The sequence below is a fragment of the Rhea pennata genome, chromosome 3 (assembly GCF_028389875.1).
Source record: "Rhea pennata isolate bPtePen1 chromosome 3, bPtePen1.pri, whole genome shotgun sequence".
Classification (NCBI taxonomy): Eukaryota; Metazoa; Chordata; class Aves; order Rheiformes; family Rheidae; genus Rhea; species Rhea pennata.
In genome coordinates, this window is record NC_084665.1 from 77,614,983 (window position 1) to 77,740,114 (window position 125,132).

At 39.1% G+C, this 125,132-nt stretch overlaps 1 protein-coding gene across 4 annotated transcripts; it reads left to right on the top strand.

The window, feature by feature from the left end:
- The first annotated feature begins 11,171 nt into the window (after positions 1–11,171).
- On the top strand, positions 11,172–118,970 carry LAMA4 (laminin subunit alpha 4). Of its 4 annotated transcripts, none has more exons than XM_062572630.1 (39): positions 11,172–11,750; positions 29,119–29,142; positions 34,500–34,601; positions 51,044–51,168; positions 55,222–55,302; positions 61,329–61,543; positions 66,510–66,605; positions 67,950–68,101; positions 68,287–68,397; positions 71,688–71,799; positions 75,247–75,414; positions 76,636–76,829; positions 78,699–78,815; positions 80,810–80,958; positions 82,947–83,088; positions 84,379–84,475; positions 85,263–85,382; positions 86,421–86,606; positions 89,672–89,811; positions 91,004–91,177; positions 92,222–92,364; positions 92,755–92,917; positions 94,129–94,262; positions 95,101–95,272; positions 97,262–97,393; positions 98,468–98,610; positions 101,985–102,120; positions 103,222–103,359; positions 104,937–105,070; positions 106,344–106,508; positions 107,228–107,381; positions 108,042–108,235; positions 109,841–110,030; positions 110,904–111,059; positions 111,514–111,673; positions 112,703–112,833; positions 115,447–115,540; positions 116,477–116,596; positions 118,329–118,970. In XM_062572630.1, exons 1-39 carry the CDS (start codon positions 11,550–11,552, stop codon positions 118,472–118,474), a joined length of 5,511 nt encoding a protein of 1,836 aa, XP_062428614.1. In that variant the 5' UTR covers positions 11,172–11,549; the 3' UTR covers positions 118,475–118,970. The 4 variants fall into 4 exon arrangements, with proteins under 4 accessions (XP_062428614.1, XP_062428615.1, XP_062428617.1 ...); XM_062572633.1 differs by lacking the exon at positions 11,172–11,750 and adding an exon at positions 26,253–26,440; XM_062572631.1 differs by lacking the exon at positions 29,119–29,142.
- The last annotated feature ends 6,162 nt before the right edge of the window (positions 118,971–125,132 follow it).

The window sequence follows — 125,132 nt, forward strand, 5'->3', positions numbered from 1 at the left end:
AGGACTTGAGGCAGAAGGCCCACAGCAACAATTTTTGTCTTTCTGCAAACTCAATCAAAGAGAAAAATTTCCATTGTTTAATTTGATAGTCTATATAAACAATCAAACCTTTCATGCAAATCCAATGTTCATCAGAGACTGTTTCCAAAGCAGTCAAGTGTGATGCTGGCTGCTATGGATACAGTAAGTGTGCAGTCACTGCAGTAGCCATGAATTCTCCCATCCCAGACTAAAATGTAATAGACCACTGCATCATCTGATTCAAGCATTTTTCCAACCTCAACAAGCACTGAAGCTAAGCAAAGAATGTTGCCAAAAACTATGAGAAGAGAAAACAGTATAAATCCACCTCTACCTATTTTGTGGCTGTCAGATAAGGAACAAACAGAACATAGACATAGGATTTTAAAGACAACTTTGTGGCCTTAAATAAGAATAAATCCAATCCTAACTAAGAAGTGAAGAAAATTTTCTGGCAGTTAGCAGTAATTTCTAAACTACGGAAACTAGTGATAGTAAAGAAAGTGGTCGGTTTTCTTGGAAGCCACAATGGGACTGGTGTCAAAGAGTTAGAGCGTTTACTGTTGTCTCAGTACCAGGAATTATGACATGTTACTATTTTCTAGCATTAAGTTGGTGGTAAGCAAAAATATATAAAGTGCTTCACTTCCCGCAGCTTTGGCTGGAGTTAACAGAATTATATACTACCCATGTAAGCCCCATGTGGATTTCTCATCAATTACTAGGATAACGGATGAGACTATAAAGACATGGTATATATGCTGGAAAGACATAGCAGACTCCAGTTCAGGCGGACTGGGATACATCCGCTGACATTTTTAAAATATAGATTCTGAAAAGTCTGAGTATGCCTCATTTGTAGGATTAAATGACCAGATAAGTGACTGATTGGTCATTTTCTTGCCTATGTATGGGTCAAGCAACTGGTCCTGCATTCACTCTGCAGATGTTTGGTTTTGGCTTTCTCCATTCACATGACACATGGCAGTGAGTTCTGAGGGGCCAGAGGGGGAGAGCTGGGGCTGGAGTCCACTTGGCATTTCTTACCTAATATGCATACGTCTCTCAGAAAAGTTCCCAGTTCTTCATTTTCAGCTTAGTCAAAAGAATAGTTTGGGCTCAGTGCAAAGCTTAGAGAAATCAAAGGAAACATTCCCAAAGGTCTCTCAACAGCTCATTATTCTCCAAATATCAGGTAAAATTTTCCCAGGATACCTGAATCTCAAAGTCAGAACCGAGAAGATCAGATGGAGTCAGTCTGGCCCTAAAGCAGTATCTTGTACCAGCAATGCGAACTCCAGTAATATGCAGGGGATCAGCGTATAGAAATCACCACAACATATTTGTAATCACATCATTTCAACTTAACACTTTTCTATTACTTAGAAAAAGCCATCAAGTTCAGCTTCTAATTCTCATTAAAGGCTGAAGACTTTTCCTGCTTTAGATAAAGTCTACCTAAAACACCAGGGAAGAAACAATTGTCTGGTCATACACATAGCTGTGTACCCAGGGCAGTTGCCTCATAGCACTGATCTGCCCTGAATTTTATACAATGCCTGTCTACATGCTTTCAAACACTTTCAGATCTCTAGCAGCTCAATAAAAGTGGACAAAGCAACACGGATTCTCTCACAGCTATGAAAGCAAATCTCTAAAATTGAAGGGACTGGCTTAATCTGGAGCTCTCTGACTGCATAGCTAGCAGCTTGGCAATTAAGGAGCTACTAGGATTCATTTGTATGTGTGGTTAGGCAACTAAATCAGCCAATTTTCAACATGCATGCACACTGCTCTGTCTGTTGGCTCTGTTGTGGCTGGCTGCTGTCGCAGCAAAACCCTCTGTGCCGGCTCCAAGATGCTGGTGTCTCCTGAACTCTTTTCAGTTCTGTTTTACCTGAAAACATGAGCATGATTTGTGTGAGTTACTATGCTAGGGAACTTCACTGTAGAGGAAAAATGACCTGTGCTTTTGTAATGAAACTTTCCATGGTGCAAAGTCTCTCTCAAAGCAGCTGGTGCCCCAAAGCTGCTGTTCTTTTTCCTCAGTTCTGGACAGACCTGGGTAGCACTTATGCAATTCATTAGCCATCAAGACTTGCTGTGGAGCAGGTTAACAGCTGAAATTTTGTAGCTGTTGCTGTCAGCATTTCTTGGCAATGGGACAGAGTGCAGCTGCTCAGCCAGCCCTGTTGCTAACAGACAAGCCGGGTTAGCTGGTATTATACCTTCTGTCAAAGGGAATTGCTTTGTTATTCTATTGACTCCATCAGCTAGCCAGGGCAGAAATCACAAAAGAAATACAAAAACAGAAAAAAAACTTAAAAAATGGTGTCCAACGTGTGCAAAAGTGACTTTCCAATACCCCTGCTAATAAGACAGGCCACAAAAATCCTGCAGAACAGGTCTTAGTTTCATATACATATTTTCAGTTTATTATGCAAATGAAAACTCTTTTGATTAAAGTGAAATCAGTAGTACAGTTATGTTCATTTGTGATTGAAATTTAAATATCAAGGACAAATGGGAAGTATAATAAACATCACAATTTCAAAAAATCTAATTAACTGTCTTAGTTCACTGCCTTCCTCATTTAGAGAGCGTCTATTATTCTGATGCATTTGATTAAGCTCTTTAGAAAAAACCCAGAGTGCTCCAGCTGTCTGTCATAACCTATGAGTTCAACTAATGGCATCATACTAGCCAGCAACCTTCATCAGGTAGTTAAGACTTCATGAGCATTCAGTGCCTGCAGACTTGACATTAACGAATTAAGCTGTCAGAAGAAGGGGGGCCACAAGGCAAACAAAACAATATTCCTCTGCCTTGCTTACTAGGCCATTCAGGAGAAGCAATTTTAGCATTCAAAACCAATAAGCTACGACAGGGTACATTCACTGCTTGCTCCACTGAAACAAATGCAAAACAGTAATATAGAAAGCAAGGATTCGGTAATTACTGAGACACAAGGAAATTCCCCATCAGATCATATAACAATATGTATAGTATAAAATTCTAAACAGATATAAATGTACTGAATCTACCTTCCTGAAGTGTTTGTGTTACAGGGTAACATTTCTCCTTCCATTTCAGCAGAAAAGTTTTAGCCTGCGTTTTGGATTTGATCTTCAGACCAATTAAGGCTGTTTTCAAGCTCTGCTGGCACAGAGCAATTTTAAACCTGACGCAATGCTTAAAAAGGGAATGATTGAGCAGTCAGAGCTGGCCAGTGCCAGGAGGCTTTTCTTTGGGACTTCCTAGGTTGGAAAAGATTGCTTTTACAAGTTCAAAACCACTCTCTGTCTGCCACATCCAACACAAGGGACATGTTAGTGTAAATTCAGAGCTCAGTGGAGACTACAAAACTCATGCAAATAGCAGGAAAATAAGCTGCTCCTACTTCTTTGCTGCCCTGGTTACCTTGCTGGTATTTCAGTTACCTCTGTGTAGTGTTCTTAGTATTATTTCAGTTATCTCTGTGTTAGACTATGTTCTCTGCTGTTAACTGTAGGTAACATCCCCTTCTGACCACCAGAACACCTTTGGATTTCATGACTGTGTAAAATAAGCTTGAGGAGATCTGAGACAGTTTCTTCTTTATGCTGACAGCATAGGATCGGAGCGGGGGGAGGGTGTTTTGACAGTATACTAGACTAACTACTTTTGTGTGCCTTTATATCGAAGGCTAGGTTAAGCACTACTTGCCTTTGGGAAGGTTTCTGGCCAGTTTTCTGGGGTTTAGAGGTTGGGTGGGTTTTTTTCAGTTTTGGCAAGTTGTTTTACAGGGACTTCTAGACAGGATGTGGAGTTCAGTGTGGGTTTTTATGCAACTCATTTTCTTTAGCCAATGTTCCATTATTATGATCAAAGTAACTACTAATGAGGAAGGGTGGAGAAGTTTCCCTGGAGAGAGAGTAGAGAATTAAAAAAATAAATAGAAATATGTAATCCAAATTAGACAAACAGGCTGGGAGAAAAAGGGAAATATCTGAAGACTCCAGACCGAGAAGACAACAGTCAATGCTGATCAAAGAAGCGGAAATGTTGCACCATGCAGGAATGCAATGACTAAATATACCAGTTTATCAGAATGTGAGTATCAAAAGCAGACTGAGGATTAGAAATAAAGCAATTAGGGCTTTTTGCTTTAATATTTGTTGTTGTTGTTGTTGTAAAATCTGAACTAACCTGAAGAGCTGATAGCCCCTCATGCCCAGTATTTCAGTGAAGGAGCAAGGGTAAAGTCAGGCAGAGGAACCATTAGACCAAGAGGGCAGCTTCATGAGGAATTGTTGTAGCTTTGAGGACTCTCCAATACAGGAATTTTTTTGAAGTAGTAAGGACACATTTGAATGATATCTTTAAGAAGTAGTAACTTAACAAGAATCTTTCTGGGAATTTGGAGGAGATTTGCAAGGAGAATAGCAAAAAGGAGAGTACAAGGAAACGTGAGATTTGGATAGGACCCTGCTTTTGGGGAAGGAATTACCTGAATTGGAGCATTATTCACCTGTCATTAGTCTGAACATGGTTAAAACATGAAAAAGGATTTGTCTTTCCTTAGAACCATAGAATTGGTAAGGTTGGAAGGGACTTCTGGAGATCATCTAGTCCAACCCTCAAATGAGCGGCCCGTCCAGGAATCGAACCCACAACTTCGGCATTATTACCATCGCGCTCTAACCAGCTGAGCTAAATTTACTTAATCTTTTCAGAAGTAAATGAGTATACAACTAACAGCAGCAAAAAAATCACCATACACAGCTTATACTTGCTGCATTATGCTGGAGTGTGCAGTAACAATTTCTATCTTCATTAATATCCAGTGCGACTTCACTAATTATAATGAAACAGGAACTTATATAGAGACATCTCACCTTATACATAAGGTGAGAATTTGTGTCTGTCGAAAGATTAATCTCTATCCTATGGGTCTGATTTTGAAGCTTATTTCAAATGATTTCAAGAGAAAGTTTTTGAGGCTTTGTTTAAAGTCAGGTGCCATTCACTATTGTCTGTATAATGTGTTACTGGTAAAAATAAGATCTAACACATTCTTCCTACACTGTGAATTTCTATGTCTTTCTTTTATTACTCTAGTTGCTAATGTTAAGTACCATCATCTATGAGCAAAATACAGTTGTTCAGTTCTGTCCTAGCCATATTTCCTCCAAACTCACACAAACCTAAAAACTATATTCAACAAAATTATGGACACTTTAATTGGAGAAATAACAGCTAGAATTTACTTTTTGAAATTTTTCATTTAACGTTTTATTTTGTTCTAGCAAAAGATACCACGTTCTCGGCTATGACAGACTGAATTGATTTGTCTTGGCTTATTTGATCTTAAAAGATAAGCAGCCATAGACATGCACAACTTTTATATGGGAGACTATCTGGAAATATCAGGTGCAGGAGATGCAAGCCAAAGTGTCAGAGCCAAACACCAGGTCACAAGAAGCTGAATGAACTGGAAAAGTGCATTAGTCCTCTTGTCACAGCTAAGAAGGCATAGAAATTGTGATAGGAAAGGCAGTCTCCACTTCTGCTAATATTCCTTCACCCTCATCTCTCCAGCCCCATCTGCAATTCACTCTTTTTAAGACTACTAAGTCTTTGCCATTTATGCAACACTACTTAAAATGGCATTTGCTTTTCACATACACCTTTCTGCTATAGGAATTGGGCTAACAACTACTCCATTTCAAGTCGGCACTGATTTGCAAAGAGAGTTGTCTCACAGCAGATAATGATAGGATCCATAAGGAAGGAAGTAGCTGACATTATTGATAATAGTTCAGCACATCTATAGTTCACACCATACTATTGCCAAAAAAATCAAAAAACTTTAATATTAATGAAGCACGAAAACATTGTTACTGTTATTGATTATTGTCTGGGAGATTATGGTGGACTGGGAAAACCATCATTCAGGATCTAATTAACTTTTAGCAATCAACAGAAGTCAAATTTTTTCAAGCAAACTATCTAGTATTACACAATGCTGTAATTCATTCTAGTATCCTTACAAGGTCCATACCATTCCCAAGGACAATACTTTTAGCAAGAAAGTCCATTAGCCAGCTGTTTCCCATCTGACCGCATTCTGGAGGTGGAAATCCTGAGAAATCTTCCTCAGTAAACAAATCTGCGTTTTATATTTTAGTATCAAAGAACCATGGCATGCTCATCAGACTTACAAGACTCTGGATTGTTTAATTGAACATGAAGAGTTCTTCAGTGGAAAAAAATGTGCAGTAACAATGTACCAAGGCAGAAAAGAAATACTACCAGATCAGTTGAAAGCAGTGGAGATCAGTCAGATCCTAGCGCTCAAGAGACACTGGCTTTAAAGTATTGTCATATGAGAAATTCATTAGGTGATGTCTTTAACTAGTACAGCAGATAAAAAGGGAACATGCTTATGCTTCCTTAGACCAGATCTACACCCAGAAGGCTTTAGGCTTCAGGGCTTTTTAGAATATGCTCTCCTTACACACTACAGCATGAATTCTATCTTCTACCTGAAAATTTAGATTTTTCCTACTATGACATAATCCAAAACATATTTAATAAGTTAGGAAGAGTGCTATTTTGGCCGCATAACTTAGATTTAAATAGCGTCTCTTGCTGGCACAAACTATGGCAGGCACAAATTCTTACGCACTGCCCCTCAACTGGCATAGCCCTGTAGTAAACTTTGTAGATTGCTTATTCATTTGTTGATATATAGATATACTTCCAATATGTTCTAATGTTTACAAAGTAAAAGCATTTTGAGCACTGGTTCCAAAACATTTTAGATTACAAGTATCAGTCATTTGTCAACATTTACACTGGACCACCATGCACCATTATCAAATGTTTAACTGGTAACATTTGCAATAGAGCTTGACAGACTGCTTGCAGATCTCCCACTGGGACCTGACAAACTACTAGTGGCCCCCACACAGCAGCCTGAGATTGGTTAATTTAGAATATGCTATTGTAGTAAGTCTTCCTCTGCATTCTTCCCCTTCTGTTTCACTAATCTTAGCATCTATCACAGTGAATCAAAATGAAATGTTGGGGAAAAAATAATAACTAGTAAAAAGGATAGAATACTGGGAAAATAGAAGGAGAAAATAGTTTCTGTACTATGCCATTTTGAAGAGGTTCCATCCTGTATCTGAGTCTACTCACGTAACACACACATATAATCTCTGCCAGTCCATCACAGGACAACTTTACATTCAGAGGCTTCTATGTGTATAAGCTCCCTAAGCACCATTTTTATTGCTCTGTATTTCTAAAGTCTGCAATTTCCCAAAAGGAGTAATGTATTTTAAAGTTATAAATCAAAATGCCTTATTTTATATATATATATATATATATACACACACACATATATACATATATAATGCAACTGCTTTGGTACCCAGTTCAGCAACCTATTCCATTGATGTAAAGTATAACAACATTTAGTGATATTAACAAATACAGTAATATTTACTACTCAAAAGATTTGGGTTATATTTATTCTGGTATGAGACTAATATTTGTTTGCGGAGAGATATAGATTTTGTGAGCTGCAATGAAGTGTGCATTTCTTGATAATTCATAACAATAAATTATTTATTATATAATAGCTCTACCATTTGAAGTTATCTTTATTTCCTTTCCTAAATAGATTCATAAACTGAGATTTTTCCAGAGTAATTTGAGACTTTGAATGCCTTGGGCCAGTCTGAGATTTTTTAAAGGATCTAATTTTCCAAAGATGTTAAGCAGTGATTTTCCTCCTTTTAAGACTTTGATCTTCAGGATAATCACAGTATTATCTCCTTCTAATAAAGTCATGTAAATTACGGTTGTGCACTGTATTACAAGGGATGAATATCTTTGTTTCAGTTTTACATAAAATGATGTGATGGGTAACACTGGCAACCTTTAGCTGTGTTGAGTGCCATTTTCTGCTTTCTGGAATGTGCCCCGGGATTTTTACATTATTAATAACCTCTGTACGAGCAGGGAGGCCTTCACCACGCACTGAAGTCCGTTTCATTACCTGCTACATATGTGTTGCTACAATACATATCAGGCTCTACTAAGAGAATTTGAAATCTAAATATCCTTAACGGTATTTCTAGTGGTGTTTCTTAGACAGGTAAAAGTAGATACATATTTGAAAAAAAAAGTCAGTAAATGGAGTGGGCAGGGGAGCAGGTTATCAATTTACTCAGCTGAGCAAGGCTAATGAAGCTCATAGTTGCTCTGGTTGGATATTTTTCATTAAGTACTTCTTTGGCAAGACTTCCATATTCATGGGCAAAACAGTCTTGACTTGGGGAATTTCACTTAATTTAATTTATTGCCAGTTAACACAAGATTTTAATTACTGATTCAGCTATTGAGGAAAAAGAAAGATAAACAATTAAACAAACACTTAGGGAACTCCTTTACCTCTCCACTCGCCAGGCTCAACTTCAGCCCAACCCCTCTCCTCTCTCCTCCCCGCTTCATAGCCTCCACTCCCCTCATTTTTGCTGCACATTACACTCAGTCCCACCGAATCGCTTCAGCGAGGCAACAGGCAGCGCTGCAGGTCAGGGTCGGTGCATGGTGGTTTCTTTCTGATGCTCCTTGATAAACTCTCTACGCTTTCCCTCTGCTGCTCCCAGCTTCCTACTGCTTCTCTGCCCCAGCGTGAGTCACCACCGCTCAGTCCCTCAGCAAGCCCCTGCAGATCCCCGCTACCAAAACCCTGCCTTTTCCACCCAATACAACGACCCAGGGATGGCCGTGTTGTGCAGACACCTGAGCACTTACCGCTTAAAAGCGCCTCCAGGCTGGATGCGACTTAGACACGTGCTTGCAGGATCTCGGCCGAAATTAATTACGGATGCATGCACTGTTCAGCTTCACCATCCCAGCAATAAAAAGACCTAAGAGAGCAATTAAATTGTCAGAGTTTAGTTAATTCAATTAACTTTAATTGATTGAATTAATTAAATATTCAAGAGAAAACTATGAAACTCTCAACACAATGATCAGTACCTACCACTGGTCTCCACTACCTCTCATATACTGATCCTTCCTTTGACATACTTCCAGTCCTAAATTGTTTCCGTAGCATTTCACTAGGCAATGGAAAGACACAAGGAAACCTTATATGCTTGGCAAAATACCTTTTGAGAGGAACCATTTGACAGAGTCAGTCTTTTATCTTCAAATATTGCACTTACTGAAACTACCCCAAAATGCTGTAGTGATTGATAATGCATAACTTCAAAACTGTGAAAACTTGAAGGAATATCTTTTCTTCTTGTTGCAATGCAATCCTGAAAGAATTGTAGCTGCAGGCAGTCAATTGTAGAAAAACAGATACCCCTTGTGCATCTGGAATTAAAATTCTTGTTTTCCAGAGCAAAACCCATAACTGCTAATGACTTCCTAGGAAAATTAGCACTCACAACATGAGGAAGATGCTTAAGAAGCCATCTAATCCTTTCCTCCACCTTAAACTCTTTCACTTTCCTTCTTCATTGGTTATTGAATTAAGGAGCTGCTAAATCTTCCTCTTACAATTGCTATCTTTCTAATTACATCTCATTTTCTGCCTTTACCCTTCAGCTTTGGTCTCTATGTGTCCCTCCTGCACCCAGATGTAGCAAGCAGACTGAGTTTTCACCTTCCACATATTTCTTTCTTGAGTTTCAGGTCCAGGAAGACCTCATCACTTAGTCAAATCTTGTCTTTCCTGTCTTTCCAGTTCATATTACTTCTCTACAGACCACTTATTCTTTCCAGATCCTTTTTACTTTAGGCAAGAGCACTTTCCTGCCAATTTTGTGAATTTCTTGAAGACTGCCCACCAGAAGTATGTAGATTGGATTTTCCTGTTCTTCCTCCTTCCCTCCCAAGGGTTAATGAACTTTAGGTACCCAAGCTACCTTCCCTGTGATTTTGTCAACAGATCCTCCCTAATGGCTGGGATCAGATCAAGCAGATTCTCTGCTAGTTGGTTTTTCCACTTTCTGTATCAAAAAAAAGTCTCCCGCATACTTCAATAATTCATATTCCACAGGCCTTGTCCACTCACACTACACCATCTCTGAAAGAGGCAGAGTTTCCTGGTGGTTAATTTCTTTGTAGTCCCCATATGTCATTTATACAGCATTTATGGGCCAGAATCTGTGCCTGCAGGTGGGCCAAAGTCCACAGATTCCCAAAGCACTTTATTTTGCCTTACTTCTCTACTAATTGCTTCCTTGGTTCATAATATTTTCAGTCAGAGAGGAAGAGGAGGCAGGAGGAAGAAGGAATCAGCTTCCAGAATGAAGCCTGATAAAACCAATTTCTGCCTGGGGTGAATAAGTACAACTGTGTTACAAATCCCTGAAAAGAGGACAGATAAAGGACTGTTGACTCCTTATCTGGAATGGTGCACATCTGTATAATTATATCCCGACTTTGTCTGAAAATCTAGGAAAGATTACTGCATTGTCTTTCTGAAATTGCAGTCTTAAAATTAGGTTAGCTGTGAGCAATATATTCAGCTTGCTTCATACAGTGTGAGCCTTGTTACCAGGGCCTCACAAAGCATCTCTTGAAAAAGGAATACAAGATGCTCTTTGTAAATAAAGTTCATGAGTCTGAGTAATGAAGTCATTTTCCAAAATTGCAGTGAACGATATTCTTTTTCACGAGCCGGCAAGAAGCTGAGAGGTGGGCTTGAAGGAAAGGATTTGAAAGAAGCCTGTTAGAGAAACCACTTACCCTTATTAGCCCATGGCACAGCCAGGCTGTCTCCCCCTCCTCCTACCCACAGCCTCCCCTCGGCCATATCAAAAAAAAAAAAAAAAAAGAAAAGAAAAAGAAAAAAAGAAAAAAAAAGGATCATCTAGTGCTTTTTTAATAAATTTGGCACCTTTCTGTCTTTCACTGAATGCACTGGAGACATTAAAAAAACAGTCACAAGAGCTAATGCTTCGTGTGGAGCAGTCAGATCGCGTCCAAAATGAGTTGGGGGGGGGGGAGCAGGGGGAGGAAAGGGTGACCTCACTTTCTGAACAGCAAAGTTCGAGTGGGAGGGTCTCGACACGAAAGGTAAAAAGGGAATGATGTGAACATGTGAAGGAAGCCAGAGCCCTGAGCACAGCGTCAGTCTGTATCCTGACAGAGGGAGATAAGGTGGCTGGGGAGCTAGTGGTGCTTTCCTGGAATACAATCTGTGTTTGACACTCTCTGCTTAAGTACTGCCCATCTGTATGTTATTGAGCTGGAGCCTCTGGGGAATAAGAGGAACCACAGGCACAGAGAGTGAACGAGGGAGGCAGCAAAAGTGCTTTTCTTCCCTTCTTCTCCTTTTTTCTATTTTTTTTTCTTTTAAATAAGGATCTGGTTAGACTGCCTTGAAGTGCCACATCTGGAAACTGCACGCTGAAAGAAAGTTAAAATAACTAAACCAAGGGGGGGCCGATTGCAGAAGAGGGTAAACAATTACTAAGACGCTAGAAGACCACTGCTGGATGTAAGGGGAGGAAATGGCTTTGATCTCCGCCTGGCCCCTTGTTTTTCCTATATTATTCTTTTTGAGATGCTTCTGCTCCAGCACAGCCTCGAGTGAGGGAGGCGTTTTTCATTTTGACATTGAAGGTAGCTCAGCGGTCAGCGCACAAGAAGCCACTGATATCAGAGGGCAGCAGCAGTCAGTAGCTACTGGAAGTTGGGTGCCTTTTGCCGAGGTACAGTAACTCCGTTCTCTCTCTAGTGTCTGCACTTCTCTGCTTTCATCTGTCTGTGTTGAAGCTTCCATCTGGTTAACGTTAGCTTAATCATTCGATCCTTAAAGTGATACCGGAGATTTTTGTGGGGGGTCGGAGACGTTGCGTTTCAAGGCTAGAAAGATACCGTTCAAACTTCAAAATATACACATGCCCTGCCTGCTGTGAGCTGACAGCTGCTGTACTTTACAGTAAGGCTAGCTTAGCACGTTTCAGACTTTCCTGCCAACATAACTAAACAGGCCTGTCCAAACAGAGCTATTTTACAAGGGTTAATTGTCACAACACTTTTCTGTTTGCCTTGTACAGTTCCTGGAAATTTAATTCACTTAAATTTCCAAGAAGAATCTTTCTCTTGGTGGCAAACATTGTACTGTAGAAGTTTGTGTTTTTTTCCCTTAATGCTATCTCCCTCTAAAATCTAAAGTTCCTTTTATTGATGGGAGCAAGGATAATAAATCAAATGTGCATAGGAAACTGTAGAGAAAACACCTGCAGAGATTTTAAGCCATCCAAGAAGTATGAGGTTGGGATTAGTGACAAATTAAATTAGAGAGTTATGAGAAGTGACTTGACTGTGGAAAATTTTCATGCAATCCTTGTGATTTGAGATTAGTTAATACTCCTGATTTTAACAAGGCTGCATCTGGAATGAACTATTCAAAAATACAGCTTGAGTAAACAATAAATTACTCCAGCATACTCTGAGAGGGGGAGACAGTAATAATGTCTCATGTGTGGGAGATGTGAAGTAGGAGGCAAGTTGAGTTACATAAGGTCATGGGAAGGGAAAGAATAGTTCTGCTAGCATGACATCCAAAAATGAGGTGAGATTAGCATAGCCATGTCACCATAACAATATCAAGATCACATTCTTTTATATCACAAGACTAATATTTCCCCCTATACTCCAATTACCAGAACTAACAGCCATGGAAATAAGTGTACAGAGTTGCACAGAAAAACCTCTCAGACAGTTGGGGTTACCCCAGGGCTGGACAGAGACCTTCCCCACATTGTTGTGCTTCCAAGCAGCTGCGCAATCTCAGAAAACGCCTTCCCATCCTGTCAGTGACTTGGTGTGAAACATGACCTGTGTGAGAAAGTTGGAACCAAAACTCTGCTCTGCTCAATGTAGAAGCTCTCAGGAGCTTGCCTGGGCTTGGATGGACTCCATGATGTGGGATGTACATCTCTTCCCTGGCCTGGGATCAGCCCTGAGAAGCTGCGTTGCCACCTGTTGCTTACTAAATGGAAAGTCCCTAAATGAAATGCGTGATTTAAGAGCCAAATGGGTTTTGTTGCTGGATTTCAGAGGACAATGGGCATAAGGAATTAACAGCCTTTCTAGATCTGATTGTGTTGTACAGTTTTTCCAAAGACACATTGCACATTGCTTCACTTTAATATATTAGATTCTATCTTAGAAAGTGCTGTGGGATGTACTGGCCATTACATAGAAACAGCATTTTAGTCTCTTTCACCTACCTTAGTCATCCCTAAACTTTATTTTGCACAATATCTGATTTAATAGACTCACTAATTATTGTTTGCTCAGTTCAGTTCAGCTCCTGCAATGGCAGCCTTCAGATCACTCATTATGACTGGATGCTGCCTGCTATAATCATGCCAAGGACCTTGACTGGAAATACAAAGATGAGGAGGAGGGCGAAGCCAGGATTTCAGGCTCTTTCCCCACCTATAGATTTGCTTCCCTGTCATGCTTCAGGGCTGACCTTGGTGGCAATTCCAAAGAAGCCCAGGAAAATGTTCTTTTGAGATAGGGCTGATGGCTCTGCTGCTCTGAGAACCTGCTGCCAATAGATTCATGTATACTGTTAACAAGAGCTGGGAAAGGTTGTTCTAAATCCAGAGGCTAATGCAGTGGCTAAAGAATGATAGTCTGACAGTTTTTCACCTGAGGAAGGAACATTTCCTCTACTCCTCAGAGAGTTTCCCCTGCCCACAGCCCACCTACCCTGGGAACAAGATTTATCACAGCAGTTTGAAATTAGCCTTTTTTTTGAGCCTCAGTTCTTAACCCACAACTCAGAGTGAACCACAGTAAAAACTCCCTTACACAGCACTGTTTGATTCAGCTCCTTAGTCTAAATATTGACTCAGGCCTATAATTCTCCCAAGCAGACAGAGGCTGTGAGTCACATTGAATAGTGCCAAATTATATAGGGAGCAGATTTGTGAGGCAGAATTACAGAACCACAGACTCGCTGTACATAGTGCTTCATAGTGGACTGTGGTGCCAGTCAACCACAAAGTTGAACATGCTGCCATAAAGCCAGAGTACACATCAGGAAAGTCAGAAATCATTACTTTTGATCATGTGGAGCAGGTAGGGGGACAGCATTTGCCCTACATATCATTCTGCTCTACTTAATGTCTTCCAAAATCTGAAAGGTCTAAAATAGATTTGGTGAGAGTTTCTGCCCTATACCTGGTAGGATGTTCTTACATCCTATTGAACGTATGATGTTATGAACCTATAGAAGAATAAGAGACCCCAATTGATGTAAACAAACAGATATTAGTGAATATTTCTTGGTTTCCCACTCCTCTTTCTTTTCCATATTTAGCAACCCTAAATCCAGAGAAATTTGGAGGTGTGGTATAAAAAGTTCAGAATTAATGTACATGTGGCACTTTCCACAACTGAATTTGAATAAAGGCTCTTTATGGCAGAGAGAAGAGCACTAACTACATTTTCAATACTATGCTAATATGCTGTACCCACTCGTAGAACAGAGCACAGAATTCAGATGGACTTCAGAGCACATTTTAGAAGAATACAAAATTAATATTTTACTCTATGTGGATTAAAAACTGTTTTAGTGGTTGGTCTCAAAAGCATATGATCATACTGAGCAATGCACTTCTAGGATCTAGGATCTCCCTAGGAGATTTTTGCAAGGGGAGTGCTTGGATTTCAGTTGGTTAACATATAATCTAGTAAGTTGGTGCCTGGCTGTAAAGCAGTGTTTGCATGAGATCCAGTCCACCTAATTTTGGCATATAAGATGTGCCTAATCATCATGTGCAAGCTTAATCAGGCTCCATATTCAAGTATATGCCTAAAACCCCTATCAATGACACCAGGCTGTTAAAGCCTCTAATTCCTACTGGCCTCCCTTAGAGCCCCTCAAAGAAGCGACTTTCCTTGTAAATACTGAGTTGGGTACTCACTTCAGGGCTACTTCATTGATCAACTAAAGCCTGAGGCACAAAATGTAGGTGTTTAAATTCATTGGAGTAAGTTCCATACAAAATAATGGCCATACTACATTCAAAACAAGCACTAATATGACCACCATCTAATGTACAACTAATGTATCCAGCTCTATGCCTGTGTTTCAAGAAGAATGCTCATAAATTAATGAAAATGCTTCAGAAAGTATCATGAGAAGGACTAAAGTGTTGAGAGTTTAAAGATAACATTGCAGAACTCAGATCTGTTTAGCTCAGAACGAAGTTATGTAAAAAACTTTGAATGTCTTGTGTAAGCACCTACATAAGCAACAAAACTGTGACAGGGTCCCCAGTCTAAGAAATGAGGATCTAATATATGCAGCACTTGGAAAAAAAAAAAAAAAAAACTAGAAGTTATTCACACATTTTAACTTCTAAAGTAGTTAAGCACTGAGCAATTTATCCAGTTGTGTTGGATTCTCTATCAAGAGGCAGATCAATATTAAAAGCACTCCATGAAGTACCCACATTGCTTGTGTCCTGTTTCAAGATGATTAAGTTCTTTGGCTCACAATGCAATAATAGAGAAAATGTTACCAAACTGAAATTGTGATGTGTATGGGGAGATAGTGGGAGGGAGAAAGAAAGTGATCAAGAAGTGCTGGATCCAACTCGCCAATATAACCCAAATGCATTTGACAGCATTATGTTAGAGACTGATTTTCAAAATACAGAAAGATTAGAATATTTTACAAGGAAGATAATCAGAGATGAGAGAAAAGAGGATTTAAAACTGACAGCTAAATTTCAAATGAAAGCTAAGAAGCTGAGTGGCAATCATCAGAATTCTTTATCAGGTGTAGGCTCACATTTCATGTGTTAGCTTGAACATGGCAGAAAGAAAAGGTGGTGGTGAGACACTTCTGTTTTTGATAAGCCAGAGACAAGACTGAAAACCAGAAGCTAACTGCTGAGAATATTTATATCCCATCATCAAATACATGCCTTTAAAAAAAGAAGTAGGTCATCTGGATCTGGAGCCTTCCACTGTCAACATTCAATGTTTGTAAATTCCACTGATATGATTATTTCAATTATATAGCTGAAGATTGTTCACAGATAGGAACACAGTTCCTTATGAATATTAGAAGAGCAGAACGTCTTAGGTAAAAATAAGCAATGGGAGAAGAGCTCAAATATTAGAGAATATGGCAAGTCACTCCCTGGAAATTGAGTATAAGGTGATATCCTGAAGATGGCTGTTCTAAATTCATTTCATTCTGATCTAAATGACTACAAGAGGTTCAAGAAGATAGCGGAGAAAGTCCAGCACAGATCAGTGTAGGAAGGTTTAATAGAAGAAAGGTAAAAAATTCTGTGAAGACACTTGCCAAGCAAGGAAAGATCATTTCAAATGTCCTCTCTGGGAAATGAAGCAAATGATGAGAAAGGAAGCAAACTAAAGCAGAAGACAGACAAAGGATAGGAAAAAATTAGAGCAAGAATGAGATTATCTATAGCCTGAAGGATAAAGAAAGGACCGAAATAGTTCGGATAAGGCAGGAAGCCAATTCCCAGAGCGAAGGAAGGCATGATATTGTTGGATGGATGGAAGAGGAAAACTGCTTTCAGCAGTAGTGTTTTTAGCTCAGGGGAAGGGCAGAGAGGAAAAGAAGTCCTTTAAAGGAAATAATGATCATAGTCAAGGCAAAATTAGTCATTTTACTATAAGAAACAGTAAGAGCTAGAAGTTTACTGTTGGAGCTTACAAATCAAAATTGTATGTTTGACAATCATTTGTTCCCACCTGACTTCTACCAGCAGCTGCTGATCTAACTTACCAAAAGCAATAAAGATATTTTAGGTGCTTTCTTTTTGGTTTTCTAAAGGGACAAGCACTAATTAGCAGAGATTCCCTGACCAACTCACCTCTCTAGAAAGGCTCAAGTTAAATATCTAAGACAGAGCACTCAAAAGTCTTAGTCTCTTGTAAACAAAGACCTCAAACTATCAAATTGCCTTCACCTCTTCCCCCATAAAAGACTTGGAATGGAAAGTCTTGCAGACTGTTGAGAGAAAGCACAATTTGCTCCTTAGTTGTAGCCTTAATCTGTTCGAAACAAATGAGTACTGAAGGAAGCAAGAAGATCTAATCCTGAGGTGTGAGTCAAAAAGGGGTTTAGATTGACAGAAATCTTTATATTCTTTCAAACTAAAGGGAACTGCTTCCACCTTTGAAAAAGCAGATCTTTGAATTATTTCATTTCAGTTCCTTAAGGTTATGTTAGGTTAACTCCCATAATGGGCAGTCTGGATTTCTAACTGCTGTTTCTTTCTGGTGTAACAAGGTTATGTTCTGAGAAACATCTATTAGTGAGGAGGAAGTTTTAACTGCAGATGTTTATGATTCCAGCTTAAGTTTCTCATCAAGGGTTTAATGAAAATCAGCTGCTAGGACAAGAGCCAATAGACCCCCAAACCTTTCAAATCATAGGAAGCTGAAGTGAATGGAACCAAAGGACAGAGCAGATGAAGAGTGGGAAATGTTCTCTATTTCAAGAAGGTGCGTAAGACACAGTGACCAGAACAATGCAAGTCAAACTTTGCTGTAGCTTGTTCCCACAACGTTTTGGGCAAGCACCAGCAAAGTGCCCCAAAGCCTATTCAGGACTGTGAGAGCCAATAAAAGGCATTTCATGCTCACTCTTATTCATGACATGGGAAGCAATGACAGAATTAAAAGTCTAGTTTTTCTAAGGGGCATGAAAAGCAATAAAAGAATTGTTTTCTGAAGGAGGTAGAACTTGCTCTGATTTAAACTGATAACAAATACCTACAATTTGTGTTCCAGAGTTGTGGAAAGTTGGTGGTTTCTGAGTAATATGCAGCCAGTCACTGATTATTTACAATTTGCTTCTGGACTTAGATTTCAAGCATCAAAATATAGACACATTTGGTTGTTATATTTTAATTGCTCCTCTTGAAAATTTGGATCTGATCTCCATTCATTTTCAGAAACAACCATCCATAGGGATGTTTGGACTGTACATCCTAGTGCAAGATTCAACAACTGCTGAATGATATTGAATAAATGCTGTTATAGCTCCATGGTTTTTGAATTATGATTCTTTGTCATTAATGATCTCAGAGAAATTGTTCTACCAGTCAGGATGCATACAGTATACATTTGTCAATGCACACAAAGATTGATAAAAATGAAGTAAATACGCTTTGTATTTGTTGCTCCCAGTTTTTAGCTGTATTGTGCAATTCTTTAGAACTACTATTTTGAGGATTTCTTTTTTTAAAGACAAACTACCAAGAAAGAGTGCCAAAAGTCTGGTAATCATGAGTTACTAAGATACCAAATATGAGATCAAGAATAACATAGGTTTGTGAAAAATGTTTTAGAAACTACTATTCTAAGTTTATAAGATTATAAGCAGAACTAAATGTTATTTTATAAGCTCTAGCATGTGTAAGCCAGGCAGCATGGGGAGTCCACACCTAAAATGTTAATTTTAAATGTAATAATTAATGAAATAGTGAATAAAACTAGAGAATAAAAATAATCTATCTGTACAATCAACCTGCAATGTGATCTGCAAAAATAGTCATTTTAACTAAGATTGGAGGGCTATGAATCATTGCTTAACTGTGTCATCCTAACAAAAATGAACCAAAATGAATGTATTCAGCCTTCCACTATTGGCATCAGATGGAGGAAACAGCACATAGAACTAGCAACTAAACCAGAGCATTTCTGGACAGTGTAGTGCTATGTTACCACCTGTGAAGTCCCATGAAGGGACTCTCCAGTGGCAAAAGATGGGGAGGCTTATTTTTAGTCAAGGGTAACACAAGGACAATATGAGCAAGGGTGGCCCACTGTAGATTTTCATCTCTCAGCCTGGATGAAGGCCCACAAAGAGCCTGCCATTCATGAATCCTTGCTGCTGTAAAGAAGAGGAGCAGTGCTTCCCCTTCCTAGCTCCAGGGATGTTTCCTCCAAACACTCTGTAGAAACAAGCATTTTTACAGATAATATCTGCACCAGCACCAAAAGAAATGAACAGGCTGGGTAAAATATGGGAAAGCCCTCCTGAGCTATTTAAATCCTACAGACATAGGTGCTCTTTAAAGCTAGCACAGTCTGGGCAGTACAGGCTGGGGAGGTCTTGGGAGCACCAGTGCCTAGCACAGATTTGTTCATGGGGAAATGAGCAGGTAGAGCCTAGACATGGTGTAGAGTCAGAGGGGATTTGTGTGCTGTGCCCAAATTCTTGCAGAGTGGTAGTGGCCTTTTCTGTGCGTCCCAACTCTCACATCAATGGAGAAGATTGTCTGTAGAGACTCTACAGTATCACTAAGACACCAGATTATTACTTTTAAGTCAGCTAGAAATAGGGACTTAAGTCAGTAATCTTTGAGAGATAAGGAAAGAGGTTGATAGTTTTTTTTCATCTTGATCTAGTCTTACCCTTCTTTGAGCCAACAACCAATTTCCTCATTATCCAATCATGTCTATGATGAAACAAGCTGTGGGCAGAGAGGCAATGAGTGAGGGGGAGAGGTTATCTCTTCTCCCTCGTCCATTCTGACTTAAATACACCTTTCCTCTCTCCTTTCTGAGCTCAGCCTCTGCCTGCCTCTATACACTAGTTAGATACCACTCCTGGGTATAATGCTTGTAGCACAAATTTAGCTATGCCAAGCTGTGTCCCTTTCTTCTTTCTTCCCACGTTTCCAAAGCACTGGCACCATCAAGGGAAAAGCCATGCTGGGAGCCTGGAAATATGGCACCTTCAACTCAGCTATCTTCAGTAGCTGTCTGGTTTATCCACAGTATGGGCCATCCTTAGGGATGAAAAGTCTGATGAAAACTTTTTTCTTTGTCTTTAGTTTTTCAAACTATAGCTTCTGTTTGATAGTCACAGGCTTTTAAACCAATAGACTCTTGGTGAAGCAGAACATTATATGTCTCAACTGTGATTCCAGAGTTCACAGAGTTGCAAAATTGAACCAGAAACAAATGCTAGAGGGGTTACACTATGGAAATCAAAGGAAACTTCAGTCACCTGTGATGCCATACCCATGATTTACCCTCTCGGTTTTTAACACTCTCCCATGAGCAGAGCAACACCTGCTTTAAATGCCACTTGTATTTTTATCCCTTGAAAATTTTAGTCTCCTATCTGGAAATCTCTGGGTCACTGTGGTTTGTCAACTGATTATATCTCACTTATCTGGGTGACTCAGGTGGTGAAAGTATGACTCAGCCCGCACATTTCATATGAGTGTTTTGTGGAGACTAGGTGGAGGAGTTAACGAAGAAATAAAACAATATTATCTTCCCTTTTCCTGTAAATCTTTTTTCCTTGAATAAACTTGGCATTTTGTTTGAAAGAAGAGAATCCAATAACTATCTTTCCAAATGCAGAATTTCTGCGTGCCACAGTGAGCATCTGTAACAGTAAGATTTTTACTTAGTGGCTGTAGTAATAAGTACATTAAAATGGAGCCTGGAATTAATCTCTGATCTTTAGCCAGCTTCGCAAACAGCTAAAACCTTTTAGCCCTTCCCCTTTCTGGAGAAGAATGCCTTTTAAGCAGAGGCTTTGTCCTTCCCACTGTATATGGAAAAAATGACTACGCACTTCTACAGAGAATGCCTAGCTGAGAAATGTTTATGTTGGATCCAATCCCATCTCTAAATCACAGGGCCTGTTGCTGAATGGCATTTTGTTTTCCACTTGGACTGGGGAAGGGGTAACAGCCTGGAAATGTTTTCAGCACAGGAAATTTTTCAAAATTAGATACAATTAGTTAAGGTAAGAGATAATGTTTTTCTACATCAAGCCATCTAGCTTTCAGCTATTGCTTCTTTTTACAGGAGATACAGTTATTCTGTCACTATTACACAGAGGCATGCACAAGCAGAGGATTTTATCTATAAGCAAAGCACCTGTTTTCAGTCTTAGCAGTCTCCGCCTTTTTGTGTCAAACTATCAGGAAGACCTCACCATCATAATCCCTTTTTTTTATCATCATCTAAAATAAACTTACGTTTTGCAGACGCTGATGAGCTGATAGCTCCTCAGATTATACAAAAATTTGTCTGAATTGCAGGGGTAAGTCAACAAGTGATGTTTTCAAATGAGTCTGCTATTAAGTTAAGACCTTATCTTGCCTCCTTTACAGCAACTGATTTTTTCTCAATAAATTCTGAGGAGAGCTCTACGCCTCAATATATGTAAATGATGGAGACCTTACAGTGTTTTGTTGTTGCTTGCTTGCTTGGAAAAACAGGCAAACTTCAGCCATTGGGGATTTTCTTTAGCAGCTGTTGACTGGCAAGGCACGGTGTGACTCCAGAACAGCCACAGCACTGCCTTTACAGATTGGGGCGTCACCAGGACACACACACAAAAAGGGGCAATATTGACATTGGTGCACAGTGGACAAAAGAAAGGCACTACTAAGAAAAAACAAGGCTTCATTTGCTTCATCACTCATTGAACAGTTCATATACTGAAAAAGATAATGGGTTCAAAAGTAGTGTCACTGTTTTTTTTCCCTAATCTTTCAAGATCCAGATTGCTGAGCTTCATAAAAAGAGGGCATTTCAGTTCTAATGAGCATTTAGTATCACTTACCTAGAAGACCTTATTATTAGGTTCAGTTGTCCAGAGCTATGACAAATGCATGCAGGAAGGCTTTAATTTTCATTGAACGTACCTCATCTTAGATTTTAATTTAAAAAAACAAAGTTTTCAACAATATTTTTGTTTTTTTAGTGAATATTTCAGCAGCAAAGAATTTGAGTTCATACTTGCAAGTTAAGTAGGAAAAGAAAACAGAAAGCTTGTTATTGTGTAATTCATGTAATTGTTTTAGTCTGTAATCTCATTAAATGTAATTAGAACTAAAATACCTGTCTAGATAAGTGAATAAAAAAAGATTACCAGCTTTGTGTCCAAAACTCCACACCAACTTTTAGTTAATTTCTAATTCGCAACATCAGTAGAGCACTGGAAGCAATAAATACTCCACAGCTAGCAATGTCAGAAGTTTAAGAGAACAATACAGTAATTTAATGTACTACACCAGAGTACTTATTATAAACTCTGTCAGGAATATTGACTAGGAGACTGAGCTAAAGAATGTGTTCCTCGCAGAAATGTTTTTAAACTTAAAAATAAATTTATATCTGCGAATCACTAATTTGCATATGGTTTCTGCCCTTTAAAAGGTAAATATGGTGCAGTGGCTTTCTGCATGCAGACAGCTCTCTAACAGCTGTACTGTCCCATTAACTAGGCTAATTAACTGCCTAGCTATGATGTCACAGACAGAATTAATTTCTCCGTAATAATAGTCAGACTGTGACCTTTCTAGTTCAGAAGAATTTGATGCTGTAGAACGGAGGTAATGAAGGCTTATAGGAATTATAAATAAAGAGTGGAGGCCTAAGGGGAAGCTGGTGAGCGAGCTTGTTTGTTTTTAATTCTCTAGGTTTGTCAGGCTTCAAAGCCCAGATAAATCTGGCTAAAGAGCATCTCTCTTTGCAATGAGTTTGATGATAGAGTGTAGCCAGTTGACTGGTAAATTACTAAATTCTGAGTGGTTCATTATGCAGAGAAAGACAAAGATCCCACTGAAATGTCGCTTCATAGGGATTTACAGGTTCAAGCACAAAGAGAGTCTTGAATTTGTTACTACTCAAAGCCTGGGAATTTTAAACACATTGATTTCTTCAGATGATAACTTAAATTAAAGTGAAGTATGACCTTTCCTAGAAAGGGCATTATCAGGGCATTTTTAAATCAGATATATTTTAACTTCAAGGTTGGAAGCCCTCAGTGCAAAATCCTCCGTTTCCAAGACATAGTGTAAGACACGTGCCAAATAAAGAGAAATGAACAGAGCAGGTTAAAAGGGGAAGTTTTCAGCAGAAGCAGTGAAGCACAAGGGGTAACTGCTAATTGTTCCTTTAGTAGAGCTCCAAGCTTCATTTGTTTTTTCAAGAAGATAAAAATGTTCTAACCATTGTTTCTAACAAAATCAAAAGAAAATGCTTTGAAAGATATTTTAATCGAAATTATTTACTATATCAAATAGATTTTTCCATATTTGTATTTCCTTCCATTTATGAAGAAAACAGAATGCCTTAAATGTCTTAAATACCGTCCTATAAAGTTAGTTTTACTTTTTCATATGAAATTTTAACATTGATGTGTATTTTCAATTCTTTCTCCTTCTCCTTACCCTCTTTGACTAATCCTGTTCACATAGCTGGTATGCTGTGGCAGTAAAACCTTGCAGATCACTCATAAAAGTTGCCCTCAAATACCACAGTATAGTTCAACTCCTTAGAAAGGATGGAGAAAAAAAAGAGGAGAAAGGTGGCACGATGCCAAGCAGGGCTATGTAAGTAAGCAAATGACTCTAAAAGCTGGTGGTTTAGTTGGAAGCCAAAAAAGTGCTTCCAGCACAGGATTAAAAAGATTGGAAGTCTTGGATGTGGCAACAGCTTTGTATTCACAGCAGGCATCTGAAAAGAGCTAATTATGACTACCAGAAATGTCTGCCCTTATGGGGATATTCCTAGTGATTCTGACTAGTTCTCTCAAAAGACATGAAGTTGTTGACTTGTTCACAGTTGTGGACCGCATTCTAGTTGTGAACAGTAGAGCTAATGTTAGTGAAACGCAGACCGTTTTCACTGGATGTGCTGTCCTGGATTAGACACCAACACAGAGGAACATAGAACCCTAAGCAACAGATCTGCCCATTGTGTACATTGTCCAAGAACAGGAAAACTTCCCTGACTCTAACAAAAGAGATAATAACTGAATAGGAGGATAATTCAAAAATGGCCTGAAAGCATGGGCACAAATAGTAATAACAGTTAATATTGAAGTAATTGTCAATATTGATTGAAAAGCTTTTATGTGGCACTTCCATCAGGATGTGCCAAAGCCATTTCCAAAAGCTATAGTCATTATGCTATTTTATAGATGGAGAAACTGAGGGAAAGAGTGGTGCTCAAGGTCATGCATGAGCTGATGCGGGGCAGATGGAGATTGGAAACCTGCCAGCATAATGTTTGGATATGCCATTAATAGAAACAGTCCAAGAGAGCTACAGAGGCCTCCCCCAGGATGGGCCAATGAGTAATCATCCCATCTAGTTGTCATTTACTGTAAGACAGTTTAAGTGACATTCAAGCCTGGTCATCAACAAGAGAGACATGTAATTCAGACAGGACTAAAAGGTAACCTATAAATGAAATCCGGAGTGAATGCATGCTATAAATATAAACTGAGGAACCATGGATTTAATTAATGCCTCACTATATATAAGTGGACCTATGGAAGAATGCTGTCTGCAGCAAAATCCTCACTGTAAAAAGTATTCACTAAGCTTTTGAGGAAACTCAAAGCTACACAGATTTCTAGCCATATGATTGCAAGAACAAAAGATTTACAACTTCATAGTCCAAACCAGAAAAGAGCATTTGGAAAATGGATGACAGGATAATATCAGAACTGTCAATAAGCTTGTATACAAAGAGACCAAGGACACCTTCTAGAAATATCTTTTCTCTCCTACCTCAAAAAAACCAGAACAATGCAGACGGAATTTGATTAGACAGATTTTAACCAAAGACTTGCACTTCACATAGGATTCCTGTCCATCAGATCCTTTGTTCACACTGACTATGCCTAGTCAAGTCAGACATAGTTGTAGAAATGGCAGGTTGGAGAAGTAACAAAAATCAAATATTTAAATAAAGTCACCTGTAATCTCAGTCATTTCAGCTGTTGAGAGATAGAGCCCGCCCTCTCAAGCTTCTCTCATAGTAGCTATTACAGGGAAGAGTCTACGAGTGTTGTTCTGATTACATATTGCTGGCAATCTTGTGAACAGTCTAGCGTTCATGTGTAGAACAGAAAAAGATAAAGTTATGAGGAAGAGGAACAATGCTAAATAATATTAGAAGCACAGTTTTCATGCCATTAGTGGTGACTATTCTACCTTTTTGAAAACAAGAATCAGGAATTTGAGCATATAGAGTTGTTCGGCAGCATTTGATGCTGGGTTCAATTGATTTCTTATCTCCTAATTGTAGAATGTGGCTAGACAGTCTTTCACAGCAAGCTAGGCCAGATAGGTAAGGCAAATCATCTGCTGATGCACACTGCTCAGACATTTTACATGATCTACTGTAAAATACGCATTGTCCTCTGGAAATAGCCAAAACCAGCACAGTCCTAACTTTTACCAGTTGAATTCATCCCAAAATGTACTTATTAGAGTTCTTCAACTGCAGTGAATATTTGGTACAAAAATGTTCTCAGCATCCAAAGCTAGTGTTGGAGAGCTAGCCCCAGTGAGTTCCTCATGCAGAAAAGTTCAAAAGCCTAGGATGTAAGATAGTAATGAGACCAGCACATACTGCCTGGATGGGCAGAACATGGGACAAACATGAGGTTTGGACAAAACTTTGTGGAAGTTAATCCCATACCAAAAGCAGAGCTCCATTTCCATAACTTAAAGGCATGTCCATGTAAACTATTCAAATCACAGTATTAATTAATAAATACTGTATAAAATAGTCTGGTAAACTCATCCTCAGATGGCTCCAGTGCATTTGGCCTATGCATTTGGGAAAAAAGGGAATGCATGCAAGCTTCTCTCTGCTGACCCCACAGAGCAAATGCAGTTCATAGGTTTTCCTGTGAACTTCTGAGTCCATTCAGTGACTCAAGGACCAAGGGAACAAGCAATATGTCTGAGTCAGTACCAAGATCCTGCAGAGTGAATACAGCTACATCTTTTCCCCCGCAATAACTTTGCCCATCCCCAGGTACACAAACACTTTTGTGATCCCCCTGCAGTTTCCCACTCCTTGATACTCCTAAAAACAATGCATGCCAAATGTTCAAGCCAGAATTTAACCTCTAGCAGTTAAGCATCTTGCCTGGGGTCACTGAATGCCCACTATGTAAGAATGTCAAAAGCCCAGGGCTCTTGAGTGGTAGACTAGTTCACCAGTAGCACACGTCTGCACTGAGCTGCAGTTGCACACAGCATGTACTGTATATCTGCCAGATTTTATTTTTTGGCAACAAGCGCGGAAGGGTTTGTCCTGCAGGTCACAGAAGGCAGGAGGGTCAGGACAGTGGGACACAGTGTTATTACAGCTCTTTCTGTTTGCAGAAAGTTTCCCAGCAGACTCAGGAAGAACTAAATCTTCGTGCCTAAGCTTATGAATAACGTATATTTGAACTAGGCAAATGGCTGAGGAATTTGAAACGTCGTTACTCTGCTCCCAGGGAGCAAGAAAACTATTCAAACGTCCATCATTCTACAACTAGGATCCCATGCTTAAAAGGACTGGGATTCAGTTATGCCATGAACTGAACAGCAGATGTGGGAGGCAGGTGGGTGCTCTCAGTACTTTCTTGCTGAATGAAATACTAGAAGTAGACTCGTGTATCTGTCTGAGGTAAAGGAGATTGCTTTGTTATCATTTAGTTAAGACTTTCCAAGCATGATAAACCATACAATCTGTGCCCATCCAGAGTGGTTTTAAACTGAGATGCACATGGAGTCTAACACTTCGTTTATTGGGAAAGTAGAATTTCTAGGGCCGCAAAAAGTATGCCTTTTGGAGGGAACTATAAGTGTCCTTAGAATGGGGTCTATGCTGCTTTCTTTGCTAGAGCTTTGCTGTGCTGCTGTCTGAGGAGCTTTATTCCAACCACCAGCTCTGCCGATTGTTTGAGTCACTCACAGGAGTCCATTTGCATCTATACTGTGCAATTACAAGCTTGAACCAGAAAGGAACATGACAGCACTAACATGATGGCAGAAGTCAGTTTTGCTCTCTGTAAAATGGGATAATCTTGTGTCTCACAGGCATGGATAGAACTAAAGTCACTATGTTTGCAGTGAGCTCCAAGTGTATCAAATGGCAATACAAAATCTTAATAATAATTGTTCACAGACTTCTTTACTAAATATTTTTCCGTGTTGTCAAGCCACCAAGTTAAAGTGGGACTGATTTACTGTCAATAACGAGATCAATTTTCAAATGGCAAATGTCCTGTGGTATTTTAAAATTCTTCCTAAGAATTATAGCTTTGTCCAAAGGTATTAGTATATGTTTATGCCTTCTTCCCCCAATGGAGAAAAACAGTTCTCAGAGATGGGTTGAAAAGATTTTGCTTGCAGACTCTGAGTGCACAAGTATTCTCTGGGGAAGGTGGTTCTAGTGCGGAGTAATATAATACAACTCCCTTGGAAATCTGGCTGTAAGTATTAGAGGAGATTCAACCCAGATGAAGGGAAACCACCCATGATCACACTGTGAACTGGCCAGAAGCAAGCGAACTCAAACCTAGAAACAGAATTGCCTGAGCCTGTCAGATGTCCAGATTTCCTTTAGATGCATCCACTTTCTCTACCTAAACATACTGTCTGGGAGAACAGACCACCAGGAGCCTCTGCATTCCTCCAAAGTCTGGCAGTTTGGCCAGAGTTATGGCACAGCAGCTGTGATCTGGACATTTCTACACAGCACAGCACACCTAACAACTGGGATAGGTTTCACCTCTCCCAGACTTCATATGGAATACACACTTCTACACTATAGAAGCCTACTACTGAGGCAGGCCTCCAAGCCTCCCTTTACAGCCAATAGAGAGCAAGAGGCACAACTGACTTAGATTTTAGTATAAAAGGAATTACACTATACCAAGGGAGTCTAGCTGGCTTCTTCCCATGTGGATGTCTCCACGTGGTTGACTCCTGCCTTGCTGTGGTTTGGGCTTCCTAGACACACACTCCTACTGCTCAGCTGTGAAGGCTGCTTGCCAGAATGCCCATACACCAGCACAGCCACAGCTGTGTTAGCACAGCACTGCGCTTGAGGCAAGGAGGTCCTCTGGGATTTGACCTGGGTCTGTCTTCATTGCCAACATAGACTTGCCAGGTGGGATTTGCTGAACACTGAAAATTTGGCATGCTTTCTGTGAGTGCTTGATAGGGAATTGAGTACTTCTGAACATGAAGTCCCTATGCAGGTGATAAGGACCAGAAATCTCAGAAGAGTCCTGTCTACTCTAAAGAAACCAGAAGGACTTGGAATAGCATCAAAAGTACAGAAGAGGATGGCTTTTCAGCATGAGCCAAATAGCACTTGTTTGTCTAACGTTCTTATTTCCAATTCATAATTACATAAAGTACTGAGAGATATTTAAGAAGGAAAATATCTTTTATTTTTAGGAAGGGCAGTAGGCTATTTATCTCCAGTTAGCCTAAGCGAACAATCTGCAAAAAGCCTCAGAACTGGGGCTGCAAATTCCAAATACTGCTCATAAAAAAAAAATAAACAAAGACAAGCATGTTTGGTTTAGGTTTGAAAATATCCCCAAGGAGTAGATGGCTGTTGTTTCCATGGCAATACCATGCACTTCCAGTAGACCAGTGTATTTTATAGATCCACAGGTTTTAATACCAGTGGAGGATGTTTAGATTATTTATTCACTCCAGTATAGCAAATGATACAGAGCTTCAGGGAATTAGTACTATACTAAGTCCCAAACTTCTGTTTGGTTAAAACATACCTTCCAGAAAAACATTTCTTCTTCTTGATTTGAAGTTATCAGGGAATGAAGAACCCATAGCTCCACTCAGCAATCTGTTTTCATCATCACATTAAAAACTTGTGTTTTATTTGCTCACATGTCTGACTTCGACACGTATCAATGGCTGACATGATGTCATTTCATGTTATACCACAGAAGCAATACTCTTCCATTTTCTTCTCCCTGGGCTCTAAGTCTAAGCTTTAATAATGGTCAAGTACAATTTGTCTTCTTTTCTTCTGGGGTTAAGGGGAAAAGGACAGGGGGGAGTTTTGAGCGTCCTGCACTTCTTAAACTGTTGATCAATCAAGTAATAAATATTAAGATGCAAATAATTCACAATATATGTCATAATTCTCCATAGGTATGTTTCTACTGAGAGATAGCTTATCACATCAAACCCCATAGTTCTCATTACTAAGACTCTCTTAAGCGTATGTATTCTGACAGTATTTTTACCACCTTTACAGGAGAGGTCAAACTGCAGAAAAATGGTAAGCTCTAATGCATGAAAGATATTTACGTACATTGAACCTATGTCAACCTATGCTGACAAGTCCAATGAATTTGCTGAACTGTCAAGATAAAATAATATCAGTAACCATCCGTGTATGCTATTGACTAACACCAGAGGGCAGGTGATGAGACTAGATTTAGCTCTCTTTCATTGGGGCTAAAATAAAATAATTTGCATTTGCTAAGGGTTAAGAGCATGCTCAAGAACATTTACAATAGCTTGGCTAGAGTGCCATAAGTTATGCTACAACCATTTGTCTAGCCTATAGATATACCAACATGTGTATGTGTTACCAGAAACCAAAATAAATGTTCATTTTTGCCTCTTGGAGTCCACGACTACATGAAGTACTAGTGTTTATGACTGAGGATTAAACTTTATTTGTATATTTACAAGTAGACTTAGGATATTAGGTTAATTAAATTAACTCTAAGTTGATCACAAGTGCATGAGTTTATAGTATGCAAATGTGACCAGGCTGCACTTGCTTTTACTGCACTGAATTGACCTTTAAAATCAGAATCTACTAAGTAATACCCTAATGTTTGATCTTTGCCTCTGTGCCTGAACATCATGCAGCCCGCTGAGGATCTTCTCAGACCTGGAAGGAAGCAAACCTTTTGCCTCTTTAACAACAGAGAGTGTGACACCGTTGGACAGTTATGACTGAGTCATATATATATATATATGAGACTAAACTTACCAGTGACCTGGCAGATGATACACTGTGGCTGCTATTCTTCAGCTTCAGTTCCCCAAGTGCACCAGTTGTCTCTCCTTTTACAATGTTCCTGGAGGCAAACATCATCTTTATGCTCTGAGTTTGTCCAGGACCAAGCACAATGGGACCTCTGGAAAGGTCATGAGTGTGATGAAAACGACAAAGATAGAAATTACTTAATGTAGATCATTTAATGCTGGAACAACATCTCTCCATGTATCCCTAGCACTCAAGACAAAGCTCTGAAAATAACAAAGAGTACTGGAAATCCTTTTGGGCAGAATAAAGAGTCCCTTTGTTCTTTTACATATTCATAGGAAAGTTGCAAGCTCCAAAACTAGCTGAATAAACATCCCATGTTTTCTAAGCAAGAGTTAATGGCTCTATCTGCATTACTGAATAAGGTAGATTGAAGACCTCTTAGGAAATTCATGCAAGTAACATAACACAGCTCATGTCCATATGCTTAAACTTTTTCCTTGTTTGTCCAGAGAAGAGCAGTACCATAATACTGCCTTGTGGGAACATCCACTAGCAAATGCCGTGCTCTGAGCTGTGCCTTGGCACTGTTAGGAAGCAAAATTTGGCAAAGGGCAAAATCATGGCAGAAGATAAATCATTAATCAGCATGGATGATCTAAGACAGTGCCTGAAGCCACACTTTGCCCTTCTCTAGTTGGCTAATATAGATGTAACCACAGAGAACATTCTGTGCATATTACCAGCACAGCACTCCATTTTGGGAAGAGCAAATCAGCAGAGATTTGCACACAACAGATAAACTTATCATGGCATGGCTTAAGAAATCCTATCAGGGAAGGAATGGGGACCTGATTCTGCCCTCAGTTACTCAGGTGCAGATCAATAGCAGCTACAATAAAATCAGGGGAACTACCTGAATATAAGTAGGAGAAGACTCATACCCTGTGCGTCTGGATTGCCATCCCTCTTCAGTCCTATCTTGCACTCATGCCATCAGAAGGGTCCAAAGCAACAGAATAGGACTAAAGGCTCCATAGTGCTTGCAGTAATGCAGCTGGTTTCTCTTTTTAAAAATGTAATAATTAAAGCCAGGTGCAAAAAAAAAAAAAAAAAAAGCATTAAGAGCGTAAACGATTTTAAAGGGCTCAGCAACATTAGATTGGACTTTTTGGACTGAACTGGAACAAACATTGTCCCTCAGGCAAAAGAATGACCCTAGTATTCAATAATTATGAAGACATAATTGCTAATGCAGACTTAGCATTATGGCCCACTAATCATCCTCACCATTCAGAAAAGGCCAGTGGGTGGAAATGTTGCTCACTCAATTACCTACATAATGATTTTTCAGGGATGGTATTTCCATTTTGTTCTAGATCTGTTTGTGCTCTGTGTACAATTATTTTGTGCTCCCAGAACATTTGGCCATTTGAATCCCTCAATTATCTCAATAATCTGACACTTCTTTTTATAAATATAATGTTGGCTCATGCCCTGGAACATCTAACAGATCACTCCATTATCACTAATAGGGCAAGGAGCAACAAAAATGAATTAGAATAATTGAGAATGCCTGAGAAAACTTCTGAACTCAAAGGAAGCAGTTTAGATCCAGTTTTCCTCCCATTCCCACTTCACTCATACCATAGATTGTCAGTCCCTCATTTCTGGTTTAAATGGATGCAATTGTGGTTTAAAGTAGTATATTAAAATAGTGATTATCCGTACTTTCCAAGCTGTTGTGATGAATTGGGTAGCATGGGGAGATAATGTTTCCAAAAAGCACCTAGGTGACTTAGGAGCCTGCATCTCATTTTCAAGAGGGACTCTGATGGCCAAAGTATCAAAGGTACCTCAACTTAGGACAGACATCTCAAGGGGCTGAGAAGTGTATGTGGTCAGAGCAGGGGTATGGTGGCTTCCAGTGGGCTTCAGTGAAGGCCGTACCACCCTGCCCGTACAACTGTTACCAGTGAAGTTGCACTGAATTGGACCTTACTTGCTACTGGTAGATTAGTTAACTACGCGAAAGCTCACATGTTGAAATCACACTTCTGGTTGCAGTGCAGACTTACCTCTAGCTTAACTCTAAAGGAGATAATATTTATGGCTGACTGAATAATTTACACACACACTTGTACATTTTAATTGTCAGTATTCAGCACTATATGTCAAAAATGATTCTGCTTAGACCTGCAAAAGCAAGAAGGCTTTTGGGCAGACATTAACAGATCAGCTATGACCACCCACCAGTTGAAGGGCATCAGAGAACAAAACATGCCTTAGATCTGTATGAGTGGAGAGAAATATTGCCAAGAAAGACATTGGGATAAGAATCTGTTTTCAATTTAGAAACTAATTGTCTCCCTTCCACAGTGAGTATAATTATTTAGCTGAAATCCTTAGTCTGGTGGGAGCCAGTCATACACTTCTATGTTAAGACTAAACAACAGAAAGAAATGAGCAGGACAAATGGATAGCATTTCTGCTGTCCCAATGTGGCTATGGTATGAAGGGTTTTCCTCTCAGGAGCTATTATCTAAGAAAGTGTTTCCAAAGCAAACCAGATAAAATATTGTTTATAAGAATGGTAAAGGCAACTGAGTTTTCCATTTATGTTCATCTCAGCTTCTTGGAGCTCTTTGGGATAAGACTGGATTAATGATTCATTTTTAAACCTCATTTTTAAAGCTTGGTGTTAGTCATCTTATAAGATGTGTTATTTTCCAAACAAGCAGCTAATCTGGCTGGATAAAAGTCTCTACTCACCCCCGAGAATGGAAGCTAACAGATGAATCTCAGGATTGCTGCCTCTTGCTACCCAGCTCCCCACAACTGTATCTACAGCACCATGCAGACATACTACCTCAAGTCTCAGAAGCAACGTAGCCATAGCACTGTGCCATAGTTAATTAGCTACAGTCACCAACAGGGCTGGTTAGGAATATTACTCTCAAGCTAGTTTTGCAACTAGTGGAAGCATCACTGCACAGTGCTACTTTCAGTGCTATAGACCTACTGTTCATATTATAGCTCGGAATGGACATGAGAAGAAATGGATAGGCCGGCGCAGAATATAAATCATCCTTTTTTCCAGGGCATCTCAAGAAAATGAGGGAGAAGGAGATGCAAAGGAAAACTAATTAAATCAGTACAACATAATTAGAAGCCTCATAGCTCACACAAATGCAAAGTATGTGAGACCATGCCCTTCTGATTTGCTAGATTTTCCCTCTTTTTACAAGAATAAGGGACCTCAAGAACCAAATGAGACACAAAGCACTGGAGAGTCAGCCATAAAAAATATTCCAGGAAAGCCTGGCATATTTTAGGCTATGATAATCACCTCAACGATAGGCTTTCTAAATGATAGCAAAAAGAGGGTGTGGAAAGTAGTTTCTGGAGATCTAAATGATATGCTACGGCCTTCACATTTGCTCTGCAAGCAATATGGCAAAAGTTATGCAAGGGTAAGTGCTCTAGGGTCCAAAAATACATAGGTCTGTGGGAATCTAACATCACATATAACACAGAGATTGCTACGCAGACTGAACAAGTGTCACCTGAGTAACAGAGATTGCTCCTGAAATTTCCATGTGCACATCTCACCAATGTAATGTGTAATAAGGTAGAAGTTCCTCAGTGGAAAAGCAGAAGTTACACCTGGGAGATAGATAACTAAAGCAATCCTCTTTCTTTTTTTTTTTTTTTTTTTTTTTAATTCTCCAATCTTAGAAGGACATTCTAATAGCTTTGTTATGTTATTGTTCTATTTAGTAGTTGAAAGAAGGTGATTTAGATATTTATAATCTTCTATTTAATTTCAGTAAGCGTAGTTATCAAAAATGCTAAATGATATACACCAGGTACATCCACACATTCAAGAACTTACAGGAAAATTTTACTTTTCATACAGTCTGCCGCTTCTATTTATTATTTCACCCGAAAAATAGCTGGAGGACTGCAGTATCTCTCAGGGACTGATTACTTTCTGAAATGACAACAGATTTTAGCTGTCATATCTTGCTAGCCCTACAAACAGACAGACAGTGAAGTGAGGCACACGCCTCTGCTGTGAGAACATCTCACAGCAGCCAGATGGTTTTCGTTCAGAAGGGCATTGATGTGTGTAGATATGTTCCAGTCTTCCCTAAGATCCTCCTCCAAAGTTCATCAAAACTAATACAGTTTGCTCTTAGTAAACTTCCTAAAGTTTTTCCTTTTTTTTTTTTTATGTAAAAACTGTTCCTTTTCTATTAATAAACCTTCCTTGCTGAAAACCAACCATCATTTCTAGTTAGCTTGTCCTCTCCAGTACGAAGTGGAGTGAGAATCTGCAAGCTCCTCACCGTCTTGCAGGCACCTACTGAAGGGCAGGGGGCAGGAAATGAGGCACATGAAGGAATGCTGACAGGTTAAATAGTGTAAGGAAAAAAAGCAAGCATCAGGGCAGAGTGTAAGAACAAACTCAAGTTCAGTAGTGTGTGTGTGGTCTACTAGGATGGGATTGTGTAGTGTTCTCCGGGGAGACCCAACAGTTGTAATTTTTGCTTTTCCCTGCCTCTTAGCCAAACCAAACTCCCAGAATACATATGTATAGGAAACACTTTATTTTTATTTTCTCATTGCAGGGATGCCAAGAAGGATTTTACCGTACCAGCTCAGGAAAATGTTCTCCTTGCAGCTGTAATGGTAATGCAAACAGGTGCCTTGATGGATCTGGAATCTGTGTGGTAAGGAAATCCTGTCCTCTCTGCCAGCCCCTCACTGAATTATGAGACTTTTTATTTTAATGATAACATGTACCCTTTCGTGCATAAAGTTTCACATGAAGGAAATATTTTTCAGGAAAACCTGAGCAACTGTGGGCCATGGTCTGACTCTTCTATTAACTCCAATGTTGAATTTCAATGTGCAACAAAAAAAGAGTCTACCTCACAGGAGCTTTTTGCTGAAGGACAATCATAAGCAGAGCCAAGATCAAAACATTAACAAGATTATCCTAATAAAATTTCATTCTCACTTACCTAAATTACCTCTGCAGATTCAAAATATTCATGTAGTATTTGGAAGAGCTGGGGAGACTTTTTAGTCTATCAAAAATATGATTTTGTATCCCCCTGAAGAAAAATATATAATTTGAAACACCTTTCATTCTTCCTTTTATGAACATAGTGCTGTGTATCATATAAACAATTTACAACGATGAGTGACCCCTGTGAGTGTATATACATGTGTTATCCATAGTAATTCTGCTGCATGGCAGCCTCCTGCTGTGAAGTAACAACATGAGGAGGCTGAAATAATACACCAAGGGAAGAACATGTTGAACTCCAAGGTAGTATTATAATTTGCCATATGTTCGGTCTCACTCATTATCAGCTAATATAAAAAGCTGTGGGTTAGTATTAGAAGTTGATCACTTGTAGTTCCAGAACAAAATTTAATGCAGTGACACTAACTCAATTACTAGGGGGCAATCAAAGCAATAATACACTAAAAAAAAGGAGGGAAGTTAATACGTATAATGTATCTGAAATACATAGAAGAGCTAGGCATTAGTGTATTCTTTATAAGCCTATAAAACAGGAGTAGAGCCTAGAGCTCCAAGTCCTGCCCTGAATTTATTATGTTACATTTGACAAGCCATAAACCTTTGCCCTCAGTTCATCTCTTCATAAAATGGCCTGCTAATTTTCACTACTTTGCATTGCTGCAGCCTATATCAAGTTTGCAGTTACACACATACATAATGCCATGTTCCATGGCATATTTCTTACCAATTTTATTCCCATGGGAGGAAGACAGTACAACTGTTCAACTTAGGGACAGTTAGTATGGCTTGGCTGCTGCTGTGTGCTTGGGTTTGGCTAGTGTCTGCAAATGCATATTGGCTTAGTGTTTTAATACTAAATTTTAAAAAATGGCTCTACATTTAAAAAATGGCTCTACACTACCGGGCATTCCAAGCTATTCTCATTTCACATGCACATAGTCCTCATGGGAATATGACAAGAGGAAACTTCTTATGGAAGATTTAAGAACAAGAGAGAGCATTTGACAAGTATCTGCTCCTGGCGACTCCGCCAGAGTTTGTCTAGAGTAGAATATATGAGAGAGGAAATGAAATCCTCATTTAAAAATATAAAAGAAGACTTGTTTCCTGTCTTCTACAAAAAGAAGACTGATGTGAGGAGCTGGGGACAAAGAAAGTTGCTAATATCAGCAGAAAGTAATCTGAATGTATATATGTATTTCAGACTCTCACATTTATCTGGGACACTAGACTGTCTGAACTGAGAGCTAGTAACTGATAGCTAGTAAAGGACTAAGAGAGAAACTGCAGGCTACTTCCTGAGTTCGTATAAGCCCCTGCTCAGGCCATTTACTTCTGAATAAAGACGAATAGAGAAAAGGCTTAAAGGAAAAAAGAGTGAAGGAATAAAGACGAATAGAGAAAAGGCTTAAAGGAAAAAAGAGTGAAGAGGAAAGAGAAAGAACATGGTGCAAGGAAACAGAATGAAAAGGTTTACAAAGGTGTGATTGCATAAAACAGAACAGATACACCTATGGACACCGCAATAACAGGGCTTTTGCAGGCATGTGGAAATCTTCAGGGAAATCACAGAATCACAGAATGGTTGAGGTTGGAAGGAACCTCTGGAGAACATCTTGTCCAAACCCCCTGCTCAAGCAGAGTCACTGAGAGCATGTTGCATAGGATCAGGTCCAAGCAAGTTTTCAGTATCTCCAGAGAAGGAGACCCCACCACCTCTCTGGGCAACCTGGTCCGGTGCTCTGCCACCCTCACAGTAAAGAATTTTTTTCTCATATTCAGATGGAATTTCCTGTGTTTCAGTCTATGACTGTTGCTTATTGTCTTGTCGCTGGGCACCACTGAAAAGAGTCTGGCCCCCTCCTCTTGACACTTTCCCTTAAGGTATTTGTATACACTGATAACATCCCCTCTCAATCTTCTCTTCTCCAGGCTAAACAGCCCCAGCTCTCACAGCCTTTCCTCATAGGGGATATGCTGCAGTCCCCTTATCATCTTTGTAGCCTTACACTGGACTCTCTCCATGTCTCTCTTGTATTGGAGAGCCCAGAATTGGACACAGTACTCCAGATGTGGCCTCACTAGGGCTGAGTAGAAGGGGAGTATTGCCTCCCTCAACCTGCTGGCAACACTCTTCCTAATGCACCCCAGGATACCATGGGCCTTCTTGGCCACAAGGGCACATTGCTGGCTCACGGTCAATGTGCTGTCCACCAAAACTCCCAGGTGCTTCTCCGTAGAGCTGCTTTCTAGCAGATCAGCCTCCAACCTGTAATGCTGCATGGATTATTCCTCCCTAGTTGAAGGACCCTGCATTTGGCTTTGTTGAACTTCATGAGGTTCCTCTCTGTCCAACTCTCCAGCCTGTCTCTCTGAATGGCAGCACAGCCCTCTGCTATATCAGCCACTCTTCCCTGTTTAGTATCATCAATAAACTTGCTGAGGAGACATTCTGTCTTTTCATCCAGGTTATAGATGATGAAGTTAAAGAAGACTGGACCCAGTACTGACCCCTGGGGAACTCCACTAGCTACAGGCCTCGAACTAGACTCTGTGCCACTCAGTACAACCCTCTGAGCTCTGCCTTTCAGACAGTTCTCAATTCACCTCACTGTCCACTCATCTAGCCAGCCCTTCCTGAGCTTACCTACGAGGATGTTATGGAAGACAGTGTCAAAAGCCTTGCTGAAGTCAAGGTACATAGCATCCACTGCTCTCCTCTCATCTACCCAGCCAGTCATTCCATCATAGAAGGCTATCAGATTGGTTAAGCAGGATTTCTTCTTGGTGAATCCATGCTGACAACCCATGATCACCTTCTTTTCTTCCACCTGCTTGGAAATGACATCCAGGATGAGCTGTTCTGTCACCTTTCCAGGGATGGAGGTGAGGCTGACCAGCCTGTAATTCTCTGGGTCCTCCTTCTTGACCTTTTTGAAGACTGGAGTGACACTGGCTTTCTTCCAGTCCTCAGGCACCTCTCCAGTTCTCCAGGACCTTTCAAAGATGATGGAGAGCGGCCTAGCAACAACATCCACCAGCTCCCTTGGTACTCGTGGGAGCATCCCATCAGGGCCCATGGATTTTTGGGTGTCAAGTTTGCCTAAGTGCTCTCTAACCTGATCCTCCTTGCCCAAGGGAAAGTCTTCCTTTCTCCAGACTTTCTCTCTTGTCTCCAGGGTCTGGGATTCCTGAGGGCTGGCCTTAACATTAAAGTCTGAAGCAAAGAAGGCATTCAGTAACTCTGCCTACCCGGGATCCTTTGTCGCCAGGGTACCCCCCATTCAGTAGCAGGCCCATGTTTTCCCTAGTCTTCCTTTTGCTACACATGTATTTGAAGATGCCCTTCTTTTCGTCCCTGACATCTCTTGCCACATTTAATTCAAAATGGGCCTTGACCTTCCTCATCGCATCCCTGCGTACTCTGACAACATTCTTATATTCCTCCAAAGTGACCTGTCCTTTTTTCCACATTCTGTATACTTCCTTCTTCTGTTTGAGTTTTCCTAGGAGCAAATCCCTCATGCATGCAGGTCTGCTTTCCTCTTTGCTTTTCTTCTTACTCATAGGGATGCATTGATCTTGAGCTTAGAGGAAGTGATCCTTGAATATTAACCAGCTCTATGGGACCCCCTTCCTTCTAGGGCCCTCTAGGATTCCTCCAATTCAGTCCATGAAGACGCAGAAGTCCGCTCTCCCAAAGTCCAGGGTTGCAATCCTACTGCCCTGCTTCCTTCCTGCAGGATCTTGAACTCCACTATCTCATGATCACTGCAGCCAAGGCTGCCCCCCGTCTTCACATCTCCAACCACTCCTTCTTTGTTTGTTAGTGCAAGATCCAGTGGCACACCTCTCCTCACTGGCTCCTCCACTACCTGTGTCAAAAGGTTATCACCAGTGCTCTGCAGGAACCTTCTGGCCTGTTTGTGCCTACCTGTGTTGTCCTTCCAGCAGATATCAGGATGGTTGTAGTTCCCCATGAGAATCAGGGCCTGTGATTGTGAGGCTACTTCCAGCTGTCTATAGAAGGCCTCATTGACTTCTTCCTCCTGATCAGGTAGTCTATAGTAGACACCCACAACAGTGTCACCCATATGGCCTGCCATAAACTCTCAACTCACTCTTCATCCACCCCTAGGCAGAGCTCAGTACGTTCAAGTTACTCTCTCACATAAAGAGCAACTCCACCACCTCGCCTTCCTAGACTGTCTTTCCTAAAAAGCATATAGCCATCATGACAGCATTCCAGTCATGCAAGATGTTCCACCATATCTCTGTAAGTGCAATGAGATCAGGGGCCTGCAACCACACACAGATCTCTAATTCTTCCTATTTATTCCCCGTGTTGTGTGCATTGGTACACAGGAGTTTCACATACGCACAGAATAGCACAAAATGGTTGAAGTTGAAAGGGACCTCTGTAGATCATCTAGTCCAACCCCACTGCTCAAGCAGGGTCGCCTAAAGCATGTTACACAGGATCACATCCAGGCATTTTTTTTTCTTTTTTTTTTTCCAGAGAGGTAATTGAGAATGCAGGTTTCCTAGGAGGGGTACAACTGGAATGCCTCCAGTTATGTTCCATGTGCGCTTCCCTGACTGCATGCAGCTACTGGAGGCATCCCGACTTGAGCTGCATTTTGCTGACTGCCCTATCTCTATAACTCTCCCCTTCTCCCATCTTTCTAGTTTAAAGGCCTCCTTAGCAGGCTGGCCAATCTGTTGGCAGACACACAAGCCCTGTTTAGTGAGGTGGATCACATCTCAACCCATAGTCTGACATGTGGACAAGCCTTGGCAGTCTTTCCATGACATCTCATATTCAAGCCCCTGGCAGGCAACAAACCTCTCTAGACAGGAGGCCAGGTTGGCAGATAGGTGCCTCTGTCCTCTGCAGCAGGGAGACACCCACAACAATCAGTTGCTGCTTCTTCCAAGTATTCCTGCAAGGCACAGGGTCAGTTGGCACAGTTGCTTCCCTTGAAGCCATGCCCAGCTCCTCCTCAGCCTGGAGGGCACTAAACCTGTTCCTCAGCTGCAAGTCTTCAGGAAGAGTAAGAGTCTTTCTCCTCTTATGAGAAGTGACCAGTTTCTAGCCTTCTTCTACAGTGTTATTAGCTATCATTTCACCACAGCAGAGAGCCCTCCAGCAACTCCACTGCTCTTGGGTGTTAGGACTCCTGGAGCTGTACAGTCTCCAAGAATACCCTATCTCTTGCTCATCTTCTCGGATGTTACACAGCCTACTGACTTCCTCCTGTAACTCCTTTACCTAATAACACAACTCATCAACAACAGAACATCTTCTGCAGTAGAGCTGACTGTCAGCCCAGGCCTCACAGAGAGTTCCCAAGCACTCCCTGCAACCTCAGACCTGTAGAGCTACATCTGCTGTCAGAGGGTCTGTCCGGGTCCAAACCTCTGACACAGCCGATGTTGTGACTCCAACAGCTACAGGCAAAAGTGATCTGTGGCATGTCATGACCGTATCTGAGGAAGCGTACACTACTATGATTGGAAACAATGGTGCTTTCTTGCACCCTTCTGTGCAACACTGCTGTGCAACACTGCTGTGTCTGCTGTCTCTGTTAGGCACTAATTCTGAAGACTAGGGAAATTTGCCTGGGAAAACGTGGGAGAAGAAATGCTTACAGAAGTAAAGATGATGGAATTTGGATTAGATCAGGAATAAGCATGCTAGATGAAAAAAAAGGGAGCATTTGGGAAGAACAGACTTGAAGGTTAGCAATCTGCTTTGCAGTAGAATCAGTGGACAAAGCAGCCCTTCCATAAGGATCACTTCTCCCGGAAAGCCTGGAGAAGCATAACAATGGATCTGGCTAAAGACCCACTTAGGGTGGCATTTGGGGCCAAGGAGAAGTAGCTACCTGTATGGCTGGGAGTTCCTGGGAATAGATAGGACCACCTGGTATTAAGAGTTCACCGCTTTCTCTCTCCTTAAATTTTTAGGCTAATTATTCCGATAAATCTTTCAGTGTTAAACATCACACTTGGTAATGAGGTGTGAGGTAAGAGTTTCTGCATTCAGTTAGTGTTTGAAAGGCAGACAAAAAACAAAGAGATTCTGTATATATTGATGGGTCTTTGTTATTGCTCTCATCACCCCTTGTTTATATCCATACAAGCCTGGTATCTCCCTGCTCCTAAAAAGCGAATGTTCTTAAATTTTATCACTTTTGGACTCCTCAGAGAATCTCAGTTGAAATAATAACTAAGATACAGGAACTGAATAAATGAACACATCTAGGGCAGTATGAAAATGAAAAAGCATATACTCCAACAGAGATGAAATATAAGGGTCAGATTCAGTATAATGCTCTAAGACCTAAATGTTATGCAAATCCCCCAAATCAATTTGGTGACTGTAGTTCCCACAGCATACAAATTAATGAAATTTTCATTGGCCTCTGCCCTGAATTTAAAATCAAACAAAATTAAACGTATATTAATTAGGCCTTAGGGTAAAGTATTCACAGCTTTAATTTCTGCTGACGTAAGTATGGGTTAGCATTCTGTTCTTAAATCTTCTCTCAGCCTTATTCATAGAGTATAAATCAACCCCATGAGTCTCTAAAAGCCTATTGAATGACAGAATCAATGATTCAAAGTTCTCTTCAGATAACCAGACAGAAGAAATCCTTGCACGTAGAGCCTTTCTTGCAGAGATGTCCACATAAAACTGGTACAGAGATCAGTCACCTGATCCTGTCATTAAAACTAAATAGTCTATCAATTCATTTTTAATATAAAAAATCATCCAAGTATTAAAAGACAGGAGAGCAGTCAGCCCAGTATAAACTCCCATTTATGACATAATGCAATACAGATGTTAAATTCATTTCAAAGTCATTAGTTGACTGTGACACACACCTTGGTGATACATGGCAGACTAATAGAGGAAAAAATACCAATTCTTTGTATTATTTTTAGACTTTGAACTTATCAATGCAACATTCTTAAGCCTAGCTAAGAGAAGGAAGTCACTTGTTGTAGGGCCCAGTAGCTTTTGAATTTGGAAACAACCATATAGTGATGTTAATTGGATTAAATTGTAACAGCTACAGATGGCTGTAGAAGGAGTAATGTGCATTTCTCCTGCTAAAGCCCAAGCAGTTAGGTTTTACTGACAGTAAGATACAAAGATATGCAGGAATGTTTTGCCTCTTTTACCACTCCCAGATCATACCCCACCAGCAACCCACAGCTGAGCTATTTCTTTAGAGCACCTCTGTTGAGGGTTCAACATTTGAAAATTCAGACATGAGAGCAAGCTTCAAAATGACTCAGCAACTGAGCAGAACTTCATGGAGATCACAATTGTCAGCTCTGAAACAAATGGCATATAGAGCTGAAATTGCTTGTCTAAAGCAATGAATTCTCATACCATATGCGAGTAGCATAATGGCCAGGACTTCGTCTACCATATTAAAACATTTGATTGCATACACTAGGGAAGGAAGGTCACCTGAGGTGACTGAAAAGTACTGTGGCAGTGATTTCAGAAGCTCACTAAAATGTATTTGGAAGGATGAAATAATTAAGAAATTACAAAGCTGAGTATCTAGGTAAAATTTTTGTTGAACTGAGTTACCACTGTCCTTTCTGAGGTTACTATTATTAATGAAGGGTAAATATTATTATTCTATGGTTAGACCTTCATAAATGCATGGAACCACATAGAGCAGAAAGAGCAAGTCTGGAGAGAATACTATAGCAAAATGCGAAAGATATACTTACTGGTGTCTATCTAGGAATCTCAGAGTGAATTTTTATCATCTCAGTCCTGGATATTTGATCAGTATGTATACAGGGCATCCAAAGACTACTTAAAAATAGAAAAATCAAAACCTTTTTGGAGAACAAAAAAGACCAAAAGGTCACAATGATGGAGCGGATAAATTTGCTGGAATCCTTTTCAGCCTTTTATGGAATTTTTAACAATTGAGCATATTGTCATGTAAGTGATTTGTTTTCAAGTGTTTGGGTTTACAGATGAGTGGAAAGGTTGGAATGGATTTGGCAGTTCTGCCCAAGAGGATAATATGTTCCACATGATTGCCAAGGCAGGTCTGGAGGATCGCCAGTGGATCTACAACCATCCATCAAGCACAAGCAGAAAGCAGCAGGGAACTAGCAAAATTCTCCTGCTTATTAGATACTTCTGGCTTCAAGACGAGCCTTGCAGTTTACAACTCATTTCTTTCTACAAAGATGGACTATGTCTGTCTATAGTGTTGGGGACTGTGGTGATCTATGCTTGGAAAGATAAAGAGAGCTATCAGTCTGGGGCTGAAATGCAGCCATCCTCCAGAATATTTTGGTACTCACTAGGTGTCAATAGAGTTAGCATTAATAGTCTTGCCTCAGACATAGCTATTTCCTTCTCTCTTAAGAATATTTTTTACCTTAGTTATTTGTGTCCTCCTTTTCTGCTAAAAATTCATACTAGTGACCCCAACAGGAGACCACTTCATTTCCTTTCCCCATGCAGCCTGTAGAAGAGACATGTAGGAAGTCAGGTCGTGACAGCAAGAGATACCATTGCACCCTCGCCTGCTCTCAGCAGCACTTGCTGCACTGTACAAGGACAAGGCCACAGGATAGGAAAGCACAGGGCCAGGTTTTTTATTGGCAATATTGTTCAGCTTTCACTTGATTTGTTAATGCAAGTCCTACAAACCAAAACTTTGACATTCAGGGGTAGATTGACCCAGACTAGGTAAAGAGCTACTTTTTTTTGCTGTTCTAATTGTTCTAGGTTGTCAGTTTGCTTTACTTTACTAAACTTTTACTAAAGTTGCACAATATTTAATGATCTCTTTAGAGTCTCATTTCCTTCTTCCATAAGTACTTCTAAAAGCTAACACTGCATCTCAGCATCTCAGTCCCAGTAGCTAGAGAGAGGTTTGAAACCACCAGTATGAAAGATAATAAAATAAAAAAAAAAAAAAAAAAAGAAAAAAGTAAATCTCATGGATTTCAAGTAATTCTGATGAGGTATTTATTTTACTATTATTATTTTGAGATAGCTATGAATTTGGGCATTCCCAAGTGGACAATACTGACCAGTTCTGTAACCTCAGATAGGAGAGCATATCACAAATTTGGAGAATTCTGAATCTACATTCGAATATTATGTCTCAAGCTCATCGCTACTGGTTCAGCAATAAACATAGACATACTGCACAGAAATGCAAACCATTTACATCACTTCAGCTACATAATTTATTCATTTTCATCATTTTTCTGCATTAGCAATTGCTACAAGAATGCCTCTTAGCAAACAAAAGAAATAGGAAAAAAAAATAATAATAATTCCTCCTTTATGGTAACAAAGACTGTTCTCAACTGCAAAGTAAAGACCAGAATTCCCAATAGTTGTTAGGGAGGACACTTCTGGATTTCACAGATAATATTTCAGACACACAATTTTGTTTGTTTTTTGTTAACTTTATTAACTTCACTAAAAGCATAGCTGAGTACTAACTGCTATGCTCTAGAGAGTCTCTGTGCCATCCTGTGTTAGGTGCCTAACGCAATTGCTCCTCATCACTCTATGGAAGGTCCTGTCTTTTTCCTAGAGAGTACACAGAAAATTGGTCTATCCTAGGTTCCTGTGGAGGAGGTTCAGCCCACCCAGCCCACACAAAAGTGTTAGCCATCTAATGAAATAATCCCCCTAAAATAAGTGCCTATTCACTGCGTTTAGTGAAGCTGGTGCCTTTGCAGCCCATTAGAAGGAGCTCTTTTCACTTACGTTTAGGTACCTAATGAAGATGGGCAGATTACCACCCCTTTGACTTTTATCAATATTTATAGAAAAAGAGGTTTGTCTTTTGCTGGGAAATTTGTTCTAGTACTATTACCTGAAAAGAATTAACAAACTTTTCATTTTTATTTGTGCATAAGCATATTTATAGGCTAGAAAAGCATATTTACAGACCAGAGCTGTATCACACAAAGTGCTCTGCAGTCTCAGAACAATGGTTCCAGCTTTACTTTCCAAGCAAATGAGTGCAGCTCAGTTCTCATGACCATTGCCACATAACCTCCCATAGCACCTTTTCATCTGCATACGTGTAAAGTATAGATGGTTACAGTATGGGACATGTAGGAGTGCTTACCCTGATTGATGATACTGTATTAGATCAGAGTAGTTAGAGCAGCTAAGGCATTTTCCAACACAGAAATATGCATCCCAGCCACTCTGTCATCTGACAAGCTCCGGCTGATGTAATAGTGGATGACTGATTATATACTGCATCCTTGTTTAGAAGCTTTTAGAAGCTATTACATTTGATTACTTTCCCTGAAGCTGAAGTGTCCATAAATGAGGGACACTTCTGCCTTGAATTTTGTTTAGTGAAAATAAGGGTTATATTAACATGGGCATATGGAAAGAATTTAGCTTAGAATTTTAACTTACTGTAATTCAAAACACTGTTTACAAAAAATGGTGTATTATAAAGCCCAATTGCAGTAGTTTTAACTGCATGGTTGTTGAATATCTGTCTTTCATGAACTGCACCATGTCTTACTCTGTTGTCTGCAAAACCAGACAGCAATTTTCTGCTAGCTTCAGTGCTTGATGCCCTAAGAGATATATCACTGACTACTTGGGGGGGGAGGGTTACTTCAGTGTTCCGTTTTTCAAAAGAAAACAAAATATAACAACAAAAAGTGTCTACTGGGTTTATGTGTTTGAAAAAGGAGACGCCAATATCACTAAACATTTCACCAATTTTGTTGAATACATTTGAATGAACCACTGGGACAGGAAAGACTGAACAATCACACACACAGTCAGACTTAGGCCACCAACTGCAAATGATGGCTTTCATTCTAAAATGTGTATGAACACTGGGACAAAGTGTACCCTTTTACTTGTAATTCCTACAGCAAAGAACTTCTTCAAAATCCAGCTTCACAAACATGCTGAAAATGGAATTCCATTCTTTCTTTTTCTCATGATTATTTCTCTGTCAAAACTGACCAGCTCAGAAACAAAACATTTTTTCAAACTACCAAACCAGTGCCACTTGAGCCTCAGAATCACTTAAGAGCTGCAGTGTCCTCCTTGCCTTTAGAGGTGTCTCATAGGCTTATCGTAGTCAAAGTTTTGTTAGAGATGCAAGCAAATGGAACATAAAATATAAGGACACTTTTTTTTTTTTTTTTTTTTTTGCTATTACTAAAAAATATGATTCTAAATACCTACAGGAGTTCTGAGTCATTTAATAAGATAAAACCACTTTTATATAATCACTAACTAGAGAAAAACTGCAAAAGTGCTTCAGATACTTGGCTAATGGGGTCTTTGGGGTAAAAGGGTCATTTAGCACTTCCCTTTGGTTTAGAAGATGGAAAATACTAAAGATACAAGGAGCAACATCAGCTCCCCTGCTACCCTGCTGTGCTCCTCACAATAGGAATCTTAGCTTTGGAAACCAGTAATGGATTAATGGATTTATTCTGATAATGCCCATGTGTTGCTTGAGGTACTGGGGACAAGGGAGGTGAAGTGAATTGCCTGGAGCAAAAACGATGTATATGACAACGGCTGCAATTGAATGTAGACCACCTGAAGCCTACTCATGCTTCAGATATAGGATTGTCCTTTCTCTTTGAGCTCTCACTGTCAATGCTCTCATATTTCTCTTTCAGTACATTAAAATCACATTTTCATTGAATAATGACAAATGCAACCTATTTTTAAAACTGTATGAGCCTTCCACTGTCTTGTGTCTCACACTGTGTGTCTCAGTAGCAGTGCTGTTTGTGTACTCTTTGTAAGAGAAGAGTTCAAGGTTTGGACATCTCCCCAGCTGCTCTCTATAACTCTGCCCTCATTTACTCTTCTGAGTTTATCTGCTCTTCCTTCCCCTCCTCCTAGCCAAGTTTTGTGTCTTCTTTCAATTTAAAGCCTTTAGTTAAAAGAACTTTCTATTTTGTGCATACTAAGTGCTCTCTTCTCTATGACAAGTTTTACTATGAAAAATTTCCAGGGAAATTTTAACACTGCAACTACTACCATCTAATCTATTTGAAGACTCACGGAGATAAAGATGTTATGTTTTTCTTTTCTGTGTCATTCTACCTGCTGTAAAGTTCTCTAGTCAAATCACTTTTTTATATATAAATAATTTATAGAAATAAATAATTGTTGTGCAGTAGGATACTCTTTTGTGTGGTTACAAAACATGCAGCAAAACAAGCAAAGTCTCCTATAATCAAAAAGAGTCTGAACTAAATGAATAATTCTTGATGAGGAGTTTTAATGGGATTCAAATGAGGAAGACATTGTTTAAAAGATAACCAGATACAAAACTGGGAGAAACGGCTGATACAGAGATTGTTGTGCTGCTATTCAGAGGAAACCCAAACCCCTGGAGAAATGGACAGAGAGGAACCTCATGAAGTTCAACCAAGGGAAGTGAAAAGTCCTGCACCAGGGGAGGAATAATCTCAGGCACTAGTACAGGCTGGGAACCAAACAGCCAGAGAGCAGCTTTACAGAGACAGAAGTGGAGGTCCTAGCGGACAGCCAGTTGGACATGAGCAAGCAATGCACTTTTGTGTTAAAGAAAACCAACAATCTCCTGAGTTGCGTTAGGAAGACCATTGCCAGAAGGTTGAGAAAGATGATACTCAGCACTGGTGAGGCCACATCTGGAGTACTGGGTCCTGTGCTGGGCTTGCCAGGACAACAAATACATGGATCTGCTGGAATGAGACCAGCAAGTGGCCACAAAGATGATTAAGGGCCTGGAGTATCTCTCATATGAGCAAAGGCTGAGAGAGCTAGGGTTGCTTATCCCAAAGACGAGAAGGCTCAAGGGGGATCTTATCAATGTGTATAAATACCTGTTGGGACACTGTCAAGAGGGTAGGGCCAGATTCTTCTCAGTGGTACCCTGCGACCAGACAAGAGGCAATGGGCACAAACTGAAACACAGGAAATTCCACTTGAACGTAAGAAAAAAATTCTTCACTGTGAAGGTGACTGAGCACTGGAACAGGTTGCCCAAACAGGTTTTGGAATCTCCATCCTTGGAGACATCTTCGGAGATACGCAAAACCTGACTGGACATGGTCCCATGCAACCTGCTGTAGCTGATGTTGCTTGAGCAGGGGGTTTGAAACAGGCAATCTCTAATGGTGCCTGCCAGCCACAGCCACTCTGTGGTTTTGTGATTCCGTGTGCTTTCACAAGGGTGAGTGTCCTTCGTTAAAATGAAGCCTTTCAATAGAGATTGATGGTATTTGGTCACAAATTAATGAAAACAACCCATCAGTGTTGCCAGGACAAAATTCTGCCACTAAATCAAGGTTATGATATCTTGATATGAAATTCATTTAGTTATGCTTGTGCAAGTGAAACCCTACTGCTTTGTCTTCCCCACTCTCATTCCTTTTTCCTCATACTCTTTTCTTCAGAGAGCACACCGTGACTGGAAGAGAAAGTCAATTTCCAATCTGTAGGGTTTGGCTTAGTTGAAAAATACTTGCTAAGCTAAGTTCACCTACCCCGAGCCTGGTGCTACTGAGAGAAGTGCCATTTGCTCTGACCACAGTCAAACTTGCTGCGGGCAAGCACTGTGGAAGCTCCTTCTTGGAGCGCTACTAATGCACCTGAAATCTGACACACAGCTTATTCCCTGTTATTCCAAAGACTGCCAGCTGCTAACAGGATAGTGATGTGATGTGATTAGATGATTACTAGAGAATATGCCGGGACACCAAGGTCATTTCCTAGTACCTGTGCCAACTCTGAAAATAGGAACACAAGATGTGTCCTGCATGGCCTGATGAAAGATTTCTGTGGCCTAATATTCACTCTCCAGTGGTAGCAACAGAACATGTTATTTGAGGAAAGTACCTCAATCTGTATAGTTTTTGAAGGCTATTTGCTTCACACTCCATCAGCAACCGTAATTACCGTATTAGGGAACACTAGAAGTTACATATCTGCTGAGGACTTTTAGTACACACTTATGGACCCATTGGCCATTAATTTCTCTTGGAAATCCCTTTCTGAGTCTGCAAATACTGCCATCTTTCAGCCTCCTGTTAACAAGTTGCAGTTCTCTACCTTCTGTGTAACAAGGTTACCTTTTAAAGTCAGTTTAAACCAGCCCCCTCCTAGTTTCACTGAGTGCTCCTCAGTTCTTGTACTGCAGGATTTGGGTGAACAACTGTTCTTCATTCAGTTTATTTACCCCTTTTGTGATTTTATACACCTCAATCACACACCTCCATCAGCCTTTCTGTCTCCTCAGTTGAACAGTCTTAGCCTTTTTGGTCTCTATTTATAAGGCACTGGTGAATATTGAACAAAATTACTCTCAGCACCAAAGCCTAAATGATCCCACTAATGACTCCTCCTCATTCTGAAAAGTGACCAGTACATTCTCCCCTTGGCTACCTAGTCTTTATCAGCTTTCAATTCACAAAAGAGAATGTCTTTCAGTTCTGTGACAACTTAGTTGGCTTTTTTGAAAATCTACATATGTTATGCTCACTGAATCCCCTTTTATACTTGATTATTTGCATCCTCATACAGCTGGTTAATGAAATAGAAATCCCAGACTCAGGCAAAGCTTATTCATGTACTCAGAGTTCTTGTTCTTTATTACAGACCATGTCATCCTACCAGGGATGAAAATCAGATTCATGAGCCCATAGCACCCACAATCCCCTGTTCGTAGGTCTGAAAAAGAGGGAAAAAAATGACAAATGGACAAATATGCACCATATAGAGCAGTTCACATATTTCTATCTTGGAGCTGACTCCTTGCTGCTGTATCATATCAGTACTAAAAGGTGTAATTGGAGAGTTCTGATCAAGGGACTTTGCAAAAGCCATTGCACAGCTACAAGAAAGAAAAGCACTTCTGCAACTTACTCTTTGAAAAGTAACTCACAAGACAGCCAGAATTTGAGGCTTTGTGTTTTTCTGATAATAACTTCTGGATATTTTGCTTAGATGTCTGGAGTCTTTTTGCCACTGTTCATGCAGTCATTCCACGGCCTTGCCAGAGCATAGGGGAAAGCTCATGTAACCTGTTGTATCTCAGTGTGTCCACTTCTAAAAAGAATGATATAACAACACTTATTTCATCTTGCAGAACTTCTGAATTCAATTTAGAATTGTTTACAGTGAAGCATGACATTGTTTGCTGACAGAAAATATTATGTGAGAGGCACAATCTTGTACTCAGCATCATGAAATATTTCAGAACAAATATTCAATATAAATTATCATAGCTGGACTGATTTCCCTAGAACCCTGGCAATATAAAATAGTGGCCAATTTGCTTCTGCATAAGTAAGCATATTTCCTCATAAACAGTAAACAGTGGAGATGAAATTTGTTTATTAAGTGAGGTTTTGTGCAGTTGCTCTGTATTTCATAGAAAGACTGTTGGAAATGCAGTTTTGCATGAGAAAGATATATCAGGCTCCTGCCTCTTGCATCCATTAAATAGACCTTCTCCAAGGCTGGGAACAAGATATTGTGATAAAACATCCTTTAACACTATAACACATCTCATCTCAGGAGAAAAGCATCAGAGCCACAGATGTATTAGCCACTGTTCACCTGCAGATTCCTTTATGTTCATTTCTAGTCATCAAGTCCAAGGAGTAGCTTCATCGAAACCTGTGTCTTCACTCATATCTGTTGATAGCATTTACCAGCAGCTATTTTTCATGGTATTTTTGTTCCAGTCAAAGAGATCATGCCAGCTAGCACACACAATTTGAAGCAGAGCTGACCGCTATGTCTGAATGCTCACGACAGCTCTAATGACAGGTAGTGCTGCATTTGCTCCAGCACTCAGTATGCGCATATGTCTGTTTTGTCCTGTACTGCACCTTGCCAATACTTGCTGGCCATCCAATGTAATCATTGAAAGCATTTTTATTTGTAGCAGTGCCGCTTACAAACAGGTTTGGCTTCATCTGTCAAAGCCTCGAAGGGTTGGGGTCTGGCACCAGCCCTTATTCTGCATGACTAGGTCTTAGCCAAATGATTTCTGCTCTGAATTATGCAGCACCTTCACTTAATAAACCTCACTCTCTCTCTTTTAACTGAAGGACTGCCAGAGAAACACAACAGGACAGCACTGCGAGCAATGTCCAGATGGCTTCATTGGGGACGTCGTCAGAGGACCACCCACATTCTGCCAGCCTTGCCCTTGCCCTCTGCCAGTAGTTACCAAGTATGTAAAGAGTCTTTGGTTTTCTTTGATTTGTCCTGATTTTGGTGCTTTATCAGCTGGGGTCATCATCCCCTGCTCCTGGATGCAGGAGACAAGGGCTGCTGCCCTTCCCAGCAAAGAAAACCAAGAGCACTGTCAGTTGCTGACATTTATAACCACATGAAAACAGCATTTCGTTTAGAAGGTGTAAAATATCTTTAAGCACTCATATCAACTCTTACCAAGAAGGAGGAGGAAATATTTGAACAGCTTCACATTCTCCTTCGTCAACATGGGAGAGATTGTTCTGTCTAGTCTAAAATAACTGTCTACTTATTTTTAAAAACACCTAAAGAATAAATTCACTCACACGGCAGCAACAGGAATGTATATGGTTGAGACAGACAGAAAGATGGATCAGTGGCCTCTGGAGTGTAAAACTGATCAGGAAAAAACATTGCCTAACAGACTCCTGGGCAATCAGTGACTGGACCTGGTTAATACAAGCACAGTTAAAAGGAAAGGGCCGAAGGACACCACAACAGGTGCAGTACCATTTCAGCTCATGCACAGCTACCTTTGAATAAGAAATTATTCTTATCAAAAAACAGAGACCAAGCCAAAGACCTCAGCTGTTATCCACTTTATGCCTCCAGAGGAAACAAATAACTACAAATGGTGACTATTACAAACTTTTAGTTATACACTAGTAATGTAGCTGAAAGAAATAATCAGCTTGCTCTTACTTGAGGTCCGTACTCCATCAGAGTGGCATCTGTGCAAATCCCACTGAATTCACAGAGGAAATGCTAACAAATATTTCCCAATAGGTTTAGGCTATTTTTTAGCGAGCTACCTACTTCCCTTATGTTGTTTCCTATTCCAATTTCAGCTGGACTTCTCAAAAGGGAAGTTTTCTCCCTTGTGTTCAGAGATAATTGTATTTGTTTATGGTTGCTATAGGATTACTTACACAGCTTTAAGGTGGGATGGTCTGCATTTTGCTCAGCTGCTCAGTGGCACAGGATCAAAATGGCAACTGAGCAAAATCCTTCCTGTCGGACTCCCATAGATCACTGTTTGGCTTTTGCAGTGAGCTACAGACATCTGAGGAGGGCTGCGCATGGAGAACAACTATTGTTGAAAAACTGCAGCTTTGACAGGATTAGAGAGAAAATCTTCAAGAGAGGGGAAAAGCCTGTTTTGTCTTTATATAAAAGGCTTAGGAGTAAGCGAGTCCACAGACAAAGCGTATTACTTCTTTCAGTTTCAGTAATGGAAGTAATGCCAGAAAAGTATAGCAGAAATACAACAGTCAGAAGCAATGCCTTTGCTTAGCAAAAGTGATTTTTTTAAGTTGCTGGACACAGAGCAACCACTATGACTTGTAAAGAGCAGTCCTCTCAAAAAACAAAACTGCAAACAAATGAGGCAGCACCGCACAAGACCCAATCTAGATCAAGCACGACAAGTTGAGTGAACATCTGGACTGCCCTTCCCATAGTGCAGCTTAGCCATATTCATCCTAGCCCATGCCCAATCATACAGGTCATCTGGCTTTGTGGCAATGCTCCCTAAAAACAGGGAGCCAACCAGTCCATCAGCCCAGTAGAGCTCAGTGCTAGGTGCTTTTGACATTATGGGATCTATAAGCACCAGAGCTATAGGGAGTCTCTGGACAGTACTGGAATTAGAGCACAAGCCAAGGAGCATTCCCTGCTTTAGCCTATGCTTCTTAGCCCTTAATGCTAGGGACATATTCTTCTCCTATTATGGACCGCTAGCGATAAGGAAGCCCCAAACCCCAAAGGACAGCAGTACGGGATCAGGAAGGAAGAACAAACCTAGCAAAGAGCCTGTATGCAGATGCTTACATGTTAGAAGCAATGTGTCACCTCTTTAAGATCATCTCATGCAAAGATACGGTTCAATTTTACAGGTTTTCCCCTTATATTCAAGTCCTGAAGGCAATATTTAAAGGAATATCTTATCCCAGTTTCATTTAGGTCTCTGTATAAATTGTGTGCAGCAATTGTCTGTACAGCTTCTTGTGTGAGAAAGACCTGACCACACAACAGCCTTCAGCTGGGGCTGGAACACAAGCCAATAACAGCGATTGAGCAACACTGAGCCTTGCATAATTAAATTCAAAGAACAAACATCCGCTCTTATGTTTTTTATTATTTCTCCAGTACTCCTAGTCAATTTATAATAAGGCAAAACAGTAACTCTATCAGAAAGCAGAAAAGCATTAAACGCCTTAAATACAGAGCATGCAAAGCATGTTGTTTTGCAGTCTGCTTTAAACTGGAAATAGCTTGTGAATTCATAATAGCTAGACAAACTGACCAAATCTGAAAACTGACAGAATCATCAGATACGTGTTTGTTCTTGGGAATCGTCTGTGTGCCTCTGGATTTTTTTCTGGCCAAACAATCTTCATATCTGCTATCCTGGGAAATTTTAGAATAATGTCATCCCTTTGGAATAAAGAAAGGGATTGCTTCAGATTCCAGCAGATGTTACTTCTTTTTAAACCTGAGGGAATTTTATGAACTTTCTTTCTCTAAATGACCACAAAAAATATAAAAACTCAGGAAAGCTTCAGTCTTATTTCATAATTTAAATCCACAATGTGGTTTGTTCAACTATATGAAGGAATTAGCCTCAATAAAAGAAGAGGATGGCTGCCAAAACTGCTGTATTTTCTAGATATGTTCTCATAAAAGTTTAAACTGAAATTAATTTGTGAATTGTGTGAGAAGAAGCTCATTCCATGCTCTTTCTGGCTGTATGAAATGTTTTGAGACAACACAGACATCTATTTATTTGACCCTCGTTGTCCCACCAGCTGAGAGATGCTGGTGAGAACTGAAGCTTTACAGGAATTCTTGTCACCTTTTAATGTTGCTCATTCCTGGATCATGCTCTTTCCCATCGTTCTGAGCATTTTGTATTTTTGCGCAAAAGGGATGCAACCTGGCCACAGCTGCCCAGCACAGATTGGTGTAATAATATAACAGAAGATGTGCAAGAGGAAAAAAGGCATATAATGATTTTTGCTCTGCCAGTTTGCAAGGGGGTATGCAGTCCTTTGAGAATCATAGCTGATACTAAACAGGATCAGGTTAGCAGTGGAACCAAGGAGCTCCATTTTAAGAGCCATTGGCCTGCAGCCGGCAACTGCTGCCACTCAGTATTTTAACTGCATTCCAGTCTATATCCGGATCTAATTGAAAACATCTTTAAGACTGTATGCTTTTTTTACCATAAATGTATTTAAGTCATGTACATCTCTGTATTTGAAGCGTATAGAATTGTACGCTACCTAAATCAAGCTGCTGCAGTTCCTTCTATTCTGTTACAGTGGCTAAAACCTGAAAACTTAAGAAAGCAAAGGAATCCACGTCTTAGAATCCACTCTAGTGAAAATGACACCAGAAAGCGCTACTGCCATCAGTATCACTAATGGGCATGTTGGTCTCACAACAGGCCCCAGGCTCCTTCCTGCTTACACAGTGAGACCCCAGTTATTAGGAATGAAGATAGCAACACTGATTTCAGTTAACACCACTTTGTACTTCTGGATCAGGCTTGAGGAAAATTGAGAATTGTATAGGAAACTGCTGTGCCCATTCCAGAGTCTAAATTCCAAAAGTGCTCAATGCAGTCTGTTTCATAAGCAGTATTTTTTCCCTTAGACTTAAAGACAGGAACGAATGAGAATCGCATAACATATACATTTATTCTAAGCTCCTTATCTAAAATATATCTATGGAAACCTGCAAGCTTATCTGATCTACACTGCAAGATAAGAATCTGCATGTATCTGGGGCTTATATACCTCCATAGCACAACGAGGTGCTTCCTACACTAATTAAAAAGACAGACACTGGGTAAAATGCGGCTAACAGAGAGAGCTTAGAAACCTAGTGATACCAGTGAAAGAATATTCAGCAACAAATAACCAAGAGCCAGAGCCCACATCATCAGTAAATGTCCATAGTATAGCAAACAAATACTCCCAAGTATTTGCCATTGCTCATTACTCTCTCTGTTCTAATCAAATTCCAGCTTTGCAGTCTCCTGTTACAGAAAAAGTGGAAGTATACGCTGTGTCTGCAAGGAAAACTATGCAGGACCCAACTGTGAAAGGTAAGGAACTAAAAGGATGACTTACTGGTCAACAGTACTAACGTTCAGAAGCCTTCAAGGGAGCCTTCCCATACTGGGGAGAAATCTTGTGCATGCGTATGCATTAGGCTGAATCATGACTGTTTAAGGATCTCATTCAGTTTCCACAAAAAAGCAGCAAGAAACTGATGCAGAGACAGGGCTGAGCAAGACAGACATTTACATCTGATATATCCTGGTCCATTTCTTGCACTTATTGTACCTATCTGTAGTTATCTTCCTAAAATGAATACAATTTACAGACTGAAATATGAAATACAAATTGGAAACAGCTGCTGAAATGAAAAATCACTGCCACATGGATGCCTCTTGCAATTTCCCACTCTAAAAACATGACAGGGTTCGACCAATTAAATGTTTCTGAAGTAAGGGAGAAAAATGAATTATGTGATCAAATTCTTAATGATCAGATACAGCTTCACAGATATACTTCATAGACATAATTCAACCAAGTCAGCAAAGCACCCATGGGTCAGTTTTGTTTTTCAATTTACCCTGATACCCAGAAGCAATTTCCACTAAAAATATTCTAAATTACTAAGTACATAATTAAATGGAACTACATAGTAGAAAGTTAGCTTATTATCCTATCTTGTAAAGGGCCATCTTACTCTCTATGAATACACATGAACGACATTTCAGTGAATACCAGAGGCCTGATTCTAACTCAGAATTTCTCCTTGGGCAGTGACTAAGTTTAAGCAGCCCTAACACAGACTGAGGGGTACAGGATGGCTCAGACAGCTGGCTTCCTCAGCACCCATTTTAGAAGAACTCAGTCTATTAAAGAACTCAGTTCACTGTCATTAATGGGCAAGTCTTGAATTCAGTTGATACTTAACATAACTACCAGAGAAGGGGGAAAAGTGATGCTCAAGATGCAAGATAGGAAACAATGTGAAAAAGGTAAGACAAAAAACAGAGAGTGAAGGCTTTTGCCCTTATAAATGGCTCAACACATCAGCGTATTACCTCTGTCTTACCAATATGGTGACAGCAATAGTGAAAGCCTTCTGCACAGCAGATACAAAAATGGAAGAAAAGAGCTTATTTCCAATCCTTTGACTACATCCTTTCATTCTTCTGAAATGTCAAATATATACACAGAGGAAAATGCAGACAATTAAAAGGTCAGTGAAGTGCCTTAATGGTTATTAAAGTTATCCTAGACTACAAGCAAATCAAATCCTACGAAGTAAGTAGCAGATTATAATAGCAGGGGAGAATAATACAGCTTTGTTTTCTAATAGCCACTAACCAGCCTTACACAGTGCATCTGTCTCAAAGAAGGTAAAGCTGAGCAACTAGATGGGTTAGAAAAGGATACAGAAAGAAATCAGCTTGTCTGGGTCACTAGCTTAAGTCCTTGACTAACTGTTAGGTTAAGTGGTGAGCAGTAGCAAATAAGACTTTCTTTCTAGCCACTGTGCTGCCGATACACCGGCAGGAGCACTGTGTTTCTGGCCTCCCCTCCATCAGCAGTCCTGAATGCTAGCAAAAAGGGACATTGCCCCTGTCTTTCCCACAACCCGAATAGCGGCTTGTGACTTCAGAGGGCATTACTACCATGTCCTGCTTAATTTCGCTTGCCTGAAGGCAACCTAGTAAAGGGAGAGGAAGGCCACATCCTGCCCACTGACCGCCCTGCTCTGTCCCCCTGTCCCCTCTTTACCAGCTCTCTGAGGTGATCATGATCATGATCATGGTGCTGTGAGGTAGGGAGCTGTGGGCATCCCGCCACGGGCAGCGCATGGTATCTCTCAGCACGCCAGGAGGCAATCAGCTCCATATCCTCTGGCATTCATGTAGGAAGTTTTCTTGTGCTGCTCTGGAGATGTGGCACAAATCTATCCAGTTTCTGTTATGTTTGCCAGCAAATAAAGATGAAAAATCATGGAGGCCTTTGCTAGGGACTGGGAAAACCAACTTCCCAATTTGAAATTGAGGAATGAAACATTTTGTTCCCTGACTCCAACAACAAGGCATTAAAGTGGTGACAGATGAAATCTAGGTTTTACTAATGTCCAAATGTTAAAAAAGATAACTGAACACATGATACTATATCATCTAAACTGAACACAGGAAAAGAGTCCTTTTGGCATTGCCAGTGAAGGGGAAGTTATTTTCTTACTCACCAATAATTACAGGAAGCAAACATGGCTGTGAAGTGAAGCAAAGATAACTTAGCAGCTTTATTATTTCCACGCTGTTGAAAAATTGCATGGGAGAGGAAATACTCTTTGTCAGCAACAAAGAGCCATTTATTGATACAGGGGAGGAAAAGGCACTTACCGTGGGTCTCTACTTTTTTGGACCATAAAACGCAGACCTGGAGTAGTACGTTTCCGTCCAGCTGTCTTTGCTCGTCTCACTCAGCATCAAGTCTCAAAGAGGCCAAGCACAGTCCTAACCTATGAGATGTACTGAGTGGAGAAGGGAAAGGGAAAAGGAAAGGGAAAGGGAAAAGGAAAGTGAAGATGACACATTTATTTTCAGCTGTAAAAGTTTCTATTTGTTTTAGACAGCTACTCCAGGTGATGAGAGATGGCTAATGAAAGTGAGTCAGATGATCATAGAAAACAGCACTTACTTCCAGGCCCAGAAATACATCTGTGAGGATGTGAGCACTGTCTACTACACTTCTGGCAAGCAAACAAAACGGTATCTTTCAGAAAAGAAAAAACAAATCACTTTGTTCTTATGAACAAAGGGAGCATATACTATGGGAATGATGGGAATAGTATAGAGTCTTTGGTAGACAATGATTGAGAGCTACGCCTGGTTAGAGGTAAGCAAAACACAGTTATCACCTCAGCAGTGTTCAGTGGCCTCTGTGACATGAATTGGTGGCCACAACAGATTGATAATCATTTGGAAAATGACTAACTACAGGAAATTTTAAAAAGGATGAAAGATTTTGAAAGCTCAAATCAAATGGTTAGACGAACCCTTTTTAAATCATGGAGTATTTTTTTCTTTTTCAAACTCCATAAAGGTATTGAAATTTGGAAATTTGGAAAAATATGACTATCTCATATAGGCTTTACAGTATTAGAAGATTATAGTAAGCTTTTTGGAGCATTTCCATGAGTGCCTGCTCTAACCCCCCACTCCCACATAAATGGGGAGTGACTCCACCAAAATCAATTAAATCACATTCTTTAGCTCACTGTTTTATTCATATTTCTTCAAAGGATGCATAGAACTTCAGACCACACTTTTATTCTTTACATCTGGGTCACCCAAACGATAAGATCTGCATCAAAGATTCAGAGAGAGCTGCAAAGAGACAACTAGCGTCTTTGTCATTGGCAAAGGCAATAACTGAGGGAGCCAAGTGGTTTATATTAAGATGCTTAAAATTTTATATATGCTTTTACTGTGAGGGTTCAGGCCTGGAACATGAACAAAGCAGTGTTGAAGAAATTACTTTCTTTATTAAAAAAACCTTCAGCAAACATAGGAAGAGATTAAAACTAGAAGCTGTTATCAGATCTCCTACATTTTTATAGTTCAGATATAGCAGAACATGGATTTGACTATGTTCACATTTTAGGAGATACCAGACCCCAGCTCAAGTCACCAGCCAGAAACTTGGGAAAATTAAACTAAACTGCCTGAGAGCTCACCCTCCCCACCCACAAACAGCAGCAAAAACAGCATTTCAAAACAGGTCTTTTTGGATAAGAGAAAAGCAAAAGACAACAGAGGGATAAAATAGAATAAAATACAATAACTACTCCTTACCTAAACTATTGCCACAACTATTTAATCCACTGATTTCTTCATTAAGTTAGGCCAGCTAGTGGCCTCTATCCCCAAGGAGTAGTTCTGCATTCCCAGTTTGGGGGTATGAGTCCCCGAGCTCTGCAGCGCAAGGTGCTGGGTGCTAAGTCCCCTTTCCACCCCTCGGTGACACCGCCAGCAGCACGGGCTGCCCTCCATCCTGCCAGGTAACCCCACTGGTTGTCTCACCACTGCTCCAGCTGCCAGCTCCTCCAGAAATGCCGTTGGTTGAGGCCCTGCTCCTGTGAGCTGTTCCATACCTGTTCCTGAGCCAGCTCTGCTCACCACTCTGGCTACGTCCATCCTCTTCCAGCTGCTGCAGCTAACCGCTGCAGTGCTGCCAGCAACTGCCATTCATCAGCTATTTCTGCTCTTTTGCAAAAGTACTTGTAGCGTACAGGATTAAGTCTGCTCCTTGCTATCCACAGGGACTTCTGTAACAGAGCATCTGTCCTTTCTTTCCAAATGATGTCATCAAATCTATTCACTATTGTCTTAGCTTAGGGTCACCATCTGCCCAGGAACATTAGGTACAGTTAGAATCATAGAATCAGTAAGGTTGGAAGGGACCTCTGGAGATCATCTAGTCCAACCCTCCTGCTCAAGCAGGGTCACCTAGAACATGCTAGACAGGGTTGCATCCAGGCAGGCCTTGAAGATCTCCAGAGGAGGAGACTCCACAACCTCTCTGGGCAACCTGCTCCAGCGCTCCGTCACTCTCACAGTGAAGAAATTTCTCCTCATATTCAGGCAGAACTTCCTGTGGTTCCGTTTTTGCCCATTTCCTCTTGTCCTGTCGCATGGGACAAGTGAAAAGAGTTTAGCCCCACTCCCTTGTCACCCTCCCTTAAGGTATTTGTATACACTGATAAGATCCCCCTCAGTCTTCTCTTCTCCAGGCTAAACAGGTCCAAATCTCACAGCCGTTCCTCACAGGGCAGATGCTCCAGCCCTCTGATCATCTTCGTAGCCCTACACTGGACTCTCTCCAGTAGCTCCATGTCTCTCTTGTACTGGGGAGCCCAGAACTGGACACAGGACTCAAGATGAGGCCTTACCAGGGCTGAGGACCTCGACCTGTGGGCAACACACTTCCTAATGCACTCAAGGACTGGGTCTTCCTGGCCACAAGGGCACATTGCTGGCTCATAGTCAATTTGTCATCCACCAGCACTCCCAGGTCCTTCTCTGCAGAGCTGCTTTCCAGCAGGTCAGCCCCCAGCTTGTACTGGTGCATAGGATTATTTTTCCCTAATTTACAAGCTGTCAGATACAGAAGGAACTTTAGCCTTGTGCCCTTTCTCATTGAGTGCTGGGTTACTACAGGGATGCCAGATTTGCTAAAAGTTGGTTTGTCTAGACTTTCAAAAATCACTGCAGTTTTCTTCCATACATTTCTTCCATACTATGATGCAGCAAGTTTTCAGCAGAAATGCTTCCCAAAAGTGATAAAACATGAAAAACAAACTGGGCCTATTGCAGGCCTTCCCTGCGGTGCTTGTCTCTCCTACCAGAAACCAACAGAAGAATCTTCCCCTTCTGGCCTTGTGGCAGCTCTTAGTCCTTTGGCCTCAGCCAACAGGCTATCATAAACCATATCTGAAAAACAGTGGGGATATAAAAGGGAGGTTGTTTCAGTAGACTGTTTTGTTTTGCAAAAACCAGAAACTATCGCATGTCTCATCACAGAAATATTTATATAGATCCCTTCTGGTCAGAACTTTGTTATGTGCATCATAACGAAAATGGAGCCTGCATTTCCTCTGATTTTCCACATCATGAAATGCAGTCTCTCTCTCCCATTTCCTATATAACACAATATAGTTGGTGAGATCCAAAGCTGACATAGGCCGAAATAAACAGCAGAATTGCAGGGAGCCTCTCTGCCAAGGTCATTCTGTCATGCAGTTTAAAACAATGGGGAACAAATAATTTCATCACTAAAGACACAAATAAAAAAATACAGACTGATGTGACTGAGGTACCAGGAGTGTTCAAGAAGGGAAAAATAAACAACTATATGGAATGAGACTAGTTCACAACACGGCCTCTACAGGATTACAGTTCCTAATTTGTCTTCTGTCTCTTAGTAGTTGCAGATTGTCATCAATTCATGGTGACATAAATAAAGCCAGAGAAAAAATAGTACCACAGATGGGAATGTCATTGTTGGTCACCTTTGGGCTTGCTTTTCCTTCCAGGTGTGCCCCTGGTTACTATGGAAACCCCTTGCTAATTGGAAGCACTTGTAAAAAATGTGACTGCAGTGGCAACTCGGACCCAAACCTGATTTTTGAAGACTGCGATGAAGTGACTGGCCAGTGCCGCAACTGCCTGCACCACACCACAGGGTTCAAGTGTGAACAGTGTGCACCGGGTTACTACGGGGATGCCCGATTTGCTAAAAACTGTACAGGTATTGACTGTAGTTTGGTATAGCGTAGCACAGCAAAACTCAGCACATCACAGTATATGCACTACTTAGTAGAGATACTAAGAGCAGCCATCAGGAGGATTCCTGTGGCACTGGGAATTACACTGTGCTCCCCACCACCTCTCTAGTGGGATCATTTAGACGCCTGTTCAGCTGAATCATTCCTGGCACTTTCTCCCTCTTTCCATTGCCTATGAGGAAGTCTAAGACTCCAAACTCCAACATCTCAATCAAACACCTAGGCAGAATGAATGTAGGCGTTGCTGTGTCCTGTATCTTGTCTTAGGTTGGACTAGATGATCTCCAGAGGTCCCTTCCAACCTTACTGATTCTATGATTAAATGAGGACTCTAAACTTTCTTTTAGGCAGAGACTTCACCACTGTATTTGTTGGTACCCCACGCTGTACAACACACCCACTCAAACTGATGGCACTTGAGGATCTGAAGGCATTTTTAGGGGTACAGTTCTGACCAGATCCTAGCTTCATTTCTTCTTGTTTTCACCTGATAATGTGCTGTGCATTCTCCATGTAGCTGTGTCATCTTGTTCGTTACCATATTTCCACCTCTGCAATGACTCGAGTCCCAGTGGTTGGTAAGGTGCTATCCAGAGGAGAGTTACCTATACAAACCTACACAGAGGGGTCACAAAGACCTACAGCCTCAAAGACACTTATTCTTCTAATTTACAAGATGTCAGATACAAAAAGAACTTTAGCCTTGTGCCCATTCTCATTGCTTCGGCTTCTGGAAGCAGAGATTTCACCTTATTTCAAAGCACTGAGGAATAGCCACAGCTAAAGTCAGAATGCAGGTGCTCAGACCTCCAGGCTTCCTCCCAGCCACTCTCCTGAGGGTTCTTCCCTTAGGGAACAGATCACGAAATGGAGGAGATGGCTCTCTCCTAGCTCTCAGCATGGCTTGAGGGTCACAGACAGCCAAGGCAGGCACCCAACCTGGAGACTGGAAGTGCTGGAGTGTTAAAGTATTGGGCTATAGGCCTCAGCATCTATAGTCCTGTATGTCTTGACCAAACATGCTTTCTTCTTGTGACTCACTGTATAATGATTTGGGGGATTTTGTTTTCTACTAATTTCATATAAGGTGCTAAGGAGTGTTTGGAGACCTGTAGGATGGAGGTTCTGCAGATGCTTTCGACTCAAGTGTCTTTTGTGCTGCTGTCTTATGCAGTGGACTGAATATGATGGTACTAATGGTCTCTACCAGTTTTATTTTCCTATACTGTGACAGCTAGAAGTCAAGTGTCTGCTCTGAGATGTAATTCACACTGCTAAGTCAAGTGCCTAAATTCTATTTACACTGAAATGGCAGAGCTGTTAACTACAGACAGTAATCCCAAGTGCCAGCACGCTGTGCCTAGGTATGCAGACTAGCCAAAAAGGCAAACACCATAGGGACTAGTATGCCCTCACGTGGTTTTAGGTGCCAAAGGACTGCAATTTAACATCTCTGTGATATTAACCTTGCAAAAGCATGTCTTGTTCATGCAACTCACTGTTTTATTCATTTTACTGGAGATTATTTAATTGCAGTTCTCCCATAAAGAATAACAGGATCTAGTTTCTGGATCCTGAATGCCGTCAGGCAAAAGATACGCACCCAGCCACAGCAATGGTGCTCTGGCTGTCTGCAATAGCTCTTCAAACAGTTTAGAATAGTTTGGCCAGAAGTCTGAGGATTATAGAGCATTTTAAGTGTCTAAGCAAATTACACAAGCTGTATATTTGGAAAGTGTTTCTGAATGTAGGGTACCTAAACTTAAGTTAAGTAAGTAACACTTTCATCACCTCAATATAATTTGGGTTTATGTCCTTAAGGAGTTGCAAGAATTAGAGGCAGAATGCTTAGGTATTATTTACATTTCTGAGATAGAGTTTAAGTGGGATTTCATGGTACACCAGATTTCTCTATATAGGTTTTTCATGCAGACTGTAAATCAGCTTGGTAATCCTCTTCATTTGCAGATTTTCTTCTAGTATTTGATCTTTGCCAAATATAAAAAGTACCTGGAAAATTGAGTATATTATGAAAGGTGTATCCTTTCTCTCTTTAAGAGTGAATTCAATCTTATCATTGACTATAGTAAATCCTGATTTTGATATGTTGTGTTTCAGAATTACACAGTTTTAATTTCATCTTCACTTCTGCTAAAATTCAGAATATAGATATTTCACAAATGGTAGCTGAACAGAAACACTGCATAAAAATGTACATGCTTGGTCTATCTACCACATAGAATGTTTATTTAAACACAAAGTTACCTACATCAATCAGAATATCCATGATATCCAAAACATTCTGGTACTTAACAAGGCTAGCTTATACTTCATCATTTTGGAATAATTGGGAACTCTAATTTAAGAAAAATTTGATTCTGAAATAAGACAAATATCTTCTTTAAAATGTAAAAATACAAAAAATGAAAAGAGTGTAAGAAACTGAGGGTTTGTGTACATGACTTTCATAAAGCACCTCACTGGGTACCCAACAAAAAATTTTAGGAGAGTGAAATCAGCTCTATCCAGCTAAGATAAGCTTTTCTTTTTTTCTAGCAAAAGATAAAATCTGTGTAGAGGTGGGTAGTAGTTTTCAGCCTCTTTTCAATACATCCCTTAACTATATGGCCTATAGTCACACTTCAAAGCTTTTTACAAATGTCCCTCAGAAATAAAGGTAAATTTAGAAGATGTCTCCAAGATTAAGACAGAACATCACTGGAAGTCTAAATTGCCCATTAAAAATATGGTACCTTCTAAACAAAAAGATGAAAAGTTATCAGGCCTGCTTTGGAAATGAATTTATTATAAGCATTTTTGTGATAAAGAAATACATATCCTGTTTAATATGAAGATGCAATTTGGTTTTCTTGAATATTAACCTAATCCAAATTTTAATCTTATTCCTGTAATCTTGCCAATTATTTTTTGAATAGCCTGAATCCTGTTGTGTAGGTAAAGGCAGATCTCTGCTTTCAACTGAGACTTTTCTGTCATTTCTCAACAAAAGAAATAATAAATTAAAACATTGTAGATCCAGGAGCTGGGAGACAGCCAGGTTATGCAGATTGTGGAGAGATCAAAATATCCTTACGCAATAAAAGTCATAATCAAATTCTGTTTTCACACTAATACAAAAACTTAGTAATTCCACTGGCACCAGTTCAATTACACAAAATTATTCCAATGTTAGTGCATAATGGTAACTTTGAAGCTGTATTACACATTTTCCCTGAAAATTCCCCGAATGTGCAATGTGTAATGTAAATATAGGGGTAACTCATAGAAAAGAATGAGTGGGCTGCAATAAAGTGCAGTGAGCAATTTTGTTACATGAGATTCTGATGAAATAAGAGCAAAATGAATTCCAGATAAATCTCTGCTGTTCTTATGTGCTACTTGAGCTTTTGTTTTTCTATCAAAGAGTTCCTGGAATATTTTAATCTTTAAATAATATATCTTAAAAGGCCAATTAAAACTTTAAAGAGACACTTCAGATTAAAAATTATACTTTTTAAAAAGCCACTTGTGTTGGTAGTAAAAACATAGCCTAAAAACAATGTAAAACCTCATTTATTCTTCACTGTAAGTGGTAGGAGATATTTACTTTTTGATATGCTCAATGTGATGATGGAATTGGAGCCCATTATTAATCCTTTCTAAGTTGGAAAGCTTATTAAACAGCAGCCTGATGTGGTATTGAACAATTCCACAGGCCTTTGCAGATGTATAACTAATAATTAACTTCAGTTGTACTGTTTTCCTTTGCCCATCACCTAAACATCACTTTCTCTAGACAATAATGCACAACGACTCAACTGGACAACCCTGGTCTCTCTGCTTTTGCTTTTGACCAGCTGGGAAGCCTGGAAGAATCACAGAATCACAGAATGGCTGAGGTTGGAAGCGACCTCTGGAGATCATCTTGTTTAACCACCCTGCTCAAGCAGGATCACTTGGAACATGTTGCCCAGATTGTATCCAGATAGCTTTTGAATATTTCCAAAGAAGGAAACTCCACAACCTCTCTGGGCATCTTGTTCCAGTGCTCTGTCACTCTTATAGTAAAGAAGCTTTTCCTTATGCTCAGATGGAAATTTCTGTGTTTCAGTTTGTGCCCATTGCCTCTATTCCTGTCACTGTTCACCACAGAAAAGAGTCTGGCCTCATCCTCTTGACACCCTCCCTTCCGATACTTATACTCCCTCAGTCTTTTCTTCAGGCTGAACAGTCCCAGCTCTCTCAGCCTCTGCTCATATGAGAGATGCTTCAGTTCCTTCATCATCTTAATAGCCCGTTGCTGGACTCTCTCCAGTAGCTCTACATCTCTCTTGTACTGGGGAGCCCAGCACTGGATGCAATACTCGAGATGAGGCCTCACCAGGGCTGAGTAGATGGGCAGGATCACCTCCCCCAACCTGCTGGCAATGCACCCAAGGATACCATTGGCCTTCCTGGCCACAAGGGCACATTGCTGGCTCACAGCCAACATGTTGTCCACCAAAACTCCCAGGCCCTTTTCTGCAGAGTTGCTTTCTAGCAGGTCAGCCCCCAGCCTGTACTGTTGTGTGTCATTATTCCTTCCTAGGTTCAGACTCTGTACTTCCCTTTACCGAATTTCATGAAGCTCCTCTCTGCCCATTTCTCCAGCCTGTCAAAGTCCCTTTGAATAGCAATAGCAGAAGTCAGTTCAGCACATACTGTTTCCCATCTCATATTTATGTGGTCTAATTCGCCTGCAAGCTCTTCATTTCAAAGGAAACCTTTTCCTATACACATAAGGAAAATTCAGGCTCAGAAGCCCCTGATTTTGGTGTGAGCATCTAGGCACAATTCTACATGTAATCGTTTCATAAGTGTCGGCAGGGAAAGGTTGGTTGTACATTTTCAAGATCACTGTTTTAAAAAAATCCTTTCTTTTTGCTGCAGAATGTAACTGTGGACGAAGAATGTGCGACAGCAAAACAGGAGAATGTCTAGCAGACAGTCCTGAAATTTCTTCTGGAACAGACTGTCCAACCATCAGTAAGAATATTATCAAGAAAACCCCAAAAATGAATATCACTCTTGTATTTAGATGCCTACATATATGACCTTAAGAGCTCAGTTCTCACATGGGCTCAGCCCTTGGAACTTGATCCTGCAGGGCACTTTTACACATTAATATGTGCATTGCTTCACTGACGGTGTATTTAAACTTGTGTTTGCTGGCTTGAATGAGTACGTTAATACATTCCACTCTGTAATAAGGCCTGAATGCTTAGGTACAAACTGCAGAGCATTAGGTACACAAAGACACTCCCCTAGACTTTGAGGCACAGGGCTTGCCAAAAATATATATATATATTCTGGAATATATTCTGGCCCTAAAAATTGCCAACCATGTTATCTGGGCTATCTTACATATCGGTTCTGCTCTCCTACTTTTGTGCACACCTCAGCATAAATTGTTGCTGTTGCCAATCTGACATATATAAATCAATCAGTTGCTTTTCCATAATCTCATCTATATGAACTATAGGAAGCCTGGGGAGTTTCCAATAGCACTATGTTGTAACTATGTGTAAACATGGATTGTTTAAAAATGCTAGTATAATTATGTCTATGGTATAATGCATACCACGTAGCATGGGTTTCTAAACCAGTTCCCAAGAAACAGCCATGGCAGTGAAAAGCGGTCATGTGCCCAGGAGCACAAACAAAATGCAAACATTTGGGAGCTGTTGCAATAAGCAACACTAAGCAAAAGTTTATGTAGGAAACTGTTTCATGTTCATCTAAGACTCTTTATATTTAGTAGTGGCACAAACGTCACTAAAAATTAGATGGTATTAAAAGCATTCAGTAGGTACAGGGATATAGTTCTATGAAAGCATAATCTAAACATGTTATGACTGTGCTTTTAAAAGTTGGCTCCAAACTGCATAGCGAGCCAGGAGTCTGGCTGCTGTACATCCTGACTTCTCATATCACCAAATTATTAATACAGAGTTTTGGGTTGTAACAAAATTAACTTTTTGACCCCAATCTGCTGGGTTTTGGGCTACAAACATACAGAGCCTTTAGGGAATAGCCAGGAAATGCCTCATATCTCTCTCCCTACTGATTATGAAGCCGCCTTGACTGGCTCTCAGACTCGTCCCATATGGTGCTTTTCAGCTGCAAGCATCATGACTGTACTGTGGGACCTGGCAAGTGGGCAAAGGAAAGTGAAAGAAAAATGGGAATCCATCAGTATCCATCAATAACAAAAAGAGGGAACCCAATGGGGCAAGGGCAGTAGAGAGTAAATTTAAGAAGGAAAAGAATATTTATTGTTTAACTGACACAAATACTAAAAGAAAAATGTCACTCTTATCTTTTTATCAGGCTGCGATAAATGTATTTGGGATTTGACCGATGACATCCAATTAGCAGTTCTGGCTATTGATGAAAGCAAATCAACTTTACTGAGCATTTCTACAGGAGTTGCAGCTCACAAACGCTTGAATGACCTCAACCTCACTGCCACCCATCTCCAGGTACAAACACTGGTGAAGTTTTATTTTTCTAATGTAACTTTATTCTATGAATTGCCACTCGTTACACATATATTTCAGTTCCTGCTCAGTATTACTGAATTCTTATATCACTCACATGGTATTCATTAGAGAAAGAATTTCCTATCCATTACACTAGTTTTGTTTTTGTCTTTTGTGCCACACAGGTTGCAATGTCCCAAAAAAAGGATCATTCTGTACTTTGGACCGTCCAGGTCGATGACGTTGCTGCTGAAATGAATGATCTGCTGACAGACACAGCAATACTTGATGAACAGGTTTGTGTATAGCCTTTTGACAAAGTACTGAGGGTTTCAGGTTTGTCATATTCACATTACGGCTTAAGAGGTTCACCACGTAAGGGTGTGAGTGCCCCAAAAGATGCTTGAGAGAACTTTGTATTTTTGTGGAACAGGAGCTAATTGAGCTCTGAACTAAAATGGTAAATGACCTATCAGTCTGTCTCCCAGAAAAGGAAAGATACAGGGCCAAAGTCCACTGAATGTAGTCAGAAGTTTGCTACTGATCACAAAAAATCTTCCCTCAGGATCTGCACTCCTACCTTACTCCCTACACCACACATACAACATTTGATCTGACATATTTCAACTTCTGACTTCTAATTAAGTAAAGTAACCAAAATTAAAGTAATTCAGATTGACTTTGGTAATGTTTGCATTGTATCGATTTTACATGTATGCTCTCATAAAATTTAAATTAACCTCAATTAGACACTTCAAATTATGTTACAAAACTGCCAGTTCAAATGGTTTTTCAGGTACCTACTGAGCTAGAAGCTTGATCAGCACTCAAAGTATGTTTTAACACAATTATAATCATAAATGTGACATCCCACATTCAATTGCCAGGCTATAATATTAAGGTTATCTGCTCTCAGTGCATGTAACACTTTCACTGCACCCTAGAAGAATACTGTAATGAAATACGTTAAGAGACAAATTAAGGTTCAGAATTGCTGCTCCTCTATTTTAAACAGATATTATTAAGCATCTTTCTGTTGCTGAGATGTATTATGTGTATTAGTAAGATACATCAAGCTATATTAGCACCAGTCAGAGACAACTACAGTTTCACTAGGACTAGATTATATTTCATGTTTATTGCAAAATGTAAGATCATATACTCACTTATCAATTCCTTCACAAGACAAATTAAAATTATATTGTAGACTAAAAACTCAAATGTAGGAGCAAGAAGGAGAAAAAAAGGAGAGAGAGAGAGACAGAGACAGACAGAGAGTAAAAAGGACTATATAGAGAAATGGAAGAGAAAATCTGAGTTTTGGTGGGTTTAATAGCATTTACTTAATGGAACGGCGCTGCAGAATTGCACAGAATTATACAGACTTCAGAAGAAAAGTTTGGTTAAATCAGCTCCTCCCCACCCCCAGCCTGTACTGGTGAAAATCTGGCAGTACTTACATGGCCTCTAGGTCCCACTATGTCATTTGTAGGTTGTAGGTTAAGGCATTAGGTTTTCTAGGAATATTTAATGAATTTGGATAATGAAGTTTTGTCATCTTCACCATTATGCTGTGTATTTTTCAGCTCATTCCACAGTTCGACCTTCCCTGAACCAATAAATTCAGCATTTCCTGTGGTCTTTTCTCCCTAGTTATTTATAAAGCTTGTTTCATGGGAATATCTATGATTGCTTGTAAAGGCAGGAATATAAAAGCCCCAGACTCTCACAGTGGAGGGAAGACCACAGTAATAACTTTGCACATTGCCCTTTTTGTTCTTTTCAGGGTACTTTCATGGAAACTGGGTGCTCAAGCTTTGAATGAATCTTGCAGATTTATGCTGTGTCTTCCATTCAGAGCATTTCAAGTGCACTTTGCCATGCCTCATGGTTCACTGGAGATTCTGATTTAAACCATGAAAACAGAGTGAATGCACAAATTGTAGGCAATTCTTTCTGGTAAATGAGAATAGTAGATGTGATCTGTAAATCCGTGAGTCTGCTTGCAATGGGATTAGAGTAAAACAGCATTTAGTTCTGAATACTGAAAACTTGCCTGAAATCTGGGGGAGCCAAGCATCTTCCCTTCATAGGCTCTTTGCGAATTCCAGGTGAAGTCTTCAAATGTCAGTGGGAATTTGAGGGCCAGTAAGAGCAATCCTCATTCACGTTTTCATGTTTCCCATCAATCTCATGGTAATGATATTTAAAGGCAAATATTTGGGTTTTTTTTTTAAAAAAAGAGCAACAAGTTGCTTAAAATAAGTAACAAATAACAATGACAAGCAACAAAGCAACCCCAAGAAATTGTGATAGCAATAAAGCAATATGAACAGAAAATATGCTGCTCACCCTTCAAAGACTAAAATTCAGTTAACAAACAGAAATAAAATTAAATTCTTTCTATAAGCTCCTATATTTATTTTCTTCAAATATAATTATATTTCTGTCGCTTTTGCATCCCCTACTAAAGCCAGGCCCCCTCCCACCACCAGGCTGGGCCAGGCAAGCGGCAGAGCGCCTGGTCTGCAGATTTTCAGCTCTCTCACTGGTTTCAGGCGCCACCTGGTGCTTCTGCAATTGCAAACCACGTTTAAATGGGATATTTCTGGGTTACCACAGCTGCTAGAGCAGTTACTGTCTGCAGCTAAAACACTAAGAGCTATGGGGCCAAAAGATGAAAACAGATTTCTCAGCCAAGTGCACAATTAAGCAAGCGTTAAGTGTGTATGCCAACAATCAAATATCTTCAGGATTGCTAGGTGTCAGGGCACCCCAAAATTCAAAATTAGTTTTCCAGTGGGAATTCTCTTTGCTGCAACCCAAACAAGGATTTTTGAATCAAAACTTCACCACTGGCAAGCATGTGATGAGGGCAGACACACACACACTCACACAGCGCAGCAAACATTGACAGCACAGCAGTCATCTTTTTTCTCTTTCCTAAGAAATAGAAGTGGAAATTAAATCTAAGAACTGCTAATGTCAATGACCTTTTAGGAAACATGGTAACTATGACATGGTAAATTTTCATCCCCTTTCAGCCTCAACTGATGCCTCACCATATAACCTGTTTGGAGACCAAATAACCTTGTGACCATATGAGGGAACTCAGAGAACAACCTCAGATGCAATATGATAAGAGTGTGGCTGAGCTCTTCTAAGCATATTGGCTCCTCATGCTTTTTCTGAAACACTGATCTAAAAACAGTTGTGAGCTTCACACCTTATTCTTCAGTCTATATGCTTACTCAGGAAAAGTAATACCCAGCAAAATCGAACAGGAGAACACCTAGGAGACTCAGCAGATGGGAGTTTTACAATTGTGCATAATTTATGGCAATTTGATTGCAGCAAATGATGGATAAACATGGGACAGATTTTAATCTCTCATTCTGCAGTTCTGAAAATACCAACAAGACAGCCCTTCACTTCAAACATCTTTGTAAATACTACTTTATATGATAAATAGACTTTCATATGTTCATCAGGAGAAAGCAAAATGTGTGTTTACACTGCTCATCCCCACACATGCATATGGATCTGAAAAGAAATCTAATCTCTACCTCACATGGTTTATTCATAGGGAAATAAGGCATCCAGCAAAGGCCTACTGGTACAGAAGGAAACCATAGCGACCAACAACCGTGCTACTCAGCTTGTGCAACAGCTCAGTAATATGAGGGATAACATCCAAGGTAAATAGATTTCTTTATGGTTCAGCTCAATGTCAAGCATATATTAATGAAACCTCCAGCACAGCAATTTCACAGCACCTGGGATCACTCACAAAGCAACCCAAACATTAGGTTTTTACAAACTCAGTGCCATGATGAAAAGTTGTCTCTCTTAAAAGATAAATGACACCATGGGCTGACATGGGCTGACACCCAGAACAAGAGCTGCCTTTTCTTTCTTCTTTCTTTAAAAGAGAAAAAATAATAATAAATAGATTTACATGTAACACTTCAAGCTAATTCAGCCTGTAGCCTTTGATTATATGACCACTTGCTCAAGGAATTCACATTCACTTGTGTTAAAAAAAGAAAAAATAAAGAGTTCATATCAGATTGGGGTTGGATGTTGGAGTCACAAACATGAGCATAGGATGGGATATGAAACTGCTTACTGCCTTCCTTGTCAGCTGACAGAAGCAAGTGCACTTTTCCTATCCTGCTGATAATTAATGAAGGCCATATAAATAAGCTAGATAGATTAAAAAAATAAGAAGTTTCCCATTTTGAAACCAACACAGTCACTGTTATCTCTGTTTAACTCTAGTGATCCCACTTGTGAGTTTTACTTTAACCCCATTTTTTATCTTTTAGCAAATTGTTGTTGGGTAGGATTGTGCAAATTCACATGCCTTCATCCTGATGCTTCTAAAAACAGCAGGATATCAAGTGGTAAATAATTCAGTGAACATTCTGCTTCCCCATAAATACTGGTGGCAGCTTTCTCCCCAAGCTTTTTATTGCCTCGTCTGACTAGAATTTCCATTTAAGTTTAGGTCTAGTCATATCTAGAGAGCATTAGAGATTAGCTGTTGTCCTCCTATACTTTTTTTTTTTTTTTTTTGTAGTAAAATGTTCTGACAACCTGTCACCTATTGCCTCAGTGTCCCACTTATTGGTGCACATGATGTGAGGGGATGCAAACAAAACTTATAAAGTTCATCTCTGGGCAGCACACAAGAGCAATAAAAGCATCTCAAGAGCTAACACAAATATCAACACATAGTTTCTTTCCTAACTGTAAATGTATGCATTTTATACAGTCTCAGTTGAAGGATTTTTATTTTGATTTAGAGCCTGAGAGACTATTTGCATCTTCAAGAATTTTTAGTATATTATATATGAAAGAATAAATGACCACAGTGAACATCTAGCACAACTGCACTTAGAAAAGGTTTCCTAGTCAGAGATGATCATTTCCATCTGGAGTATTGGTGACACATCATTTTGCACTCTATATAAAAATAATTAAACTAATTAAACCTATTACAGCCTGTTGTTCTGTATCTACAGAAAGTAATAAAACTCCAAAGGGAATGCACTCAGAAACTCCCCTGTCCCCTGTGCACCTGCACAGAGGCACAAAAGCCTCTGTTCTGCCACAGAGCCTCCTGATAGCACCCAGCCCTTGACAAAGCCAAGGCTGTACCTGGCACCAGAATAGAAAGATTCACAGTCAATTGAGACTAAACAGATCTTTTTCAATTAATAAAAATCTTTGATTAATTAGGAGACCCTTAAAATAAACCTCATTTTGCTATATAAATTAATGTAGATGATGTACTAGATCACACTTTTCCTTCTCAGGCCTAGTCACTGCTGATGGCCTTCATCTCTCTTGCTTTTTTCACTGTAAATTTTGCAGCTTTATGTCATTTGCATTAAAGATCTTCAGTCATTCATGAGGTGTGAGGAGGTGCAGGGGTCTGTGACATTCAGAATTTGTAGAGTTATCACCTTTTACACGTTTATCTCCAGTCCCAGGGATCTCACCATGACATTCCTATACCATTATTGAAGAGGTAACAGTGCTCCTATTTGGTATTAAAAGGTTGAAAGTGTCTTCTTCCACACAGAGCAATTATTGCAAGCTCTGTGGTAACTTGCAATGAGGAGTTGTTACATATTAATTGCATTATCCTAGCTGATCATTATCTCCATGTATACTTCAGCCATTCCTTCAATGTCAACTAACTTTGGTTAAGTTAACACATCCTGTCACACAGTGGGAACAGGCTGAGACTACGCACACAAAAAGTTACACTTCTACCACCTCCTTACACCTGTGATGCTAGATCATGTTTGATGTTCTGCCCATCCATTACATTTTGTTTCTGTAGTTACTGAGCACAAGTGTCAGCATGAGCCTCACAGACTGTATGTCACCAACAGTCATTGGCTGACCTGTGTGGATAGTGCTTTTGTACTGTTAATTTTTCGGGGAGGGGAAGGAACTACAGAAGGCAGAAACATGTTTTGTTTGGGACCCAAATAGCACAAGTCAGGCTGAGCTATCATAGAGGAAGCAACATCCGTGACTGTGAATAAAGAGTTTTTGTTAATCCAGAAAGCAGTTGGAGAGAAGTGGGTGAAAATGAACTCCACCATGGTCAAAATTAATCCCCTGGTGTTGTTGCTGTAGAAGGTAAGCCACTTCTACTCCCTCTACTGAAGGGAAAGTGCATGTGTGCGCACATGCACACATGTGCTCCAGGATGAGAAGGAAAAAGAAATCCATGAAACCACTGCTAGTGATCAGCTGTTGCTCAGTATGAGAAAAGCTTCACTAATGAACTCAGGAGCCATCCAGAAACTGCACAAAAAGACAGTCTGCCAGATGATCAGTTGTGGCATTGCCACAACTGCCCCTCTATTTTTTATAAATATCTTATAGATCCCTAGTGCTGGCTTTGTCAGCTCTGGTTTATCCACAGAACAAGTGAACACAAGCCAAAGCTATTCACATCATAGGAAATAAAGGAGAAGGTGATTGGTATTTTAGACTAGAGAGTGAGAAGAGGATGAGCTTTGTAATGTCTGTATTAGAAGTGGGTAAACTCAGTTTTAGATACATCACTGCAAGGATCCAACAGTGTCTTTTGAATCAAGACTGAAACTTTGAAATAATACCCCACTCCAAAGCAGCTAGGCAATATCAGGTCAGAAGCTATATGTTTCCTTTTTAGGATCCCCCAAACTTTTTCAGATGGACAAAGAGATTACTTCAGTATCCTTGCTGATGTTGGTATTTAATAAACATCACATTTTGTGGCAGCATTTAGAAACTACAATCCTGGACCAGAGCCCCAGTCTACACACCACAGTACTCAGAATAAAAAGATGATCCCTGTCTGTAAGAACTGCCAAGCCAAATAATGCACACAACCCATGCCTGCTTGAATTTCATCCTCTTCTAATGATACCCTACATATGCCAGAAAGTGTGGCTTGTTTACAGGTTTAACTGTAAGACTAGATTAACCCTAGTAACTATCTACTATAGAATTATGAGATAATTAAAATTTTCTTTTGCTGTCAGCATAATCTGGATTCAAAAAACAGTAAGGGGACTCCAAAATGTTTACTTCACTGTAGCCACATTGGATTGATCATCTATTCCTTTTTCCCTCAGAAATCAGCAGCAAGATGAAATACTATGCAATTCAACAAGAGCTGAGCCCTGAAGAAATTGCCCACAAGCTGAATGTGGCTGAGGAGATGCTAAAGGAGATCAAACACCGTAAGCCTTTCACTAATCAGAGGCAACTTGCAGATAAGGAGGAAAATGCAGCAGAAGAGTGTGAGTTTTAAATCTCTTTTTCGTTCATCCATACATCTATGCACAGCTGGCACACGCTGGGCAGTTCTGGGTACGTTTCTGAACCATGGGGAGGATTAGCAAGTGCTCAGCAAGTACTACCGTGCTGGGCAGCTGCAACATACAGTTCAAAAGAATGTAAGACAAAGTACATGAGATCTGTGCATCTGTAACAGTCTTTTGTCGTTAATTCCTTGGACAAGACGCCAAAGAGAGTAAATAATTCCTACTCCTACTGATTAAAAAAAAAAAAAAAAAAAAAAAAAGTGAGAGATCAAATCTGGGAAAGAACAAGAAAGGGAAGTCTGAAGAAAACTATTATCTGCCAGTGTGAAAGTAATACAGGACTCAGTTCCTGAGCCTACTTCACCATGAGTCCCTAACTTAAACCACTGTAATTCTGCTGACTGCAGGAAACTGTCAAACATTAAACAAATTTCAGGGCTACTACTGGCTCCCTGCCTTTCCTAACTTCACTAACAGAGCTTGGGGAAAAGGGGCCTGCAGTGGCATGGCTCTGAGGGATGAACTCGCTGAGCCACGCTGCAGCAGCAGCAGGTATTGCTGTTTCCAACCGCCTCCAACTCTCTGCAGGCGCTTGCTGCCCCCTTGGCAGAACGGACAGAAAAATGTGTGTGTCTGCATGTCTGCACACTGCAGTGCCTTAGCAATAGCTGCTGAGGAAGGCAGGTTTGTGCCAGGGCTGGGTGCTCGTGTGAATGCGTCCATTCTGCTCTGCCAGGCCCGTGATGGGGACAGTAATCTCCAGGAGAGAGGTAACAATTACTGGGATGGGAAATAGTGGTGGCTTCATTTTCATAGCTGTTCGCTCAGTGAACATGAGTCAGAGCCCTAACACAGTAAGGACTGTCTTCTCCAGAGCAGACGGGTTAGCCGTGACAATGAAAAAAAAATTAAAAAGCAAGGAAAGCCAAAACTGATTTCATTTAGAAAAAGCTGCTTGTAATTTGAGAGAGGGGATTAGTGAGGTTAAAGTGAGATACTAAAATGAGACACTGAATTCCTATTCAAAAGAGGAAGGAAATTAAAATCTAGGTATGTGATGTAAGTAAACTCTCAAGTGGGCTGTTAACAAATGTGTTTTACTGATCCCCTGACAAAGAGCAACAGAAATTGCTGCATAGGTAAGTCTTGTCAGAAATCCAGGTTTTGAATTAATTTGGCCTCTGACTTTTCTCCTAGTGCTTCAGGAAGTTGAAGAGTTTCATGAAAGGTACAATGACACCAGATCTCTGGTTTTGGATGTGCTGGAGCAGCTCAGTGAACACGATATGAAACTGTCAGACCTGGAGGAGGCGTTAGACCAGGCACTTGGCTACATTATGCAAACTGAGGACATAAGTAAGGAAAACATAGCCAATCTTCAAGAGCGTGAGGTATTATGAAGTATATTTATCATAAGCATTGTCTGTGAATCATCCATTTTTACTGGTGTTTAATACAGAAGACTGCAAATGATTTGGATACAGGAACCACTAGTATGATAAAAAGTTACTTGGACCGCTCAGCAGGATGAGTTCAACACTGCAGTTCTAAGTTGTGGAAATAGCAAGTGCTATTATTTCTTGACAGAGTGACAATAAACACCAAGTTTTTGGTATTTATTGCCATGGCATGAGTTAGTGGGCCAAGGGAGAGATTGATATGAACATTCAAACACAGGAGAATGTTTTACAACAAAACCCAAGAAGCTCAAAATTTCAAGTAGCATGGCCACTGTATACACTGTGGTGGGATCATTTCGCATATTAAGTATTCATTTATAAAATGGAAGGACTTCATGCTTACAAAATTATACTCTAATAAATCATTATTTATAACAATTCTGCACTGCATTCCAGACCTGGGCTATGACTGGCTTCATGGTGCCTCTTCCAAACTCTCTCTGCCTTTGTTTAGGAAAAAAAATGATTGCTCTTCCATCATTAAGCTCAAATCCATTCTCTAGCTGCTTCACAGTATCTTGAAACTAGGTTTTCTACTTGTTGAACAGCTTAGCTATAGGACTAGTTTTCCCTTAACTTTTTGTTCAGATGAATAGTTTCAGTATTTTGTACAAAGTAATCATGGAAGAGGAGAGCTCAGACGAGTTCTGTCCCCTACGGCATGGAAGGAGTGCACATTTGCCGGAGGGAAGGATTAGGCTCAAATCCTGTCTGGCTGATGAGGAAATTGAACTTTAGGGTCCCTTATCCTGGAAAATAACCTAATTCATCAATCATATAAAAAGATTGTTTCTTTCTCTTTCCAGCAGTTCTATGATCCTTACTCTGTTTTCTTCAGGTCTATTTAAGCAATGGAAAACCAGAATGTCTCACTCAAAATTGTTTCTTTTTCATTTATTTTTTCAGCAAGGAAAAAAAATGAAGAACTTTTGGGACCATTTCAAACTGTTTCATTTCAATGGCTGAAATCATTTGGATTCTTGAGGGGAGAGGTTTAGGGGACAGTCTTATGATCACTAGTACAATCTTGCAAATTCACACCAATCGCTCAGTTTCAAAGGGACCATTGCTGAACTTTGAGCAGCACTAGAAGCTCACGCTAATGTGGAGGTCTAGTAATTCAATACCAAAATTGGGCATACTGTTCTTGTGAATTGTTCTACAAGAGGCTTGGGATCCTTATGTACAGTCTCTTCTGGTTTTCCTTTGTTTAATAATTATAGTGCAGAGCTGCAGCTTGTCTCCTATTTATGAAGTGAAGCCTGAAGTATGCTGGATGTCGTCATAGTTGTTCACTGTTTTTAACCAGTTGGATTTTTCATTATTCCTCACAATGAAGGCAGATGCTGCACCAAAGAGAATGTTCACATTAGCTTTACTATTGTCAAGGAAAAGACATCTTCACGCTGCAAATTTAAAAAAAAAAAAAAAAAAAAAAAAAACTCCAGAACAAACTAGTCTCCAGGCCACCATGAAAAGCCCATGTTTAATTTGTCTCTATTGGCAGTGCACTGAATGATGCTTTATTCGAATAATTGCTCAGTCTGTATTATAAAAGGAAATTAATTCCTATAAATAAAAAAAGTTTTCTTTCCCAATGACAAGAAAATGTGAAGAGTCTCGTTATAATATGCAGCTACTAGAGACGTCTGGGAAAAAACTTGGGCTTCCAATTTGTCTAAAATGTATTTAGTTTATCACTTTATGTTTTGAATTAACTTTAATAACATGACAAAAATGGTAACACTGTCTTTTAGTAATTCACAGACATTTTTGGATGTGGGTGTATCTTTTTTGTAGAAACAACATGAGAAAATAAAAGAGCAAGAAAATGAAGTGAACAGCATTCTGCTAAGTGCCGCAGATATTTTGGCAGGACCACAAAAAATCAACTCAGAGTTAAGCGAGCTAATAAAGGTAGGTGCCTCAGTGACTTGTTTAAATGATCCATCTTGTTTTTTTGAACTTTTATAAAGTCATATGTTTAGACCACTAAACACAAGTCTTTTTTTTATACTGCTTCACTGAAATACTGATAAATATTCCCCAGGAAAAGTATAAGTATTTCTGCTGAAAAGCTTTGCAATTACATTTTACTGCCTCAGAAGAATAATGCATCGTAAAGACACTTTACTGTAGGCATATTTGAATGAAGGACTTTGCTGTGGACTTCTCAATTATTTCCTTAGAAGGGGCTGCCGAAAGGCCAAAACAAATACTGACTGTACTATATGCTTAATACCGTTGTTCATGCCTGCAAGTGAGCGTAGGATAAAGTTAAAGAGCCCAGATCTCAGTCATATAAACAGTGATAGTTAGAGTGTAAAACTTAAATGTAAGCCCATTATCTTATAAAAATCCTCCCTCCTGTGAGACTGGAGATTAGAGATTCAGTGTTTTAAATGAGACAAGGTTTTGTCGGAAACTTTTAAAAGATTAATCATTCCTATGATTTTCTGGTCTTTCTTTGAAAAAATGGAGCAAATAAAACTGGGGTTTTGCTAACCAAAAATTGCTGTTTTACCAAATCTTTTCTTTTATATTAAAATTTTGAGGTAGTTTAACACAAATGAAAATTGTCCAAATACACGTATTTTTGGCCATTACTGTTCAATCCTATTTTTAGCATAAAAACAAATACAAAAACTATTCTTTTTTCTTTGAAGAAGTTATTTGAGAAGCCAAAAAGAAGACAACCATCTTCAAGAATAATCATCCCTGTGTGATTAAGCCATGTAACTTTTTTTCTTATGTTTTCTGCTAAACAAATTGCTACAGTTTATTGATTGGGGTTCCCCCTTCCCATCCATAAGTTTACACACTAAGTTTACACTGCAGGGAAGGAAGCAGTCTGGAAAAATCATACATCTTACATCCTCATTAGCAATGAGTATCTTCACACTTTACTCCTTCATCCTTTTATCCTGTATATTGAGGCCACTATTACAGTCCTCAGACTGTGAGGACTTATCAGGAAGATTGTATATCAGAGAGGAGATGCATGCAGGCCTATCTGGTCTTCCCCACAATAATTTTATATAAAGAAGAAGTATGGCTACAGCAAAGGGATACTACATCTCCTTGCCTATACATATACTGAGGTAGTATTCAGGCAAACTCTTATAAATCAAATTAATCCAGTAAGTCTTAGCTTCAGGGCTTTCTCTACACAGGGAGATGGAAACAGGGCCAGGGTCAGTCCTCCACAGCATGGCATAGCTCTCAAAGTCATACAGCCCCTTTCCAGCAACAAGTCTCCTCCAAATTGTCCATGGGCACAAGCACTGCCCCAGGCTGCTTCCAGAGAGGCAGGTTTAAGGCAGTGCTGGCTGGCCAGAGCTAGGGACCAGGGACCATGCACTAACAAGGTCAGTCACTCGACACTATGTAAGCTTGCCCATCCCAGCAGCATTACTTTACTTGCATTGATACAGTTTAGAAGACTCAAAAGCTAATTTCTGGCCTGCAGTCTTTACAAAGAACAGGTCAAAAAAATATATAGTTTCCATCTCCTAATTTAATATGAGTCACAGCAAGGGGATTTTGCAAAGATCTAGTTTAATTACTCTACCTATTAGCACTTGACTCCAAAGGATAGGCATTGCCATCATTCTGGAGCAAACATAAAGGATGCTAATATATCTCTCAATTGTCTATCTTTTGTATTTTATTCACATCTCTTTAATATCTTTATGTAATTTATGGAATTTTGGCTGATTTTTGTCTTCCTGTACTTGTCTTGCCCCATTCGCATTCATTAGACAGCCTCTTTTCAATCTTTCCTCTTTTTCATGTGTTAAAGCATAAAATAACACAATAATAATATAAAAGGTAAAATTAAAGAATAGTAATTAAAATATAGATTTGTTTCTTACAATTTTCATCTTCTCTTCCTTCCATATATTGTTCAGAATGCGTCAGGGTTCTACGCAGAAATAGATGGAGCGAAAAAGGAATTGCAAGAAAAACTAGCCAATCTGTCTCTGTTTGATGATGATTTGGTAGAAAAGGCTATGCATCATGCCCACAACCTAAGAAGACTTGCTGATGAGCTGGATCGGTAAAATTTAACTTCAGATAACTCTGTTCATACAAGTGTTACTGGTTGAGCACTGGATGAAGACAAGCAGAAACACAGTGATATTAGATATGCTGTCTGTAAATAAGTGTTAAACAAATCACTGTGAAGAGATGTATGGGAGGAACTGTCATGGTCCAGAAGAAAGAGCTGAACTTGAGCTAGGCAAAAATCTGTGAATATTTTCAAAGAATAAACAAACATATATCTTCCGTGATTTTCTTTACTTTCTAATTTCTAATTCCATAACAAGAGAATAGAAAAAGTAGATTACTGAGAAGTAATATAACACTGACAAATGTAAGTGGGGTTTATAGGAACGGTTCATGTGAATAAGTTCACTCATATTAAAAACATTCAGCAATAGGGACCAAAAAAATGAGCTTTGTATCATTTTTGTTCAAGAACTGTTTTACAGCTGAAGTTAGTTCAGGTACTCAGTGGATCATGACCAGTAAAACTAGCCCACTGTAATATCAAAAAGCTACTGTAAATTTTCTTGTTTTGCTACAAGATGATAAATACATGAGCTTTCCTCAATTTACTATAGTCACCTATAGACAAGTTTGAAATATGACTTTATTTGCAACAGTGTTTACACACAGAAAATGACTGCTATAAATGATTTCTTAAAGAAAAACATTCATCAAATTCTAAAACAACTTACATTAAAGTTATTCATGGGCATATGGTTTTGTAAGATAAATTTTTAATACTCATCAATATCTCATCTAAATACCATTTTTTCTTAGTATTAGTATGCCCTTGATGTGCAAGTAAAACAGAAAAATAGACAGTTTTCTTGTATAAAATTGTAAAAAAAATCTGTTCTATAATGCTAAACAAACTACAGATAACTTAAAAAACATGCAGTATGTTCTGTCTGAGGTCAGCTAAATGTGGGAAGTGGGATCATTTGAAAGAAAATACCCATACAGCTAGCCTTCATCTCTCATAGAAATAATTTTAAAATGACTACTAATTCCTAGTGGCACACTAGGAATTTAATAGAAAGCAAACAGAACTAATTGTGAAGTATACAGATGGAAATGTGTTGACCCTTTATTTGTTGAAGAGATTCTCCTGTGGTGAAACTTTAATCTTCTAAAACATTTAACCTGTCTTCAAATCATTTTTGTTTTATGGCTTTGCTTTATAAGCCTGTTAGGCTTTTATTTAATACAATTTCTTCTTTTGTCTTGGGAGGAATATAGTAGGAAGCTTTTGAAATTCTTGCAACAGAACTGAATCTGGAAGCGCCTCGGTCTGCAAACACATTGAAGTGAATAATACGCATACATACGAAGACATCTTCTATATCCTCTGAATTCTGTTTATCACTAAATATGAAACCCAATATAAAGTTACTAATAGCTGAAGGCTGAGCCCTAAACCAATTACTATTTTAAATCCCTCTTGAATACCTCCTCTCAGTTAAGGTATAAATCAGGCTCTACCATCCCAGCACAGCTATCTTGCATTTTTTTAACCTAACTTTTTGTTAAGTTTTATGACCAATGGGCATTTTCATCTGGTCCTTCCCTTCCCCATGCCCAGTTACTATAAACAGCTCAGTGATATAATTCTCATGGTTATTGACATACACAGGCCCCTTCATCACATCCAAGGCTGATCCCTACAGTAGGACAACTGTTAGTCAATGAATTTACGGAATATCTAATCTAGATTTTAAAAGGATAAAAGCTCAGCAACACACCTGTTGCTGTTCACATAAAAGTTAATGGCAAAATTTACAAAGTTAAACCACTGGAAAGTGCTTTCTACCTTCAGTTTTCTTCTGCTTCAGATTGACATAAATGATCATACACAAAGAAATTATGAGAGTACTGCTTAAACCAAGTATATTTATATGTGCATGTGATAATGTAATCAGAAGTCACAGAAAATTTCAAGTTTCAAATTGATTAATTTGGTTTGATGTTGTCCTCTTTTTCTTCTCCTTTTAACAGGAATTTGTATGGTGTTGATACAAATGGGTTGGTCCAAAGAGCAATAAATGCCTCAAATGTCTATGAAAACATTGCCAGTTATATTGAGGATGCAAATAAAGTTGCATTGTCAGTGCTGAACACAACAAACCAGGTCAATGATGTAAGTAATTTTCATATCAGCTTTTACTTTGCAATGTCTTAGGGGCTTTGGATGCCTAAAGGTGAAAAAAAAACAAGATCTAGATTAACCAACAGCCATAAAGTTCTCACTGCACACCTTGCTTCATTCTTTTTTCTTGAATTAGCTTCTGCCTATCTGAATTCCCCTATTATTCCAAAAGATGAAATAGATTCCTCCTGTCCCAAAGTGATGCTGCTGCCCTGTGCTGTCACTCAAATTGAGGCATTTCTAGGAATGCCTGGACAAATCTCTGGCCCTTTAGGAACACTGATGTGGCATTTTAGTGCGCTAGTCCTCGTACTCCACACAGCACGATGTGGCAGGAAAGGTCAACACACCTAACAGAACCACTACTGTTTCTCATACAAAGTTAAAGTGAAGCAATCAGTACACTTGCAGGCTCAATGCAGTGATACGGACTTTTTTGCTCCTATGGCCTTGTTGTTCTAAAATACTTCATATCTGTTTTTATATCATCATTTCTTTTTTTTAAAAAAAAATACAATTTAGTTTATGGAAGGGATAGAAAGAGGAATTGGTTAGATTACAGGATTAGCTTATTATATGGACTACCCGCTGCTGGTATGGGTTTAAAACATGACATAATGTCAGGTCTAGACACAAACATACTGTGTTTTATCCTATTTTAATTCAGAGATGATGGTCAGTTGCTTAAAAGAGGGCTGATTTGCACGCAGACATAGAAGCAGAGTGGAAAAAAGCCTGCCTCACACATCAGAACTGCATTCCCCCCGGAGGTGATTCTGGTCTCAATATCCCCAGCACACACAAGACCTTTCCGATAGCTGAGCACAGGGGCCTGAGGAACCAAGAGATGTCTCATCCAGCCCTCTGCTCACAGTGTGCTTCCAGGACTGTCCCTCTGTTCCCTACTTAATGCACGTTCCTCATCCCTCTGAGGTGCCAGTAAAAGTGAACAGTCACAGTGCCTAATGTGTAGCATGAATATCAGTTTGGCCACATTGGAGTTGAATACTAAAGAGGACTTCTGTGTTTTCTGCATCTTAGTTATTCAGTGTAGCTGTCTGGAAAGCATATATTTCCTTAAACTTTAATTGCAATCTAAAGAATATACGCTTTTCAGGCATTTTTTTCTAATTCAGTTGCCAGTCATCCAGGTTGAGAAAATGAAACTGCAATGACTTTGTACTTACATTTATGTGAGACAGTATGTTGTCTACAAATAAACATAACAAAGAACAACATTTTGATACGTATTATTCTTTCTTTTTTGAAACGCACTTGTAGGCTGTAGTTGGAATGGATACTCAGATCATTTACCACAAAGGTAAAAGTGAAGAACTTCTCAATCAAGCGATGGAGCTACAGCAGGCAGCAGATGCCAGTAAATATACATCCTTTCTACTTTTCCAGTCAGTTATAAGTCATATTAAAAGAGATTTCAAAGGCATATCACTAAGGCAGAATTGTTGCTGTAACAAATAGTGTACTGATCAAACTTAGCATACAGAGTATTTGAAAAGGCCAAGGGCACAGTTTGAGTAGTTCTTGTATTATCCTGCCAGCTGCTGAAAGTTTATTTAATTTACAAAAGAATCATTTCAGATATAACAACTCTTCAGATACAATGACTGTTTAAATACCTGATCCTACAAACAGGTGTTGACAGGTAGATAAACTCAATCAACTAGTTTAAAATCAATTCACAAGAATCTAAGTGCCCAGAAAGATGGATTTATCCGTGAAGGATAATAATAAACAATTTTGACATTTTTTTCACTGAAGGTGAATGAAAGATCTGTAATGCTAGAAATGTCCACTTCAATTTTCAGGACCTCGTGAGTTCCTTAAGCCTTCTCCCGTATACCTGTTGCAGCTATTCTTGGCAGTTCTGGTTTAGTAGAGAGCGATGGTGCTGACTGAGACACAGATCTCCAGATTTTTCTGAGGTGCTCTGTGGCAGGTCAATAACAGTCATAAGCTGCAAGGTTGCTTTTCAGTTTATATTATGTGAAGTCAACATTACAAGTATGCGCTATATTAAAAGAGGCCATGGTGTACTGTCTACACCGTATTAAACCCATAATAAGATAACTTTGTAAGATAAAATATACCTATTTTAAATGCCTCTTTGATGTCATTCAATTATACTTCTTATTCCTCCCCCACAGGTAATAATTTAATCATTGCGGACACTAGCCAGCATGTTAATGGAACTTTTGCCAGAACGCAGGCTCTACGAAGCCAACTGACGAGAGCCATCACAAAAATGCAATCAGCACAGCCAGGACGTAAGAGGAACTTTATGATTCTTCGCCTTAATATGCTTAATAGCTTTTTTTTTTTTGTCTTTGCAAATGGCCTATGAAGTTGGTACTAAGATTTCAGTCCTGAGGAGATGTAAAGGAATTTGACTGAAACTATGAGACCTGATCAGAACACTTACAGCTTTAATACATTCATGATGAAATTATATACTTTGCCATCTGAAATTATTTGCATTCCTGACCTCTCCTTACTACGGTTGTCCTCTCCCATGTTATTCTCAGTATTTTTACAGACTTGTAGAATCCACAAGTCTGTGTATTTATTGCATTGATAAACAAAATCTAATTCACATATACATAACATCTGGCAAGTAGAGTATTTGGGAGGTAATAACTGGCAATGTTCAATTACAAGATTTCACCGTAGTTTTTCAAAAACATCACAGAGCATGCAACAAGTATGTCCTACGGTGTAGGGATGTCCACAGTAGACACAGTCAAGAATTTTTATTAACTTTAATTAAGAATGGCTGGGAATTACTTCCAATAAATTATCACGTGAAAAATGCCACAGTTTTACAAATACTGCAATTGGTAATTTAAAAAAAAATAAAAACAAAATGTACTTATGAAAAAACAAAACCTCTTCAGTTTCTTGGATTTTTCTACTTGAAAAAAAGCCTTTCATTAAAAAATGATAACAAAAATGTTCATTTTCTTTTTAAAAAATCATGGAAAACAATGGATTTCTTCATCTCTATTCCAAAGCCATTGGCTATATAACACACACCAGAATCCAAGAGTATTGAAAAGACTTAATTGTAACAAGCTCAAATGATAATAAAATGAGGATTTGATAAATTTTAAGAATTAATGTAACAGTAGACCATAGGAAGTATTGAACATTTTCTGTAGAATTAAAAAGAAAACCAAATTACCGAAGTTGGGTAGGTTCCCATCTTGTAGAAGGTCAAATCTCTTTAGTTTTCGCACTGAATATTAGCTATAGCTCACCCGCTTCTTTGGTAGAGTGCACATTTTCATTCCCTATGTATTTTGCAGTGGAAGCCAGACAACGTTTGGAGCAAGCTAAACTGAAGACCGCAGAGGCAGTAAGTGCTACCATGACAATAACACAGGCTACGACACCCATGGACGAGAACGTGAAGATGTGGTCTGAGAACCTGCAGGACTTTAAACACAGTTCATCAGCGTATGACAAGGCCGTGCACTCAGCTGGGGATGCAGGTATTGTGACCTGAGTTTTACTATTCCTTGGTGTTACCAGGGCAGGAAATTATAGCAACATCATGTTGCAGGTATCATTTATATCCATTGCATTCATTGCATATTATCTTATAGAATTTAAGTACCGGAAAACATCTCTAAAAGTAGCAGCTGCCTAAATAGAGACTTGACTCTATTCTAAAACTTCTAGATATTTGGTCATTTCCAAAAGTGCTAGGGGTTGAAGTCTTGCTGGCTTCAAAGTGATTACTGGAAAAGCTTGTAAGCATCACATTAATTCTTTTTTATCATTATTATTATTTATTATTATTATAAATAATAATTTATTATTATTATAAATAATTAAATTGAGGGGAAGGAGAAAAATAGATGAAAAATGGGAGGGGTTGTTATGAAAAATTTAAGGTAAATAAAAAGATAAAAAAGGAAACTGAAGAAGACTACAGAACTTAAATGAAAAGGATAGGAAAGAATGGAAAAAGAAACAGGGAGAGTTAAACAGAAGTGAAGTGACAATGGAGAAAGAAGGAAAAGAACAATTAGGAAAGAAAAGAATCAACCTAGAAGAGAAAATATCCAGAATAAAAATTGCTTACAGCTACCAATATTTATTGTTCAATATACTGCTGGCTCTGCTCAAGAGTCTGCTTACTCCCATCAAAGTCCAAAAGTCGTAAAAAATGTTCAGCTAGGTGCACGAAGTACCTGCCAATAATGCTATCATGGCAGCAAAAGCCTCTAAGCTGGCCAATACAAACTGCCTTTAAATAAAACTTGCACCTGAGTTTTGTAAGGGTAAGATGCCTTGGCTGCGCAGTTTGTCTGAGAACGCTCCCTGTGTTGCCACTGGATAGACAACTGATGGGCATATAGGACAAGGAATATTATGGACAGTTTGGGGAGAAATACAAGAAAATGAAAAAAGTGAATAGAGGGGTATGGTCAAGGTATTTCCTTCTTGGCAGTTGCCCATGGATTCTCTTTTGCATTTTATTACTGGGTAAGATTGACTCCTATCTTTTCTCGTCCTCACCTTCATGCCAAAGACTAAAATAAAAAATTGATATTTTTCTATGTTGAAGAACGCTATTCTAAAGGATAAAAAGAAGAGATTTATGGGGAGATTTTTATCATAGTACTAGTACATACTAGTTCGGTGTTTTCATGATACAGCTGTATTTTAGGTTTAATAACCTGATTTTCAAACAGACAAAAAGCCAGTTTTTCAAGATATCAGAGCATACACATTTCCTATTCTGCTGGCAATTATAAAAGAAGATGGTTGAAACTTGCTAAGTTATTTTCAGAGTTTGTAATTTCTTACTTTAAGGATAATAATGTAGGCGGTTTTCCAAGTGATCATGGTGACATGGAACATTCATTTCAAAAGGCAGAGAAATTCTGCAAGTTGACTACTATACTGATAGTTTTAAAATATAGAATTTTTAATGCCTTCTGGAATTAATGTATTAACAAGAATTCATTGCATCTCTTTCAGGATTTGCTAAATCAATGACACTTTAAAGTACAGCCAAGCAAATGTATATACAGTAAGCTTTACATGTAATAGCTGATTATTGACCCCCAACATGTAAGACCTTTCAGGACTTAAGGGGAATAACTGGATAGTACAAAGTTCTACATGGCCCATTCCTCCACTGCACTTGGAGAGTAAAACATAAAAGAAAAGAAGAGAGCAAAGCAGAGGGCAGGACTTTGGCAATACAACATTTCACTCTATTCAAAAAGAGACCGGCCTTGTAGGGATTTTCTCATATTCAGTATTGCTCTAAATGAGGCTGCTTCAGTCTCTAGTCAACACAGAACTCAAAGTATGGAAAGGTGATTGGAGATGACTCTTCCTTTCTTCCTTTCTTTCTTTATAACCTCAGTATGACTCAGGATTAGCTCCTCTACCGACATGTCTCTCTTCTGTCTTTTCAGACAAGAGTAAAAAATATGACAGGAGGAAAATAAGAGCAAGGTGGGCACAAGTTTATAATCCCTAAAATAGAAATGAAAACCCTACAAATCTGGTCTTAGCATTTATAGGGAGCCATGTCATTAAAAATTAGCTATTAATATTTGTTATTTCTTATATACATGCAGCTTTTCGCTAAATTCACATTTAATTATACTCAGCTAGCTGTACCTCCATTTAATTAAAGATGAAAAAAAAGTGATATTTAAGTATCCTTTAAAGGGCAGAATGTCAATGGATGTGATGTGATGATATTGGATTATAATTAGGGGTGGCTATTTCTCTTTCTCTGTAGTTTTTCTGTCCGCTTTTCTTTCTGGGAATGGGTTTCTCTCCTTTGGAACACAACGAAGCACCCTCACTTCCTTTTGGCAATAGTCCCTCTCACATATGTGCCAAAAGACACAATAGTGAAAGACTGGAGCTCTAGGACTCTGATTTATGACCCCTGGTAGATGTAGGCCTGGTAGCTGAGGAGTTTACTACTCACAAGTGTTGGAGTAGGCAGTAAATACATTTTAAGTTCCAAGGCATCATCAGCTAAGGCGTCCTACCACTGTACAGTGCAGGCCTGCCAATACCACAATCTGAAAGCAGCAGTTTCTCTGTTAATACATTGGGCTGTGAACCATCCACAGACATATCACCTGCTCAGCCTTTGCTGCTATCCAGGAGAGAGGCCAGTTGAGAGCTGGGGGAAGCAACCTTTTCAGCTCCCCTAAAATGATTCTGAAGAGCTTATAAACCTATACTCCTAGATGCAACCCCCAGGTCAGCTATAGGACCTAGTGAGATGCTGATCAATTAATCTTTCTGCTCCAGTTACCATATCTGTAAAATGGGGTTTAACATTTATCTACTTCGAAGAAAGACGAAAAGGTTAAATTGATTAATATTTGCAAAGCTCCTTGAGGAAAGTATTAGAGATGCAACAACATAGTAGCACTTAGAAGCTGCACATTCAGTTCCCTTTGTGCAAAGATAACTTTTTTCCAAAAACTTTCCTAATATTAGACCTTGACAAATCACCACACTTTCTGAAATCATTGCTTCTTACACGCTGTCACTCATTTCCTAATTACAGTGAAGAAACTTACAGAAGTCTTCCCTCAACTCCTGGACAAACTGCACAGAGTAGAACAGAAGGCACCAGCAAACAATATTTCTGCAAGCATTCAGCGTATTAGAGAGTTAATTGCTCAAACCAGGAGCGTAGCAAGCAAGGTAAAACTTTTGGATGAGACATTCAGTTACTAGAACTAATAATCTAATGCATCTTATTAGGAGCTCCATTTTCTTGGGCTATGTTAGAAACCAAAATCTTGACATTATCTCCTCCCAACACTTGGATAAACATAGCACTGTGAAACTTAATAAATTTTTTACAGTTGGTATTTGCAAGCAATTAACATTGCCATGGTATTCACTGTAGACTATTGCTACTGCGGTAGCAACTTTACTTAAGTAATTGGCACCCTATTAATGATGGCTACAGTAACAGAATCATTTAAAGTTAAAAATAATAGTTCACTATTCAACTGGCAACATTAGCTACAAGCAGTAGTAATTATGGAAATTTAATACAAACCTTTGTTAGTTCATAATATTTCCTTTTTTTTCTTTAATTTTCTGAAGGACAGGAGAATCTTTGGCTCATACACATTTAATAGAGAAAAATACTTTCATTACCATACTGACAAATTATGAAGGATACTTCCATAACAATAACACTGAGGTTGAAAATTAAAACAATGTATTTGAGATCATTCAAAGAAACCAAAAATTCAGTTTACTATTACACATTCCCAGTGTTGCTGCTCACATACATCAACTTAAAAAAAGCAAAGTTCAGTCAGTACACATGCAGTGCTTGAGTGCTTGATTTTTTCTTTAAACATATTTCAGCATTCAAGCATATAGTGGTTTAACTTTGAAAATATTGCTTTAGTTATATTCAAGCATTTTGAATTAAAATGAAAATTTTTAAAAATTTGATTAGTATTGCACATATTCCACTGTAACTTCTGTAATAAAACAGTATTAATCATGGACAGAAAAACTTCCAAAGTAAAGAAATAAATTATGAGTAGAAGTTTTCTAGCTATGTAAGATTTTTATTATATGCCATGCATAATGATGTAGCCCTGATTCAACTAAGCACATGTCTGTGAACACTGAAATTTAATTTACATTAAGAATATGCTTAAGTACAGTTAATTAGGAACTTTAATTAATTTTAAATCCATTTCCTTCATTTTCTTTACAATGTCTTCCATAAGTGATTGTAATAAACATAGAGTAGGTGCCCATTTCACTCTTGTAATAAGGGAGGTTGCTGGCAATTCTTGCACATTGACATTAAGTAATGTCCCCAATCAGCAATAACGTGTCTCACTTAGCACACTTGCAACTGCAGGTCCAAGTCTCTATGACGTTTGGAGGTCAGTCAGCTGTTGAAGTCAATCCGAAGATCAACCTGGAAGAACTGAAGTCTTTCACTTCCATGAGTTTGTACATAAAGCTTCAGAAAGACAACCCACAACTGGCAGCATCTCCGGACAGACTTGTTTTGTACCTTGGAAACAAAAATGTATGAGAATAACCCCGTTAATTTTTATACCAAAAAAAAAAAAATGGGGAAAGCAGTGCAAAGGTTATTTGTTCTTGGTTTTTCCTCTCACCTTTTCTCCATGCCTCACAATAAGAGGTGCCTCCTACATGTCTTATTCATTCTGGTCATTGATTTAGTGACATGCTAAGAGCAAGGGCTTCTGAGACTCTTGTCCTTGAGACTTCTCACCCCAAACAATGAAGGATTCTCTCTAAGAAGCAAATTAGTTTGCCTACGCAGTTTGCTACTGAGATTGTCACTGTTGTGATCTACATTTGCCATCTGCACTGTCAGTACTGAGCTGCTCTGAAGCAGTTCCTGATCCCTATCTAGCTTTTGTGGGTCACATTTTAACCAGGTTTATGCTGCTGAGATTGTAGATTCCAAATCTTTAAGTTCAGAGATCCACAAGATTAGAAGGTTTCTTTGCCTCTAGCTTGTGCTGCTTTTGTGTACTCTGTACATCAGTACTTTGAAGCACGTAGAAAGAACATACGCTCTCACCACCTGTAAGTGCTGTGAGACAACTATTCTTTAAACTTTGGTTCCTGAAAGAAGAAAAATCACATCTTTCACAAGCTAGGTATAATCCTGGCAAGCCATTAATCAAGAAGGGTAAAGAGGCAGGCTTTTCTTTTTAGGCTTTTCTGAAAAGAAACCGCCCTTGGCAGAAAATTTAATTAGAGTGCATGATACCTAGGCTTTAGACAAATGTTTCTTACTGTACCCTACATATGGCACAGCACACTACATACTGATGAACAGCTTCCAATTAAACATGACAAATTTCAGTCACCTTATGACCTTGTATTTACCTCAGTCAAAATGGATATGAGATAAAATTTCAGAGGACAGATTTGTTCTGTGCAGTTCTATCTGGTGAAGTGAAGCAATTAGATAATAAAACTTTTGCTTGTTAGTTAAGGTGTCGTTTTGTCTAACATAGCCTGTCCTTTACTAACATTCTGCATTAAATCTCTTTTACTGTTGTAGCTCTGACATCCTTCTCCATTGGTGTTTTAGGCAAAAAATTACATTGGTCTTGCAATTAAGAACGATAATCTTGTGTATATGTATAATTTGGGAGGCCAAGACGTGGAGATACCGCTGGACTCCAAGCCAGTCAGCACCTGGCCTTCTTACTTCAGCATTATCAAAATTGAGAGGTAAAGTTCTAATGTACATTTCACCAAAATCATACAGTTAATAAATAAATAAATAAATAAATAAAAATATAAAAAACCCAGAAAGAACTGTCCATCAGTAGTAGTCTAAGTATCTGCTCCTACTCCTGCTGAAGTAAATGGAAATTCCCAGTGATTTTAAAGTCAGGACTCAGGGGCCATAGGGAGGAAGACAAAGTGTCTACAGTTTCTCTTTCTTTCCTTCCAGTCTACCAATCATCTAACTGATGTAATATAAACTCTTCTTGGAAGTGGGAGCTTTCTTTCTGGTTTGTTTGTTTGTTTTATTTTTGGGAGGTGTTTTGATGTCTAGCATGAAAATGAAAACACGAACAACATGAAAACTTCTTCTCTTCCAATTCCTCTCTACAGGATTGGAAGACATGGCAAAATGTTTCTAACTGTGCCCAGTCTTAGCAGCACAGCTGAAGAAAAATTCATCAAAAAGGGAGAAGTTCTCGGTCCTGGCTCTCTCCTGAATTTAGAACCTGAAAATACTGTGTTCTATGTTGGTGGCGTGCCTCCAGGCTTCAAGGTTGGTCAGAGAAGTACCCATATTCAGACTTAAATAACATAAAACTATCTTGTTAGGACTTCCATTACAGAATGGAAATGGTTAATAAATAAGATGTTCCTGTTCTGCCATTTATCATTCTAGGACTCCATCTCTTAGCCATGGCCAAAAGTACTGCTTTCTCTAGCACATCATGTCATGCAGTAAGAACATGACCAGATTCACATTAGCTGCTATTAAGTTTTTCTGAAAGGTAGTAAAAGGGAAAAAGCTTATTGGCTATTAAGTAGTAGCCAGAAACTAAGGAGACCTATTAGCCTCGCTTAACAAGTTTGCAGGCCACTAGGTTTTTGTAGCGCTAATGAGTCCTAGATGTTTACAATTTTTCTTCTACAACTGTAACAAGAATAAAAAATAATGTATTGCTAATATTACAACAATTGGCAAAATAGTAATACAGCGATCCATTTTGAATTATGATTGGTTAAAATTCAGCCTTACAATGGTTTGAAGACTTGCCCATGCAAAACATGTCTGAAGACCTGTGTGAGACAGCTGCTTCAGTCTAGTTCCTAGTGAACAACATCCGTATCAACAGTCAGCATGATAAAACTATGATACGCTAGCTCTGTTAGCTTTATTTTATATTTTCCCTTCACTAATGCAGCTATTCAAATTCCATTTGCAGTGACTTTTGTTAAAAGAATGAATTTCTGTATCCTGCTAACTGTTCCAAATAATATCTACTGAGTATTAACCACTGGTACAGATTTTGAATCCAGGTGCCCTGTATTTTAAATGGTGTCTCATTTCTCTCTCTTTCACGATGGAGTGAAATTATTTTTCAGGCAGAAGAGGATATCTACACATTAAACATGAAATATCTATTGAGAGAGTCATGTACATCAAGTAAGATCTGTGATTAGTCATGTAACAGCAAGATCTTAATTCTTTTCCCCTTCTCCACCAATTGTGCTCCCTTTAAAACTACACTGGAAGTCCCTGTTCGCAGTTGCCTTACCTAAACTGTTGTTCTCACTGTGCCCCATTTTGACTTACAGCTAAATGGCCATAAGTTGATAAGGACTGCAAAGACTATTCGAAGGTAGTATCATCCCATTCTTTTCAAAATATGAAGAGCTCAGAGAGAAAACTGACACCAGGCACAAATGTTTTCATGAAAACCAAATAACGAACCTTTCTCCTTTTACCTATCTTTGCTCCCTGCACAGCTCCCTCCTAGCTTAAACCTACCTGGCTTCATCGGCTGCCTGGAACTGGCTACCCTGAATGATGATGTGATCAGCCTGTACAATTTCAAGCACATCTATAACATGAACACCACCACATCGCCACCTTGTGCCAGGTAGGAGACAATCCCAGAGCTACTCTGCTCTGGTTTAGAAAGTGCAAGTCCTGATATCTCATACTTTTTTCCAGAATACAAATCTGAAGATGATACTGACTTGTCCAGAAAGAGCCTTGCCACTTTAACCTCCTAGTCTCATCAGCAAGTTGAACTTACTTATTTGCTATTGCCTATCCTCGCTCATGCCTTCAAAATGGAAATGTAGAGCATTGCTGCCCTGCATGTTAGCTGGGGCACAGCCCAGATTTTATTACCCACTCTGCTAGCCATAGGATGGGACTGCTCCTGACTTCTTTCCTGTCCCCACGAGCAATATGACCACTGTCAGTTAACTCTAGGCAGTGCAGCAAATTTGAGGGTATTCCTATGCCCAGAAAACACAGACAGTATAGATGTGCCTGCAGGCCACCTCTTCTGGGCTCCCCAGCAGAGCCCATCCTCAGTTAAAGGCCATAGAGAATTAAAATGGATTTGTGCAGAAGCCGGGGAAGCTCTTAATATGAAAACCTCTCCTTGAGGATGGGTTGTGGCCCTGCCACTTCATGAGAATATACAGAAGAACTTTCCTGCAGTCTTCTATATACACCACAGGATAAAAGTGTGATCTAATGACAGAGTTAGATACACCCTCAAAGCTACACATAATTTTTTAGAAAAAAATCCAAAAAAAGCAGAGAAGTAGAGAGCCAATGGCTCACTGCTGCCAGGAACAAACATCAGTTCATAACATTTCAAGAAAGCATTGTAATTGTAAAGCCTTATAAATTTCCTTAAATTAAAATGGGGAGCTTTGGTGTTGAAGCTATGCCAAATTTTGTTTCTCTGTTTTTCCTAGAAATAAATTAGCTTTCACTCAGAGCCGGGCTGTGAGCTATTTCTTTGATGGTTCTGGCTATGCCGTGGCAAGAAACATTGAGAGACGGGGAAGATTCAGCCAGGTGACTCGGTTTGACATAGAAGTTCGCACACCTACAGACAATGGACTGATCTTGCTGATGGTTAATGGAGTGAGTACCAAATTCTGCCAATTACCTTTATTCGTAAGCACCACATCTTCTCCCGTATTTGCAGTGAATGGAAAATCTAAAATGTTTATGTCCTCAGATTTCATTTGAGGGATGAAGAAACATTTTGTGTTCAGCTGGTGCATAAATACATTCCGAGAGTATTAGTAGACACCTTGCAGAGGCCATGAGAAGCTGGGGCCCTAAGGTAGATTCTGCTCTCATACAGAGAAAGTCAGAACTTCAGAGCTGTCATACCACTGTGATGACAATTTGAGAGAGAATCTAGTTAAGCCCAATATTTGCACCTTTACTTAAATTTGAATGTACAGTCAAAGCTATAGGAAATTTTCAGGAAGTAGTTTCCATAAAGCAGCCACTTTGTGATAGATACCACCTTATAAGTGTGTCTTGGAAGAGTATTAGAGTTTGACATTTATTTTAGTTACTGAAAACTAAAGTTTTCAGTAACCAAAGTAAGTCTCAGCAAATAAATAAAATAAGTTTCAGTTTACTGTGTAGACGCAGTCTGCACACACAGACAAATCCACACACCTACATGTACCACTGCATTGGACATTCAGACAGGAATGAATTCTACTCTCATTAGAAGAGTTACTCCCTAGCATTTGCTATAAGGTAACTTCCAAAAGGAATTTCTGGAGAGCAATTTGCTTTGTAACATACTATGCCACCAACAACCTTCACTGTCAGGAAGTTTTGCACTAACCAGTTGCTGCAAAGTGTAACAGTGGTATTGCAGATCATTCATTTTTTTCCAACCAGAAGATTACAGAAATTTTTGTGATATACGCACTTTGTATGTTATGGTGGAAGCTGTGATCAAGTATGATATCAGCCATTGAAGGCCATGCCTGTTGACAGATGCCTTCAGATAGACTGTTTAAGCAGCCCCTCATTACTCAATTCGGCAAGGACAGCTCATAAATGCTCTGAATGTATTCCTTGTTTCATTTTCAAGTTTAAGCTATTCAAGAAAAATGCAAGCTGCAGTTTCACTAAAAAAGACTACATTAAAACCTAATTTTACTACTTTAAGTAATGACTTCTGAGGGTTGGATAATTAGTGTCAGAGACAACAATTCTTGTCTTGCAGATTTGAGAATTATTGTTCCCATGTCTCCAGTAGACATTTACAATATGAACACCAGAAAAGAATGCAAACATTAGCATTAACAGCATCAGTCCAGGTGCACAGCTGCTGTAAACTGTGCTTTCTGTTTCTTTATGTTCAGATTTGGAATGAGACTAACTCTATGCTACCGATCTTGATTTTAAGTATAACTTGATTGCCTAGTTCTCCTCTTCCTTTCTCAAGGAAGATTCAGCTCCATGAAGATTTCCTAAAATAGAGCTCCTATTTTTAAAGTTTAGGTCACTTGGTCACAAAACAGAAGCCAAACAATGAGACAAGAACAGTCCAGAAATGCTGAAATCAAATTCAGGATACCAAATAAACCATAGCTACTGCCCAGCCTTCAGCAAATATACCGGTGCTGATCACGGCTGTGAAGAGATACACTCTGTACTATCATAGCAGTGCTGGCAGAAGCTTTTACTGCAGACATAGCCATTCCAGCAAAATGCTGTTTTCACCATGAAGTATAACTTCATTCAGGGCATGTGGTTTTATTTTGCCCATACATAGAGGTATTCACATTAGGAATACTTTGCTGGTAAAGAATATTGACACACTTGTGCTACTAAATATTATTCCTATAGACAGTTTACCAAGCCACCAAATAAGCATTGTTTATCAACCAATTATGTGTGTGAATGTATATACATATATTGCAAGTACATATATAACCATACATACAAATCCAAAACACAGTATTCTAGTTTTGCAAACAAAAAGGCCTCTTCGAAGTAGCACACTGTTCCTGATAAGCATCAGCCACTCTGATTACACTGCTTAATTTCACTACAACAATCACAGTGCTTTCCTGACTGCTGTTTTGTTTTACACAGAGTATGTTCTTCAGTCTAGAGATGCACAATGGTTTCCTGTACCTTCGCTATGACTTCGGCTTCAGTACCGGCCCTGTTCTGCTAGAGGATTCCATGAAGAAGGCTCAGATTAACGATGCCAAATTTCATGAGGTAGAGATGGGGTTATAGTCACCTCATTTGGCTAACTCCAACACAAGGCAGGAATAGTTTGCTCCAAAGCTAATTAGAAGAACACAAAGATGAGGAGCCAGGCTGTGGCAGGCGCAGTAGGCTGGGCAGAACAGCAGACTGCGTAACTACCTTGCATGTGAAAGATCACATGCCCCTCTCACCAACACAGCTGGGTGAAGAGGAAAAGCTCTCTCTGCTTCCTGGTAAATCAGCACTTGTGGGCAGATTTTATATACTACTAGCCAGGTTATTGACTGTACAGGCAGGGGACACTTTACTGTGGGAGAAAAGGTATAATAATTAAAAATGAAACTATACCTAGAAAACCTGTATCCTTCAATCATACAGTTCTCCACAAAAACACGTCACTGTTAACTTGATCACCTTAGCTGTTACACATTGTGTTACAGTAAGTATTGCATTTCACATTTCAGACAAAGGGAGATTATTCAGCTATCCATCTTTTATATGTGTACAGTAATTTGGGGGCTTTGTAGATCAAAAATATCATGTTGCATCTTGTTTTATGAGAATTTGCTTTAAGCCAGTGTAGCTATAGCAGCAGCAGTAAAAAACTCCAATAGTGGCTTGCTTCACCTGATATTTATTTGGTATAAATTCAAAAGTCTGATCTATAAAGCTACAGTTTTGTTAAACTTGCAGAGCAGAATTAAGCCTTTTATTCTTTGACAATAAAAGAAGTATTTATAAAAGTATGCCTATAACTTCCTATTGGATAAATCAAGAAAACACCCTGAAATTAATGGAGTTGATCTCCTTGCATCAGTGTAGAATTTGACATAAGTAGTTTTGTGCAGGTCTGGACATAAGTGAAATATTTTGTTTTTTAGAGAAATTCAGACATCAAAATAAGCTCCCTACTAATAATTGTGGTCAGCTCTTCCTAATTTACAAACAACTTTTTTGATAAATGGGTATTACTGTTAAAGCTAAAAAACATAAAGGTACAATCAGTTGTGCAAAATCACCATGACAATTTTAAAAATATGACATTTTGGAAACTTAAATTTAAGTACATATTTTTCTTTTCAGATTTCTATTATATACCACAATTCTAAGAAGATGATCTTGGTAGTAGACAGGCGACATATAAAAAGCATGGACAACGAAAGAACAGCAATGCCATTCACAGACATCTACATTGGAGGAGCGCCTACTGAGATCTTACAGTCCAGGTTGGTTTACAACCAGTATTCAATCATTATTGTCAAGCAATCACTACATTTAAGTAATGTTTTATGACTTGTGCCCAATGGCTCACAGTCATATTTTCCCAGTCTCAACACCTTATGTAAACATAACCCCTTACACACCATTCTAATTTTCTCTAAGAGCTCTGAAGCACCAAGGATTAGACATGATTCAGGACAACTACTCGTCTAGCTTCAGTAAGGGTAACAGGAATTGCTGTCTTCTTAAAATAAACACTTTCAAAGAACACATGCCTATATAGAAGCACTATTCCTCCTTACCATGCACAAAATGATCTTTGTAAAATAGAAATGCCTTAGCTGAAGGATCAAAGTCCTTTACCAACTGCATTTTCAAATCTAAAGATGGTATTTTTCCTACCATTCACTTCAGTTGTAATCAGTCTCAGTTTCTCTCTAGACTCAAGTTAGCTAGCTTTACATGGGTGTGGGAAAGTATTGGGAAGAATAGAAAAATTCTCATTTTCCCATCATACCATTTGATAGAAGCCAAGCTTAGTCTCAGCAGACTGTATAACTTGCATTTCCTGAAATGGGAACCCACTGGACTAAGGTGACACAGGGAGAACAGGCTAGATGCTTCAGATGCTGTTCTGACATGCCATGCACATTGCCTGAGTGAGACAGCTAAGCCATCATTTTCAGAAGGACTCCAGATGCCAATGTAAGTGTCACAACTCTTAACAAAAAATATGGTCTCTCTTTGAAACACCTTCTATGTTAGAAAATTGAAGATAGTAAATGTTGCACAATAGTTTCTAGGTATTACTGGTAAATCCCCTGAAAACTTATTTTGTTGTCAGGTTAACTGGCTGAATCAATAAATAATGTCACAGATACAAAACATAGATGAAGCTTTTATGATAAGGACAAACTTCCTATAAAGAAAAGTGATGCCTTCTTTGAATATGCAAACAAAATGGTGGCAAGGGAAAAACAGGTGATACAATTTACGCAGCCTCTTTCTTTATAAAGGTCAGTCATACAGAGCTATTAAGAAAACTACTGGGATGGAGTGAGAAAAGACTCCAATGTATTAGAAAGCAGCTAGGAAAGATAAAACATAGTGTAACTCTTCAGTTTTCACATTTCAATTTTTCAGTATAAAGGATGTAGAGCACATGCCCAAAGGATCTCTGCTAAGGCTGGTACTGAATGTATACAGTAATGATCTATAAACAACAAAGGATAGTAAAAACTTCCTTGGTAAACTGAACCTAGAGAAAACTGAAAAAGTCCAGAAGGACCTAGAATATTAGGCAAATGTGCAGTACCTGCCCAAATCATTGGAAAGTTAAACTTGTTCACAGATGTAAGATACACAATGAATCATATGAATTATGCCTGGAGTTTTCAAAGTGAATTGTGGTCATTTTGCAAAATAACCTGGAAGATACTTTCAAAGCAGGAAAAATAGCTGTGCAAGGCACAAGTGATATCAGAAAAAAATCTGTAGACAATATGTAACGGTCTACATGTTATGTTTTAAATATGTTATGTAAAAATGTGATCAATCATAGTACTTAGAAGTTTTTAAGGAAGTGACTTATGCATAGCTACACCTTTATCTTGGATATTGTACTCAGCTTTCATTCTAATGACAAGGGTGGACAACAAAAAGCCAAATGGTCCAAAATGGTCCAAACCTGGTGACAACATTCCATTTGCATCAGGAACATAAGTCTGTATTAGAATTAAATCATCTTCTACTGATATTTGTACTCCCTTTTTCTAGAGAGATTTACATTCGACTGACATTGGGGGGCAGAGGCAGAAGGAAGAATTAGCTGTAGTGATAGAGAAGGAGTTTAATTTTCCTTCAAAACAATGCATTTTCACTCACTTCTACAGCACATGCCTCAACTGTCTTTTTCCCAAATAAATGAATCTGGAACCACTGTTACATGTTATTTTTCTCCCATCTCATTCAGTGCAAAAAAGCAAAGTGCTACGGAGAGCTAGGAGCACTGGGGGCTGGGAATTGTAAGGAACAAATTCATACGAAACCTTTCTTTAGTTTTTAACCTATCTTCCTTAGTTCCCATTGCTCCTAGAAAATGTAGTTCCTTAAGTCGGTGCTATTTAACAAAAAGGCATGTTTGTGGTACCCAGCCAGTCACATGGCCAGTCAAGTACAGTTTAAACTGATTGACTGATACCCCACATCTTGAGTCAAATCCCACTGGAGAGGAGCCTTCTTGTTGATTTAGCCTTCATGCTGATTTCACTGAGGAACAGATTAGGCCCTCATAGTGCTCATCCTCTCACCTGATTTCAGATATGTATGTCTATACTATTCCACCTGACGGTCAGTTTAGCCAATGTAGAAAAATAGGCACTTACAGAGCCTGATTCATCTGCCATGTTGCAAATCTCTACCTCACAGTGAGATAAATCATGGAAAATTAGTACAGAAGTAGATGTCAATACTGTTGGTATCATCCTAATTGAGGTGAGAAGAATCCCACTGCTAAAGTTCCTGCTACAGAAAGTGCAAAGACTGTCCACAGAATAGCCAGGTGAAAACTCACATTCACTCCTTCACTGTATTTGTTTCCTGGTTATCTCCTCCACTGGGATCCAGCAGATCTCATGACATTTCCTGGCCCTACCACAGACCACTGTGGATAGGCAAGTTTCTTCTTTTGCATTGTGCAGTATAAGTACTTTGAGGATAAATTTCATCATGTTTGCAGTACGCTGTAATGTTGTGCTATCCTGGTGAGGAGTTGAGTAGAAAAATGCAGTGAGCGGGAGCAGTTGGGATACACTGCTGTGCTCTCTACCTCAAACTTGACATTAAAGGGATTCTGCAAGCCCATCTACTGCTCTCATTTACAAATTTATAAACCTATTCATCAGCAGTCAGAATTTACCCTTACTTCCTTGACCTCTGTTACTAATATTTGTTATAAAATAGAGATCCAGCTGCTTCCTTCTCCATCGGTAATGGAGATTACCAATAGAAGCAAGAGAAAACTAAAACATAACTTTTCTAGAACAGGAAAAAATGAAGACAAAAATCCACTGGTTTTCATCCTAAGTGGGCAGAAACCCACTTAAAAATATGCACTTTAATTTCAATATCTGTTTTTACCTTCTTAAAGTTATTTCATATATGGGTCTCCTTTCTGATTTCTCATGTTCTCAGTATCTTCACTCCTCATAGCAGATAACATGATTTAATAGTTGCTTTACATAAAGATGTAGGAACTGGGCTCTAGTGAAGCAAATGATTAAGGCTCTTCCAAGTTTTTTTGAACACTTCAGCCATAGAAGTATATGCAGGAGGGCAAGAGTTATTTAACTGCAACCTGTTTGACACTGTTTTCCAACAGCATCAGCTCACATCTGGCAGGAAGTGTTGGCTTTAAAGGCTGCATGAAGGGCTTCCAGTTCCAAAAGAAGGATTTCAACTTGTTAGAAGAACCAGGAACCCTTGGAATTAGCTATGGGTGCCCAGAAGACTCACTGGTAAGCAGAGCATCAAGTGTGAGCTAACAACAAAATTTTGGCAATGGATACGACCATAAGGTCAATATTTACTCCAAATAATGCAAAGTAAAAGTCGTCAACCAAGGAAACTTCAATGCATTAATTGTGATTTTTTATTTAGTCTGCTGACATGCTATCCAATTTTCATCCTGAATTGCAGCACTAGATGTTTTACTTGATAATCTTGTATCTGAAATTGCTATGTGAAGGCTGGATCTGACATAGGCTGTGCGCTGTATTCTGAAAGCAAATGTTCCACAGTAATTCAGTTTTTCTTTATGAAACCAAGAGAATTGTCCTCAAACACTTCCTAATACAGTTGCATGACGTGAAAAGGACAGCAAGATATTGACCTTCTAGATGAGTTTTCCCTTTAAATCAGTCTAGTCAGCCCTCTGTGAAACACAGTACAACTGCATGAACACTGATGGAACTGCCATTTCTTTTCAGATCCCCTCTATCACTCACTATTTACTCATTACAATACAAGGCCGGTAATTCTAAACTGTGTTCACAGTTTTTATCCTGTAGGTATACCTATCCAAAGCTATGTTGTCTGTGAAGAGGAAGCAGCCCACCACTTGTAGAACTGATCAATTCACTGAACACAACTTCATCAATGAATGTGTAAAGGAAGCTAGCTGCAATCTGTCCTGCTTCAGGCTTGCTTTTCCTTCTGAGGCTGAGGACTATGCCCCCCACCACCATGGCCCAATACAAGCACTCAGTGTTGCATGCAAGCTAACACATTTCACATCATGATGGTGACTCCGTGCCACACTGTTCAGAGACGGGCTTTAGTCCCCTCTGTTTATAGTCTTCACGCTCATTAACATCAGCAGACTTAGGATGAGCACTGGAGTCCCTAAGGAAATTGAGAAACATTTGGCTTAGTCTAATTGGCTACACTTTGTTAATACTTTCATGACATGCAAGGGGCAGTCTATATGTTAGGTTAAGTCAAGCAGAAAATATTGAAGCTTTATAAAAGAACTGAACTGACTACATCTTTAAAAGAAAGTCTCCCTTTTTATTAAAAATGTTTTCTACAGCATACTTGTAACTTTATTTAATTCGCAGATGTCCCGCAAAGCATATTTCAACGGAGAAAGCTTTATTGCATCAAGCCAGAAAGCGTCCCTCTTTGGTGAATTTGAAGGAGGTTTTAATTTCCGGACATTGCAGCCCAATGGGCTGCTATTCTATTATTCTGAAGGAGTGAGTATACATTTCTTTACAGTTTGTGTTGTTTTAGTTTACCCTTGGATTGTTTCCCAGAATACTAGGGGAATAATGGAATTTTTCAACTCATGTTTTAACAATGGAAAAAGTAGTCTAGAATACAGAAGCATTCAGTGATGGCCACATTTTTACAGTTTGCATTTGATCTACAGATGAAATCCAGCTATGCCTCGATATGATTTTGATGCCGAGAAGAGAATTTGATCACATGCCTAGAATTAATATGCATCCCTTTGTGCTCAATAAAATCCACAGGATAGAAATGCAAAGTAGATCTTGCAGTGTGCTTAGCAGCATTGCAATCCCAATTTGGACCTGTAGGTGCTACCAGAGCATAAATAATATTAAGGGACTGATATTTTCCTACCAGAGAAAATCTCTGGAAGCAAAAATGAATCAGAGAAAGCTTGTTTGGATTAGTGGGATGATATTCTCAGCAGTACTGAGTTGACAGAAATTAGTCAGAAAGCTATTTTCAGATGGTACTTAAGCCTCCATGGATGACTGGAAAAAAAATGTGCTTTAGAATGGCTCTTTGCAGCTATGGGCAGCAGGCCGCACTAACTGCTCCTGTTAGAGGTGAGAGATGGGCAGAACGTGGAGTCACACTCCCAGAATGGTGAGTGAGCGAGAGGGATTCTGCAAACCTGAAGGCTCAGACTTGCATCTGCACCAAGCTTAAGCTCCAGTGACAGGAACATTTGCTACCACCCACAAACTCTATTCTGCCATCCTTGCAGATCACCAGTAATGCAGCAAAGAAGGCTGTAGGAGACCTATATCCACTCCTGAACTTTTACATTTTAGTCTGGAGCATTACTATATATTGAAATAAGTCACTATGTCAGTTATCCAAGCTATTTGCATAAATGAGGCAGAGCCTGAAGTATAATAGTGTTTTCTTGTATCACCTTACACACCACTTCCGGTTTCAACTCAAGCTCTAAGCCTACGAGATGCCAAGTGCCCTATTTAACAAATGGAGAATAGCTATTTAGCACTTCACAGAATCAGACAGCAAGATTCCTGTGACTGCGCAGTGACAGTGTTTGTTCTAATGGAACAGATAATATTCCTGTTTTATGGGGCTGTGATCCCATATGCCTGATCCAGATAGAAAATCATATCTCTAAGACCATTTTGAATGACTGAGTCTGATCAGAGGGAATTAGGAAAAGAAAAAAAATAGTATTGTTCTTATGAGAGCAGAGATCTAACAGTAACAGCTGTTCACAATACCATAACAGGGGTACCAGACAAACAAATCAAATATAAACATCATAAACTACTAGATGGAAGGAGCTCATGTGACAGATGTATGAGACACAGTCAGCAGCAGAATTCAAACTTAAAGAACAGCAAGAATATCAATTATAATGCAATCATCTCCTTTGCTTCTCCATCTATCACTCTGCAGAGAAAGTAAAACTGGGGAAAACAGCAAGAAGAAATATGTTTCATTAGAGCAAATAAATACAACAATTAAATGCACTGGACTGTCAACTCTTCCGGTGTTATACATGCTTCTGAAGATGCTTTTCTCTGTATTTCAGTCAGATGTGTTATCCGTCTCTATGGACAGAGGTGCTGTCGTTTTAAATGCAAGTGGAATTAAAGTTCAATCATCAGACCGAAATTACAATGATGGAAAAAACCATTTTATCATTACTTCTGTCACACCAGAAAGGTAAAGTGGTCCAGCACCTTTTATTCCCTACCTTTAGAATATAGATATTTCTTGTAAAGAACTCGTTATCATTTAATATTCTTGTTCAAAGGGATGTTTAGGCATTTTTTCACTGATTTTTTTAACTGATTAATTCAGTTTTAAAAAATAAACACCAATCACGCCAAACTGACGTGATTGAAATTTGGCCTGCTTGGCCTAAAGATAAGATGCTAGGAATTTTTAGTAAAACTAAAAGAAAAGAATAGTGTTTTTCAAAGCTTAGCTCCTGTTTGCCCTCATATCATAGAATGGTAAGATTGGAAGGGACCTCCGGAGATCATCTAGTCCAGCCCTCGGTGTAGCCCATACGGGGATTGAACCCGCAACCTTGGCATTAGCAGCACCACATTATAACCAACTATGAAAGAAGTTTACTAAGCCTAAGGGTCATTCTTCAGGGTTTTTTGGTTTTTTAAAGCAGTCCCAAATTAAGCATTGAATCATTTTACTGTTGCTTTCTATGTTAAACATTTTATTAAAAGGTCAAAGAATCAAAGAATCTTTCTTTTAGAATCTTGACTATGCAGGTAAAAAGATCATTCTGTTTCCAAACTGAAATGGAGGCTTGTACATATGACTTCTGACATCCAAGAAACACAGCTTGAAAAGCTGCAAGCGCAATACAGTGCCTTGGAACAGTGTTGAGAACTGTCATATTTCCCTGAGAGTTTTGAACTCTTAATTTGCCAAAAATCAATGCCTGGTGCTTCAGATAATAGGCAGTTTCATATTAAGGCAATAGAATCCTTCCTGATTTCTGCAGCAGTTGGTTTGCTTGTTGCAAAATGAGATTAGGCAAACATTATTGTATAGCTAAGACATGAATATGTTTTGATAGAAGAGAAAGAAAAGGGGATGGGGACATAAAGAAGAAGGATTGGCCCATGCTTGTATCTCATTTTCCGAAACAGTGCTTCCATGCATTTACTAATGATCTCTTTGTTTATGTATCTTCGCTGAGTGGACTGCAGTTTTCGAGACTTCAGGATTAACTCCAGGATATCATATCATGACATCTGTTGGCCTGTGGACTCTAGGTTGCTAGTGGGCTAGTTGCACTATTGCTCGTTGTGCAGCTGGAAATGAGATGTTCGCATGACTGTGAACATTACTATTCAGTGATTTATACACCGACCCTGACAGCACTTGTGGTGTACAGAGTAAGTTGTCTAATAACCTGCATGGACTTTTTATAAAACTAGTTTACAAAATGGACGTTTTGTCCTTGCAGATATGAGCTGACTGTTGATGACAAGAAAGAAAGCAAAAAGAAACCAGCTAAGGACAAAGCAGGGAAAAGCCCTGACAGTCTCAAGAAGTTCTATTTTGGTGGCTCTCCCCTCAGCATGCAGCAAGCCAACTTCACTGGCTGCATAAGCAATGCCTACTTCACTAGGTACGTAGCATCCTCCCAAACACATTATCAGGCAATTGATGTCTGACAGCTCAGACAGTAACTACTCTGCAGAATTGATTTATTTGAACAATAAAAATATTTATCTCATTTTGTGAGGCTAGTCAGTATATGTGAATACCTTTCTTACCTTATTTGCCATGAAAACTGTTGATGCAGACCTCCTAGGTTAAGAAATTGTTGAAGTGGGAATAACTGTTGACGTAAATCAGCTTTCAGTACTGCACCTGCTAATGCCTTTTGTGCAATGTATAATTTGAATAGCTGTAATTTACATTTATATTATGTAGCTTGCAGCTCTGCCTTTGAAACAAAATGATACTATGGCATCTCACAGAAGCTGTTGAAGTTAGGAGTTTGGTCAAGTGGAAATGGTCTGAATTTGTTGGTGTTAATCACTTCACAAAATACTCTTACATGGAAAATTTTGAAGTAAATTTGCTGCTGCAGATTCTGACTCTGTGTTTATGCAAGCATGAATATAACAGACAGAAGTAGTATAGGCTTCCCATATCATCCAAACATTATCTGATTAATCTGTATTTTTAATCAAGGATCCAAGATGAAAAAAGTCCATCAAATCATCATTTAAAATACAAATGTAAAATTCTGTGATTTCTATGAAAACCATTGCAATACTTGCAAACAGCTGTTCTTTGTGCTTTTCAGTCAGTCCATCATATTCCCTCTTTGAAACACAGGTTGGATCGAGAGGTTGAGGTGGAAGATTTCCAGAGGTACTCTGAGAAAGTTCAGGCTTCTTTTTATGGGTGCCCTGTTGAATCCCCTCCAATTGCTCTTCTCCATAAGAAAGGAAAAAACTCATCAAAAGCCAAAGGAAATCGTAATAAAAAGGTTTGCTACAAATTGCTAAAGCATCACATTAGAATTTTCCAGAGCTGATATATACTATGTCATGATTGTAAATTCTCCAAAACATGTTCCAGAATGTACCACTTGAAGAATACTTCAGCTATAACATAAGCAAAGGTCTTCATCCCTTTGAATATTCCATCACTACAAATATCTGCCCTGATCTGATCTAGTCTACACTTGCATCATTCTGTCTCATCAGAAATGTAAAACACATTTTCCAGCATCTTTGAGAAAGCATTGTAGAAAGAGCCTTCTTTGATTTCTTCTATAGCCTAAAGGCAATAAGCTTACTTCTGTTCTCAGCTACTTCCATGTGGCTCTATTGGATACAACTAGCATGCATTAATATAAAATGAGGGAAAAAAGAACTCTTCCAGCATGCAGAACTTACGGTCCAAGCATGTCCTATTATGACTATAGTATATGCTACATCATTGAAAGCAGAGAGGAAAAGATTCAAACAGGAAAACTGCAACACAACTGAACTGTAATCATGTTAGCTACACAGTTAGGAATTCTTGGAACCATTCATTTTTTTTAAGGAAAGCCTATATTGCTAGTTTATATACAAATGATATTGCTAAAAAGTATGTTCCATCTTACTTAACATTTCTGGTTCATGGTTCTCTTTGTATGAAGGTGGGAAGAGATAAAGACAAGATCTCACAGGCTTCAACTGGCCTCAAAAAAGTGTATCAAGAAATGAATATGCACAGAGACCCTCAATGCCACCTGCCTCTGAATCCCAAGGCAACTGAACACGCATATCAGTTTGGAGGAACAGCAAACAGCCGACAAGAGTTTGATCACATACCAAAAGATTTCAGTGAAAGGTAAAGGAACTTTAGAAATAAAAATGAAATACATTGGGGAGGGCAAAGTAGCATTTGAAAGGAAAAAAATGACATATTTCTCCTCTTAGCCTGACATTTTTTTTTTTTTTTTATGTATTATATCTACGGCAAATGTATTTTGTGTATTATACCTGAGGCAATTTTTTATATACAGAATTTTTTAGGATATATTTGAAGGTATTTCAGCTGAGTCAGAGTAATAAATTGAATATGTTTCCAGTTACATCCCTTTTGTAGACTCTTCCATCTACATTGTATATTAAGAAAATGAGTTTTCTTGCCCATTTGTATGAAGGTTTTAAGGATGTCCGTTCTATATAAGTAGTGCACCACTGGTCTCTTTATGCAAAAAGTACTGGCAATCAAGCAGAGCTGAAAAAGAACATAATAGTTCACCAAGAAATAAAGCACAGTTTTGAGGACCATGGCAGATGTTTAAAACTGCTTGGGAATCTACATAGTGCAGCAGGACATAAAGCCATGAAAACTATGTCCAATTCAAGCTATAGTGGAAATACAAGTAATTAATTATGAGCCCAGCTATTCTGGTTATTTAATCCTCAGGCTCCCACAGGATAGGCTGTACGGTATCTTATGACCACCAATGGATCTTAGTTTAATACCTTCCATGAAAGACTACAAATTCAACCAAGTATTTTCTGGAGGCATACCAGACCACTAACTCAGAAAAGAAGAGTGCTATTTCCTGACTTAGATAATAGAATCATTACATTTGTTTTACTTCAATAGTGTTTTACTTGGGGCAATCCATTTGAGACAGAAGAAGGAAAATGCAAACTCTAATATGTCTGTTCATCTCTACAGGATATATTTTTGCTATAAGTGCTATTACAGCTTTGTTATTGTAGTATTTATTTTAAAAAACAATGACTTGTGATGTTTTAAAACAACTTCTGTTGGCAGGGACTAAATGTGCACATGGAAGGTATACACTGCAATGGAACATGTCTAGATCGCTCATATAATACCAGGAACAGAAGCTAAGCTAATTAGGGGACCTGACAGGACTAACCAGTTCTGGCACTGCCCCACACAAATACAGCTTTGCCATTTTTTAGACCCAAAGCAATAGTACCACTCAAGAACTCTTCACTGTTCACACTGTGTCGAACGGAATCAAAGTACATGGCAATGTTGTCTTGAACTTCATGAAAAACGACTAGAAAGCAGAGCCTTAGCAATAAGTCTAGAGCAACACTAAAGATGTGTGAACTGTCAGGCTTCCACTACACCAAAGGAAATGTTAAAAAGTCCACCAACATTGCTTTTGACAGGAATCGATACATAGTGTCCATACTGTCAGTTACTGGTTATCTGCATTGATTTTATTTACTCCAGAGGTTTTGGTTTATTTGAAAGTAAGTTCCTTGTAAGGTGGCTTTTTCTCTAGCTTTGACTTCTACTCCAAAAAAACAGTAAGGAATGCTTCCCAGAAACACCATTTCCATAAAGGACATCCTTACCTTCCTTAGGCTGGTAGGAAAACCTCAATCTTCCTCACTGCAGGTGGACTTCTGTCAATTATATCTGCTCTAACGTTAATATTGTGTTTTTATTTGCCAGAGCTCAGTTCTCTATCAGTTTGAAAACTCACTCATCTCATGGCATGATTTTCTATGTCTCTGACGAAAAAGAGACCAACTTCATGGCCCTTTTTGTTGCTCATGGCCGACTCATTTTTATGTTTAATGCTGGTCATCAGAAGATAAGGATTAAAAGCCAAGAGAAATACAATGATGGTCTTTGGCACAATGTAAGTAGAATAAAGCAATCAGTAGGAAGACGCATGCTTTAAAAGATGTGGTAAAGATGCTGCTGATTTGACAGCTCAGGGAGTTTTCATTCCTGTGCTTATAACCACACCTATGTGTTGAGAAACTTCTGCTAATACTTTTAGATCTTCCGTGCAGAATTTTACTAGGTCATTAACTAGGGATAGGAGAGTTTACTTTGTAAATCAGTTATAAAAATCTAGCAATTCCGCACACAACAGCTAATCAGAAATAACAGAAGCAAGCAGAACAGTAAAGCAATAAAAATCAGATAGGAAGGAAAGGCTAGGATATTTCTTTTAGACACATTTATTTGAACTGCCTAAGCAAGAGGCATAGTTGTCTTAGGGTCCCTCTGTAGTCCAAGAAAATTAAGAAAGAAATTTAGGGAACGAGATGATTTTTCCTCTGTAGGTACCTATCTCTCCTCCTTGACTACAGAGGAAATCCAGTTACAAGCTCCTAATTTAGGCATTTAATTGCTTAAGCACTTAAACATGCTTTAAAGCAGGTTGGATGAATCCAAACCATATGACTGGGGAAGATTGAGAACTGTAAAAGTGTAACAATGAATAATATTTGTGAATATAAGATGGGCAGATCTCAGTAGATCCTGTGAGACCTTAACTACCTGCCTCATATGACAAAATGGTAAGATAGAAGTTGTATTATCAAATTTTTATATGAACGCAAAGACTGAAAGTTGTACAGCAAATTATAATTAATAAAATAGGCTTGTAGCGTATGACTCAGAGGCTTTTCTCCTCAGATTTCTTATCTTCTTCCACTACAGAGTAGTGTTCCCACAGCACATGAAAGTAATCTTCCGGATTTCTTTTCTCCTCCCTTTCTAGGTGATATTTATAAGAGGAAAAAATATTGGTCGCTTGATAATTGATGGTCTCCGAGTATTAGAAGAATCTTTCAGTGGTAGTGCTAATACTTGGCAAGTCACTGAACCACTGTATATTGGAGGTGTATCTCCAGGAAAAGCTGTGAAAAATATCCAGGTAAAGTAGACACCCATTACATCACTACATAGCTCTATGTATAGCTAACACAAAAGTTGACTCTAGGGGTGAACTGAAGCAAAATCAACTCCACACTGAGTAGCGCTCAGCTCAGTTCAAGCGGACAGTGGAAGTGTATTGGGCAGACTCGCAGCAGCAACCAGAAAAGCCAGTGGTCCTTGAGGAACAGAGAAATCTTAGTCACATTCAACCTTAGATATCGAGACAGGTAAAATTAGGTGAGATCAATTTCACACTCACTTCTGAGGTCATCTGAGAGACACAGAGCATAAGAAAAACACCTGTCCTGCTTCTCTTTTCTGGATATAACTCAAAATCGATACACCAGAGAATCCTGGCCTTAGAGATCACAAACAAGCACAAATTGGGGAGAAAAGGGTTTCCTTCCTTCCATAAGCAATTTATCTACTAATCACGCTTTTTGTTTCCTCAGATTAACTCAGTCTACAGTTTTAGTGGTTGCCTCAGCAATTTACAGCTCAATGGAAGATCAATTACTTCTGCTTCGCAAACATTTAGTGTAACACCTTGCTTTGAAGGCCCATCAGAAGCAGGAACATACTTTTCATCAGAAGGAGGATATGTTGTCCTTGGTAATATACTACTGAATAAATGTATCCAATAATAACACCTTAGTCTTATTTACTGTACTTCACAATGGCACATGTAACAGATGTTGTAATTTCATAGCCTGTGAGCTCAAAGGACAATTACATACAGATCATTATTATGCTAAGCAGGTGATGCTGAGAGGTGAGAATGTCACCATGAAACTAGATAAATGGTTACATATGTGCATGTATATACACATATGTACATATTTAAGTTAATTAGAATAATTTCACAGAGGAATATGAAAAAAATTATTGTAGAAAAATGCAAGCCAATAGGGCTAAAACCATGCATAGCAACAAATGGTCACCTTTAGTCTTTAACTAAGAAAACAATATGTGATTCAAAAATCCTAATGAAAGGATTTCTGTATGTCTTGACACTGAGCAACAAGACAGAACACATCTTTTCCATCATTTAAACCTGCTGTGTTCCAGGAAGTGTTTTATGAGCTTTTTTGGTCACAGAGGCTCTGATCTGAATAGGAAAGGAAACAGAGAACCCTATCCATTGGTAACACCAAGCGGAACTACACACTGTTTCCAATTTGCTCCCTGGCCTGCCACCAGATAGAAAAAGTGGGTTTCTACTATTGAATCATCAAATCTCAAGTGAACTCCCACTCACTGTGTAAAAACTGCTGAATGCCAAGCAAATTGCACAATATGAAACTGCCTAAAAAAATACACAGAAATTATTTTCTGCTTTCCATCACATTGCGGAGAAGTATTTTTTTAAAAAAATGCATGCTGTTTAAATAATGAGAAAAATAAAGAAGCTATTATTAATACTTCAAGGCAGCAGATTAAACAAAAGTGGGAATGTGTCACGTATGATGATGCACCATACTATCTATTCAAGTATGTACACTGGCACATGTTCCAATAGTTAGAACAGGACAAATTGGTTCCACCTAGGGACTCTGAATTTCCATTTTGACTTTGAATAGATGTCTGATTTCATCATTAACTCAGTACAAAAAGAAGAATGTTATTCTTTTCTCCTCACAGATGAATCCTTCAGTTTAGGCCTGAAATTTGAAGTTGTTTTTGAAATACGTCCCCGAAGCAGCTCAGGAATTCTAATGCATGGTCACAGCGTGAATGGGGAGTACTTGAATATGCACATGAAAAATGGACAGGTATAACGAAGGCCACATTCCTTCCACTATTTTGTCTGGTTCTTCTATCTACTTGGACTCTGTGCTATATGCAGCTTTTGTCTTACAAATTTGCCATTACTTGATTCTTATTTCTCTCCTAACTATATTAAATGCTTAGATTAGGCAACCTACATACTTCTTTTAATATACATAAAATAACACCTAGCATACAAAAAGATCACTTGGCTGGTACTAACAATAAATATTTAATGTGTAGGTGAAAAGAAGCAGGAGTGCTGACACTTTGTTGCTGCTCTTTCATCTACACATTAAAAATGTATAACAGTTACAAGTAAGGTGATTTCATTTCTGCCTGACGAAATTTTATTTCTTGCATGTTAAAAACAAAATCTCAGTTGCTCTCATTGTCTTCTTGTTTTAACACGTGTGATGAAGAAAGTGAGAGAGAAAGAAAGTTCTGATTACCTGTTGATACAGTTACTAAAGCCTCTGGATTTTTGTAAGGCTTTGAATTGAATGAGAGTGGTTTGAAATGAACTTTTCAGATTGTTGTTGCTGTTGCTATCTTATGTTCACTGTTAAAATCTGCTTCTCTTCATGGCAGGCATTATACGCACACAGTAAGAAGCTGTAGTCATAAAAGATAGAACAAGCAAAGGTTTGGAGCAGGAAAATAAAATCTTTTTCTCCTTTTTGAAGAAAAAAAACCTCAGAGTATAATAAAGTGAATGGGCAGTGTGGGTGTTCTTAATTACTACAGTGCACTATCCAGCACCTGATTGTCAGTGTCTGCTCTGGGCTAGAAATAAAGAACCTTGAGGCATCCTGTTACCTCTGCTACTGGGACAGGAACCTACAGTAGAAGCACTGAATGGACATTTTAACAGTAGTGAATCATCCCATCCTAAAGTAAGCATCTGATATAGGTGGGATGAACTATCATTCGGAGAATCTATTGCTCTATAAATCCCATTCTTACAGCTCTAGCTAGTCCCTGGTATATTAACAGAGAACTACTTAAAACCACAGTGCATCTCTGTGTGTCATCGCACACCTGAAATTTCTATTCAGTGGTGCCCAGCAACAGGACAAGAGGCACTGGGCACAAACTGAAACACAGGAAGTTCCACCTGAACATGAGGCGGAACTTCTTTACCATGAGGGTGACAGAGCACTGGAACAGGTTGCCCAGATTGGTGGTGGAGTATCCATTTTTGGAGATGTCAAAGGCTGTCTGGATAGGATACTGTGTAACATGCTCTAGCTGACTCTGCTGGAGCAGGGGAGTTGGACATGATGGTCTCCAGAAGTCCTTTCCAACCTCAACCACTCTGTGATTCTGCATGATATATACACAACCGATTCAGCATAGCACTTCTTACATAAAGATCTGAAGAAAGCTTTGCATATGCAGAGCTTGTCATTTTTTTCCAACTGCATCAGTTAGTCTAATAAAAGATAACCCTTTTTCTCTCAAACATCACTTCTAGCATAATGTTTATGGGAGTCACAAACAAAATTCACCATGGAAAAGCAGATCTCCCTGCTTGTCACCAAAACAGGCCTGACAGTTAGCCTCTTAGTATGCATCCATGTTTTTATCATTAACTGTCTGCTCTCTTCGAATGCATTATCAAGGACCTGTTTTGTGAAAGCTTTTTTGCTGAGCAAATAAGAATGATCATCATCTTCAATTCATTTTTAAATGCCTGTATCTCTATCAGTACAGCTTAACTGAGTGATTTATTAAGGAGTCACTTTCCCTCATGATTCTGTATTTGCTTTAACTGCTTCAATAGATCTTGTCCAAAGATAGATGAAAAGGAAGATGAGGATTATTTTATTTTTGCTTGCTAATACCTTTGTTCAAAAAGCTAAAACATTCCTTAGCTACTACTGTGTTAAAACAAAGATTCTCTAAAATCAAATATAAGCTGTTTCCTTGTGTCACTGTCAGTCAACAAGCTGTCAACATTGTAAGGGACAAAGTGATTTGGAATTCTCTAACAATCGTCACTAGGAATCCTGTGCCCTGCAACAGGGCACAGCACTGCTCTGCCAGTGCTATGGCAGTTTCCATCAAGAAAGATACTCACCCATGTAATTAATGCAGAATTCAGAGCTAGGTTCATTTTCTAGCTCTGCCACGGATTTCTTCATGAGCTTGAACAATAATGTAATAGTCATTGCTAAGTCCCCTACCTATTCTTCTGTCTCATCTAGTTGTTTAAATATACAAGAATAAGAAAACATGGCTGTTTCTTATTAAGAGGCTAGCAAGATGCCAAATCATCTGAGGCCTCTAAACACTAATTTAACACACAGGAAATTATAAAGTTGCTCTTCTGGAAAATTTGAGTGAAATTAGCTGTTATTTTTTGAATGAATCTTTTCTTGAACACTCTTCCCTAAGTTCCAATCAGAAATATTGCAAAATGCTGAATCTAAAAAAATTTCAAATTAGAAAGGTGCTTTATTTTAATGATTTTTTTGATAATTTGCATGAAGCAATGTTTTCCTATCACTAATATACTAGACATATTCTAAGTAGGGAACATAGCATCAGGACAACGGTAGATAAAAAGAGAACAGGAGGGGTTTTACAATGACAACAACATTATTTTCCTCCAGGTTACTGTGAAACTGAATAATGGAATCAGGGATTTTTCAACTTCAGTGACACTGAAACAGAGTCTCTGTGATGGCAGATGGCACCGAATTGCAGGTCAGTAAAATATGATCATTCCCTTAAGAAAGGTAACAGAGCCAAATTCTCCATCTTCTGCTATCCATCTCCATGGGCCAGCATACTGGGAATTAGAGTCATATTTTTAGTTACTTCCTTTCATCTGTCAGGATGCAAGTTTGTTTCTTGTAGTGCCTTTAAAGATGCAATCCTTGTCCTCCTCCAAACATAGTGACTGTAGAGTTTCCTGGGAGGACAAACATAAGTTCCTGTCAAGCACAAATGAAGATGGAAGGTCTTTGTTCACAGAACATGGACAGCCTAGGTGAAATGCTGGCAACCCTAAGTAGTATGCCTGATGATATTCTCCTTTCCCCAATTTGAGGTTATGTATATTGATAGAGCACAATAGCTACAGGGAGATGCTGCCTTTAAAGGTCAACTAACAGGCCAGGTCTGGAGAGTCCCTGCCTCACAGTGCACAACAGTCAGAATTTTGTCCCTGTCCCAACAGCCATCCTTCATTCCTAGGTCTCAAAGTCAAAAAGTCTATCTGAGTCACAAGTACTTGAAACTCCTCCAACTTCCTTTCTAGAAGCTCACTTCGGATGCCTCCCAGCATCATATCCACAGGAGACATCAATGCATATACCATTCCCCCATGCAGTCTAGTTTCTTTCTGAAGGAAACTCAGGCACACAAGCAAGGAGGAAACCTCACTGCATTCTCGTAGGCCCCCTGAATGACTTGGAGAATAGGATTATGCAGCACACCTAGGCCCTGCAGCCTAGACACAGTCACAAACAATCAAGAGCCTCACTCAGAAGGTCAGAAGTGACCTTGCTCCTCATCTTGCATTGGCCGTGCTCTGTGACAGGCTGACCACATACCAGCACTCAGATCAAACCTGTCTGTCATAAAACCATCAAAAGATACTTTTTATGACAATTTAATCTCTGATCCTTCTTGTTACAGTTATTAGAGATGCTAACGTGGTGCAGCTGGATGTGGACTCTGAAGTCAACCATGTGGTAGGGCCACTAAATCCAAAGGCAATTGACCACAGGGAGCCGGTGTTTATTGGAGGTGTGCCAGGTACGTTTTGGCAGCTTTATGGTATTGTTCCCAAATTTCAACACTGCTTTCACAGGAAACATAGAAGCTTTGTTCTCACTTCAAAAAAAGAATGAAACATGCATGCTACTCATGTGAACAACCTGGTATAATTCAAAGGCTCAGGAAGAGCTGATCAGAAATGTTCTGTCTCAAGTTATCCAAGAAAAAAGCCCTGCTTCATTGAAATTAAAATGTTCACATTTGCTGGAGGGTCAGGTACAGAGTCAGTAAAAAGTCAGCTTGCTAGAAAAATTCACTTTTTTTCCCCCCACTTTTCTTTCCAGTAAAGGCTTAATGTTTTTTAAAGAACTTTTTTTCTTTTTTTCAATGGGTTTGGAAAATCAGTGTTAGTTGTAATTGAAGTCTCAAGGTTTTGTTGCTGGTAGGCTGCTTTCCTCTTCTCCAAGCAATGGCTTCTTTGAACACTGTATAAAACATGAAGATTCTCATTCTGACTGGTGATTTCTATTGCACAGATGTCTGCTAATGTGAATTTGTGACTCACAGACCATCTGTGTAGCGTGGGCCAAGATTACCACATTTACTTCCCTTATTCAACAGACAGAGCTACTCTGTTGGGGGTTCATATGCAAACTGTAATCAACACTACGTGATTCATTTTTTAAGTCATCTCCTGCACATTTCTCACTGAAAACATGCAACATTATTTCTCTGTGCCTTGCATGCCAATCACGAATAGCTCTAACAATCCAATTTATTATATTGCTTATCTTGGATTAGTGGCTTGAGTGCATGATGTTCTCATCCATCCCACACTACCAGGAGGAAAAACAAGCCTAACGGGAATCTTAAAAACTATGTGCCTGTATACTCTTTAATTCCAAACTGGAATTTTATTAGGACAAAACTCTTCCCAGAGAGGTAATATAAAGTGCTAATTACAAATGCTGTTCCATTTCAAAATAAAACTTCCTGATTCTGCATTAATTATAGAACACTAAAGCAATGCCATACATTGGCTCCATAATACTATTATCACCCTGGCACGGAAGAATCCTAAAATGAACTTCACAACAGCAATGATATTACACTAACTAATACCATGTAAATACAGTAGACTAAACAAAACCTAACAAATCATACACAGCTAACAATACACCTAATGTTTAAAGAAATTACAAATATGTAGCCTCAGATTCATCTACTCCATTGTTTAAAAGAGAATGTACTGTCCAAAAATGCAAGATTGAGCCTCTACTAACCATGTGTTATCAAGAATTTTACTTAAAGGTAGATGATTTTCCCTGCTTACTCTAACTGCCTCTAGGACACCAGCACTAGTCCAGACATTTAAAAAGATTCACAGAAGATGCAACAGAGCTGCACCCAGTAGCACAGAGAAACCAAAAGGAAAAGCCATGGAAGATTCTTATCATACATATGTATTAGAATGCAGGCACGAGCTTTCCTTTAATATATGCAAGCTGTTCAGTGGAACAAAAATATCTTTCATATATTTTGCCTCTTTGAAAAGCTGAGTACTCTAGTGTCTGAAGTAACCAAACATTTTTTATACATTTTGAACTTACTTCAATGTTACTGATGGACTGATCACATGTAGGATGTAGCATGGGTTCCTGAATAGAATATTGAATTGCAATTGAGGAGACTCAGGTCCCATTACCAATTCTGCTACTGAACTGATTCTTTTGGTCATCATCAGCTTTTTTTTTTAATTTGTTTCTTCCAGAGTCTCTGCTAACATCCAGCCTGACTACACGCAACTCCTTCATTGGCTGCATTCGTAACTTCATGATTGATGAAAAACCAGTGAGTTTTAGTAAAGCAGCTTTGGTTAGTGGTGCTGTAAGCATCAACACATGTCCAGCAGCCTGATACTGCACTGCATCAACACTGCAACATTTCTTAGAGCAGAGAAGGAAAAATAAACCAGAAGAAACATGTTCTTTTCTTTACCAATGTGGGGGAAAAAAAAAGAGGTATCTCATCAAGGATCCATTTAGTGAAAGCAGTATATTTAGGGTCACTTCTAATGTTTATATGCAACCAAAAATCACTGACAAGTAAAGAACTGTTGTTTCTGCAGTTCTCTTATTATACCACAAGAGTGAGCTTTACCATTTCTTATAGAGTATGCTTGGCCAGGCCTAAAACACTGTTACAGGAAAATGTAATTATAAAAAAATGTAATTATAAAAAAAAATTTTTTTAATGGATTATAATAGAAATTAAAATTATATTAAATATGCTGCTTTCAAGATAGATCCTGTACATCATTTCGTTTGATACCGTAGGCTATCCTTTGTTTACCATGAAAAGATTTGCTAATACACATTGAAGAATAAAGCTAGATAATAGACTTTCATTGCAACTAACTGTGTTCAAGGATTTTTTCAGTCTTCCATTCAATTCATGTATATATTCTTCAATTAAAATGAGGAGCAGAGATGATGCTGATTATGTAAGCTTATAAACAATGAAAAATTAGAACAAATTTAATTCCACTTCTAGCACTTCTAGATTTCATGGATATATTCTAGCATTCTACCACAATGTGAAGAAAGGATGTATATTTTTAAAACAAGCACTTTAAATGTATAACTGGCCACTTAACCTAGACAATTTTAAAACAATAACTGCCCAATTAGGAAGGAATAGCAGAGAGAAAATTTTATATTTCAAAATTTCTAGTTACTGATTATATTTTTTATCTAAATTTATCAAAATAAATAAATCAAAGCACCAAACTCAAGAGCTGATTGTGATCTCATTTGCACTAATATAGCAAAGTAAGTACCAACTGACGAAAGGTGAAATAAAGTCACAATTTCAGCCAAATCTGCATCACATAAATTACCACTTTCTTGTGAGAATGCTGTAGGACTTCATTTTACAGCAATAATCCTCAAACTGGGAACAATCTCCTGTTGATTGTATCCTGGAAGATGTGTGGCTAAGGAAAAGCTGAGAGTGAAATAGGATGATGCAACCAAAAGGCAAAGGACTGCAAATCTGAGTTGTGTTAAAACAGCAGAAGATGATTGCTGGAAGTTAATACTAAGCCTCAGTCCATAGTAGGCCTGAATATCAAACAGGCACAGATCACTTGCAAAACCTGGTCTCTTGAATGATAAGCTAGAAAGCATCAAAGCCATTCTTTTCCTTTAAGAGTAAACTGTTGTTGACGGATAGTATATGATGCTGGGCAAATTGTTGTTGGAACCAATTCAAAATATGACCACCTGCAAAGCAGAAAAGTGTTAAAGGGAGGATAAAGGACAACTCCCAAACTAAAACTTAATGGGAGCTCATATAAAGCACAGAATCTGAGACAACTAGAATCCAGAAGTTTTGAACCTATAGGCAGCTGGAAGCACCACCAGAATGAGATTATGTGTTAGCAGTAATTAATAGCTTGCTCACTACTCACTCAATAGAAGTGTTTTGACAGACTGAAGTGGTCTTGGCTCACTCTGTGTGAAAGAATCATAGGATCCAGACAGACCGGCACCCAGCCCAGAGATGATAATAGGAACTCTGGGTGCCACGGCACGGCAGAGAACAGGCGCAGAGGGACTCTGGCAGGTGGGAGCCTGTCACTGCCTCTCCACTTGTCTCTAGAGCCCAGCACTGGGGTAAAATCACAGTGGTGAATGGATGAGAGGAGATAGTGTGGATTCCAGCCTTGTCAGCTCTGTTCCACCTTTCAGCCCCATACGCCTTCTCCTGGATACATCTCCCATCTTGTTCCCAGCAACAATATGCCCCCAGGACAGATTCCCTTCCCACCCAGTAGGGAATTTCCCTACTTCTGGAAATGGTATAAAGCCCTCTCTTTTCCAATACAGCACTCCACAGACCACTGTTCAGAAGCAAGCAGTAAAAGTACTCCTTTGCAGTTTCTCTGAATCAAGCACATCATGAATCCCCAAATCCATCTGCCTTCAAATGCCATGTTTTCCCCAAACACGCAAGAAAGTATGCCTCTTCAACTCTTTCCTGCTTCCAATCACTACTCAGACTGATTTACAAAGAGCTGAGTCATGTAATAGCTTACTGTCATCAGAAGGGAGGTTTAACTCCTGTCTTTTCTTACTTCCCAACTTGCTCCTAGCTGCACAGTCTTGTCCCCTTCAGTGCACTAGCTCTAGAGCACATCAGAATCATTATCCCCTTATCCAGGCAGAAAACTCTTTGGGCTTTTGGTTTGGGGGAGGAGTTTCCCCCAGATCAGTCAGATGGGCTCCCAGTGGGTACCAGAGCTCATGCAAGGTGTCAGGGCTGTGCAGTTGAGATCTGGGGTGAAGTGAGCAGAAGCTTCTCCCCTTTCAGTGGCAGCGAGCTGTCAGATTGGCTCATTCCATCTCATGTCACTGCAGCCTCAGCTAACCTTCCTCAGGCCCTAGCCTCCAGTACCCTGTTGCTAGAGAGAAACAACAGCAGATTCCCTGCTAATATAGGTTCGTTACAGAGATTACTGAAATTCCTCTCAAGGTTGACTGCAGCTGTTAAGCAGAGATAGCCAAGAATGGCATATGTTTGTGCCCCCCTAAACGCACCACAATTTAGTGAATGTTGATATTAAATGGTGTATTGTACATTAGCTAGTATATATGTACTCAGGATGCTCTTCCATCTTACATCTACTTCAAGCTAAAACATATTTTCTCATATCCATAGCCAGGCTCTAAGAATAAACAATATTTTTCTGAGACATATTTACTTAAGTGAGATTTCTTTTTGGTAGGCTTTATATGTAAGAATGACTTTCCTGATTCCTTATACTTTATATATGGAAAACTGAACAGTACTGAATAAAAATATGCATTAAAATACATAAAATGCTGCCATTCAGTTTACTTCTCTTTAATATACACTTAAAGCTAATCAAACACAGTAGTGCTTGTGGAGGATTATCTTCCTCAAGTTTCCTCCCTAGGCCTCAGAGATGCAGGTTTTGCCTCTGCAGGAAAGGGATCCAAAGAAAAACATTACTGATCCAGAGGATACTTGCAGAGTCAGGAGGTAGTACAGAATAATGCAAATTTCCATGGCCCCAGTATCTACATAGTCCTAGTCCTTAAAATTACCATTCCATAGGCAACAAAGGTAGTCTATATCTGATTCATAACATTACACCTCAGCATTAATTTCTAAGCTACTGGTGTTCAAGGAAAGGCAACTGCCTATGCAGAAATCTTCCCAGAATTCAACTTGCCTTCTGTAGCTACCTTGAAAAACATAGCTCTAAAGTAGAAAACCCTTACAAAGATCTGTGAAAAAACTCCAAATGCTAAGGTTTATTGTTAGATTGTTCATTTGCAGTTTCAATATTTTCATAACTATCTCAATTCTGCAGAGAGCCAAAAAACAAAATGAGCACTGACCTTAAGGAGTGTGACTTCTCTGATATCTTCAGGGTTTTGATAACAGCGTTACTGTAGCCATGATCTAAATCAGGGCTGCAACTATATTGTTCTTACATTATGGAATATACCAGAATATGTCATTTGGAAGACTATACAAGAGAGAATCCACTTTCAAGTTGAAATAACCAAACTGCTTCAAAATAGAATATATTTAATTAGAATCTCTGGCCTAGGTACCTCTTATTTCTAAGGACCTATAGAAACCTCTCACAGCTGAAGGTTCTGATGAATCTTTCTTCTTCCTAAGAGACCAAGGGTATGAACAATATTACTGAAAAGGAAAGATGAAGAGTTAAAGGTCTGATGGTAATTCCCCAGAAAACCAACAATTCCAAGTAAGAAAACCTTCATATGTGAACTAAGCCCTAATATAAATCAGATAATAACATTGATTCAGATTCCAATGTATTCTCCCTAGAGCAGTATGTGGCCTAAATAGTGAAATGACTATCATTAAAAAGATGCTGCAAGCACAGCACATGTATTTAAGTTGTGATGTGCATTTGGCTCTTGTTACGATAGAATTTAAGGGTATTCACTGGTTCACAGCAGTCTGTGTCAACACACTTCCTCTCAGTAACACTCCTACAATTCGTGCTTTGAAGCTGTTATATGCTATTACTGTATAACATCAACAATAAAAAAGTTACTGATAAAATGAGCATAAGAAACACACAACAGCATAAGCCATTGATAAATGATTAACATAGACAAAAAGCTTCTGAAGAGAACTGACCAGATTCATGCATTTATAGTATATTAGGAGCTTCAACTATAACAAAACAGATGCTCAGTGTGCAACCATTTTTTTTACATAGTTGAGCTGCCTATCAGTTTCATTAAACTTCTGAATACATACACCAAGCCAAGCTGACAATTACACATACACTTCCTGCCTGTGGGTCTCCCTTGGAAAAAAATTTTTTTTACTAAAAAGTGTTCCCATATGAATATGAATGTTAGTTGCATCTCTGATTTAGAATGCTTTTAAGTTCAAGGAGAACGATGACTTTACATTTCCCATCACAGATCTCTTAACAGTATCTTGGAAGCCAAAGCATGGTTTCTTATGCTGCAATATAACGTTTAACAGAGCAGACCCCACAAAGATGCACACACAGAGGACACAAAGCACAAAAAATGCAGCTAACTAAAAGAACAAGTAGAAAGCGTAGAAAATTGAAAGAATAAAGAAAGCCAGAGACACGCAATAATATTAGAAAACTTCTGTAGACTTTAAATTAAGCCTTAGTGCTTATAAGCAATGCTATACTGCTTTTAGCCTGAGTTAGGCCAAAAAAAGATATCAAGGGAAGACTATAAAGAAATGACCATAGGCAAGAAGTATAGAAACAGTCTCACTTCTAGCAGCTAACAAAGACTACAGCTTATGGGTTCAGATTAGTTCATGCAACCATAAGGAACAAAATTAAGCTAAAAGTTCAATCTGTCTATCCAGAGAGCCGAGAAACTACTATCTGCTTTTCTGATTCATATTCATACAGTTTTACATTGATGATTGATTTATAAAAGAAGTGCTTGTGACTGACCAATAAACTCCTACGATGGGAGAAGGCTCAGAGGAGATGAGCAAGGATGAAGTGCCCATGAAGCTCAGAAGTAATGTAATGTGTGACTCTTAACCACAGCTGTGGCACAGAAAGCTGAGTTCTATCTCAACACGAAGCAGACAAGGGTGGCCTTTGTTTTAGATAAACAGGTATGTTGGTTGAGTGGATCAACTGGTGTAAATGTTTCTTCCTGCATTTATCAAAAGAGTGCTAATGCCTCCTTGAGTTAGCCAGACCAGCGTTGGGGAAGCATATACTTGGCTCAACCCAACGTGTAGCATAAAACCTCAACAACTAATATAACAAAGAATTTTGAAGAGAGCAACGGGCTTGAGCTGGCTTCAACTCGTATACTCCTCTCCAGTGACTGGGGACACCCAGTGTCATGATGGTGAGCATATTACAGAGACTGGTAATGGGAATCACATTGATATTTTGGTTGAACTGCATATTCCAATGGCTGTATTTTCATGGAATCAGTAAGGTTGGAAGCGACCTCTGGAGATCATCTAGTCAAACTCCCCCTGCTCAGCAGGAAAACAAGTGGCCCATACAGGGATTGAACCTGTGACCTTGGCATTAGCAGCAACATGCTCTAACCAACTGAGCTAAACCTGCCCCCGATTTTGCTAAGTGTATACACTTATACTGAGATTTCAGTACGCTGCAGTATCACTCTGCTGAACCAAAAATCCCGTGCAACATCAAATATCTTCCCTCAAGGTAAACTTTTACATTAAACATTACACTCTCCATATATGAAATATCTAAAAGAACCTGGACAGAGAGTATCGGACTCTTGACAGTGCTCAGAACAAAGGAAGTGTTGCTCCATTCATGCTGAGGTTTCTACCTGTTGAGGTACATTGCTCCTTCACAAATTAGAATGTGAAGCTTCAGTAAGCTTGGGACATTCATTAGTGTTTCTTAACAGCTTACAATATACACATTTTCAGCAGGATTCTTTTCTTTCTACTAATCCAGGATAATTTTTAAGAGCTATGTAGTTCTTATATATTACAACAAACACAAAAATAATAATGCATTATAATTACTACATATAATTATTTTTTTCAGAGAAGTTCTTTAAAATCAGTCATTCAGTAGAACTTTTTATTCTGGACACTTACAACTGATCTCTATGGGTTCCCACATCATGTCCAGGACTCAGTACTATGGTTTCTCTAGTGTAAGGATTAAGGTACACTGAACTTAAGATTTTTATCAACAATTTAATTAGTAAACTTTGTTTGTGAACCACCACCACAAATAATCTACTTGGAAAGAACACATTTTACTATTTTTAGCCATAAAAGCTTATGAACTGGATTGCATGAAAACTTTTGTTCTCCTAATGGAAGTGGAAATGTCTTTGTCACAACAGAATCTTTCTTCAAGAGAATATTTCACATATTGCACATTCTTTATATCATTTTGCAGTGCAGCTATGCTATGGACCAGTCTTATCATGGTGAGAGAGTAGTAGCTCTACATTTCTCTCATCTCCCGTTTTTAGTCCCAAAGTTGCTATGT

Excerpts from the sequence above, each read along its gene's own strand:
- LAMA4 (XM_062572630.1), top strand. The coding sequence starts at position 11,550 with ATGGCTTTGATCTCCGCCTGGCCCCTTGTTTTTCCTATATTATTCTTT. Across the intron at positions 83,089-84,378 it reads CAACAAACCAGGTCAATGAT|GCTGTAGTTGGAATGGATAC; the intron begins GTAAGTAATTTT and ends ACGCACTTGTAG. Across the intron at positions 95,273-97,261 it reads TCTTGCTGATGGTTAATGGA|AGTATGTTCTTCAGTCTAGA; the intron begins GTGAGTACCAAA and ends TGTTTTACACAG.